This window comes from Leuciscus leuciscus (genome assembly GCF_965113295.1).
Source record: "Leuciscus leuciscus genome assembly, chromosome: 13".
In the NCBI taxonomy this organism is placed as follows: Eukaryota; Metazoa; Chordata; class Actinopteri; order Cypriniformes; family Leuciscidae; genus Leuciscus; species Leuciscus leuciscus.
This window is the reverse complement of record NC_138737.1, coordinates 19,015,148-19,159,326: the sequence shown is the minus strand read 5'-3', so window position 1 is coordinate 19,159,326 and position 144,179 is coordinate 19,015,148. Positions and strand designations below refer to the sequence as shown.

The window sequence follows — 144,179 nt, the reverse complement described above, 5'->3', positions numbered from 1 at the left end:
CACTCTTTCAGCGAGCCGGTCACTCAGAACCCCCTCATTTGATGTAGCACCACGCCGCGACCTTTGACATGTAGCTCGTCTTGGACTTCTTCTTCTGCGACGTAACAGTTGTGCCTTTCAGGTCAGGTGGACGCGGCCTCGGAGTTTAAGGCTGGAGGACTATAAAGGATCTCTTTGTGTGTCTTTCCCCTGCGGAGCATGAGCAGAGGGATAAGAAATGTGGTTAATGGCTCAGGAGTGGGCTAATCATCGGTTGCCATTACTGCTCCAATATCAGCAGGGATGACAGACTTATCAATGACAAAGGGCCCAGGTGAAGACCCAGACCGGCCCCCTCAGTTTTGATCTCTGGTCCGCAAAGCAGGAGCTTTCATTCGAGCTAAGCACCAGTCAGTATACTTCTCTCGCTCTTACTCTTTCTGTCTCCTTCTTTCTCTCCGGTTGTGCCAGGAATCACTCATCCGCTCTCCCCCCGTCCAGGCCCTCACGTTGTGTTCTCTCAAGCCTCAGCCATTATAGCCACAATTTGGCTTAATTTCTTAGGCAACTGCAATGTGATAATGCATCTCTGTGGAGAGGATATAAAATCTCATGATTGTTCTTTTCATTTAACCTTTTTTTGTTCCTTGCACATTGTGTACATGAAAACGGGCGCCTTGACGTTTACTTCTTTTTATATTATGACAATGAAATGATTGTGTTCTTTTAAAAACCATGACAGAGAATAATAATGTCCATTTTATCTGACCACTTGCTGCATTTCAACAGTATATAGTCATAGTGTTAAGAATATACAAAATAAAATATAATAAAACAATTTTTTAAAAGAAGATTAAATATAAATAAGAATTGTTGGTGCAGGTGAGAATTCAGCTTTGGCATCACAGGAATAAATTACAATTTAAAATATATTAAAATAGAAGGCAGTTGTTTTGAATTATATATATTAGGGCTGTGAAACGATTAATCGCAATTAATCGCATCCAAAATAAAAGTTTGCTTTTACATGATAAATATTTGTGTACTGTGTATAATTATTTTGTATATATAAACACACACACACACATGCATGTATACATTTAAGAAACATTTGTTATTTATATATAAAATATTTATATATAATGTAAATTATATATAAATATATATACAGTATATACATGCATTTCTTCAATATATACATGCATGTGTGTGTATTTATATACACAAAATAATTATACACAGTACACAAATATTTATCATGTAAACATATATATCTTTGTGAAGACAACTGAATACAAACTGTGACATAATCTAACCATTATGTTTTCTATCTTCGTCGCCTTGTGCAAATGTTATAAAACACAAAAGCAGAATAACTCCAATCACCCATTGGGTGCCAAATGAGATCGCTTTATTTCCTATATTCAATCACCTCATTGTTTCCGTGTGGGAACCCTTACATCAATATTCTCCAAGCATATATTGCATAATTATCATCTCTCATTACAGCTAGCTATATAGGGGTGCAGAAGTGGTGATTAGGTGTAATATTATCAGGAGAAGAGACCGTGAACTACAGATGGGAGTTTGAGCATGTCGATCATAACACACATGCAAAACTGCCTGGGAATATTGTTTGCTTCCAAGGGCTGAGTGTGATGTTAAATTAACGTTTTAGGATTACATCACAAACTTTTACATCATACTTCACAGTGATGATTGGATTTTTTTTTTGTCTTACAGAAACTCTCCAAATAATTTGTCTTTTTGTTCATATTAATAAAAGCATTGTGGCTTGCAAGTATCTGAGGATCTTGGTCTGTGGGATTGTAAGTGGCTTATGAACACACTGAAATGTGTCCAGGGAGGAAGTTTGAAATGAAGAAAATTGAGTTTTCAACAAAAACATAGTTCTTTTTTTTTTTTTTTTTGCAAGAAAACACTGAGAAAATGATTTGAGAAACAGATTTCTTTTTTAAATAACAAAAATACATTCAACAACCCTCAGCACACAGGATGTTAAGACGTTTTTTAAAATTAATTTCTTTCTAAACGTGAGATATAATGTGAATTACACCGACAAAATGCATGATATATGAACGTGCTTAATAGTCTGATGATCGCCATATAGTATGTTTCAATCCCCAGCTTTGCCAAATAGTAACCTTAGAGGAATAAGTTCTGCACACACACACACACACACACACACACACACACGCACACCTGGACAACCCGAGCCTTTCACCGGCAGTCGTGGTGAGGAGCAGGTACTGACAGACTCAAACACCTGCTATTGGAAAGTATGTTCTCCCTCAGTGATCCTGGGTTTTACAGGACTGGGAGGCTATTGTTCTGTCCCGGTGCTGACAGCCAAGGTATTTCTGGACTCCTAGAGCACATACACAAAAAAAACCTAAAAAAAAAACAATGGCCAATTCATGTAAGTTAGTAGCCTATAGGAAAAATAGCTTTACTATTTCAACTCCCTTTTCAGCTTTGAAAACAGTGTGGTTCTATCATTTTTATAGTATAATGTGAACCAACGTGTTATTTGAATTAGAAAATGTCCGAATTCCTTTATTATATCCTTATCTGAGGGTCAAGCTTGCCTTTTGAAGACATCTAAAGATCCGTTAACACCCCGCAGTGACATTCACCTGTGACACAGCGCTGGCTGGCCAAGAATGCAGTGCACCTGTAAACCTGAGTTACTCTGATCTCTATCTTCAGCATCAATCATCATTGGAATTTTTCATATGTATAAAACTTTTTTACGTGTATTAAACGAGCGAAGAATAGATTTAGATAAATCACATTAGCAATGACAAACATCCATCTATTGGTTGATTTACTGACTGATACAATCAATATGACAACACATACAATTGTACACTACTATTCAAAGGTCTTTTTTGCTCACCAAGACTACAAAAATACAGTAAAATGGAATATTATTTAAGATAATTGTTTTCTACTGTAATATATTTAATATATAATTTATTCCTGTGAATTTTCAGCATCATTACTCCAGTCTTCAGTGTCACATGATCCTTCAGAAATAATTCTGATATGCTGATTTGGTGATTTATTATCAATGTATCAAGCAGTTGTGCTACTTAATATTTCATTTTTAAATATTATTTACAAATATTTTGTCATTTTTTACTGCCACTTTGATCAATATAATACAGAATAACAACTGCTTTCAAAACCCCCAAACTTTCAAACTGTAGAAATGATTCAGTTAAATAATGTTGACTAGGCATTTAACTTCATTTGCTGTGTTTGATCCCTGATATGCAGACTTGGGAAAGTCTGGAAAATGATCACCCAGTGAGGCCCGTCTTAAGCAGGAGGGGAATTTGCAAAGTCACCTGGGCTACAAACCGCCGCAAGGCACCTCTGAGCTCCGGGGCCACCCCGCTCGGGTCCCCAGCTCTGATCCCCGACGCCGACCCCGCTCAAAATCATCCCCATTAGCTTACTGCTGAGGAATTCTCGGTCAAGTGAATGCCACGGTGGCTAACAAAGCCCTGTTTCAAGGAAGATTACAACTTCAACAGGAAACCCTTTGATGAGTGAGACTGTTTGAAAATGTTATTAATATCACCATCACCCCTTAGGGTCAACAAAAACCATTTCTAATCACCCCCCGTACCTGTGGCTATGTATTCTCTTGTGTTATTGTGTGTATGTGTGTGTGTGTGTGTGTGAGAGAGAGAGAGAGAGCATGAGAGAGAAAAATGGGAGAATTATCTTACTGTCAGAGAATAGAGGGGAGACTTGTTTAACATGGACCGCGCTCAACAGCACGTGCGATGACAAAGCGATTTTGCTCCTTACAACGGTCACCCACCTGCACTCAGATTAGGTCAGATATTCGGTTCTGAGGCCAAGCTGTCCCTCAAATTAGATGATGAAAAAAGCTCATTGTGGATAACATTCTTTCTCGGCTGAAGTGGAAAAAAGTGGAAAAATAAAGAAGAAAAAAATGTAATACCTCATTATGCTGCTGTGGGAGGATCAATGGTGCTGTTTTAGAGACTTTAATTCCTGAATCTTTTTGTTTACATTAATTACATTCTATTTCATACAAAATTACCACCAGTATTTTAGACTTTCGGGGGCCAAAATGATTTATGTCTGCCTGTGCAAAAACAACAATATTTGAGGAAATAGAAAAAGCCAAATAAGGCATGATCATGTGATTGAAATGGCATATGCAAATATTTTAACAGGTATATAATTTTAACTGTGCATTTTAACATGTCGCATATTTCAAGACAAGTAATTCAGTCCAATGTTCAATTTGTAAACTTGATATGATTGTAGAATGTGCTCAGAGGCATCCTGTATTTGTAGCTTAAATATTTACTTCCAGTAAATAAACATTATAAATGAACACGTCTGTGGAATTTCAAACAGACCACTTTGCATACATTGGTTCAGTTCAAAATATATCCTTCTAAATGTTAATTGTGAATTACTGTAAAAGAGTTTAGCAATTCACTCTTAAACTCTCATAAACAAAGTTTATTCGATGGTTCTTTCTTGAACTAACGTTAGGCCTACAATTCTCACATTATATGTTCTTCATATAGTGTATTGGTTGTGAGTTATTTAAAGCACCAGTACATAGAGAACCAGAGAAGAAGAATAAAAAGGTTTGTTGAGGAACTTACCAAGTTCCTATATTGCATTGCATCCAGCTTAAACGTTAAAATTGTTAGAGTGCTGCAATCAGCATACAAACATAGGCTATAATATATATATATATATATATATATATATATATATATATATATATATATATATATATATATATATATATATATACGTATATATACGTATATACTGTATATATATATATATATATATATATATATATATATATACGTATATATACGTATATATATATATACGTTGTTTCTGTCATTGTTCTATATCATATCATAGAGACTATTATATATGCTAATAATTTATGGCTGTAGAGTAGCCTTTGTGATCACGGTTGTTGTTTACCGAATAATGTGAACGAACGTCTTCTCTTTTAGGCTACTTGTTAATTTAGGCTATGGCGCCCTCTGCTGTTAGATATGTATTAAATCAGCTTGAACTGGCCAGCTGAAGGAGGCAGATGAGTTATTTTGACTTCGTTCTGAGTTTGATGATTACACTTTATTTCGTTTAATTAAGAGTTTAGAATTTTGAAAATGCAAATATTAGGTTAACCAGGTCAGTTATTCGTTGTGTTTCATCATACATTTATCATTTCATTAATATATTTAATTGTGTAAGATTTTAGCTACTCTCCACCAAAATGATATGCAACAAAAATGATAATACAACGATAACGACAATACAATAAACACATGTAACTGTAGTATACGTGGGGGAAAGATAAGCTAAAGACTGGTAAAACTAGTCTTACAAGTTAGTCTTCAATTGTTTTTCTTTAAGATGCTCATAACTTTTTAAGTCAGTTATATAAAAAACACAGATTGGTCTAATTTGAATATGTATATAATAAGACTGATTGCCCCCTGGTTAACTGCTAGTTGACTTATTAAGACAGTGTTATGAAACTGGCTCTGATTAACCTAATATTTGCGTTTTCAAAATGTTAACTCATGTTAAAATATTCTGAAATAATTAATGAAGCTATTTACTTTATAATCCCTAATGTGTATTGTTGTATTTTATTTGATTATTTATAATAATAATAATAATAATAAACAAATATGATAATAATAAATATTATTAATATTACTATTTTATAATTTATAAAAAAAATCTTATTTAATTTATAAAAGAAAGATAAATATGTATAACTATAATAAATACTACTACTACAACAACTAATAGCCCTAATAATAATAATAATAATAATTATTATTATTGTTTATAATATTATTATTATCTTATAATATTATAATAACTATTTTACTATACCTAATAATAATAATAATAATAATTTTGTATTATTATAAAATGTTAAATAATTATTTTACTAGCCCATATAATGATAATAATAATAATAATAATAAAATATGATTATTATTATTATTACAGCCTTTATGGTCATTTAACGATTTATACCGGCCTCCCAAACTGGATTAGTGGGTATTCACGGAAATGAAGACTGGATACCCTTCACTGAAATTATTGCAACAAAGCTAACATCCTTAAACATACACTCCCCGACCCTTGTACCGAAAAGTCAGAGGGAAGGGGGCGAGTCCTACCGCTGATCTCTATAGCATCCACAGGAGGATTTCCTTGACAGCACGTCAAGTAACTCGAGAGACAGAGCGCGTCCCCTGGAGACCGCACGCGTCCACTTCCGGTTAGGCAGAGAGCTGGAAAAATAGCAACGGCAGAGGAGCACAGCTGGGGAAGGAGCTAAAGCGAGTCGCTGTGCAGAGGAATGGGCGACGTTTGATCGGAGAAGGTGAGACGCGACTTTATTAACGGCGCATTATATTTGCTCAGACGTCACCGTTGGTTTATTTGGCGCAGTTCTATCGGACGCATCTAAATACATGCCGCTAACCGGCTAACTTGTTAGCATTCCGTGACAGCTTTGGTACGAGCTAGCCTGGCAGCAACTCGGCTGTCGCAAATGTAATGAGGGAGGCATGCAGCGCCGGGCAAATTAAACGGTCATGGGCCGTTTTAACTGTACACCGTTCGATAGCTGTTCAACGAAGCGTACGTGTTTGTTTTCCCTTCAGATGCAGTCAGTATTAACTGCCAACCTCCACATTCCGCATTCCCCTCAATCACAAGCAAGAGGGCCACTTTCACACCCTGTTTTTTTTCTTTTAGACAAGTACAACTTTTGATCACAGCCGTAGAAGTGACGCAAAAGTAACTTACGTTAATTAATTTCATTAAGGTATTAAAAATATCGAAAGTGTAAGACATTGGCTGTCACACTGCCTACCTAGACCGTTTTATAGATGCGTTTGAACGTGCCTGTTATGCTTACAAATTCTGTCTAAGTACGTTACTTTAGGCAGCTCACTTGGTTTAAAAAAATAAAACAGTCAGGGACTGATTCAATTCAATTGAGCCGTTACTGATTTATTTAACAAGGTGGTAATGATTTATTTGAAGTTAAAATGAAATTACATTTAATTGGCTTAGTAAACCATTATTAATGTATTAAATTCGTAACAGTAATATAGTTTACTGTCTCTAAGGGTTAAGTTTGGTTCTGAGTCAGTTTCGTTTTTGTTAAATGGTTAGTTCACTCAAAATGATAGGGAAAATGAACGTGGATGGTGTCCATAACTTAAATTCTGCCTGTCATTTTGGGTGAATTGACCCTTTAAATTCCACATGTCATAATGTATGCATTGCATCTATCTACAAACAGTACTGTGTCTATAAGATTACTTAAAAAAAAAAAAAAAAAAAAAAATATATATATATATATATATATATATATATATATATATATTATGTACAGGACAGTAAAGTGTGAGTGTTTCAGGTGAAGGTCAAAAACAGTTTCACTTTCATTGGTTGTTCATGAGGCATAAAAAATCCTTGTCGTGAATGTGTTCGAAATCTTTTTCTGAGGTGAGTTGTTCTGTTTGTACTGTCCATCATTTTGGACTTTTATCATAAGACTTGGAATAAAGCCATTCACCACACAATATAACGGGTTTAAAGGGCAGGACAAATAGGGTTGTTCAACTCAGCTGGTAGTTCATATGTACAGCAATGATATGTGAGTTAAGCTATTTGATTGGTTACTTTGCTGTTAACAAGAGTAAAATAACATGTATCTTTTATTTACCTTTCAACATTTATGTTTTTTTTTTTTTTTTTTGCGCTAGCTTTTGCAATACTGGTAATATTGTTGATTTCTGTGTGATAAATTGCTTTAGGTTTTTCTCATTTGCAAGTCATTTTGGATAAAAGCAGCTGCTAACTGTATTTGGAAAATGCAGGGTAATAGGTAAAATGGACAGTCTGACAAACAAATTGCAAGAATAATATAGTGCAACAGTTGGGTTCCGGAGGTAACAATCCCATTCATTTTCTCCATAGGGGAATTGATTTTTAAAAATTTTTAACAGTTCACACAGAATGAGTTATTGCTCTTAAAAACCTGAGATGCAGTTCAGTGGAACGGAACAGTTCTGAACATTCCATACCTTTTTGATAAAGGTATACGTTCAGTGATGTTGAAATTAGCCTCTGGCATGTGTTCAAGGTGATTGTGTACCTGAAGAATTAATTTTTTTGAGCAATAGTCTGAAATTGAAAGTACATTTTTTTGCATTTGCTCATCAGGAAGTTCATAAGAAAGTGTCTTCATTTTGGTTTTCCCCATGTCCTTGTCATCTTAAAAGCCATGTTACGGCATTCAGGAGTCATAAATGTCCCTCCTAACCACTCAGAATGTTTTCTCAACCAGGCTTGTCTGAACAGACGGAGCCAAACCAATTAAGCTGTGTGCATGAGTAGGCATTATTGTTTTGCACTCGATAAACCTTTCATTTTTGTGGCTGTGTCTGCTTCTCTTCAGTATTAGCTGTTAAGGGGTTTTGGTTTGTAAATTCTCCTGTTATGGCAGATTTATAGCACAGAAAAGGAGAAGGATTTTTCTTGTACATTACACAAGACATCACCTCCGCTGCTCAGGATCTAATGCTCAGGTTTCTGAATCTTATGACATTGGCTGTGAGTATAATACTTGAATGTTTTGGGAACATTGATGAACAGTTTGTCCCTGAAGCTTGTGGTTCAGTGGGCTTTGGCTGTGTATTCCTTGTCTCTTGGCCAGCTTCAATGGGGATTGACTTGGGAAAGAAGAAAGGATGCCTTTGACCTGCGCACCCAAAGCAAAACAGAATGACTTGGTGGTATTTTTATCCACTCTGATTATGCCTGTTGGATATGCAAAGCCTGGCTGATTTCCCTTGCCAGTTCCTTTATAGCGATTCTTAATTATCCTTTCGAATTTGTGCAGCAGATTCCCTTTGATGTAGCTTTTCTTTTCTTGCCATTAAAATGGCTGGAGTCGTGGATGGCGATGGGAGAAGGCACAGAATGGGCCTGGAGTATGTTCTTAATGCACATTGGCCTTTTTATGATCTTTCTCCTTGTCACTATCAGGAGCAATATGTTAGTGTTTTAACTGAAGATTCCTTTGGTGTAGCCTCATGCCTGGGACCAGGGATGATACCCAGAGCTTCTGACCCATTTTTTATTAGCTACCGCTGTGTTGTTGAGCTCTATATTATCTTGATATATGCTAGCAGCATAACATTACAGCAATTCTTTGACAGCGGTGGTTATAGAAATATGTGACTAGTTTTACAAAGTACAATCACTAGTCGCATATTTCTATAACCGCCAATGTCAAAACATTGCTGTAATGTTATGCTGCTAGCATATATCAAGATAATATAGAGCTCAACAACACAGCGGTAGCTAAGGCTCGAATGTTCCTCTTGCGCTTGAATGTTTAAATCGACAAAACTAACACTTTCGTGATGACGGACCCGATCAGGGCGGTGACAATTCCATTAACTCTCCTGAGAAACTTTCATCGGGCAGGCCTTATTGTCAAGCCCTGTTATTCAATCAAAGTGTTGTTGAGATAAGTCATATTGCTCAGCATTCTCGTGGTAGTTCTTGAAAACAGTTCCCCACAAAGTTTGCAAGCACTTCTGGCAGCTTTTCCGCCCTCTCACGGCCTATCGGTTTCCTCCTGCCAGACTGTGCATGTTAAGCATTTTTGGCAGTACTGGACTAGGTTTTATTTTGCAGAATAGGCTGAAAGCTGCTTATCTTGAAGCAGGCCTTCTGCAGCGTTCATTTGCCAATGCTGATATGGCAGTTTCCACTCTTAACGGCTTGCTCAGTGAACCGGTAAAATAAGTTTTCCCAGTTAGCCATGAGTTTTTATTTTTACTGTTGTTTAGGGATTCTGGGTAGTGTGTGTGTGTCAATTTTTCTTCTGTTTACTGATATTTGGGAATTAAATGGGGCTATAGTACAGATTTTACTGTAATGTGTTTAAAAAAAGGCTAATTTTAGATTAACCTAAGAAAGATGAATTTGGCTGAGATGGTGTTTACCTAATTTCAATGTCTGATTTGATCTGCTTAGTAATACAAAATGCGTGTAAAATTGCCGTTTTAGAATATTTAACCTGCTGATCCACTAGTTAAGAGATACAATAAGTAACCTATGGTTAGATATGAAGATGTGTCATGGAGTGAACCAAGATAACTCGATCCCTTCAACTGGACCAGCTCTTTGATGCCCAAAAAAATTAGCTTTGATATGCATATTGGCTGTTGCCAAATCTTTTACATGATGTTGCCGTCTTATCTTATTTTGATGACCTTTAACAATCAATCTTCTCAGCAATCCGCCATTTAAATATGCCCCTACTTGCAACCCAGAGTATACTATGAGGAAGTAGTTTCATAATTTGATTGTTGTCAATGCTCAAGAGCTTTGTTAAAATCTCCCCTCAAGGACACAAGCCTGAGTGTGAAACCTGCGATTGCATCTCCCTGGAGTGCTGCCAAGACCCCTTGGGTCCCCCTTGGGTCCACCAGATCAACTTGAGTATACATTCTTGATTTTCAAGTTCAGCTTGGTTTTCATAGAAGTGGGCAAGTGGCACAGCTCTTTTTTGATATGGCTTCCCTCTGTGAACGTGTGAATGTAAAGGAAATAGAATTTAACGCCTACAAGCCCATTAAACATGATTTTCCACATTTTTTTTCACATACATTTTCTTTCCGGATTTCATTCACAATCTGTTTTTATGAATGCATGTTTAAAAAACGTCAGCATTCAGCAAATACGCATTTATCATTTAAAATTAGTTTTTTTTGTTGAATATCTAATAAACAGTTAATTTCACAAACCTTGCAGACTTAGTCGAATCCAGCTGTCAGATATTCTGAAGTGTGCATTTGTAGCCTGCATGAATGTGTTACTCTGTGAGTGACGGTCGGTCCATGTGATTGAATGCGGACAGAAGAGTTCAGGTTCATTGAGACACACGATCAACAAACTTAGTTTAAACCCTTGATTTCAAAATATGCTGCGCTAGGCCTATATATTCATTTGCCCACTACGTCATATTTATGCCATTTTCACTGTGTGCTGCATGTAAAATTAGTGTTACCATGTCTTTATTTGAAAAAATATGATTCCCAGTATGCACAAACTTACCAGATTACTGAGTGCCCTGTTGGCTACTGTGTTTACTTCCTTTCCATCTAAAGTAAGTCTGTTTAATTTAGAGATTCATTTTATATATTAGACGAACTATATGTATATAGATATTTGACATTGTTTCTCTTACTTTCTGGTGTTTCTGTGAGTCCTCCTCCCCTATTTCTTTCTCTCTTGACCATGGCAGAATGACAACATATGGGTGGTGAGACGGGTTTCTTGGCAAGCCCTGCCAATCGGAGAAAGTGTTTACTCTCCCAAAATTGCTGACTGAGACTCACGTTGAATCACTAGACTAGAGAGTGAGAAGATGAGACTTAAGGTGGTTGGAGGCGTAGGAGGGCCTGGGGAGAATGTAAAGAGGAAGATAAGAACAACAACTTTTCATTTACTGAATTCTTGCAAATTCTGCTTTTTCCCATTTCTTTTTAAATGCAGCTTTTATAATGCGGTGTTCTGTTCAACATATTACTTGCAAGCTAAGTGGCTGCAGTTTTTACTTTTATGCTCTTATTGATGGATCACTCTTTCTCCCACATCGTTCTTGGCCATGTATCAACTTGATCTAATTAATTCTCTGCACACACCCATGAAGATCTTATTGGTTCCCAGGTATTTTCCCTCTGCTTTTTAGACGTTGCTCTTGATGACACCTTTGCTTAAGAGCACTATATGAACTACTCTAATACTTGATGGATTTAAGTGCGTTTGAAGACCAGTCATGACCATAGGCTGTCTTTGTCATTTAAATAGGTAGAGATGTCTGTTGAGTCTTTAAAGTGCTTGAGCTTCAATCTATGCAGCACACACGGGATTCATGTTTTGGATTGAAGTGTACACTAGATGCTTCACTAAAACTTGCTCTCTGGAGCCACAGTGCAACTGGCCATATATTCCCTTGTCTTTTTTCCCTGATTTATGAAGCTCTGTGAAATTAGTCAGATGTTGTGTCTTATTACGCATTTACTAGGGATTCACAATCTATTGGCCACCATATCGGTATTGGCCAAAGTATAAAAAAAAAAAATGTTATCGTTATCAACGAAATCGAGTAAATTAGGCCGAAATATTAAGGCTGATAGATAGGGCTGGGCGATAAAACGATAACGATAATTATCGCGATATAATCTTTCTCGCGATTATGTTTATGCGCCAAAAGCGGAACTAAACTCATTTGAACCGCGCGCCACACGGACCATTTATCCGCTCGACTCGGAGTCCAAACGGCAGCGCGAGCGCGAACTCACTAGAGCAGATGCGTTTACTCTGATCGGTTTCGGTCACGAAATCCAGTGAGAAGCGCTTGAATTCAGCGAGGAACATAAATATGTCTCAGTGATTTAAACCAGTTTAAAGGCAGATGAAACAGCGCTGACAAACAGAAGAAACACTGTGCGCAACGATACAGTCAGAAGGCTTTTCCGTCTACAAATTCCCATCATTTACCATGAATTTACTGTAACGTTAGCCTAGTAATATTAACTGCACCATGAAATGTGGGATATACATATTGAATTGTATTATATTATTAATGTAGACAATGTATTGAAGGACTAATGGAATATAATTACAGTATTTAATAATGTATTTAGGCTACTGTTTTTCATACAAATACCATAGAAACCATAAAGTTACATTTTGCCATGATAGTGAGGTGCTACAGGGTATTTCTGGTTTCATCTGTGGTTGTCATGATCTAAATGCATGTTACTGGATGACCAATGGTTAAGATTAATACAACTCAAACAGTCAGAACAATGTTTTACCAAAAAAAAATTAGCACATGCAGAAACTAAGAAATTGTCCAATAAATATATTTATTTTGTTAAGGAAAAATGACAAATGTTTGAATGTTCTACCTCAGATTTGTGAAATGTTCACCAGTTTGGCAAGTGTTTGTCATTATATGTTCTGACAATAAAGAGTAGTTTAAAACCACAATTAACGCTCTGGTTTCTACAACTTTCACTTAGGAGCAAAAATCTGCCTTTAAACTTGAAAGAAATAAAATGTTGACTTTTATCGTGATAATTATCGATATCGACTGATATAAAAAAAATTATTGTGAGATTTTTTTTTGGCCATATCGCCCAGCCCTACTGATAGATAATGTATTATGTCCTTCAGTTGAACTTCAGATGTGCACTGTTTGCCATGATGGTTTTGAATTGCGTAAAATATGATTGGAATTACTTTGAAAAGGAAATGCAGTTAAGTGCAACGCAAGTCTGTCTTGGCTACACTATAGGCTACACTATAGGCTACACTACTGTAAAAGAATGCTGTGAATTCTTGGTTTTGCCCTGTTACGGGATGAGCGCATCCACACCTTCATGACACGCACAGTCATGGGTGCTGGTGCATTTGCAACCTATTGTGCAATTGTAAGTTGTAATATCATGTTTATTTTGTGTTTATATATGATTTATCACATATAGGATGTGTTTGGTTAAAGGGATACTTCACCTCTGGAAAGATGAATGTGTATTTAAAATGGGTCATTTATGTAGAAGAAATGTGAAATTATTTTTGAATTTGGAGCTTTCTAGACTGAGAAAAGCCAGAAAATTTATTTTTGGCTTATGTGGATGAAAGACAACAACTCCCAGAATGCACTTGCTTTGCTGCCCTAGGAGGCCACTCCCAAGCCACGCCTACCGGTAAGAGAGTGCAGTTTAAAACAACAAGACTAGGCTACTAGTGAGTAGGATTTCGAGATCGCCCAAAATGTCCGGGATTTGGCTTTTGCGTTCGACAGTTGCCATTCATTATGTTTACTGTGGCAAGCAGGACGAGGCTGAGGGACGCGGGAGAACGGCGCGAGGCCGGTGGCGTGATTACTGAGACGCACCAGTCTCGTATCTCTCACGGAGGAGCGGGAATTTTCTTACCAATGTTAAAACGCACAAACGCACATCAACCGATCACTTGTTTAGCGTTCATGTAAACACTACATTCAGATTCACCAATCGGAATGAATTCAGTTAGATTGAAACAAAAGGTGTGCATGTAAACAATGAATGGCGACTGCAGAAAGCAAAAGCCGAATCCCGGACATTTTGGATGATCTCGACGGCCGGACATGTCCGGGAAAAAGAGGATGGTAACCCCTACTACTCAGCTTTCTCCTACTACTCAGCTTTCTCCACAGAACAAGAGCCTGTTAGCTTAGCTTCCAAAAAAAGATGGCTGACACTATGTGTACATTCTGTGAGTGAGATCCCACCCTCTATGGCCGGGTTGAAAACATGCGGGAAAGCCCCTGCTACTGGCTGTAGTCTTTAGCCTCTGGCCAAAAAATCCTCAGATGACGCAAAATGACGATTTTTGCGGCATCGGAGGATTTTTTTTCCAGACAAAAAATACATAAATCTCTTGTTTCAGGGGGATATGAGGGTGGAAAGCACGGTAATTCGAAAATACTACATGTTTTCTACTAATACAAAGCTTAATGCTAAATCCTGAAGTATCCCTTTAAGTTAATTGACGGCAATTAATGTTGCATTAACTATGACTTGGACTGTCATATACATAATAAGAACACTAGTAATTAAACATTGTTAGGCTAGTTCTTTGGGTTTAGGCTAGTTAGCGTGTTTCAGCATGTTACGGGAGGAGCGCATCCACCACAGGAGTTGCACATTCTGACTAGCACATAATTAGTTAATTTTGTGCAGATGTAAGTTGTAATATTATGTTTATGTTGCATACATATCCCGGTGTTCATTCAGCTCTTTAGCTTCAGCGCATGCTGCTCAAACAGCAATGCTGTTATTTGAAACAGTATTATTAGTTTAAGATGTTTATTTTTCAAAAACAAAAACAAATTAGGCTATGCATTTAATAACTAGCACTTGTTTTCCTCGTAATATTTTCATAAACAATATGGTTTAATAAAATCATTTTATTATTGTCTTTATGTAGACTAGGGGTGTAACAATATATTGTCACAATCTATCGCAATACAAAAATGCAACAATATGTATTGTGGATAGTGACAATATATATTGTGTATAGTTCACCCAAAACAAAAATTACTGTGTGAGGAAAAAAAAATCTAGTTTTAGTTTTAGTCAGTACTATATTAAACTACTATAGCCTATATAATGTTGAATATAATGTATAATAATGCAATGGGGGAATATTTGTGGGTCCTGATAATGCCAAATGTCTTACTTTACCAGTAAAAAGTGGCCTACATTATTTTAAATGTATCTAGCCAGTGACAGAGAGCAAGAATATTTGTCTAAAATAATTCTGTATTTTCAGCTTCAAAATCATGAATATTTTTATTCTGGTGTCCCTATTGTCCTGTGCATTGGGTTTCCAGCACCAAGTCCAACCCTGTTCATTTACACCCACAATGTAATATCAAATTTAGCATTTTAATCAATAGTACATTTTTGTTAACCTTTTATCATATGTCTTGGAGAAAGCTGATTATATCAGTAATCAAATTCAAATATAAAGCATTATCGGTATCGGCCAAAATCATATTGGTGCATCCCTAGCATTTACCCCATTGACATCCACAAACTAATGCCAAAATGTACACTAACATTCAATAGTTTGGGGTCACATATGATTTATTTATTTATTAAATTGATGTTTATTCAGCATGATGACCGTAAATAAATTTGTCAGAAGATTTCAATTTCAAATAAATTGTTAAAATTGCTAATCATCAAAGAATCCTGAAAAAGATGTATTACGGTTTCCACAAAAATATTAAACAGCACAACTATTTTAAACACTGATAATACGAAATGTTACTTGAGCACCAAGGCCCAGTTGCATAAACATAGCTATTATGTAAAGATAGTGCCTTAGTCATTAATTACTTACCCTCATGTCGTTCCGAACCCGTAAGACCTTCTTTTATCTTCGGGTGACTGTTTAATGACAGAAATTACATTTTTGGGTGAACTAACCCTTTAAAGGGATACTCCACTTTTTTTGGAAATAAGCTCATTTTACAACTCCCCCAGAGTTAAACAGTTGAGTTTTACCGTTTTCGAATCCATTCAGCCGATCTCCGGGTCTGGCGGTACCACTTTTAGCATAGCATAGGAACTATACTCTCATTCCTGCGTAATAATCAAGAAACTTTGCTGCCGTACCATGAGTCCAGCAGGCGTAATGATATGACGCAGCGCCTGAAAATAGGTCTAATAGGTTAGACAAACTTAGTCCCGGTCACGTTGGAAGTTACTGAGCTGGGGGCTATTTTCAGGCGCTGCGTCATATCATTACGCCTGCTGGACTCATGGTACGACAGCAAAGTTTCCTGATTATTACGCAGGAATGAGAGTATAGTTCCTAGCCATATCAGCCTAGAAAATCGCAACTTTTCATTTTCCGTCGGTCTTAGTACACGATGTAACTACAGAAGAGTCAAGTTTTAAATAGGAAAAATATTGAAACTCTTTGGTCATTTTTTTTGAGAGAGATGCTAATGGTCCTGTCCGATTCAATGATCTATGCTAAGCTATGCTAAAAGTGGTACCGCTAGACCCGGAGTTCGGCTGAATGGATTTGAAAACGGTAAAACTCAACTGTTTAACTCTGGGGGAGTTGTAAAATGAGCCTATTTCCAAAAAAAGTGGAGTATCCCTTTAAGTACTAGTATGACCAACTAGCAGTTAGTCAAAGGGGTAATCAGTCTTACTTTTTGGTATCAAATTAGACCAATCTACATTTTTACGAAAAGGTAAATGTTTCAAAATGTAAGAATAATGCACTAGTTAAACGTAGTCTATGAGTAAATGGAACTGTTTTTCTCATGTGGATGTTGCATGTGCATTGTACAACAGCATGGTTACTCTCATGTGTAAAAAGACTGGTGAATTGTGGTTAGACGCTAGACAGGTTGGTGCCAATGTATCAACGGCATCCTTTGTTTGTTTATTGGGTTAATGTGTAGATTTGTACTGTACTGTACTGTTCTGAAATGGAAGCGCTGATTATTACTAGAGCTTTATATAATTGGACCACACAAGGGTTGAGTAACTACCTCAAAACACAATACACATTGCAATACATAAGTCACAATTAAACACATCACAATATCATAATTGGATCGCAGGGGGGGGAGGGAATCGGGGGGGGGGGAATCTGGGGGGAAATATTTTGTCTGTTGATAAATGGCTGTACAGCAAAGCCCACGTCTTCATGCACAAAAGTCAATGCATATTTCCGCAGAATCAGGATGCCTGATATTCATAAAATTCTACTAATTCAGTCTTTTGCATTTTTTTTTTTGTAAGTATTTGGACAAATTTTACCTGCAGATTTCAACAACTGTGAAAAAGTATTCAAATTCCATCTGTGCTTAACATATAATATACCATTCATTTAGCTTAATCTTTTTAATATTTATAAATGTGTTTCCTCACACATTGTTTTCTTTCATTCAGGTTCTCTACAAACCAGGAGAGACGTCAGTGAGTCATGGAGGACTGTGGTAGCCTCATAGAGTTTGATGTACCTGAGTTCAGCAACACCGTCCTGAACCAGCTCAATGAGCTCCGTCTCCAGGGCAAGCTGTGCGACATCATTGTGCACATTCAGGGCCAGCCGTTCCGAGCCCACAAGGCTGTTTTGGCCGCCAGTTCACCATACTTCCGTGATCATTCAGCACTTGGCACAATGAGTGGCCTCTCCATCTCCGTAATCAAGAGCCCTGAGGTGTTTGAGCAGCTGTTGGCCTTCTGCTACACTGGCCGCATGGCATTGCGCCTACGTGATGTCATCAGTTTCCTCACGGCTGCCAGCTTCCTCCAAATGCAGGCTGTGATTGACAAATGCACACAAATTCTTGAGGGTATTCACTCCAAGATAAGCATCCCAGTGCCTGATGGGACAGATCCAGATGACGATTGCACCTCCTCAAGGTCTGGACCCAATGGTGTGAAAGATGGTGGTATCTTTTTAAACCCCACTCAGATTTCGCCACCCTATTTTCCTCGCCAGAATCATTGCGCGGAAGGGCGGAACTCAGGTAAGGGGATGGCGGAGGAGGGTCAGTCAGACCGAGGGAGCAGCGACGGCATATCTGAGCAGGAGGTGTCCATGGAGGTTGAGTCGGAACAGATAGAACTCATCGGCAAGGATGGGCACGTGACAGATGTCCATATAAAGCTGGAGAAAACCGACCGGCCCAGCTACTCCGATAGCTCGTCGGCAGGTGACGATGGCTACCACACAGAGCTAGTGGATGGTGAGCAGGTGTTGGCTGTCAGCGTGGGATCGTACGGGCCTGTGCTTTCCTCTGCCAGATACACTTACTCTGCACTACCTTCCCCCTGTTTTGTCAGCTTGAGTTCCTCTAGCCCATCTCGTTCCTTGCTCAGCAGCGTCCGGGGTGGTCGTGCCCGACCGAAACGTCCCGTGCCTCTTCCAGCCGATCTACTTACTCAGCTCAAGCCTGGTGCCGACGAAGGAGATCCACCTGCGACGGCAACTACCTTCGAAAACGACGTAAGGGAGCGTAGTTTCCGCGGACAGTGGTACCCCTACAACGAGCGGCTCATCTGCATCTACTGCGGCAAGTCCTTCAATCAAAAGGGCAGCCTGGACCGTCACATGCGTCTGCACATGGGCATCACGCCCTTCGTCTGCAAGTTCTGCGGCAAGAAGTACACCCGCAAAGATCAGCTGGAGTACCACATCCGCGGCCACACGGACAACAAACCCTTCCACTGCCAGATCTGCGGCAAATGTTTTCCCTTCCAAGGCACACTCAACCAGCACTTGCGCAAGAAGCACATGACCTCTGGCACAGAAGTTAATAATCACACTGACTTGCTGGGAGAGGCACCAGATGGCCAGAGAGGGGATCAAGAGGATACCTCAGAGGGCGAAGTAGCCTGCGGAGCAGCGTACCCCGATGATTTGTCGATAAAAACCGCCAGCGAAGAGAGTGGCAAGTGTAGTCCGGAAGAAACCCCTGCGTCCAAACCCCTGCGTGGATATTAAGTAAAACCTTTTCCATTAACTTGGTTGTTTGTCCTACTTATCTAATAAGGAAGCTTAAATGGTTACTCTTTTCATGATTAAGCCCAGCTGTTTCTAAAAAACAAGAAATATCCCGCCTTGCGCATTTTCTACTCGTCCATTTTTGTGGAAGTTCTACACAGGACTAAGACGGAGAGAAAGAGTTTTTAAGGAGTTTTTTTTGTTTTGTTTTTTCAAAGGGAAGGAGTCCTATAATCGGGGAATTAAATAACTGGGGAGGAGGTCTCTGTAATCAAGGCCTCCTAAGAGTTTTATCACATTTTTATATATCTATATATATTTCCATGTTTTTCAACATATTTACAGAGTAATATAGGCATGTTGCAATAATGAATAATGTGAAAGCTCAGATGAGATGCTTGTCATATCACGCTTTTACCTGACCTGTTTTTGCACATGTGGCCTGTAGTAGGTCACTCACTCACAAGGAATGGTTTACCTGCCAGTGCAAGACACATCTGTTCAATACCTCATTACACAACCTCAACATACTCATCATGGACAGTATTTGTAGCTTGTCATCAACTCCAGCCAGGTTTTACCTCATAGCAAAGAACCTGAACGGAGGGGAAGAAGCTTCTCTCAATAAAGTTCTGTTTGTTTTTTCAAAGGGTTGGAATGCGGAGGCAAAAAACCCCTGATCAAAACATCTCCACTTTATACTACTTCAGTGAAATATTCTTTAGTGATTGTATGAATTCTGGATGAATCTTGTTCAGTTTTCTCTAGCAGCCATGTTATGTATGTCTATGGGAAAATTGCTAGTACAAGGTGTACCTGTGGTGTATTTTCAGGATCTAGGATCTACTACATATGATGCTGTTTTCTTCCACCTTTTCATTATTACAATGCCATATTTTTCCTAGAATCACAGTCTGTCACGATGCACTCTTTCTGTAACATTATCCATTTGGTTATAATATCAATGGTACAGTTGCAAATTAGTGCTTGAGTAGCAGCACAGTCAACTATATTATTTAATTAAGGAATGTTTTTGCTTTCTTTCTTTCTTTCTTTCTTTCTTTCTTTCTTTCTTTCTTTCTTTCTTTCTTTCTTTCTTTCTTTCTTTCTTTCTTTCTTTCTTTCCAACAAAAAACAATGTTATTTGGCAATTTGATTTTTCCCAGACACGAGGAGGGTGTGCCTTTATTATAAATTAACATATTTGTAAATGTGTTTCTGAAAGGGGTTCATTCAAGATATGAAAATTGCCTAGGGCCATACCGTAATGGGAAGAAAAAAAAAAAAAACTTCTTGGTGAAATATTTATAGTATTAACGTCCACACTTGATCAGTGGTTAAAATTTCAAACAACTTTACTTGTTTCACTGGCTCGAAAGAGCTTTAGTTTTTAGTTTTTTCAGTACCGTTGTGTGGAACGGACAGAGCTGATAAGTATCTCTTAGGCTTCTCACACTTAATGTTATCTGTTGATTTACAGACCAAAACGTATGGTGTTTCAGTACAAGAAATTAATAATTGAAGATGATTCACTGCTTTTGTTATGTTAGTATGGAGGTGTATTGTTTATGCTGGGAGGTATTGTGTTGGGTTTCATACTACAATAGCGCAGTAATAAGATAAACCTGCAGTTTCAGTACCACTGTTGTGAGCACTTTTATGTGTTGAACATTGTGAAGAGAGAGCCCTGGACAATATCTCTTCCTATCCATTTTCACTTATGTAACTGGTGCAAAACGTCATACCTCACACTTTTTTTTTTCTTTTTTTTTTTAAACCTGTGATTGAATAAGGCTCCTTGTTGTATCACATGCCAATTTTAGATACATTTTGTTATCACCACACTGTCTTATTAATTCTAAAAGATAAGCAGCTGCATACGATGCAAAACAAGTAAAATAGCATTTCTTCGTGAGCAATACGCTAGACTCATATTTTACATTATCACTACAGTCGAGCATCTGCCTCCCTGTCTGCAATATATTTGATTTATAGTTGTGGATGCTCAGACAGATTAAAACATGCCTCGTTCTCTCAACATTCAAGTGCTTTCAAGTTTGCTTGACATACCATTTAGATATTTACCTAACCACACCCTCCATAAGTTCATTTTAACAACCACCAAGGATACTTCGCATAAGCAACGTACCCTTTTGTTTAGAGACTGCGGTATTATCCTACCAAGAAAACTCCTTGATTCTTTGAACTGTCACCAGTGTCACGCCTTGGGCAAAACGTCTTTCTGAAAGTATAAGTTAAACTACTCTGTGACTTACATTAATGGTGCTCTTCTGTGTGTGTTTTTTTTAGTTTAGTGTTGCAGTCACTTTCTTTAGTTTTTTTTTTTTTTTTTACTTTCTCAGTTTAAGTATTTTCAGCACTGCAATATTTTTTTCTCTCTTAAAATCAATGCATTTTATTTTACTCAATATTTTAGAATACTAAATTATTTATAATGTGCCATTAAAATCTCTTCATGTGCTTGTGAAACTGGCAGATGAGTGAGAATGAACCTTATACCTTATGTTTTTGTTTTTTCCGGCTCTGAGCTTTGAATCAATGGCAGTTTTGAACAATGAGCCAAATGTGATTACTCTATTACAGTTAACAAGAGCCAAAACGCTCAATGCCATACTACTGACAGAGCATGTTTGGTGTCATTCTGTGACATGTTTGTCATTTTAAAGCATTGTAAGCCTGACTGCTTTGTTCGCTGAATATGTTTAGATTTGCTCTGTTCCTTTATCATAATGTACCTGTTCATGACTTGGGCCACTAACCAAAGAGCAAACCAAAAAATGTAAAGGGTTTGTGTAGTATGTTGCTCAGCGGACGAGAGAGACCAAAACCAAGCCCTGGAACAAACGAATCTGTTTTAGGGGTGTCAGTAGATCTTTTTCGTCTCATTTCCCAGCATCATACTGTCATTTATTACACAGACTGGTGTTAAGCTGAAAAGTTTAGTTGAGCTAATGTTTTACAATGAGTGAAGCTGTAAGCTTTAGTTTTTGAAGAAACTTTGGGTGTTGTTTTGTGGTCTTTAAAGAGGTGATGGTACAAACAGAGATGTTTTGTTGAGGACGTTGATTGAACTGGTGCCTTGCTATGAAACATAGGCTACACTACAATTTGGGGTCAGTATGATTTTTTTTTTTTTTTATTCAGCAAGGATGCATTAAATTGTTCAAAAGTGACACACTGAATACATTTTATAATGTTACAAAAGCTTTTGGTGTCAAATTATAAATGCCATTTTCTTACACTTTATCAAAGTCCTGAAAAAAGTCACCATTTCCATAATTTAAGCAGCACAACTGTTTTCAACATTGATAATAATAAGAAATGTTTCTTGATAACCAAATCAACATATTGTAATGGTTTCTAAAGGATCCTGCGACACTGAACATTCAGCTTTGCATCACAGGAATATATGTCATTTTACAGTATACAAAAAAGAAACATTTAAGTTTTACTAACATTTAATAACAATATTCCTGTTTTTACTGTATTTTCGATCACATAAATGCAGCCGTGGTGAACAGAAGAGACTTCTTTCAGCATTTAAAAAAATCTTACCGACCTCAAACTTTTGAATAGTAGTGTACGTGAATCACTTACTCAGCAGGTCATTGTATTTTTTTTTTTTTGCCGCTCAAGATTATGGGGATGAGATGAGGGGTTCCTTCAAAGAAGGTGGAAATGTTTGTTATTTTTGGATGCATCAATGTTTCAGCCTGGTTTTTTGTATACATATTGAACTAGGCCTAATGGTTATACACAGAAGCAATATGCCTGCTAGATCATAATCAAAACATGCAGAAAGGGTTCTTTTTCCATGTCTTATTTTTGTTTCTATGGGGAAACATCCCATTTGGAGGGGACTGATATGCATTGAAGCAACAGAGATTTTCGCATCAGAGTCATTATGCAGTTTTGACTGAAAGTGAATATGCTGAAATAAAATGGGACAATCAAACAGCTTCACAATATGGAAGCTGCCTCTTAAAATAAGTTTTAAAAAATCATGTTTTTCGTTAGTTGGTTTTTGCTTGGCTATAATCTCATCAGAATAATGATGCTTTCAGGTTAGCAGATCGCTGTATTATGTATATTGTTTGGTCTAGAGAGGGGAAATATGCATGCCGGCCCATTTATTGTTCAAGTAGAATTGCATGGTGACCTCCGCGTTGTAAAACGAAACTACAGATGACCTTTTTTTTGGTCTTAAGACTTGAAAGTGATTTTCATTTATAGCTATATCTCTTTTGTGATATTTCACCTGGCATGCACTTAATGACCCTTTTTAAAATAATAATCAATAAATGTATTCCAAATGGGATTAATTGACCATGTAATACTCCCAACTTATGGGACGCATAAGGCCTCAAATATTTTATCGCTTGGGATGCGTTTCCCCTTTAATGGTGCTTTACGACTGGTCAGGTTTCTTTTCAGTTTTTATGTGTAAGCAAAAAGATGATGTTAAATCGGTGATATGGGGTTAACATACTCTTGTTAAGGATTTTTAATGAACTGTAGTCATACTCCGCCAACTGACCTAGATACTCATGGTCCATTTTCACTCGCTTTGTTCACATAAAACCAGTTCAGTTTTGTGCCATGCACAATCATCAAAAAAGAAGTGTTTACAGGGAAGGCTGTTGGACTACTTTTTGATTGTGCAGCTCGTCCTTTTTAACTGTTGAAAACTGTTGACTTAACTTCAGGTAGTTTATGAACACTGAGCTAAACCTAGAGATATTGAAGAAAAGGAAATCTTGAAGTCTTCCATCGGTTCTACACTTCCAACATGTATCCACTGTGTAATATGCAAAAGCAATAACCTTTGTAAAAGCTTCTTTTTTTTTTTTTTTGGTGTCTTTCTGCCTCAGATCGCAGGAGGATCGTGTCTCAAAATGAATGCGTTCAGGATGTCAGGGAGCTGAGGTCATTCATGATGAGATGATTTTTTATTTTATTTTATATACATTCTTTTATGTGAAAACTTGGACAGGTTGGGCAAATATGCTTCTACGGTGTGGTTTGTTTTTGCGGTTACACCAGTCCACGTTCTATTTGTACTTCATTTACCTGACACCTCAGTGTCAGTGGTGAAAAGTCACATCTTTTTATTTTATTTATTTTTTATCCATGGCAAATATGAAAGGGATCTTTGAGATATGTAACCTGCCGCTATGGTGTGTGCTAAAGATCTTCTTTCTTCATGCGTCGAAATTAAACAGCCAATCAGAGGGCTTCTGCAAAATTGTTAACTCAAACTCTTGTTCTCTCATGTATTCGGGACATTGCAAAAAGTAAATAAGTAGAACTCAGGGTTTACTAGTATTCAGAAAATGCCATTTTGGATGTGCAGTGATCTTTGTGTGCCCAAAACTAAGCTTGCACTTTTACTTCAGGTGGGGAAACAATTCCTCAGTCATTGGTTCCCAATACAGTCTGCCTCACAGGTGTAGTATGATGCACCTAAATGTTTCCGTTCTTGCTCTTCCTGAATGCATGGGACGGGCGAGGAGTTTCACAGCTGAGGAAAGCAGATCTTTAGCTCTCGTCGTATCAGTAGCACTCTGTCCAACCTTCTGTTATCCACTATATGTACAACCTCACAACCCAACTGTGAACCTCAGAACGCTACTGTTTTATACAACTATGAAGTACATGAAGCTAGCTGACGCCGATGCCGTAACAATTAACTCGCCATTTATGAATTTTATTTTATAGCATGAAATATAAAAGTATATTTATTCAAATTATATATTTTACTCATAATCATTCTGTGCTGCTTTTTATTTTCGTTCTTAAAGCTTGTATATTGCTTTTTTATGATACAAAGAAATGTCAATAGATTAAAAAAATGCATTTGTTTGTACAATAAAGATGCTGATTTGGCAAAATGTCTGGACATCCTTGCTTTGCTCATTCTAGGAAAATATTCATTGCAATTTGTGTGTTTGCGCATTTATGCTGATGTCCACTAGATGGAGCACATGCACAGAAAAAGTGCTGTTAATTAAAATAGCAATAATAATATGCTGAAGCTTTGCAATAATAATATGCTGAAGCTTTGCAATAATAATATGCTGAAGCTTTGCAATTACAGTATCCACTTAAGAAACCCCATGCATATTAATTTTGGAATAAAACATTCACTTTTCAATAATGCTATAACACCTTTTTGTTATTCTAATTTAGTTCAAAGTTTAAACTTTTTAAAATTAAAACTATTAAAATGATTACATTGTATGTGTATTGCAAATGAATACATTTTAAAAGACCTATGAAAAATCTATGTCAAAATTCAATGCAATTGAAATTTACAATTTATTGTTCCTGAGGGGACATTTGTCTTGACTCCATGGTGTGTTAAAAACTGATATACTGTAGATGAATGATCAGATGGACTACCAGCTGGTGGGGACAACATTGACCTGGTAAACCTTGATCAATCTGGTAAGAGCTGGCAAACCACATAGGACCAGTAACAAACCAGCTGCCATGTTCCAAAATCCAGACTGGCCACCATAAGCTGCTTTGATATTTTTTTAATGCATAGATCTAATTCAAAGTCCTAAATCGCGTTTTTATATACATACATAAAAAAATAAAAAATAGAAATATATGCCCCACATATATGTCACATGCTCATAGCCTTACTGTTCAAATGTGTATCATTATAACTCAAAAACTTAAAGGCTAAATTATAAGACTTTTAAAGTAAACTTTTAAAGATTATAAAGCTTATAGGCGCAGTAAATGATCGCATATCAAATATCTCACAATAAAAAGAATTTAAAAAAAAAGACCTCTATTTCTTTAAAAATCCAAACATATTTCCAACGCAGAGTGCACAAAACAAAGAGACATATATTGACCTAATTAATGATTGGTTATTTAATTATAGTATGACGCTACGCGATTGGTCAAACTTCTGTCCATCAAACGTACAGCACTTCCTGATGTCGATTGCCCAGCTGTTGGCGAATGACCCGCATCTCCACCATCAGGCTGCATCGTGTCTACACACAGGACTGCCCTCAGCGTTTGACATCATACCTGCTCAAAACACGCTGCTTTGCCAGGACAACGTCCATGTATGGAGTAGAATAACCGAAATAGGCTTAAATAGTCCAGTGGATGAGAGGGAATCCTTTCAAATTGGATTTTTGTGTCCTTAAGGTCGTGCTGCAGTACAGACACATACGCTTGCGTTGAGCCGCGCGTGCATCTTAACCGCGGACGAGGACAGTGGCGTATTTCCATTGACAGGTGAGTTGTATTATACGTGCCGTTGGCATCTGTATCTCTATCTGTATAGAAGATGAAGCCCAAAATGAAAACGGTATCAGCAGGGATGGCGTTGCGTCACGGGGGGTCGTCTGCCTGTCTCCAGCTGGGTACCACACTGTCAATATGATGCATGACGCCATTACATCTAAAACAACGTGCTTCTGCAGGATGCTCGGTATTTTGTTCAGATGTTATGATGCCATTTTGCTGTAAGGATACTCTTCTATTTGATGTCTTATGCAAACTGGAGGATGGAATAAGAGATTTTTATGTGGTGGCTCATCAATATTTAGAATTATGCTCTGTCAGTTAGACCAGCACTGTGATATGATCTAAACAACCAGTATAAATATGAATGAGAATGAGAATCACAACAATACAGTAACTGACATTATGACAGACAGCTTAACCAATAAAATACTCCCTGAAGCTGTTCTCTATGATTCTGATGATATGTAGGCTTTTTATTTTATTTATTTTATGGTATTTTCAGAAAGAACCAACCTACTGTGTTTGTTTACGTGGCTGATGTTTTGCCCTGGAGAGACTGGCTTTGGAAAGCACCTATATTTACAGTAGTTCTACTTTCACATTGGCATTGTGGAAAGTGCTGAGAGTCCAAGGTACACATTGTAAATATAGATCTAGGTTATGTAAGTTTTACAAATATTTAAGATTATAGTAATTTGTGATAAGCGATTAGCCTCAATATAGCAACTTATTATTAGAATCTAAAAAAAAAGCAACATACTATTTAAGTTATATGTTCAACTAAAATTGATTTGCTGCCTGGGAATTCATTATCTGGCGATGACGGAATGATTTCTGAAGTAATGGTATCGGAAGTAAATGCAAACACAGTGTGTTATCTAGTTGGCGTGTGTGGATTATTTTATTATATTAATATTTTTAATTTTTTTTTATTTTTCTGGGAAAATGTAAATGAATTAACAAAAGTTGAAAATTTCCCATATATGCACCTTTCTCGCACACACTGCTCTTCTGTCTTTTTGCAAAGGCTAATAAAATGTCACTAAACAAATTCTGCAGCAGTGGATCTTAAATCAAAGGCCTCCTATATAAGCTAAGAGATTTTCCCCAATATTTCGGCTGTAATTATAAAAAAGGAACTGGCGAGTGTTAATATAGTTCAATTAATTAACCATAGTTTTAGATGAATGTAATGTAACAACAATAATACTAGTCATCCTGTGGCCCCTTTGGAAGTTTGCTGAGGCCCTCTAGTGGACCCCGGCCCCATGTTGAGAACCACTACACTACCGAAATTGTTTGTCAGTAGCAGATTTAAGTAGAACGATCCAAATTTTAATTTTTTTTCTAAGTTATACAAATAGCTGTAAATAAAATTTGTAAAGTTATATTGTGGTTCAAATACACAGTTTGTCCAGAAAGGTTTGTTACATACCTTTTGGTGTAATAAGAATTAACAACTTCATTACATTATATAATTCCTAATGTATAAGTAGTTAATGTAGCCTACTCTCAAATAGTAAGAAATGTCATGAAACGGATTATGTATTATTAAATATTATACTTATCTGTTAAAGGTAAATCTTAATAACTTTAGATGAGTTATGAATGTCAAATTTACTTCTGCGGAGATTGCAGAATTAATTTATTCCATTTGGATTTAAATTCTTTGGCACCTCATGTTTATTTATTGCATTTAGTTCTCTCCACTTTACTTATTGTACTTATCTTACTTATTTAACAACATTGACAACGTTATCTTTTCATCAAATAGTGGTGTGACTGTGTAATTGTAAATTTATGTAATTTACCAGAAAGTTCATTTAGCTCTGCGATCTCAAATCAACATTTAGCCTGCCCTAGTAGATTTTTTTTTTCTTATCCTCCACAGTCATTTTCTTTAAATTGCTGTGTATTGCTCCCGTACTGGAGTTGATGGCAAACCTTCAAGATTGTGCTAGTGAAGCCAAATAATCTGCTATACTATATTTTGTTGTTTGTTACGCCTCCGTGAAATCTGCTGTCTACTGCAAGTGCTGATGAGAAAATCTGTTATTGTTTCAGGAGCAACCCATGTTTTCTGTTTGTTTCAGACCTTAGAGTTTTAGCTTGACTAGTAGAGCACAGCACTAGTATTGACAAGGTCATGGGTTCAATTCCCAGGGTGCACTGATATTGACTAAATTAATACCTTGAATGCACTGTAAGTCACTGCCTGTCACATTAAATAAATATATTGTTGAGATTCATACTCTTTCTAGGCTACTAGAGAAAGAGATGTACAATACTGCAGGCTATAGAGTCAGAGATAAGAAACATTGGCAATGTTGAACATGTCGGACATCCAATGTGGCAGATTGTTGCCTGCAGACTGCTCTGCCCTCATGTGTATAATATAAAAAATATGAACAGTGCACACATTACAGCTCTTTCTGTTGCCATAGAAACTATAGATGTCTCAGCTGCAGGTGCTTCAGCTGAATCTGTATCAGATGAAACGGGACAAAATCACACTGTGAGTCTTGTTTCCAATAACAGTTTTATTTATTTTAAATTTATTTTTTCTAAGATGGTTATTTGAGCTATTTTGACTAGTTTTATTTTTGTCTTTTAGTGACGTAATACAGAATAATGCGCTTGATATTATTATTATTATTATTATTATATTATTATTTTGTTTGTAACTTATGTGTTTATATTATATTATTATTTTGTTTGTAATTAATCGTCAGCACAAAATTCATGATTGTGACAGGCCTAGTTATATATTTGCCTAATACTAATTATTGCAATAATAGTGACTTCTATTTATCATACAATATCAATACTTCTAAATAATGTTGATCATTATGGTCATGATTAGATACCATTAGATATGATTAGATGTATTGTAAAGGGTTGCCATATAGGGATCTATCAGCCACCATATCGGTTTCGGCCGATATATGTTATAATATATATATATATATATATATATATATATATATATATATATATATATATATATATATATATATATATATATATATATATATATTGCCTTACAAACAAATAAAACTATGCCTAAATAATGCAAACAAGTCATTGGACAACATAATTGTGACCAATAATTGATAATGATAACAATAAAATTGTAAAAAGTTATCATATTTTAACACACAAACACACATACATATATACATATATATATATATATATATGTGTGTGTGTATATATATATATATGTGTGTGTGTGTATATATATATGTATGTGTGTTTGTGTGTTAAAATATGAAAACTTTTGACAATTTTATTGTTATCATTATCAATCCAATAAGACATTTTGTCTGATATCTTAAAGCCGATAAATAATGGATTATTTTATGTTATGCATGGCATATGCACTTTTATTCTTTATTCACAATTATGTTGTCCAATGACTTGTTTGCATTATTTAGGCATAGTTTTATTTATTTGTAAGGCAATATATATATATTAGGGATGTCAATTTTCACAAATTCCCATGATCGATCGTCGTTTAAATTAACGATCAATTAATCGATTAATCGTTAGCCTTAATACTGCGATATGCAGTGGCTATGACAGCATGACAGGGTCTGCAAATGCTGCTCAAAACGCTATGTTCCTCACCAAATCAATTAGAATGGTTTTAAATATAAATAGAGGGCTAGTAGGATTGTAAAATGTTTCGATGTGATTGATAATTAAATTAATTATTTAATAATCAAATATAACTACTAAATACAACGTGTCACCAACGCCGCCTCATATGCGCTTAGAATGTGTGACTGTTGTGGACGCGCTCTTCCTGGAACAACTGCACGCGCTGAATGAATCTGCTACCGTTAAACTGGAGCACTTTGCTAGCACGTTATTTATCTAAAAGAAACGCATCCTATATGAGATTAATCAGATATATTCAAAATAAACATATTACAAATTATATCTGCACAAAATGACGCAAATTCATGCACAAGTGAACTTGAACTAAGTTACGTGCCATTCATTCAGAACTATGTTGTGGACGCGGTCTTCCTGGAGCAACGCGACACGGCAACTAAACCCAAATAATTCACAATGTTTTATTACAATATTGTTCTCTTTATAATGTTATGTAATATTACAGTCCCAATAGTCATTATTAGTCGTGCACTACCGTTTGAGCTGTGCACGCTGAAGCTGACGCTTTACTACAGAGTTAATTCTTAACCAAATGCATCCAATATGAGATAAATCAGATATAGATAGGCCTACAGAAAATAAACAGTATTACAACTTACATTTGCACAAAACAAAAGGCTGCGAATGCACATGCAAACTTATAGTCATGATGAAGGTGTAAAATGGTCCCAAACATAACTCCGGCGCGCTCGCTTTACATGTTTCGCGGTTGAGCAGCGCGCACGCGCATGAAGACCTGCTTAATCGATGATCGATAAGTTGTATCGATTAAATGTATTATCGACAATTAATCGATCGTCGATTAATCGTTGACATCCCTAATATATATATACACTCACCTAAAGGATTATTAGGAACACCATACTAATACTGTGTTTGACCCCCTTTCGCCTTCAGAACTGCTTTAATTCTACATGGCATTGATTCAACAAGGTGCTGAAAGCATTCTTTAGAAATGTTGGCCCATATTGATAGGATAGCATCTTGCAGTTGATGGAGATTTGTGGGATGCAAATCCAGGGCACGAAGCTCCCGTTCCACCACATCCCAAAGATGCTCTATTGGGTTGAGATCTGGTGACTGTGGGGGCCATTTTAGTACAGTGAACTTATTGTCATGTTCAAGAAACCAATTTTAAATGATTCGAGCTTTGTGACTTGGTGCATTATCCTGCTGGAAGTAGCCATCAGAGGATGGGTACATGGCAGTCATAAAGGGATGGACATGGTCAGAAACAATGCTCAGGTAGGCCGTGGCATTTAAACGATGCCCAATTGGCACTAAGGGGCCTAAAGTGTGCCAAGAAAACATCCCCCACACCATTACACCACCACCACCAGCCTGCACAGTGGTAACAAGGCATGATGGATCCATGTTCTCATTCTGTTTACGCCAAATTCTGACTCTACCATCTGAATGTCTCAACAGAAATCGAGACTCATCAGACCAGGCAACATTTTTCCAGTCTTCAACTGTCCAATTTTGGTGAGCTCGTGCAAATTGTAACCTCTTTTTCCTATTTGTAGTGGAGATGAGTGGTACCCGGTGGGGTCTTCTGCTGTTGAGCCCATCCGCCTCAAGGTTGTGCGTGTTGTGGCTTCACAAATGTTTTGCTGCATACCTCGGTTGTAACGAGTGGTTATTTCAGTCAAAGTTGCTCTTCTATCAGCTTGAATCAGTCAGCCCATTCTCCTCTGACCTCTAGCATCAACAAGGCATTTTCGCCCACAGGACTGCCGCATACTGGATGTTTTTCCATTTTCACAGCATTCTTTGTAAACCCTAGAAATGTTTGTGCGTGAAAATCCCAGTAACTGAGCAGATTGTGAAATACTCAGACCGGCCCGTCTGGCACCAACAACCATGCCACGCTCAAAATTGCTTAAATCACCTTTCTTTCCCATTCTGACATTCAGTTTGGAGTTCAGGAGATTGTCTTGACCAGGACCACACCCCTAAATGCATTGAAGCAACTGCCATGTGATTGGTTGATTAGATAATTGCATTAATGAGAAATTGAACAGGTGTTCCTAATAATCCTTTAGGTGAGTGTATATATGAAGAGTTCAGATGCAAAAACCTCTAAATGCCATCTGAAATTTCCTCCTAGAATGATCATTTTTATGAAGCTCGTATATTTAAGTTCAGTAATTTCACTTAAATGGCAATGAAAATTACCTATTAATTGCCATTTAAGTGAAATTATTGAAATTAAATATACGAGCTTGATAAAAATGATCATTCTAGAAGAAAATTTCAGATGGCATTTAGAGGTTTTTGCATCTGAACTCTTCATATATATATATATATATATATATATATATATATATATATATATATATATATATATATATATATATATATATATATATATAAGGAAAGTTGGCCATAGTAGTGTGAAATTAATCAAAAAACTTACACTGGTTCAAACTAGGCTATTGTACTGTAATATGTTTGATTTATGTTGAAGTGCTTGGGACAGGGCTTTTAATTGTGAGACATTAGTTTTTGTAATCACTAATCAGGCTCTCAAAAACTATAATATTTTGGATTTAGATTTATCTGTATATGTATCGGTTATCGGCTTTCAAATATAAAGAATTATCCATATCGGCCAAATTGTTTATATCAGTGCATCCCTATTGCCATAGTTAGTGAAGTTAGAATAAATTGTATTGATTAGAAGGTAAAAACAAGACAGAGAATTATAATTTGAAGATGTCCACATGACCACTACAGGCTTCAAAAATAGTTTGTATTGACCTTTCCTTTGGTTTTAAGCCTAGTTCTTTGCACAGCCGGTCCATCTTTTCCAGCTCACTGCTTATGCTGAGCACATCAGCATTTATCATCAAAAATGCAGAAGGCGTTTCAGTGGGAATTCTGTAGTTTCTCTCCACCACCAGTGAGAAGCCACCAGGCAGATAATACTTCACTGTACTGGTCCTGGTCCAGCTGTCATACATCTGGATCTGGGCCATTTTCAAGAAGTTCTTCATGGTCATGCTTTGCCTTTTATTGTGGGTCAGAGGGAGGTGGAGACATTTTGAGAGACGTGACATGATGGCACATAGGTCACTCAGTTCTGTGTATGTTAGAGACGTGTCTGAGGATGTTCTCTGAACTTGGCTTTTGCACATTACTTTCTCGGGATGCTTATTGCTTGATGTTTCTATTAAAACAGCACCTGTTGCTGAATCTGATCTCTCTTCTGGTGATGAGTTGGGTATTTTTCTTTTCTTTTCTTCAAAATGTTCATCTTCAGACTTCTTTGTGTCACCTGATTGAAAGTGATTAAGCTCTCGTTCTTCTGCCAGGATCAGTCCCCACTGGCCATTATGCTGATTCAACCAGGTCTGTGTAGAAGCCAGTTGGAAGCTGTCAGTATCGTAGTAGTACTCTACATCTAAGGTTTCCCAAACACTGTGGACACCCATTTCCCTGAGGTGTTGCTCTGTCTGCACTCCCAGCTCATACTCAATCTTCACTGGAACCTGTATGGTGTCTTCAAACACTTTGAGGGTTCCATCCGCTGTCATTATGTTTAGAAACATCTGTTAAAATTGAGAATTTGGGTTTTAGCTTTACATTTTTGTTAGCGCACCAAAATCTTTTTTTAATATTTTTTTTACTTGCAATATGCCATATTTGCAGCAAAATACTTGCAATATGATGGTGAATGTGAAAAACAGAGATCAAATTAAATTACCCAGAGACATAATTCCAGATAAATAAACAGAACATATGAATTAAATGTCTAAGCTAAGCTAAAATAAGAGTCTAGAATTTAGGCTCTAGTGATTTTAGTGTAATGACATACTTGTTTCTGAAATGCAGTATTGAGTGGTGAAAAACAGGTGAGAAATATCAAGTTATATTAAAGGTTTTTTTTGTGTTTTTTGTTTTTGTTTTTTTGTTCCCCCTTCAAGACCCCTCTACTTCATGTCATGGTCCTGAATACCCTGTCATAGTTTATTTTGTTATAATGACTAACAGATTATCTTTTAAATACCTAATCTGAAGCAACATTTAGGCAAATATTAAAATGTATTGTAGTTTCCACAAAAATATTAAGCAGCAGAACTCAGACTCAACATTGATAATAATAAAAGTATAGTTTTGAGCACTAAATCAGCATATAAGAATGATTTCTGATGGATCATGTGACACTGAAAACTGGAGTAATGGTGCTGAAAATTCAGCTTTGCATCACAGGAATACATTTAATTTCAAAATATAATCAGAATCAGAAAGAGCTTTACTGCCAAGTATGTTTGCACACACAAGGAATTTGTTTTGGTGACAGAAGAAGCTTCCAGTACACAGTCACAACAACAGTACACAGATAGTAAAATAAAGATATGTGAATAAGATACACATACTGTGTGTGTGTGTGTGTGTGTGTGTGTGTGTGTGTGTGTGTGTGTGTGTGTGTGTGTGTGTGTGTGTGTGTGTGTGTGTGTGTGTGTGTGTGTGTGTGTGTGTGCAATATACAAATAGAATAGAAGCCCCTTTTTCACAGACTGGATGTATACTATTCTTGGCGGGTGGACAGGGGAGCACCAATAATCCTCCCTAGGGCTGAACGATTAATTGCATTTGCGATAATATCGCGATATGATGAAATGCGATTTTTTAAACCGCAAAGCTGCGATTATAGTCTGGTCACGTGACACGCGAGAGTAAACCAGTCTGATTTACAGATGAAGCATCAACTTGGCACGCGACATATACTATTTTTTACAGTCTATGGACACATATAGACCTGGCTACAGGAAATAACAGTTTATGTTTAATTTATGTTATATTGTGTTATAGATTCTCTCCAACGATTCTGTATTGTATATGTCTGAGCTTAGTTTTAAACACAGACGTGTACGACGCGCGTGCTTTATAAACAACCGTATTCTGCTTGCTTCTAATTCCTCTGTCTCTCTCACACACAAACACGACACCACTCGAACCTTACGAGAAATAATCTTTAATAAAGTTCGGAAAAGTTGAAGCGAGTTACAAGGACATTCAGGCTTCATTGCGCAAGATATGAGATACGCGCGGTCTGCGTGATGTTACTTCAGTAAGTTAGTGCGCGGTCTCGCCCGCCGGTATTTTACTAACAAATGTTCTACGAAGGCATCATATGTCTTGGAATGCAGTTGGCTTATATATTAAAAATATGAAAATCACCGACAGAAGCTGCTTTCAATTTCAAATACTCACGTGCGTTTTGCGAAGAGCATTTGAGCATGCGGCTGTGAGCGAGTCTACGTGGTTAAATGTACGTTTACATCTCAAAATGCTTTTATGACGCGAATTTACCGGTAATGTGACACAGTCAGTTATTAAACAAACAGGACAAACCACATCTTATAATTTCAAAAGAGATGAACACGTTCAGACAGCCTACTCTTAAATACTGAAAGCACTCTTTGTTTATTGCTTGTAATATTTTTTTCCCTCTTTGTTATTTGTTTTGAAGCTATATTTGTTAAAATTATTAACATGTAATTGCATTAATTTAGTTTTTTAATGTGTAATTATTATAAGTAGGCCTAATTATAATTATGTAATTAAATATTTTAAGTTTTATTAATAAGATCAATTAAAGAAAAAAAATGTATCGGCTCATGAGGTGCCTAAAGATTCCCTTCCCTATTTTACAATGATTTATTGCTTGTTTTTGTTGAAAAATAGAAAAGATAAAGAGCTTAAAAAATAATCGCATATTAAATCGCAATCGCAATATTGGTAAAAAAAATCGCAATTAGATTATTTTCCAAAATCGTCCAGCCCTAATCCTCCCAGCAGTCTGAACCGTCCTTTATAGTCTTCTGATGTCTAATTTTGTAGCTGAGACAAACCAGACAGTTATTGAAGTGCAGAAGACTGGCTGAGTAGAACTGAATCAGCAGCATCTGTGGCAAATTGAACTTACTCAGCTGGCGAAGGAAGTTAAACCTCTGCTGGGCCTTTTTCACAATGAAGTCAATGTGATTGTCTCATGCACTGCAGGTCCTGAGAGATCCCTTCATCGAAGAAATCAGGACAGAAGTGGTCGAAAGTGGATAAAACAGGCGGATTAAAGCACCAGGTGTAAGGAATGAGGGGGGAGAGTGTTGATGGTTGTGCAGAGAGACCCTCAGAGTGGGTCTGGGGTGTGAGATTCAGATTTTAAAATCTGCAGTAAAACTCATTCAGGCAGTTGTTGATTCCCTGCAGAGTTGGGGGATGGAGTCTTGTAGTTTGTCTTTCAGGCCTTTCCAAACTGAAGCAGGATTGTTGGCTTTTTAGAGTAGGTCCTCTTAGCCACTCTAATCTCTTTTGTCAGTGATTGTACAATATCTTGTCCCGATTCCTATAGGGATCTTCTTTGGCCTGGCGAAGCTGTCTGAGTTTTGCTGTGAACCATGGTTTGTCATTGTTGTATGTTAAATAAGTAGGCTACTGGTAGAAATGCACATATCCTCACAGAAACGGATGTATGATGTGAGACAATCTGTGAGCTCATTCAGATCAGTGGCAGCAGCTTCAAAAACACTCTAATCAGTTCTCTCGAAACATGCTTGTAGTTCCCACTCTGTTTCGTTTATCCATCTCCTTAAAGTCCTTACTACAGGCTTGGCAGATTAAAGTTTCTGCCTGTAGGCATGACCGCGGGAACTAGGGTCGACAGCTGTTTCACTAATTTTAAGAACACCTTCCACCTTAATACAATTACTCTAAAGATTATTTCGTTTTTATATGTTGTCGAATACGGTTTTCTGAATTTAAAAACTAGAAATCCATATATCAAAAGCCGATCTCGCATGGAGTGAGTGACGTGACTATGCTGGATTAGGACCAGCATCTCAGAACTCATTTGACGCTTATTTAATGCATGTTCACTCAGACAGTTCTGAGCTTTCTCACATAAAACGGTCCATTCATTTGTATGTTAATCATCTTGTTTGGGCTGTTTAATATTAGGATTTTGTTAAAATACTCTACCACAGCACCGCCCCATAATATCAAGCCCCGCCCCCAGCATGAGGTTTGCATATATTAACATAGAAAAGGGTTATAAATTGTAATAATAATTCATAATATTACTGTTTTTACTGTATTTCTGATGAAAAAAAAAAGAAGCCTTGGTGAGCAGAATCTTCTCTAAAAAAACATTGAGAAATCTTAACAATCCCACTCTTTTGAACAGTAGCTACAGTATGTCTAATTATGCCATTAGGCATGCAAATTCAAGCCATGTGGACAAATACAGCCAAATAAACAAATACAGGCATCCCTGTGGACGGCAAACATGAGTGTTAACAGTATTGACTGAATTCTTCACACTCGATTACGCTAGTTAAATGCTGCTGCTCTCAGGCAAGTGTATCCACGCCTCTGGCTGGTGTATTTTAACTTTGAAACACTATAGTAGATTTTATCCACATTTGCAATTGTATAACTTGACGCCTCACAAGTGTGTGTGTTTGAATTTGTCTGAAATGGAGGAAATCAACCTTGATGATTTCCCAAAGGTATTTGTATTTTAGTCATAAGTCTTTCTGTTGTCTCTCTTTCTCTTTCAGTATTTCTAAAGATCTGCCGCTTGGGATGGCCTTCACCAACACTACCATGCAGATATTAGCCATGTGAAAGATCTGGCAGAACAAAATGGGTATGAAATCTGTATAAATTGTATTATAATGTTTTTTGTTTTTTTTTACTTGTCACTTGTTTTGAAACTAAATGGTCTTGAAAACCCTACATGTTTAGTACAAAAACACTGACTTAACAATATAAGTAGATTTTAGTACAAATAAAAAATGTATGATATTATGACCCGTTAAAATAAATGAGTTGGCCTGTCAAAATTAATTTTGCGATTTATTTTTCTGGTTAGGGTTAGCAGAATCCATTCGGCTGTGCCACAGTATATGATCACGCTGCCATTCATTTAAGTGCCATTAAACCATTCAAGCACGACAAGATGCACAAAAATAACTCAAATTTATTGGCATGTTGTCTGTGAAGCAGCTCTCTGTAAACAAACACCTGAAACCCGCGCACAGAATGTCGTTTCGGAGAGCGTGCCAGGCCAGCACCACATTGAGTTCTCTTTCCTTTTGCGCTTGAATGGACGAAGACACACAATGATTTCAAAATGAATGTGAAGAGTTGTGAGAGAATAGGATGTGCGTCAGTTCCGTGGCAAAAAAGGTGGATAATAACCCTGGGGTGCCATACTTGGGGGGGATCAAAACTTTTTTTTTTTTTTTTTTACTGCAGGTATGTGCACTCGTGTCGCATGACTTGGACTTGACTTGGGAATGCAAAGACTTGAGCAATGACCTGGTCCCACCTCTGCAGTACTGTTCTGAAATCAATGCTAAATGCAAGTAATACAAATATAATATATAAAAAATAAAATGCAAATATGAAAATTTTAACACATCTCCCAGTGGTTTGAACAGGATATAATGTTAGCTTCTGCAGTTGATTTCACAAAACATACAGTTGATCAGTCTCTTTAATCTACATCATGTTAATTTTAGCATATTTAGCACATTTAAATCCTTTTTTTAAGGACAGATTTGTTTACTTTTGCACAGTAGTCAAATGTTTGGTGGCCATTTAATATGTAAATAATATGCTTTGCGTCGGTGTCCTGATCAGCCTGTCGGGGTTGTATTCGCTATAACAACCGTCTCGCTCTACATTTTCCCGCTTATTACATGGCTAGGCTACCTACCAAATAAATCAATAATTTGACCCAAAATATTGATTTAAAAAGGAGTTTATTGATTTAAAAATGATTGTATTGCTTCCGCTAAAGAAAATAGTCCGTTCAGTCTCTACGGTTAGAATCCTGCGTCCATAGCAACGCTCTGTTTTTCATGGCAACGGTGTGTTATACTTAGCAGCGGTCTGTTATCAAGAAATAACAGACCACATTCTACATTAGAATTCAACCAAGCCATGTAATATACAATGTTAAATTTGGTTCCTGAAGAACAACCAAAGCAAAAATCTGTATATATTTCTTGTGTGACCCGTGCACTTCAATTCTGGACTGCATTTGGCCAAACAGACTGAAACATTTCATTCAATAGTACAGAGGAGAGCAGCACTGCAGGGTCTTTTCATGATATGGCTATGATATGAATGTGGCTCATTTGAACAAGAAATGGCTGGCTGACTGAATGTAGGGCAGATCCAGGAGTCATGTTGAGGGGAGAGAGGCTGCGTTTTTGGTGACGTCCTCCCTCTTCTGGCTAAATTATGTATTGCTCCACAGAATGAGCAGGTCCCAAATAGAGTAATACTGTGTTAAATCATAATTATGACAGTAAAAAAAAAAAACAGTTTTCTTTTAAAATCACATTTTTTATTTAATAGGGTTAGTAAAACAAAATCAAAATCTTTCCAAGTAGACAAGTACACCAAGTTGGGCATAAAATAAGGTGAAATTTGTGTGTTGCAGGGATGGCTGAGAGGTCGTGTGTGGCGGTGAGCAGCTGAGGTCGGCTGTGATCTGGGTCTTCTCTTCTGACTGAGAGCATGTACAGGAGGAATGGACTTCCTGCCAGCGTCAGCATCACCTCTCGCCACACACAGGTACTAAAACACATACCATTTGTTTACGAAAGCGTTCAACCATGACAGCATCTGTCCTGAAATGTATGGTTATTTATGACAGTGCTAGCTTTCTTAATTTATCTAAACCTTTTGACCTGGCAACCTTTTTTTTTTACATAGCTGCGATTATATAGTTTTATCTCTTTTTTTTTTTTGTTTATTTCATTTTATTTAGTCTTATTGCCAGGATTAATATCAGAAAGACTGGCAAATAAGGCAATCAGTTAAATGAACTGTGCATAATGGATTATAAATGAGAGATTTACTGATCATTACAGCTTTGCGATGCATGTGATTGTTCAACGCTGGGTGGGTGCGTGGTTTAGACTGAACTGAGTGTTGTGTGCAGCGCTCAAGTTAGATCACTTGATATTGGCTTGCTAAAGGGAATCAGATCAGAGAAATAGCAGCTTGTTGGTCCATCAGTGCTGATCCGTTCAGATGCACACTGGCAGGACGCTGCTCCAGTGAGACAGTGTTATGTCATTGTCATGCTGTGTGAACTGGAACTCCTCTAGAGCAGCGATAGTTCAGTTGATGTGACGCACACAGCAAGCTGACACAGTTTCATAAGGTAAGAGGTTAAACAAATTTCTGTGAAGCCAGAGGTTTTCGGCGCTGGGACAGGGGGCATACTAAAAGATTTTTCAACACCATATTCAGATTGATCTAGCCCAAACGAATCAGCCAGTTAGGAGTTTAATTGCAGTTGTGGTGCATTATGCCTTCATTGTAAAACAGTAAGATTGTGAAATATTATTACAATTTAATGTTTTTTATTATCAATATTGAAAACAGTTGTGCAGCTTTTTTTGTGGAAACTGATTTATTTATTTATTTTTCAGGATTCTTTGATGAATAGAACGTTCAAAAGAACAGCATTTATTTGAAATAGAAGTTTAGTAACATAATGTCTTTACTGTTGTGGTGGCAAACAATTTTCTAATACTGAATAAGAGACAAACATGGATCAATTGACTTTAAAGATTATTTATTCCCTTGCAAGGAAAGGTCAGCAGTCATATAGTCATTACAAAGTGCCTGCAGAGTGTGACCACGAGTTGGGGCATCCTTCATTCTTTATAGTTGTTCCACCCCCAAGGCTGTCCCGATGCTAAATAATGATATCTCTCAGCCATAACTTATACATTGTTTAGATTTGTCTATCATATTATACCCTTGAATGGAGACCCTCTGTCTCGGTCATACACTTAGTCACACATTAACTTTTGTCAGGTCATATACAAGGAGATACTCATAAGGGTATGTATCGACTCTACATTAATCTAATTACCATCATATTTCTAAGATTCTATAAATATAATTAAATGCAAACATATAGAACATATAACATTTCTTCCACACTGTCAACTGTCAACAGTAATTTCTTTAAAAAAAAAAAAAATCTTACTGACTCCAAACTTTTGAATGGTAGTGTACAGCGTTTGTAATAACCAGAAACGAGGGCATTAATGAATCTGCTAGCAATTAAGGGTATACACAGAACAGATAAGACACCGAGAAGATAAGACTGAGATTTTACATCAGTACGGATATTACACTGGATGGAATGGGGAGACTTCAAAGGGGATCTGTCAGGATCATTTGCCGAGGAGAAATCGTTATTTTCATAGTGACGGTATCTTTCCTTCTCAGGCCTTTGTTATGTGGTCTATTTTTGTCTGGCTTTAATTATCATATGGGTTGGATTGGCTCATTGCCTGTTAATAAAGTGATGTGGTTGCATTCTGATCCACTTTTACCATCTGGGCTGAATAATCAAATGGAATAAAGTAATTCAAATGGACAATGGTAATTAAACTGATTAAAAGTCCACAGGAACAGTGCATCTGGCCATATGGATTTTATAGGTGTATGAAATATCATCCCTGATTTTATGTCCAGTTGTTCTCTCTCTTTCCTGCCTAACTGTCTTCCTCCTGTGTTTGCAGGACAGCAGTAGTTCTGAGTCCCTGGATGGACGGAGCTTGGACTCTGCCAAGAGCTTTGACGCGGTGGTGTTTGACATGCTCAAAGTGACACCTGAGGAGTTTGCTGTAAGTTTATACTGTAAATACTCCAGTTCACACCTGGTCTCATGAGAAAAAAACACGGCTATGCATACTTTTTTTTTTCTTACTATTAATTAAGTTTCTGTAGTTACAAATTGCTGCATTTTCTATGTGAAATGACCACTAGGGGTGCTAAAAGCCCTACCAATTTAACTCCCATTGACCGATAAAGAGAGGAAGTTTATCACTTAATATAAACCTAAACTTCAGTCTGTTCCTCACACAAAGCTTCTGTTCAGTGTCTTTTGAGGTCGAATGTTGTTTTAAAATTATACTTAAAATCCAGGTAGATGGTTTGAGTTTAGGGTTTTAGGAAAAAAATGCATTACTTTTGGTTGATTTTAACACTAGTTGATAGTTGACATTTATCTGAGATAAGTTTGAAAAAATAAAACTCATTTTTGTGCCACTCAGTGAGGGTTTGACATGGAAACTGCAGTTATTTGAAACTAGGGCAACACATTTCAGTTATTATTATTTATTTATTTATTTATTCATTTAAATACTTGTCAGACTTTATCAGCATTTATTATCAGACCTTTGCTCACTTATTCATGTCAATTCCGACTCTGACTTTATCAGCATTTATTATCAGACCTTTGCTCACTTATTCATGTCAATTCCGACTCTGACTTTAAGTGCACAATGGCCTAGTTATTAAATTTCAACTTTCCATCCCATAATTATAGTCGACTCAAGGCAAGTATTTAATTACCTATTCATTTTATATGGCTCTTTTTATATTTATAGAAACCCAGTATGCTCTAACAAAGGTGCATTAAGTAACCTTTTCCACTGCAAAAAAAGAAAACGCCCCTAAAAAAAAGTCAATAGCACTTTTGTACAATTATATTTATAACTGTACATTCACAAGAGTGAAAACTTCACGAAAACTTGCAAGTCAAAATGCTAAAAATTACTTGCTGCATCTTTTAAGTGCCCTGCAATGTAATTTTAAATGTTAATGTAATATTTCACCCAACAATTATTATTATTTACTTTTTCCCATTCATTGAAATGGTGACCACAGCTGACACTGGTATCCATCTGCTCTTACTGTATGGAAAAGAGCTGCCTGGACGTTCTGCTAAACATCTCATTTTGTGTTGTACACACGAAAAAAAGTCATACAGGCTTGGAACAATTTGAGATGATTAAATGATTAAATATGTTTTATTTTTGAGTGAGCTACCCTTTTGAAGCTTGAAATTGTTGTCAGTTTAACATTGTAGCTTTTATTTTGCAGAGTCAGATCACTTTGATGGATGCTCCTGTATTCAAAGCGATACAGCCTGAGGTGAGACAGATATCTATGGCAACTAAATACACATCCTCTGTGTTTATCAAGCCACATGAGCCTCACAGCTGTGAACTGATCTCATGTGCTCTCTGGTGCTACAGATTAGTGTGACGTGGCACTATTGCAGTGTCACACACACACACACACACACACACACACACACACACACACACACACACACACACACACACACACACACACACACACACACACACACAAAGACCACAGTACCCACAGAATCTAGCTCCACATTCTTCCATTACTTTAACCAGAGCCTATCCTCTGCAGTTACAGAGCCCTCAGTACTTTCCTTAGTTAACATTTTATTTGAAGATGAAAAGGTGCTCATAACAGTTATGATAGATTTGGACCAGGATCAGTGAGAAGTTTTTCCACAGGTAATAAAAACAGGTCTGCCACGGCACTTTTCAGTTTTCTGAAAGTTTTGTATAGAACGTTTTCAGTGTGATACATTTTCATTGACTTTTACATTTGGGCATTTAGCAGGTTAGATGTTATTCATAACATAAGTGTTTAGTATTCATATGTTATCTTGCCGTGGTCTATGGTTGTGTGGCAGGTTTGGGAATATATAAAGCAAACAGAGAGGCACTACCAATAACATATGAATCTGTGTAATGAATATGTATATTCATTCTTTCACAAAATTATGACAGAATGAAGATTATTACCCAAAAATGCCTACATATTTTCAGGCTATAAATGCCCTTAGATCAGTGGTTCTCAACCAGGGGGACCGGGAACCACTAGGAGCCTCAGGAAACTCAGGAAAGGGGGCTGTAGGATGTCTAAAAATTATTCTAATAATAATAATAATAATAATTAATATTATCTTAATCAAATTGGATTAAAATACTTAAAACCAACTAAATCTAATATTTATTTTTAAAATAAAAAAACATATAATTAAACTGGAAACCAATTGCATCACATGGTCAAAGACATTAATTGTGGAATGTCAGATGAAAAGACTACGTAACATGAACAATTGGATAGTCTGACTCACATTTTAGGGTTTATATGAGTATGGTGAGAAAACAGTTTTACCATTTTATCATGAAGAAATATTAGCCAGGCTTCTTTCAGGTCACTGCCGTGTAGACAGTCTACCCAGTGATGGCGTAATGCTTGAGCAGAGAATGATTTGGCAGTCTGTTTGCCAATTAGTCTTAACCAAGCTACTTTTCTTAACGTGAAGTCTGGAATCATTTGGTTTCCATTCATTGTGACCTTGGTGTGAATCTCTGGCCTTTTTCAGAGAAATTAGCCCATGGATCTTAACATTTAGTAAGAATGAGTTAGGGTTGTGTAAACTTTATCCAGAGAATGAATTAGCTTGAGTGATGTGAGTGTTAAAGTTGGATGGTGATTGACCTACATCTTTGCAGGCCTTAGTTAACATGACATCATCTCTGTGAGTCAGTGTGGATTTGAGTTCTCTTGTTGGAATCATTTCTCACTGACAGCCACAGATATTCCAGAATGGATCCATTTAAAAAGACCGTGGGTTTATTGTTATTTATTGTTTTTCCACGTAGCCACATTATTAGGTAGCGTTATGAGTTCTCAGCAACCATTGCTGTGTGGTTGGTTTGGTCTGTGGAGAATTTGGATTTCATGAATAGGAGACAAAAAAGGGCCAGAAACTTCAGTGCTTGCTTAATCAAAATCAGGTTTATTTTTTATATTTAATTATACTCCCAGTAAGTATAAGGGGGAATAAATTAATACTTTTATTCAGCAGGGATACGTTGATCAAAGGTGACAGTGTAGACATTTTACAGTGTTTCAAAAGATTTCTATCTCAAATAAATGCTGTTCTTTTGAAATTTCTGTTCATGAAAGAATCATAAAAAAAAATTAATTCAACATTTGTGATAATAAGAAATATATATTGAGCTCTAAATCAACATAGTAGAATTATTTCTGTTGGAACATGTGACAATGAAGACTTGTGTAATTCAGTGTTGCCATCTCAGGAAAAAATAGGCTACATAATAAATGCAGCCATGGTAAGACTACTATCAAATACATTAGAAAATCACCCTAACTTTTGAACGGTAGTGTATATTTTTGCAACTCAGTCTGTATACATATTTAAAATCTAAATTTGTTTGGATTTGTTTTCTAGCAATACACTTTAACTGTAAAAGACTGTTAAAATGTGAGAGTAAAAACCTGTTTATTGGTTAACAGTAACTGGGTTTCCATTATTAATTTTTTTTTGCCGTTTTATTTAAAAAGCAACTTGTAATGAACCTTGATTCATTATGTGGTTTTCTCTCTACCACCAGTACATGGTAGATGTCATGTAAAAATACAGTTTAAGTAGCAACATGGTCTTGCTAGCTCATCAGAAAAAGGCTGTAGGGTTTACTTTTATTTTTATTTTATTAAATTTTTTTTAACTGTAATATTTACAGGTTGTTCTGTGAATGTTTACTTTTTTATTGAATTTTTACTACATTTGCCTGGCAACCACAGCTGCCTTTTAATGAAGCTGTCACTCAGTAGTTGCTAGCTAATTTGAGACCTTGTGTCAGGTTTGTAGTTGAGTAACAGAGAAAAATAATTGGATAACACTTTATTTTAAAGTATCATTGTTACATGTAGTTACTATAGTAATAACTATAAATTATGCATAAATACATGCAACTAAACTAAACCAAACCCTAATCCTAACCCTATAGTAAGTACATGTAGTTACTTAATATTACTCAGTATATGTAAAATTACAGTGAAACTAAGACACATTCAAATCAAGTGTAGCCATTTTTTTATGTTCATTTTGGGTACAAGTTTTAAAGTTTGACAGATGTGGCAGCATAATACAATTCACTAAATTAATTGAGATTTATTTAATAACATGTATTTCCAGCAACACGCTGTTATTGCTCTTCTCCCTGTACCATCTAAAAACCATCTAAATGAAAGGATACTTAAAAAGGCCTAGCTGCTTTTTATGCAGTTTGAATGTGTGGATATTTGGCACCAAAACATTAGTCTAGATTGGGAACAGCAAATAAGTATTTTACCTCATCCTCCCTCTAGAGTCTCTTCAGTCACGGGTGAAAATGTAATTTTTTTCTACAGCTGACAGCGCTATCATGTTTATCTTCTTGTACACAAGGTGTTGCCAATGGTTTTATTGCTGAAAAATGTCATTTCTTGACTCAAAGTGGTTTTAATTGGTGTTGAGGGAAATTATTTGATTTGTGGAGTATGAACTTGATTTATGTCAAGATGAATCTTCCCCCTTCATTCCTTTAGACATGTTTGCATTGCGGCAGCTTTCTGCGCACATAGATTTCTCAGTTGATAGATTTTATAAAAAGTAACAAAATATCTATGATGGTATTCCTTCTCTGAAGAGGACTAGAGTGTGAAACACATTGAATTAATATCCCTACAGCAGAAGTTCCCACTGGAAAAGAGCTAATTTTAAAAATGCTGAGTTTGACCTCCTCAGCCACTAAGTCAGGACCCGTCCGTTACACTCAGTCTTTCCGACCCTGACATATTTAACAATGTAAGTGGTCTTGTTATTGTTGAGCCGTTTGCCTGTAAGTTCCATTGGCCTGTGGAAATACTAGTATAAGTACATTTTTGCGTTCGACCACATGCACATACTTTCATTCATCAATGTTTCAGCTGCATGCTTCAGGGATTATTGCGGATTCTAAAAGGAGATGTTCGTGAAGTTGACATGGACATCTGGATTAATAGATTTCAGATGTACGTCGGTTCTAGAACCTCTACATTTTTAGTGCTGTGTGAGCAGACAGCTTTTCTTTGGCTACAGACATTTTAAAGAAATGATAGTCAGAAAGTTTGTAGACTTTGCATCATAAGTGGAACTAGTGATATAAGAGAAAAATGAAGCATAATTCATTAATCTTTGTGCTGTATACAGTATATGGCACATGCCGCTCTAAAGTTTATTTTTAACAAGGGATCATTTCAGTTATATTTCAGTGGGATTGTTTGGTGATCCTGTCACAATGTAACGCTGACTCTGCAAAGAGGCTGTTATTGAAGGATGGAGCAATTAAAGTATATGTGATGAATGGTGTAGTTATAACATCTACGTGTAGGAGTTAATTGTAGGGGTGTTTCTTAAAGGGCCAGCAGCAAAAAGAAATATATCAAATAAAATTATTCTTAGGGTCAGAGAGAAGGTAGGAAAATGATCATGGAAAAACTGAAATATGACTGTTTTGGGTGCAAAATAATATTTTAAATGTACAACTAATATACACTACTAATCAAAATTTGAGGTCAGTACAATTTTCTAATGTTCTTGAATTCTATCATTTATTTGATCAAAATAATATTGAAATATTATTACAATTTAAAATAAATGTTTCTATTATTTGTATTATAAAATGTAATTTTAAGATGTAATTTATTTCTCTTTAGTGTCACATGATCCTTCAGAAATAATTTGAATATGCTTATGCTCTTTGATGGTCAATTTCTTTGATGTTTAAGACACATCTCTTATTATCAATGTAGAAAACATTTGTGCTGCTTAATCGGGAAACCGTGAACCCTTTTTTCCAGGATTCTTCATATGATAGTATTAATCTATTTAAAATAGAAATATTTTGCAACAGCGTACTGTCACGTTTTGGGTTTGTTCATGTCATGTTTCCATGTCTGTCATGTGATTCCCTGTTTGTCATGTGATCCTGCCATGTGTCTTGTCATTGGTTAATCATCTGTTCATTGTTCAATCGTCTGTTCATTGTTCACAGGTGTCCCTTGTCTTATCATTAGTCTGTGTATTTTAGCCCTCATGTTTGCCATGTGTCTTTGTCAAGTATTGTTTCCTGTAGACAACTGTTTGTCCATGTCCATGTTTTCTTTTCTTTTTTTTACTTAAATGCATCCTTGCTGCATAAAAGTATACTTTTTTTCTTTTTCTTTTTTCTTTAAGTATAAAACAAAATACTATCTTATTGAACCCAAAAATTTGAATGGTAGTATATAACCAAACAAGACTTCTTATGTCCCACTCCCTGTCTGTTCAATCCAACAAAATGTGCGGCTTTAAGTGATGACTTAGCAAACAGACCCAAAATTATTTTGGTAAGGTAATGTACCCAGACTGAGCTGCTTATTCACATGGAAACTCCACTCCACTCAGTCCATGTCGAAACTGAAATGCCTTCGAATGTTTCCATCTGCTCTTAGTCTGCACGATACTATAAAAGTGTTAGTATTCATAGCTCTGTGAACCTAAGGAGGCGTAGAAGCATATAAAGTCCCCATGCAAATCTTTTTATGTCAAAGAGATGAAGGCAGTGGGTGTGTTTTGTTTTGTGCATTCTTTTCTCTTCTATTCTACAAAACGTTATATTCCTATAATTCACTTAGAAAGAATTTCTAAATAAGCCTGTAACAAAGGCCTATAACAAATAAAGTATGGTCAAATGTGTAGTAAATTTCACTAATGCTAAAAGGGTAAAAATTGTGGTGCTTTAACTAGTGTGTGTATAGTATTTTACTTTTTATGCCTTTCTTAGTCGGACAGTCTTATGCTCAACGAATTATGCATTAAATTGATCAAAAGAGAAAGTAAAAACTTTTACATTGTTATAAAAAAATCTATTTGAAATAAATACTGTTCTTTTGAACTTTCTATTTATCAAAATAAATAAATAAATGCATAATCATGGTTTCCACAATGATATAAAACAGCACAGCTGTTTTAAACTGTGATGATAATGTCCTGTTAATAACTGTTTCTTGAGCACCAGATCAGCATATTAGTATGATTTCTGAAAGATCACGTGACACTGAAGACTGAAGTAATGATGCTGAAATTTCAGCTTTGCATCACACTAATACATTACATTAATGTATTTCAAAATGTATAATAAAATAGAAAACATTGGGTTTAAATTGTAATAATATTTCACAATATTACTGTTTTAACTTGAATCAAATAAATGCAGCATAAGAGACTTCTTTCAAAAAAAAAAAAGAAGCTTTTCTGGCCCCAAACTTTTGAATGGTAATGTAGATAAAATGACATTGCAGTTTTATGTCACTCGCACATCTTAGACTTAAATATTACAACACTGTTGAAAGGTTTAATTGACTATTTGTTTGTTTAGGAGCTGGCGAGCTGTGGATGGAACAAGAAAGAGAAGCACAGCCTTTCACCCAACGTTGTGGCCTTCACACGGAGATTTAACCAGGTAAGCAAATCTGCACTTGTCATCGTAGCCAACAGGTGCACTGTAAGATTATTTATTACACGCTTAACTTCACTGCAATATTAATTCCCTGTTTGCTAAACTTGGTGCTTGCTAGACTAACATCCTGCTGTATGTGTAATTCTGGCACAAGGAAATGCAATTTTAAGGTATTTTGTTTGTGATTTAGATAATACTGAACATTTCACTGGTAGTTTCCTGATATAATGGTCATTTCAACAAGATCTCAGGGTTGTTTCCTTATATAGCAGTTTGAAAGACATATTTATAGCAGTTAAAAGAGGTATAGAGTGTAAAATTGCTGATCAGAGGTGGATTTACTGTTGAGCGCACTCGTATTCATGTATCGCCCTATCCAGGGTTTAAGACCTGGGTCCATTAGCACCACCAGAAATAAAACATATAATGGAGGTCAAAGTGTCGTCGTTATATTTAAAGAGGGATGAGAATAATCTATTGTGACACTGCATTCTAGTTGCAGACATTGCTGATTTGGCATGGGTTGTGTTCAGAAACCTCACTGTATCGCTGATAAAGAATATTTCATGTAGACACATAAGACTTTTAATGTAATAGTGTCCACTTGTACACGCTTAATGGAGTTCACAGCTTTGGCTGTTTTAAATAACATGATAACTCTTTACTGGATATTACAGTTTTGTAGTGCAAACAGGTGCTTCAGATAGACAAATGCTGGTCCATATAGTTAATTCATCCAGGAGCTGCTGCATTAACTCCTTTAAATAACAGAATATACAAGAAATAGAACTGGAAACATCTCCTTTTCTCCTTTTTTTCCAGACTAATGGCATCCACACTTCTCTTTCTATTTCAAAGCTTTTAGGTATCTGCTACAGTGGCACGCTCATGGACATTAAAGGCATTACTTTATTGTTTAACAACAGTGGATCTTAAATGTTCAGACAGAACACCATCTTTTGAAAAAATCAAAACAACATCCAAGAACCACCTAGTCTACAACAATTTCCCTAAATATGTTTCAATATTGATCAAATTGACAGGTCTTTGAGCACAAACTTGGAGTAGATCTGAACTGGTTCAAACGGTTGTAATTCATGAATGCTTTGGAATACAGACCTAAGGTTGTTCTCTTTTAAAAGAAGACATTGTAAAAGTGAAAGCACTTCAAAAAATGAAAGTGTAAAAAACAAGTTTGTTTACTGTAAAGCAAATGTACTGAGCTAATTTTTTGTTTTTGTTTTATACAAAAAGCTAAAAAGTTTCAAGTACCGTTTGCATGGTAACGCGATGTCCAAAACCGTTTTGATTAGATGAATTTTGAGTGTTTACGCTTTCAAATTATACCTAATGTATGATCATTACTAAAATATGTAATCGGAAAAGAAAGGCATTAAAAAGCACGACAAGTGTCCTGCTGCCTGGACATTGACAGTTAAACGGCTATGGACCATCTGTGAACATAATGCCATAATTTATAAGAAGTATTGATATTCCAACTCCTACTACAGTATATATAATATATATATATATATATATATATATATATATACACACACCAACTATTACGGCCATACGCAGGGTTTTAGAATTACCAAAGTTCCACAGTACCAGTACCATAAATTTGATCTATTTGCAAATGTTAATAGACTATATGACTGTCCTTACCAATCTATAAATGCATGTCAAAGTCACATGTTTTACCATGTTTTTGTGTAGGTCTAAGGATGAAAATTGAAGGCAGTCAGGAAAGTGTAACTAAGTTTATTAAATTAATTCACAATATGCACACATGCGTTCTTAAATATGTCTGATATGGCTCTGGTTGAGTTGTTTGCGTTTGAATATTAACATTTATACACAGTTGTCAAATATTATATGCTACATCTTGCATCTCACTTTTTGACTGTTAAAACTAAAGGGTCGTGAATTCATGTTAGGCAAAGCATCAACAGTAAAGCCCGTCTTCTTTGATTTTATTATACACCTGGAAAAATACAGAGGTCTGGACCTCGGGGCGCTCTATGGTGGGTACGACTATGCCAACTATACAGTATACACCAAAGTAATAACATTTGGTAAGAAGTTCAATAACAGTATGTAGTATGCACATATAATAATATAATTTAATTATGTTTATATTTTGACGGGCATCGTTAGGTTGTTAGTTAATGTGGCATTGGCTTGTGTCCCTGTGTCCTCTTTCTACACACACACACACACACACACACACACACACACACACACACACACACACACACACACACACACACACACACACACACACACACACACACACACACACACACACATATTATAATGACCTGACCAGTTCATCTATTCCCACACCCTTTACTGTAAATGCACAACACTTTCTTTATCCCCAGTTCTGAAAATAAGGCTATAAATATCGGCTTATGAAGGTCAGTATACAATAGGAATGAATATGAGATTTATTTACATGGCATTTCATTTTGAAAGAGCTTAAATGTCTTGGAAGTGGCCGTTTGAGGTCTGCAATTACATTTGCCATTTCGGTCTTTTTAATGTCATCATTAACAACAAATGTCTTATATTTCCAGGAAAGAGAAAAGATTCAGTTTTGCTGCCTAGTCTTATTCTAAAAAGGGTTTCTGGCAAGCTTGTGAATAAGGAAATACTGTCTCCTTTTTCCTCATAAATTTAGATAGATTTCCTTTATTTTTTATGATTTATTTATTGTTAATCTGTCTGTGTCCATTTTGAGTTATGTTTGCTGAGAACTTTTGGTATTTGTCAGCAGAGCAATTACATAACATATAGCTATAAATGATGTAAACCTTCAGGCTCTGCCTTCACTAAAGTAGTTTTAAATAAATGTTCTGATTCCTAACTCTATTGTGCAGAGACCACTATTGTGGGAATTCCTACTAGTGCATTATGGATCTCAGTTCTTGTCTTGAGTGCGGTCAATCGATATATATTTTTTAAAACTAGATTAATCACACATTTTTCTGTGATTTAATCGCGATTAAAAACACTTAAGTTTTATATGTTTTAAGATATTTTATAATGTAATAATTTCACACTTTATCTCCAAATTAATGTAGAAACAACATAAAGACAGTGGGCCCTATTTTAACGATCTGAAACGCAAGTATGAAACACGAAACGCAAGTAACTTTGTGGGCGGATCTCGAAATGACTCTTGCGCCCGCTGCAAATCTAAAATGGGTTGGTCTGAAGTAGCTACATTACTCATAGGTGTGGTTTGGGCGTAACGTGAAATAAACCAATCAGAGCATCATCTCACATTCCCTTTAAAAGCAGGCGCGTTTGTTCCATGGCGGATTGATAACGGCCGATAACGGCGGATTTGCCAGGAGCGGTTCACAGCCGAGGATACCAACGTTCTGGTCAGGGCAGTAAAAGACAGAGAAGTGACATTGTATGGGGATGGGAGAAACCCACACAAATTAGCTTGGGTTAAACAGGCGTATAATAATTTGGGTAAATGTGTAAGCTAGATTTCTGCCTATTTTTTCAAATCTTCATGGACACCACAATGATTTCCCTCATGTGGAATATTTTTCCTTGTAATTATGTATGGTTTGCAAAAATGGGAACTGCTGCGTCTGTGTGTAGATGAGAGAAGCAAAGTGTAAGCGCGTTGTGCACACGCTACATTATGGCCAAGCATGCGCCCTTAAAATAGCATCTGAACGCACCACTGACTTTAGACTAGGTTTTTCCTGGTCTGTGGTGGAATTGTTTTCTGGAACTGCAAAATAGCACCAGGGTACGTTTGCGTTGGAACACGCATCCTCTTTTCGCTGAACCACCCCCGGGAGCGCAAGTTCATTCCCTAATTTACCGACGTGCGTCTGCCAAGGGAAAAGTCTGCTGTGCGTCGGTGTACAAAGTCAATTGCGCTGGGTGCAAGATAGGGCCCAGTATATTTAAAATACTTGTTTAATGGCACCATTTTCATGAGGCCAGTGTCACTGTCAAAAACGTGCGTTTTCTGTGGCTCCAAAGCGCACGTTGAACGCGCATATTTCTAGCAAATCACATGATGAGGACGTGTTTTTCCGACGCGCGTTTTTCGTGACCCCGAAGCGTACGTTAAGAACGCGCGTTTTTATGGCAAATCGCACGTCAAGGACATGCATTTTGCTGTCAAATCGCATGCCTTTGACGGGTCAGTGTGCAATCAGATGCCCGACCAGGGTTCATATTCAATTCATATTCATATATAAATAATTTGGCTTGCCATAGCATCGTGTGTGTGTGTGTGTGTGTGTCAGGACATTCACAGGCACCACGTCCTCTTCTTGTCGCGCTTGAATGGTTTAAAAAAGCATTTGCATGAATAAGAGCGTGATCATAAAATGTAACGCTAGCCAAAGGATGACTGAAAAATCGGATGCTGCGTTGATTGCGTTAAATAATTGAATGCGTTAGACTGGACACAAATGTATCGCATGCGTTAACGTTGACAGCACTAATTTACATATGACCTTTTCTTCTCTTAGGTCAGTTTCTGGGCAGTGAGGGAGATATTGACGGCTCAAACACTGAAAATTCGAGCAGAAATATTGGGCCACTTCATCAAAATTGCCAAGGTGAGACATTCTTTGGTTTTCACTGTTCCCTCAGACAGTGCAGCTTGGTTACTTTATTTATCATTAGTTCTCTTTGATTTGTGCTTGTTGCCATGGCAGCAGAAATATAACCCTATAACTTTGATCAAGTTCAGTAAAACATTTATTAATATTTGTATTCACATCTGAATTGCATTTGATATCCTGGTAATTGTCCTTGGCACTGGTGTTACTATAACTTGTGTTATTAGAAATTCATTATACATAAATGTTTTCGTGTCTTTTAACAATAGCCAATTTTAATGATGTAATGCAAGTCTTGATGGATTAAAGCCTTCTGTTTTAGACCAATGAGAACGAGTAGAGGGATTGTACAGGAGTGGTAATTCATGTTTATGGCATGAATTGAGAATGGGAGCAATAAAAAGGTCTTAATCTGACTGTGATTCATCTCAGACACTGTTTAAACAGCTTTCAGTATGTCAGTTTTTCCTTTGCCTCCAACTGTTAGAAAGACGGAGCCATTCGATTTCTTAATGATCTTCAAATGACGATAACAAACAACACAGGGAGAATATAAAAAGTATCAAATAGTGTCAAAAGTGCCTGTAGTGTCAAATATGTCATCACTGTTACAAATAAACCAAATACTGTAATTTCTCATCACAGCTATTTTCTCATCTGAAAGTGATTAACTACACAGTTCAGTATAACTGCTATTCTTAATATCTTCTCTCAAATCATTTCACGCAAATTTGACTTTCCATCTGTCTTGTAATTGCTTTTAAAATGTAATTTATTACAGATAGCAGAGTTGCCTTGAAAACAAATGTTGTGAATGAACTGTAAAATTACATTTAAAAATGACTTTTTAAAATGAAAAGTTGTGGTTTTATATTTCCAGTCCACTCCTATTGTTCATAGTAAATTACTTTCTACTGAATCTTTAAATCGACAGTAGCATGGAATTTATTGCTTTTGAGTTTATCACTTAAAATTTTGTTTGGACTGTTTTTATTCTGCATGTCCTTATTAGATAGGATATTTTGCTTTAATAAAGGCATAAAAAACGTCAATTTTAAACATTTCAAAAGAAATATTTCTATTGAAATGATACTTGAGAAATTCCCCAAACCATCATGCAGTTATTTAGAAGCTTATCTTGTCGTTCGTGCCAACAGTCACACAAACAGAGAGCCACAGACTGCTGTGAATTCAATCAGCCTACATGCTCTCCTGAAACTCAATGTACCATGATACAGGAAACCCGCTGAATGACTCCTTATGGTTGAACACTCACCCTGCTCTACCTGCCAAAGCTGAAAGAGCTGCATACCCTGCTACCGGCGGACGTGCCCTAGTTAGCCTGAGTGGGCTACGCTAACGGTTACGCTAATGGATACAGCAGATCAGCCAATGACTTAAAAAAAAAACAAAGTAGTGCTGCTTTCCTTTATTCCATAAAGGTGGTTGAAACAGTGCTTTACAGAGGTCAGCCTAGAAGAAAAAAGAAGAAGAATGAGACTAGCGTGACAGGACCAGACCGGAAAACATTGAGTGAAGACCGAATATAAATGAATATAAAACAAATCAGTGTACATTGACTGGTGCTTCTCGCATGCCGGTCAAAAGGGCCTTTTTTTTTCAATGAAATGAATGTACGGTCTATTTTGATAATTTTTTTTATTTCATATTTAGTGTTTTAGGGGATTTTATGGTATTAAATGATATTTGTACAGTAGTTATAATCCATTTATTACCTGTTAACCTTTTTGAGTGTAGACTTGAAAATGAAATTTACAACTAAAGCGGTCATAAATATAATGTTTTGGAGCACAGAGCAACAATCTGTATTGTAAAAAGCGCTATATAAATAAATGTGACTTGACTTGACTTGACTTAAGTTTGGTCTGTTTTTAAAGATGACACTTGGCAGATTATTGATGAAGAAGAAAACATATTTTAAAAAAATAACTTTTTTTTTTTATTGTTATAAAAAATGCACAAAAATGTCAAAGCTTGTTTCCACAATGGAATAAAAAAATATAAAAGGTAATTGCGACTTTTTATCTCATAATACTTACTTTTTTTTTTTCTCAGAGTTCTGATATAAAGTCAGAATTGTGAGAAGTGGATGAATTCCAAAATTGTAAAAAAAAAAAAATACAATAAAAAATCAGTATTGGGAGTTTATATCTCCCAATACTGAGAAAATAAATCAGAATTGTGAGGGAAAAAGAAAGTCAGAATTGTCAGTCAGTCAGTCGTCAGTCAGTCAGTCACTATCAGGTTTTGTACCATTAGGATGAAGTAAAAGATATATATATTTTTTAAAAAAACACCAGACCTTAAAATTGTTCAGTCAAAAATGGGCAAAGAGCATCAGAGGTTATGAAATTCAGAAGGCTTTTAATTTATTGGGTCCTGACTTCTATGAAGACTACAGTTATCTTACGTAAGTCATGTAAGTGGGTTATGTTTATTAAGACGGTGTCTTCTATGTTTTTACAGAAACTGCTTGAGTTGAATAACCTGCACTCTCTGGTTTCGGTGGTCTCAGCCCTTCAGAGCGCACCCATCTTCAGACTGAGCAAGTCCTGGGCGGTAAGCAAGACCTATGCAAGGTTTGGGTGGTTTATTTTATTTTAATTTAATTTAATTTATTTTTTTATTTTTTATATATATTTACTGTACATTTATATATTCAACAGTTTAAATAATATGTATTTAAATAGAAATTCATAAAGTATAAGCCATAAAATAAAAGTTTTTTAAGTATGATAAATATAGCTTGCATACAAATTTTTTGTTTAGTAGTGATATACTGATTATGAACATAAATTCTGAACTTTTTAAAATTTGTGATATAGTATTAGAGTATCATAGCCTCTGCAGCACATACTAGAGGAATTTTCCATACTATTTTGTTTAGGCGGGGGATCTCATTTAATATTCTGTTGACTTACAGGGGATTTATTGTGTATAACCACCAAATGCTTGCCTTTCTGCTGCTTTATAATTTAGCTGACAATGCAGTGTTTGTGTCTATTTCTCCTGGGAGCCCTAGTGCTCTTGGATTTCCCTTGATTTTATTTGCAGAGATGCAGATGAGAAGACCGTCTGAATGCATGAGGACAGTGAAATAATCGGACCCCCTTTTGAACATTTAAGTGGCTTGGAAAATTTTGAAAGGACTGTTTCTGAGACCTAGTTTAATGTTTAAATATATTTATAAGTATTCGCATTACCCCAGTTTTAGGTCCAAAACCTTTTGACCTATTTTCTTGAGGGGAAAAATAGAAGGACTAAACTCTATATGCTGTACTTACAACACTTACAACCAGCCCTCATTGAGTAGGCTACAGCTTAATTAGCTGGGTACATTAGGATACTTGTAGAAAACAAAATGCATTTAATCAACATTTACAGTATAAATAATTATTATTGAAAGAATTTTTGTTCCTGCTCAATCAATATTTTAGCTGTAGGAGCTCAGCATATCTTTAAAAAAAACATTAAAAGCTTCTTAATTTTTATGGCAGATATGCCACTTCTTTCAGATACTATTACTTCTTTTGTTGAGAGATGTCAGTGGTAGAGAGAGTTCAGACTCACTTGGGGACCTTAATGATGAGATGCACGCAGCTTCCAGAGTTAACATTCCACATTTGGCCACAGCACTTCTGCAAATTGAGAAAAGATGGAAAAAGAGGGAGCATGTTGTTTAGAAGTAACTGCGGCAGGGCCGTTTGTCAGATACCACAAGCTCAACTTCCTTGCCATGTATTTAGCTTTGCCACAGGGGAATTTTGACAATAACATAGTGAAATATATATAATACATAGTATTCTGTCTAATAAAGTAATTTATTTAATATTATATTTGATAACAAGGTTTGTTCAATTTATCAGTGTATTTCATTGATCAGGCCGAAAAGTTATAAGAACGGTAAGGAATGGTTCCAGTTATATTTCCACTTGAGCCACAGCACGATTACAAACCACTCTCGGCCCGGAATTCTCAGCACGGTCGGCTAACCGTGCTAAACCGTGCTAAACCGTGCTGGTAGAATGCGTTGTGACATCGCTTCTCAAGATTGGTCACTTTTCTGTTGCCTGGCTACCAGTTTCTCTGTAGCTGCCGAAGCGTGCTGTTTTAGCAACACAAACACAAATTAATAATGAAATTAAAAGAAATATCTGATCATCCTCCATAATGCCGGTCACTATTTACACCTCACATCGTCTGTAAACTCTTGCGTTACCAATGCACCGACTGACACATTTGTATTATATTCCAAAAAGCTCTTTTATCAGCACCACAGTGGAAAATGAAACCATATCTGTAACGGCTGTTCCGGATCGGCTCGGAATGGAAATGGTTAAGCAAAGAGAGCGGTTTGGCCTGATGCTGGAAAAGCTACTATTGGTTCTGTTTATATCATAACACTCAATTTTTATACACACAGATGATCAGTCACAAGTGAAGTGAATATTATTGATCATTTCCTTATATGGCCACATATTAAGGTCTGGGTAGATTAGATGGTAAGCAGACAATCAGTTCTCTTAAACAACGTGTTGGATGCAGGAGAAATGGGCAGTTGTAAAGATCTGAGCGACTTTGGCAAGGGCCAGATTGAAACGGCAAGACTTGTGGGTTGTTACTGGTCAGCAGTGATGAGAAATTACCAACAGTGGGTCTGAGAGGGATAAACCACAAACCGGCGACAGGGTGTTTGGCGCCCAAGGTTCATCAATGCAGAAGGGACACGAAGGAATCCCGTCTGGTCTGAGCCAAAAGAAAGTTTACCGAGGGACAAGTCACACAAAATTTTAATGATGGTTAGGAGATTAATGTATCACAAAAGACAAGTGCATCACACTCTGCTGCATATGGGGTTGCGTAGCCACAGACCAATCAGAGTGCCTATGGGCACGCAAGCGCCAGTACTGGACCTGAAGCAGTGGACAAAGGTCGCCTGGTCTGGTGAGTCGGCCGTGTACGTGTGCATGGACGGTCATGTACGTGTGCACCCTTTACCTGGGGGAGTGATGGCTCTAGGATGCACTGTGGGATGACGACCAGCTTGTGAAGGGAGGGTGATGCTCTGGGCACTGTCCTGCTGGGAAACCTTGGGTCTGGCCATTCATGTGTGCGTAAATTTGACACGTTGACATCTATTTTTGTATGGTACATTTCAATTAAAACTGTATTTCTTGTTAAAATTGAGACAATGATATTAAAATCCAATTTTTTATCTGGTGGGAATAAAAAAAGAAATGCGTATTGCCCTGGTGTAACCACTAGGTTCCTATATAGCTCTAAATAAAAAGGCTTATAAATTCTCTAGTTGTTTTGTAGACATAAACACTTATTTTTTATTAAGTTGTGGATTTGGATATATATTTAGACATTATGAAAGACTACTTTTTAGGTTTACATTTTTTTAATGTTGATTTGAAGTGTCAGTTTTCACATTAATTTTACTACAGTCAAACCTGAACAAGGATAAAGACATTTTGTTACACATAACATCAAAATTCTATAAAAATTTAACAAAAATAAACAGGAATGCTTTATCAGAGTTTAACCTGATTTCAACATCTTATTTGAGTTCTCTGGCCCAGTTTTGCCATATTGTTACAACATACCATTTAATTTGTGTGTCTGTGTGAGAAAGAGAGAGAGAGAGAGAGAGAGAGAGAGAGAGAGAGAGAGTCTGTGTGTGTGTGTGAGAGAGAGAGAGTGTGTGTGTGTGTGTGAGTATGTGTGAATGAGTGTGTATTTGAGTGTGTGTGTCTGTTTTAGAGTATAACCGCTCCCTTGCTGTCCTTTTTTTTTTTTTTCTGCATTGTGGCTGAATTATTGATTTTTTTTTATTTCACGCATTTGCAAAAACTTTCTTTGTGTTACAGTCACACCAGTTCATACAATCACACAATTGTTATGAGTACTATCAGGTCCAGATGGATCAATGCCAGGTCACAGACCTTAATCAGTGTTCTTTGCATCACATAATGCTTCAAGTCTTACTAAAGACAGGCATGTCACATTGCCAGACACTCTGTGCCTGCACACCATCTACAGGGATAAATTCTGATTCATTGCAGCCCTGTTTTAAGAGGTTTATTTTCCATGCGTCCCAGAACCCTGAAGCTTGTATTTGAGAAAATCTGCACATTTGAACTATGGTTCGGTTTTAATTATAGATTGAAGCATTTCATCTGTTGTCCTGTTCATATGAAAAGGCACTTGCATGTATTTGCTGACGGTTCTGCCTGACTATAATGACTGTTTTCGGTCTTGCTGTGCAAATGGTTTATGTTTCACTGCCCATGGCACAGACCGGAGTGAGTAATTCTTTATGTCATTTGTTCCAGCCAATTTCTGAACCGCTTGACTTCAAGGCCATGTTTCCACTTATTTGAAGATTAACTGCTGATTTCCCAGTAGGCATGCAATGAATTAGGACGAATACGGTGCTTGCTGGTATACATTTTGGAGCACGTTATATACGAAGATACAGATTTGAAATGACTTTATCATTATTTTCAGCACTTTTAGGTTTATAAGTCTGTTCTGCTTTATGCAATGAATGCTGCCTGTCAGTCAAGAAGTAAACATTAAACGTAAATAGTAATGCATATAGTGGGGTTCATAAGTCTTAGATCACTTGAAAAATCTTGAATTGGTTTACCTAGAGCAGATATAATCAAAGTTTTAGAATTTTGAAAAAAAAATAAACAAAGGAAAGCTCAGGTTATGACATTAATTGTAAAAAATAAATGAATAATTCGGCACTATTTGTTGGTCACTAATTAAATAGTTTTGTGACATTAATCATGTGATTCTTTGTAAAGACATTCAAATGCTTTTTAGATCATCTCAAATCATTTTGGATAACATGATCAGGTTTGAGGCATACTTGTGGTGTTTGGGGAATTTTGTGGATTTCTATTTTATTTTACTTTTAACATAAATGGTTATTCAATGCATTATTTATTTATTTATTTACCCCCAAAAATTCAAATTATTTTGTCATTTACTCCCCTTCAAATCTTTTGAACACATTAATTTATTTATTCTGCTTATTGTTATTCCTATAATATGATTCATGATAAATTATGCAAAATAAATGCATAATTTTCAGTAGAAGTCTCAGACTTTGAGAGCCCACTGTATACAGTGTGGGAGTATTAAGATGAGACAAACGTCAAGAGGAAAGATACCGGAGAAGGGAAGTAAAATAATAATTTGGGAGCATGTTCACTGAAAGAAGGAAAGATGTAAAGCTTTTGGTGAAGAGATGAGATGGAGAAGGGCGAGCTTATATACAGTGAAGACAGATGGCCTCTTGATTCCAGAGTATGTCTCCCAGCATTCTCTCAGTGTTGCAACACTCGCCAACTGCCAAATACAAGTCAAAACTTGGCTTTGGCTAATCAATAAAACCAGTTGGCCATTAATTTTATATGGAATTGGAACATAGCACATACTACCGTTTAATTTCTTTTCCCATCCTTTTTTTCTTGCACAATTCTTTCTCCTACTTCCATTTACTTTAAATTGATCCCCTGTTCCGCTCTTTTTCCAGTTCTAAAATAAATAAAAATACAATATTTTTTAACTTTGCACCGATAGCTAAGAACCACATCCGCAGTTGTTCCGAATGTGTCCCTGAGCTCAGTGCTGCTCCGTCTTTACAGCTTTTGATGTATGGAGGCTTTAACTGCTAAAGCGCAGTAATGGCCTTCATGAACTACTGTAATCAAAGTCAGTCATGTGTTACTGCAAAATAAAATGAAGATGTTAGTGGTTGAAGGAATCCTCTCACTTTCATCGCCCTCGGAGGGATTGTTTAGCGCTGTATGTGTCTATGGAAATGAGTAATGTCCGTGTGGCAGGCGCTCAAGTACTTGTGTGCTGCTGTGGTCGTGGTGGCGGGTGATGGAGGCTTGATGAAGATCAGAAAAAGCTTTTGTTTTGGCATTTGATTGCTCTAGCTCAGATAGAAAATGACTAGAGTAGCTACTGAGATGGTACACGCATACACACACACACATGGAAATCACATTGACTGAAATATGCTGGTTCTCTTATAATTTATTTATCCATCCCTGTTCATCATTTGTAATAGCTTTGTAATTAGTTTTTCCTTAAAATATCATAAGCAGTCTCACTTAACTTGCAGTACTTCTTCAAATCTTTGTCATAATATTATTATTTCCACACCAGGGTCCCTGATTGATGGTATTGTGATCTAACTTCCCTGCCATGGATTATCTCAGCACCGTTTAAAATCAAATCAAATCCATACTGCTTCCTTTGGCAAATAAAAGAAGGGGGGAAAAAATCACATTTCTGTTTCTCTGTTGCAAGTTCAAAGGAGAAGAATCCAAGTTGTGGTTCATTAAATTCTTCAGGTAAATTTTAGGCCAACATCTAAATGCTTTCCGCTCCCTAACTGTATTGCTTGAGTATGAAGCTGTTGTAAATTAAATGTATCCAAAAGTCATGCTGATTGGAGCAACTCGGCTCGACTAGTATAATCTGTCACAGTCACTCAGTGTTTATGAATTTTGTCAGCATGATATATCAATATACCGATCAACTATCTATATCAACTATCAATACCCTTTCATACATGTAAGGTAGAATTTTTTTTTTCTGTTTCATAATTTAGAGTAGTTCACCCAAAACTGAAAACTATGTCATCATTTACTCACCTTCATGTATTTTTTGTTTTGTTTTGTTTCGTTTCAGAATAGTTCACACAAAAATGAAAATTCTGTCATCATTTACTCACCGCCATGTCTTTCGTAATCCACATGACTTTACTTCTTTGGGAATTTAAGGTATTCCTTGCTGGATTTTTTTCAATGAAAGTGAAATTGTTTGTTTGTTTGTTTTGTCTTTTTTGGAGCTTGTCAGTCTCTGGTCACCATCACTTTCATTGTATGGAAGAGAGATATTTAGATAATGCACTTCACTCAAAATTTTATATTACAATTAAAATGTTTACTATTTCCTACCAACCTTTTTAGTCTAAAGAAACTAAAAAACATTTTAAAAGAGTAACACAATCTAACATTATGCTAGAAGACGTGGATTGTATTATACTATTATACGCACTGTTTTTAACAAGATGTGAAGATTAAAAAGTGCATGACTGATGAAATGATTTTCACCTCTGGAGACTGGTAGAAGTTCATCCGCCAACAGTGTGCTTTCAGCAACTGTTGCTTACATTGTTTGAACAAAATCTCCTCTCTGACTAAACCTACGAAAGTGTGAACAGACTGGATAGTAGTATGTGTATTTGTCTAATACCAGAGGAACATGTTGAAGTACTTTGTGCAGCACTTGATGTGATAAAGCCATGGGTGATGGAATTTTTTAGTTAATGAGCTTTTCGTTAATCCTAACAGGGGTTTTGCACATGGTCATCCCTACTGATGTTTTTCAATAGCACATGTGGTGCAAGGAAGCGTTGGGTGAATTTATGCCACTCATAAAGACCTTCTAGACACTGAGCCTGTTTCATGTGATCATGTGCTTTCCATAAATGAGAAATATGCCCAGTGCCGATAGCATATGTTTGTAGTTTGAGCTCTGGGAACTTTTTTCATTAGTCTCCCAATAGGTTTTCTTGTTTTTCATATTTATCATATTTGCAGACAGCTTTATTTAGATCAGAAGACTGAATGGGGTTCCCCTCTGACAAAATTCACAAAACTGCGCCTCCCCAAGTCCCCCTACTAAAGTTAGTGGCCAACTGGAGTAACTCTGTTTATTTTTCAAAGGCAGTTTATTTAAGTGAATGAGGCAGAGCTGAGATAATTTTTTTTTTTAATATAATAATTATTATTGTTATTATTAGTTTAACACTCATTCAAAATAATAAAATAATCAATATTAATATAATTATTGGCAAATGTTTTTCATCTCAGATACCTCTATTAATTCATTCAAATATTATAAGAAGATGATACATTTGCCAAGTAAAAATAATAATTAATACATAAAAATATATTCAATTTATTCAAATGCATAACTGGAAATGTTTTCTTAGTGATGACTTTGAATAAATTTAAATACATTTTAGATTGATATTAATTTAAATATGTATCATCTTTTTTAAATCTTTATTTAAATTAATTAACAGACATTAACAAACACTAACATTAAAAAAAAGATCAGTATTTTTGTTTATACTTGAATTCATTCCCTTTTTTGTTCCTATCCTTCACTCAGACTTTAAATACCTCTGATTTATATTTCACACTTAGAATTAGCCATTAGGTGTTGCTAATTTGCTGATTGAATGAACTATTTGTTTCTTGTTTGCTTTCTGTTCTTAACAGTTGATCAGTCGAAAGGACAAGGCCACCTTTGAGAAGCTTGACTTTCTGACGTCAAAGGAAGAGAATTACAACCGTATGAGAGAGTACACCAGGTCCCTCAAAATGGCTCCCTGCATCCCCTACCTAGGTGAGTGTTAATAAAAGGCATGACAGTATTCAGTCAGAAATGTCTTCAGGGGCTTTGTGGATTGTTTTTAAAAATTTGCTTATTAATAAGGCCATAACTAAAACATAGATGCTTCCTTTTGAACAGAAACATAATTTGGGTCAGAGAGAGGAATGGGTCATTCCTCACTGGACTTAACCAGCTTTGCAATATTGACTCAATGCTAGCAAACACATTTTACTTCAGTATGATGGCTTATTGCTTGTTTCTTGACATGTAGATGATTGGTGATGGCAGGGTTCATTTTAAGTTGGCTGTGAACTTTTTTTTGGGCCTCGTCTCATCTGCACATTCTCCAGTGTCCAGCAGAGGGCATATCAATATACCTCTCCAGTTCAGGAATGATTGAGAAATGTGCCATGTCCTGTTTTAGGTATCAACACGGGAAAGAAAATTACATTCGTCAAACCATTTAAGAGGGTTTAGGATTTCTGCTAAAGCTCAAATATTCTGTCACTGAACTTAAAAGCTCCTTGACTTCCAGACCATTTTTGTAAGATGGAAATTACAATGAAATCATATTGAAATCCAGATTGGTACATTGGTAGCCACTTTTTCTCTCTCATGGAAAGACATCTGTCAAAGACTCTAAGGATGTTGCAGAAGCACAGTGAGGAATTATTTACACACACATCAGTCTTCTCTAAAGGCACTGACAGCACTTGAAATGTATACCTCCCTCAGGATTGTCCAACATGGTCCAGATCTTTCATTGCAGTGAGGTCTGGATGACTAATCCAGCTGTTAGCCGAGAGCCCGACCTGATCAGAAAGGGATCTTGTGGCTTTATGTTTAGGAGACGTTTTGGATGTTTGGCGGTCTTGTTTTACGAGATGTACTTTTTAAGATGAGGTTGTTTGATTTTGAACTGCACGACATAGACCGTACGTCATTGCCACATGCTTGAGGCCCGAGCCCATGGTCACAGTTTTCCAGGTGCTTTTGTGTCATTGTGGTATGCGAATAACTAAAAGACCGTTCCGAAATAACTTCAGTCAGCTGTAACTCAAATTATCTCTTGGTCTGTAACTTGTGGGCTGGTTCATTTCTAGAGGTCTGAAATGCACAAACAGCAAGTCACTGTAATTTTTAAGAAGGTAAACATGTGGATAGAGCTGACGCATGCCGTCTCAGCCGCACACATCTTTCTCATTAACCGAATTTCCTTTACATAATCCACACTGAGTGTCTGCTTCCACTCGCATCAGAGTTTCGGTAAACTACTGTACGTCCCACTCATCACATGGCTCTCTCAGACGTCACAGAAAAAGAAACCACTGTACCTGGTGCCGGTACCTTGTGGTTTAGTTGCAGGGAACTCCGGGAACATATTCCCATTCCTGAGCAGCAGGCAGTTGAAACCGCAGGGACGGAAAGACTGTCTGACGTGGCTGAGGTTGTGCAGGCTGTCACTTTAAATCTGTCAGTTTCCACTGCGCTTCTCCAGTGGCCCGTTCCATTTCCCATTGGGACAAAGGAAAAAGGAAATTAAAGGGTTTGGGATATTGTCAAACTCTCTTTTCATGCCTTTTGATGTATTTAATAGAACTTGTATTATTGGTTTTAATAAAAAAAAAAGAGTTCATACCTTAGAGTATTCTTAGAGCCATAGGTTATTTATTTCTTTATATAGATTGATTGCTACCTCAGGTATATCCTGCTTTATACTTTACACTACATTAAGTTAAACAAAATAATGATACTGTTTAGAGAGTCTAGCCATAACTTCCCTAACAATGGAAATGTGGCGTTTAACAAGCATTAGCCTTAATGAAGCTTGAGGACTCTGAAAATTCTGATCCAATTTGCTTTCCAAATATTTGTACAGCTTTTTATTACTGTTTCACTACCGCTCTTTGGTGACTTTTTGTTGGGCGAAACCCAGTCGAAACCTGTACGAATCAATGCGCTTGTGAATTTTTTCCCTATGCGTATTTTGCAACGGGTTCAAGTAGGTCACACAAATTTACTGTACCATGTTGACTATTAGATTTGAAAATGACTTGAAAGTAAGAGCTGTGCTTCATACATCACTACAAAATTGATACTGGATAATGGACCTTTTTTCTGTAAAAGCAAAATGTATGTCGATTCATTCAAATAAATGTAATTGTATCACACTACTCTGATTTAGAATGGACAGAATTCTAGATCTAATGACCTGGAGATAAAATATGTATATTTTTTAAATCAAAGTTTTTTTTTTCAAAAAAATTTTTTCATGTAGATCAAAATATTCTTATTTCTGGTTTTAAACCCTAAAATACTATCACCTCTTTTACTTCCATTGTAAGTGCATTACCATAGACAAGGCAAGTTATTAAATTATTAACAACTATATTATTTTCTGTGTTATTCAACAGCAAGCCACAGATACATAATCTCAGTGGAGCTTGTTATATATATATATATATATATATATATATATATATATATATATATATATATATATATATATATATATATACATATACATATACATATACAACATTTATGATAACACTTTAGTTTAGGGTTCAATTCTCAATATTAACTAGTTGCTTATTGGCATGCAAATTACTAGAATGTTGGCTGTTTATTAGTACTTATAAAGTAATGCCTTATTCTGCATGACCATTTTCTACATCCCATAATCCTTCCCAATACCTAAACTTAACAACTACCGTACTAAATATTAATACGCAGTAATTAGGAGTTTATTATATGGTCAAAGAGCTATTTTGTTGTTTGTGTAGCATTTTTGAAGTAATTGTTTGTGACTTTTCCCTTTACTTCGGCACATAAACTTTCTCAGTAGAACTGCAACTGTAGCAGATTGATTTTTAATCCATTCACGGACAAAGCACATGGCTGTACATATTTTATTGCAACAGTATGACAATACTAGGGGAAATGTTACAGTTACAGTATATTACAAATTACACATTATTTTCAATAATATTACGTGTATATGTACATAAATGTGTTGGGTCTTCATTTGACACCAGCTGCTAATTTACACAGTAAATACAGTTTAGATTGAGAAATCGATGACTGTTTTAAGATGTTTAATTGTGCATTATTTTACACTGCAACCTTTATATGAATTTAAAAAATGATATCCCTGAAATAAATTATGAGTCATTCATCTCATCAGGAAACATATATTCTCTTAGCTTTGAATAAACTAGGGATGCGTAAGCTGTTTATCACTGGATTGGATGTCCTGTGTCTTATTTGTAACAACGAATGAGTACTAATCAGTTATTTTACATATTTAACAAAAGCAATCTAAACAACTAACAACAGATTCACAATTGCACTAGATATTTAAAGATGAACAGGTTTCATTTGAGTTGATTGAACTAGAGTGGAAACGCACATCATTTTCATTATATTTTCTAGATGACTTCCTGGTGACTGATTGAAAACAAGCCAAGTCATCAGACACTTCATTTTCTGTGATAATGGATGTAAATAGCACTTAATAGAGCTTCCTTTTGTAGTCTTTGATAAATTGGTGTTCCTTCTCAGTTACGTCAACCAAGACCCTGTTTGTCCTTTTGCTATCATATCTATGCATGTAGGAAGCAAAACAATTTAAAAACCACAGTCTAAACGAATTGCACTTTATAGGGTGGATGGCGACCATGTGGGAGCAATTGTCAGTTCATTCCCTGTTTTTATGTACTTCTCAGTGGAAGGTGTTCGGGTTTGGTCGTATCATCATCACGACCTTCTTGAGGGAATAGGCGCCTCCTCTGAATTCAGCCCAGTACACGCCGTCCTGATAGCGGCTGCGGTAGTGCCCTCCCCTGTACCACACGCCGTTCAGATTTGAGTGGGCACAGGCATTATACCACCAGCCTCCTTTTTGGTAGTGTGCACAGTTGCCTGAGATAAAACGTTTTATATATTAATTTATATATATATATATATATATATTATTATATGCTTATAGAAACATTTTGACAATCTGTAATTGATTGACTGATACCTGTATATACATCATGATCCCTGTCCAGAGTGGTGAACTGCTTCCCGTTGTGCCAAGTTAGGGAGTCACCGGCATTGCCATGATAACGGCCCACCTTGAGCCTGTAGAAGTCGGTCTCAGGCTCAAGGCGGAAACTTGCGTACTCTGCAAACGTCTTGCGTCCAGACCAGTCCTCCAAGGTGACCAGCAGCTTGTAGTTCCCCTGGTTGGTTATCCAGTATATGTTCTCCAGACCCAGCCAGTACTCTCCATCAATGTTTCCAAAGCCTTGCTGTAATAAAACAGAGGAGCGCCTGCCATTGAGTATTAGATGGACCATGTATAGTGTACATTACTTAGTCTGTATTATTTTATCATGTCCTTAAGGCTGAAAAATTGCCACTTGCTGTAGGGTTTGTTCTTCTCTCTCTTGTTTTTTTCTTGTTTTACTGGTAGGGCTTTCATTTGCCAGCATATCCTTTGCATCATTAGACATCTTTCTGAGCCCATGATGCACTTGTAATTCCATCTTTACTTGTGTTTAATACTGTATCTACAGGGCTTTGAAGATCTGTTTGTTTTTTTGATGAGGATTCAGATGACTGGCTTTTGCTTTACTTGTTTTTTTCTCTGCACTTTGTATTAAAAAGTCTTTATAATTGCGAGGAAAAAAAAGTCTGTGGGATATTTTGTGGGATATTAAAATGTTTTATTCAATGGCGGAAATAAGCTTCCATACAGATGGAACACTAAAAAAATAAAATAAATTTAAAACTCTTCTTTAATTTTATTATTCTATTAAAGAGAATGTTTATAAAAACGGCTTTGAAAACTGAATAAGTAAAGAACAATTCGTTCAAATGTAATCTTTCAAAACACCACCAATTTAATAACACTGTTAATTGTACTCTAGCATTCAAAAGCTTGGGGTCAGAATTTATTTATTTTATTTTTTATTTTGAGGGAGAGAAATTAATACTTTTTAATTCGCAAGGATGCATAAAATGATCATACTGTATGTATACTGTTAAAAAGATTTGGATTTCAAATAAATGCTGTTCTTTTCATGGTTTCACGGTTTTCACAAAACTAATGAACCCTAATAAATTGTTTTGAGCACAACATTGATAATAATACTAATATGTTTCTTGAGCACCAAATCAGCATATTATGGCGCTTTTCCATTACCAGTACCAGCTCGACTCGACTCGACTCAGCTCTGCTCGGCTCGGCTCGGCTCGGCTCGCTTTTCGCTCCGTTTTCCATTGCAGATAGTACCTCCACAATAGTACCTGGTCGTCATAGCGACGCCGCAGGAAACTGCCGTGACTTAATCTTTTACGCGAGACGCGCGAGACACACCCGCTACCCAAACACACAGGACAATGGAGGAAATCGAGTGTATGCTGTTTTTGGATGTTTTTGTTTTTGCTGTTTTTATTCAGGATACTCCGTCTGGCGCGTGCAATGATGACGCAGTGAATAGTGACGATTCTCTCTGACCAATCAGCAGTCTGCTGTGTTTTCACGTCACATTTTAGTATCGCCTCAGCTCGCTCAGAACCGCGCCGGAGGTGGTACGAAAAAAAGTACCTGGAAGCAGGTACAGGTACAACTTTTACACAGTGGAAAACCAAACAGAGCCGAGTCGAGTCGAGCCGAGCCGAGCCGAGGCGAGCTGGTACTGTGTAGTGGAAAAGCGCCATTAGAATGATCATTTTAATGTATAAACACTAATATTATGTATAAAATGTACTAATATACTTTAACATTGTTTTTTTTATCAAATAAATGCAGCCTTGGTGAGCATAAAGGCCAATTTCATACTGTTTCATACAGTTTTCATATTTATCAGCTATTTATCACTTATCGGTCATAACATTTAGTTAATTACTGGCCAGAATTTATCTTCCTTGCTCACCTTATATGTCTCCCAGTTTCTGAAGAAGTTGACGGAGCCATCCATTCTTCTCTGGATGACCGTCCAGCCACCAGGGTCATGTCTTTGATCACACCACACCTGCATCAGCTTGTTGGTGTTCTCCGGCTTCACTAGGTGCATGCCACTGTTAGTGTGGCCGTCCTCCAGAGCCTCCAGACAATCCTTCCAGGGACCTAAGAGGAGGGGAAAATCATTCAGTATTTACTCCACTCAGTCACTCCCATTTCAACAAGATATATCCCCTCATTCTCAATTCTCAGATAAGTTTGATCTTTTTATAGGAAGTCTCCTGTCTGTTGCTGTCAAATCTCATACTGGGAATATGATACTGTGACAGACTGAGATATTCTTTTACTTGAAGGGGAATTCAGATGCAAAGCTGAAACAATTGCATAATCCAAGAAAGCCAGTCTCAGGATCCCCCTGAACACCGTTCTCAGTTGTATCTACTCCCGCTAGGTCTCTTGTTCATCCGTGGCACAGCTGGAAAAGCTCTTAACGTAAGAAGAGGATTGACCTTGGCTGCCATTCTGGCCTGGGAAGTTGCCTCTGCTATTCCAGCCAAACATAATGCTGGCACGAACGCTAAAGAAAGGCCCATTTGTTAAATAATGCAGTAGCAAGTAGATTAGAGAGCACTTCCAAAGTTCCCTGGGCATAGAGAAGTGTTTTTTAAAGGGATGTGTCAAGAATGGCTCCAATTTCCAAAGTTTTCCAATGAAAAGCAGAGTAAGATACCATCCGTAAATTATTTGTCTTCAAAATCAAATTTTCTCTGATCTTTAGTTTTAAATGGTAAAAACTAGACGGGTTGACTACCCTGCTAATGGGTAATATATATATATATCTTGAACCAGACTACGCTGGTTTGCTGGTCTCCCAGCCTGGTCAAGTTGGTCTGCTGACTGGTTTTAGAGGGGGTTTGGGAACTACACCATTTTGTCCGGGCTGAGACCAGCTTAATTGCTTTATACCAATTTAGGGGAAATTTCCATGCTGGTCTTGGCTGGTTTATGCTGGTTTCATTGTGGTCTGTCTAATGGAGCAGCACAAATATGCTATTCACTAGCAAAATCTAGCTGGTGAAACCTATTGTGGTTGTTAATTATGGTCTTTTCTGTAGGGAAAGTAGTCAAACCTAAACACAACCTGAGACTTGAACTTAAAGTTTTGCTCTCAAAGCACATGATCTCATATGTTCCATTTATTATTTGTGTATTTTAACTGCTCTCCTTACTGTTAGGTCTGATCTTACATCTCCGTCTTAAAGCGCTGCTGAGGCCTTGTGGTTTACTTACAGTAGTCTGGAACATTTTAGTGTTTACTCTCATCTTGTAGCTTATAAAAAGCAGGCCTCATGCCCAACGGCTGGCCCTCATTCACAGCCACTCCAACCCCTTCATCACAAAAAATTAGCTGGATGTGTCTTGTACCGAAACATAGGATGTTGCTCCTTTCGGTTTTTCTTGCATTTCACTTGTAGTATTTAAAATGGTTCATTTTAGTACTTATAATTTACACACTTACAATTTAGATATTTCTGGTTGTATTTATGATAACAGACCTCAGACCGCTGGATTTATAGCCTCTAGTGCACATTCCACTGGGACAGATTTTGTCTGTTTTTCTGAAATCTCTCTGGCTGGCTGATTTTCACAGCATGCCAGAGTAAGAGCCATCACACTACCTGACAAATTTAAGATAACAACGCAGACGGGGCTCATTAGCCCCTTACCGTGAACAAAACTGAATCCATTCCAGCATTCCCAATCCCAGGAGGAGCATGTATTAAACCACTTGCTTCTTTATTAGATCAGTAGATTTTTTGGAATCTCAAGAGACATGCCTCACATAGACAAATTTAATAGACATTATTATATGCAACGCATTGTTCCAACATAAAAAGTTATATTGTAAAATGAAAAAGAAATATGAATGATTCTTTATTTTTTGTAGGTCACTGAATTGACCATGTGATCCCTTTAAACCGATGGTCCAGTGGGAATCTACTTTATGTATACCTGTACAATATTTATTACATTATTATTATTATCATTAGTAACATTAACAGACTGTGGTTTGGTTTATTCATCCCAAACTAATTCTGGATTAGAGTTTTAGTTTTAAAACTTTGTTTCTGTTTGGGGCTGAATATTTTTATTTATTTTTTTTACCTTTATAAAAGCACCTCACTCCACATACTTTGCCTCATTATCTTGGAGCCACCAATTTCTTGCTCTCCCTTGGAGAAGTTTGCTTGTCAGCAAATTACAAAACTTTCCCTTCTGTTTAATTGGTCGTAGAACATTTTACACCATGGAAACTTGCCACTTAATGCAAAATTAGTGCCAAGAACAAGTATTTGAAGAAAAGAAAGAAATCACGACAAGAACATAACAGCTAAAAGCAGGTTCAGAAGTACATAGTTTGAAGCATTTGTTTCTAATTAGAACAATGATTTTAGCGAGTAGGTGAGTCACTTCTTAACTGTTTCTGTTTTACAGCGACAATATTTTGGTGTACTTGTTCAGGGGGCTTTATAGAAGTTTAGTCCAAGGCAGCTGTTATATCTGGCAGACAAAGGGACACAGTTTAGATTAGTTGTGTATGAGGGAGAGATGGAAAAAGACAGTGCTGTGAAAGAACAGACTCACACTTTGTAAGCAAAAACTGTCTAATGGCAGAGAAGGCAGACAGGGAAAGAAAATCTGCTTTTCACTACAAAGACTCTAGCTAACGTTCACAGAGATGAATGAGGTGCTGAACTGGGGATGAACACAAATCCATCAAGTCAAGTGAACTTTAGAGGAGATATGGTAGGAAGAAGGGAGGACGAGGAAACGGAGAGGCCTTACAGATTTTCAGTGGTGTGGGTCTTGTTAAAACAACTTGGCAAATCCATCATCAGGCCATTTCTTTCCAGCAGGAAGACCCAGACCTGATAGAGCGCTGAGCTTTGTGTGGGATGTCTGGGTCACCCATGTCTGGTAACACTGGAATAAATGACTTCACTCCAACAGAGTGCTGCTTCCCTCCTTGCCCTGCTCTTTCTCCTATCCTCTTATTTCCTTTCTCATCACTGCAACTTGACGACAGCATTTAGACTGTCAACCAATTCTATTTTTGTCAGATTGAGTCTTGTTGCGTGTTTGTAAACAGCAAAAATTGCTTATCAGATTGGATTTTTAACTACCAATTTGGACTACTTTCACATGTGTTTCTAAATCTTAAGGTGTGGTCACATTAGTGAAATTGAATCATGCCAAAAAGGTAAATTTTCTATTGTCATAAGTGTAGCCATGAACCACAGATCACACAGACTTCACATTTATACCAAGCAGCTTTCTTTTTCTGCTTTCCAACTTGAACCTGTTGTGAAATCTGTGTGGGGAAATATTTCACAAAGTCCCTTGAAAAAATCTTAGAATCCTATTGAAATTACTAGATTTTGCTCTTTAAAATTCCCTGAATGATGTTAAATGTGACCACACCATTACACCAAAATCACAGTCAGATCTGCGTCATGTGCGTCAGATCTTAAAGTGACAGCAGCCTAATAAACCTGCTGCTGTCTGTCATTAATGTTAATCAAAGAACAAAAGACAAATGGAAAATCACTCACTGCTCTTAAATGAATAACTTTTGTAGCTTTAATAAAAATGTATCTATATTTAATTTATAAATCATGCAGTGAAGTATTACCCTGGTAAACCAGAGTTCTCGCGAGAGCACAAGTTGAATTTGCTCAGCGAGTTACTCTGGTGTCGAGTAACAATGCTCATTAAATATGCCCCTCGATCTGAGCTGCACCAATCACATCGGTGTATCTGATATAGGCGGGCCAGAGTCGAGCTAAACAGATGACGACAGCGCTGTGACGTCGAAGTCATCAGTAAACATTGCAAGATGGCTATGGATGAACACCAGTTGTTTGAAACGGCTTTGGCCGCTACAATGAACGAGTTAGACTTGGCTTTTTCCCAAAAGAGGAACAGAAGACGCCCCTCGAATCGTTCCTTTGCAAGAAGGGTGTTTTTGCTGTTTTGCCGACCTGAAGAGTCTAGTCTACCAGTTAGCTCGCTGGTAGCTAAGCGTATGGGGTTTATTGTTGTGATTGGTCGTAGTGTTATCCAATTGCGTGCTGTGAGATTTTCAAATGCATGCTTGGTGCCGCCCCTCGAGCTGGCCGAGTTTCATTGACCGACACCAGACCATTAATCTTTTAGATTTAGGTCTGGATTTCCAGGCTAGTGAAGTATATGAAGTGTTTGATAAAGTGATTCTATATCTCTAACTACAAGTGAATATAACGATATTTCTGGATATTTCCTACCTGTTAGATAAAATATTTAAAATATACTGTCTTTATGTTGTTTCTACATTAATTTGGAGATTAATTTTGAAATTACTACAATATAAAAATGAAAAACTTTGTTAGGAGTGATTAATCGCAATTACAGAAAAATTTGTGATTTACTTAGTTCTTTTTTCTGAATCTCTTTTTTTTTAAATACTCTTTCATATACAGTATCTATGTATGTCTAAGCAAAGTAAAAGCTGCAAGATGTCTCAAGCAATTGTCAAACAGTTTTTTGAAAGAAATTAACATAAATCAGAGGGTGAAATTGCCATACGCCTCATACTGTGCACACATATATAGTGTAAATGCAGACTCATCCTTATGCCATTTCCCAACTCAGCCACTTTAGACTTTTTCTGACCGTCTTTCGTTCACTTTTTTTACTTCTGTCCAGAATCTTTCTTTCTATTTCCTTCCAGAGCTCTTTTTCGTACTGTAGCCTCATTGTGAAAGCTTGACTCTCATTGAGGAGAGTTTGTGTAACCTTTTGCTATTAATGCAGGCAGACCTAGCCAGGAAATTGCTCATGTCACCAGATGGAGTGGAAATACAGCCACTGAAAGCTTTCATTTTAGCTGTCTTGACTAGTTTTACATTTTACTGTAAATATACACAATATATATGCTGGTGTTGGGGTTAATGATATAAACAAAACATATCATGATATTATTATGTTCATTGCAATCAGTGAAACAAAAGTTTCACAGTGAAACAAAAGAAAACAAAACATAAGGGTGGTGGTGGCGCAATGGATAAGACACATGCCTTTGGTGTGAGAGACCCGGGTTCGAATCCACTGTGAGACACCAATGTGTCCCTGAGCAAGACACTTAACCCCTAGTTGCTCCAGAGGCGTGCGACCTCTGACATATATAGCAATTGTAAGTCGCTTTGTATAAAAGCGTCAGCTAAATGAATAAATGTAAATGTAAAAATGTAAAAGTATACATTAACTCAAGTATTTTTTTATTTTTGGGGGGAAAAATAAACTTTTTATATGTTCTACATTATTTCACTCAAACAAAAATTGGGCTTTTCTCTTTTAGAGTATTAAAAGCATGTATAAAAAAAATGTGCAATCAGTCTGAAATTAGATATATTGCATTCAATTGATCTTGACTTTTTTTTTTCTTTTTTTTTTTCTACAACAATGTGTGTGACTCAACACAAAATGTTTTTTTGATATTCATCATCTGACCAGATTTACTAACTGGATGTTGGCATTTCAAAGCTGAGACAACAACAGATGGTTTATTGTCACATCTCTGTGTGGGAGTCGCTATGTAGAGAGAATTTGAGATGAATGAACTTTGATAGGCAGTGCTGAATAATGATAGAAGACTGTGAGAAATTGCCTCTGAAAACCAAACAAGGATAGGAGTCATCAAATGGAAACATCGTGCTTTTCATTTTTTGTTGTCAATAACCATTAAAGTTCATTCTGACATTTATACAGCAATATTGCTATTAAAGCTATTTGCTATTTAAAATTCTTAGATGATTTTTTTATTACTAAAAGTCTTTAAAAATGGTCTAAACCATGATAGCAATAGATGAACCTGAAACAACTTCAATGACACATCGTTAAAAGTTTGGGGTCAGTAATAAGAATTTATTTTTCCTTTTTTAGCATTTTTAGAAGACTCTAATGCAGTCTAATGCAAGGTTGCATTTATTTGGTGAAAAATACCATATAAATATAAATATTGTGAAATATCATTATAATTTAAAATAACTCTTTTCTATTTGAATATATTTTAAAATATTTTATTTCTTTGATGGCAAAGTTGAATTTTCTGCATCATTACTCCAGTCTTCAGTCTCACAGGATCCTTCAGAAATCATTCTAATATGCTGATTTGATGCTCAAGTAACACAAATATTTATTATCAATGTTGAAAACATTTTTCCAGTCTTTGATTATTAGACAGTTCAAAAGGACATCATTTATTTGAAATGGAAATATGTTGAAGTACTATTGTCTTTACTGTCACTTTTTTTGATCAATTTAATGCATCTTTCCTGAATACTTACTGCTGGCCACAAACTTTTTCAATGGTAAAGTTGAATGGTAGATGTGTTCTGTTGGAAAGTTTTGTAAAACCTATAATCTTATTTTCTCAAAATGCAAGTATTTTGTTTCATTTCAGTTTTTCCCTTCAAATAGTACATGCACCACTGAAGGAATGAAGCTGCGACTCACCTGAGGGTTTGTTTGTGGTGTACGGGCTGTGAGTTCCTCCTGGCATGGTGGGAGGAGGGGCGGGTGGCACTTTGAGGTTCTGATCGCTCTGGATCTCGTTGGTGATCTGGTTGTTGCGGTTAAACGTAGGCTTGGTGAGGGGTGGTGAGGGTCTGGGTTGAGGTTGTGGTTGGGGCTGAGGCTGAGGCTGGGCTGGTACCCTAGGGACCACAACCGGTGGTCCCCTCTGACACTGTGCCTCGAGAAGGGCAATGAGCGCCGACTGGTTATTGGCCAGTGAGGCGAGGTGCTGATACTTATGCTCCAGATCTTTATAGCGGTTTGTAAGTTGCAGCATCTCGGAAGTCTGGTTGAGAATCTTGTTCTCCAGTTGCGACAACTCCAGCGCATTGTCCCTCTTACGGATGATCTCATGCAGCAGCTGCATGTATAACTGCGTCACTCTGGAATTCATGTTACGGGACTCCTTGCGCAGAAGCTTCACCTCGTTGACGATGCCGCCGTCGACTTCTACAAGCTGCTGCAGAGTCTCGATTTGTCTCTTCTGCTTGTGCAGCTCAGAGTTGAGAAGTTCCAGCTCCTGCTTATTGACACGGTTCTCCAGCATGGCCTCAGGCGCCTTGGAGTTCACACAGATGGCTCCTGTAACCTTCTGCTGGGGTACGATGAAGGTATAGGAGCACTTGTCCTGCGGAGGAGGCTCGGGGGCCCGCCGTGTGCGAGAGGTCGAAAGGAATTCAACCTCTGGACCTTCATCACTGCTGTCAAACTCCTGAGTGCTGCAATCCGTTTCAGGAAACTGTCTACTCGCCAGGAGCAACACCAGCCATACTAGCACAGGAACATCCATGGCCACACACCTGTGAAATACATCAGTGGAGAAGGAAGAATGATGTTCATTTTTTGATTGATTAAAAATAATATTTTTTAGAACCGTAAGTTGTTTGCCATGATCTGTTGTCAGTAGGTCTCTGAAAATCAGATAATTTGACCTTTTTATGACAAGATTAGTTCAGGTTATAATATCACGTGGTGCAACATAATATTTATGAATTAATAAGTCATGATATTTGGAATAACAAAATATATTTGACCTTTTCTTTTACTATTACCATTGTTTAGCAAATTTCCATGAGTGAAATCCAGTCATTTCAAAAGGAATCCACACGATCAGGAATTTCACGTACGGATGAAAGATTTTTCAATGCATGTTTTGCAACAGTTTTAATTTGGTGTTGTGGATTCGCCACTTTGACCAACATAAAGCTGCTTGGTTAAACTTTAGTGTGAGTTGTGCTTCATACATCACTACACTATTGACTTCTTATGTTTCATTGACCCTCGGGTCAAGCTTTCACATCACAACAATTAAAGTTGCCTTTGTGCATATAATTCCTTAAGTCATTGCCGGAACCATTGGAACAGTAATCCTTTAAATCTTTACTTTAATACCACAATCCTAAGGGTATTAGGATATATTTTTTCCATCCTAGAGGCGTATGGGAGGTATGAAGCTAATATCCTCCTCTATCTGTCTGGACAGGCCTAGCTTAACCGAGCTAACACAACCCCAACTGATCTAGAAAGAAGATCTGACACCTCACTCAACCTCATTCATGCTAGTGAGCTCACTACTACAGAGTCAGTGGGATGCTCCTGTTTCTAACCAAGTCATGGAAGCTCTTAAACTTTGGGGACAGATCAGGTTTCCCTGGGAGAAATGGTCTGGCAAGCCACCATGTTTCTCCAGCACTGATGGAGAAGCAGACAGGAGTGTGGCTGACCCTCACAGCAGAGGAATAATGAGGGTCTGCTGCCCCATATTCTGTAAGTTCTTGGCTTCGCTGGAGCTACTGGACTTGAATCTCACTCAAACACTCTCTTTGCATCCTCTCTCTCATATGTAGTGCTGGCAAGCTTGATTGATTCTAGTGAATCAGTTTGTCCTAAACGTTTCTCTCTCATGTTGCATTGGAATGTCTGATGATTCATCGTTGCGAATCAGTTTATTCAAGTTCATGTAAATGAAGGGATCCCAAAAAATTATAGTTATATTAATTAGTTATTTTTTTAAAAACTTTTTTTATTTGTTCAAGTTTGTATCTTAAACAAGTAAAACCCCTATTTTATGTCCTAAAAAAATACTGAATCCAACATCAGCATTAATTCGCTTTTAGTGCATTGGCTTGTTAGCAGTGTTTATTTTGGGTGGTAGTGGCGCAATGGATAAAACACATGCCTTTGGTGTGAGAGACCCGGGTTCGAATCCACTGTGAGACACCAATGTGTCCCTGAGCAAGACACTTAACCCCTAGTTGCTCCAGAGGCGTGCGACCTCTGACATATATAGCAATTGTAAGTCGCTTTGTATAAAAGCGTCAGCTAAATGAATAAATGTAAATGTAAAATTTTAGTATTATTTATTTAGAGTATTTATTTTATAATATTATTATTATTATTATAGTATTTATTCATGTTTTGAATTAGCTTTTATTTTTGTGTTTTTAGTTTTAATTTTAATTTTAGTTTCAGTGATTTTATGTGCTTTTGCCTTTTTGTTTTTGTTTTATATATTTCTTTTTAGCTTTATTTCAGGTTTAATTTTAAACTTGTTTTAATTCAGTTAGCTGCCAAGGCAATATTTCTGATTTATTTTAATGAATGAAAACAACTCCTAATAGTTTTAGTTACAATTACATTGTTGTCATAATGAGAGCAGTTTTGACCACACAAGCAAAATCAAATATCCTGTTGAACAATGGAGCTGCCTCAATTGCAGGGTGACACAGAGAGTTTAATGCTGCCGAATGGATTGTTTGGTCAGCATGTGTGTCCTGGCAGGAGTCTGCTCTGATCTGGTAAGCTGCCATATGAAGTTCTCGATGACGGCACTTGGTTATCTGAACATTGCCATAGGCTTAAACATCACTGAGGGAGAATGGAAAATCTGATGTAGCTCTAGTTCATACAAGCAATGGGATTTTACTCTGATTAAGAATGTATTACACATAATGCATTGTGCAAGGCGTGCATAAACCTTGCCTAACAAAGCTTACAAGAAAATTGATATTGCATTAGGGCCGGTTCATGCAGAGCAGGTTTTTGAGTTCCACTGCTCTGCTTTTTATTTGTTTTCTGTGTAAACATACTCTACATGGACATATTTGACCGTTGCGCTATGTCTCGCTACTTTTCAGCGTCTTACAAATGAGCACCATAGAACAACGAAGTGTTACGTTTTCAAGATTTTCAGCTTTTTTAAAACACATCAGAAGACCCTGGGCTATTTTTTTCCGTTCTGTTGCGTCTCACGTTTAAATGTAACTTATTGTGTTTAAATATAAATATCCATCAATATGATGGACCTATTTGACCTTAGTGCTGCATTTTTTAAAACAGCATGTCAAGTTAAAAGAAAAAAAGAAACTTGACTTGAGAACTTGTTCTTTCACACTTGCGATATTAAATGCAAGAACATTTTGGTGTGAATGGCACTTTAAAACGTAAAACGTGCAGTGCTTGGTATGTTTGTATGAGTGATAACATATGTTGGTATGATAGATGCGAAGACAGAGCAAATTTGACACCTGCTTCCAATGGATGACTGTCATTTGAATTCAGTCTCCAAGAAGGTAAGACACGATTTATTAGTCTGATTCACAATGAAAATACAAGTTACATAAAGACCACTATTAGAAGCCCTGTAATAACACAACACATGGCCTTTTATATTCATGAAATGAAGCCACTTTGTGTTGTTTACCTCAAGTTTCAAAGAGAGCAAGCATATTATTGGGAAAGCAGCCCTGGGGTGTGGAAGGAGAGATGCCCGTAAAGGCTTTGGAAAACACGTCTCCTAAGAAAATATAACTAGAGCGCTTCATCTTTGGGAACTTTAATTGAACGCTGCTGGTGGATTGAGTTGTGGATTGCCGCTGTTCAACACCTTTCTGACCCACTGCGAGCGGGTTCTCTGATCTCCACACAGATTCACTACTCATGCGTTGACAAATGCAGGCAAGTTATAAGTTATTCAGCTTCTTACATTATATTGAATAATGTTTAAAACTGAATATTAGAATGATATTTCTTTATACAACAGTTTTATTGATAAAATTGAGTACCTTACTTTTGAGACAATTCATTTTCATCATTGTATCTCTGAGCAACACACAATAATGGTATTTTGTTCCTGAACGTATCAGTGTTTTTGAACGAATCAGTTGAGTTGAAAGATTCAATGACTTTTTCATAAAAACTATCACTTGTTTCATGAGTTAATTCGTTTTTTTAATATATAAATCAATTAAGTGAATGATTTAATGACTCGCTCATAAAGACAGTCTCTTGTTTCGTTCATGAATGAATCAGTGGGTATGAATGAATGATTTGAATAAATGATTCAATGACACACACAAATAATTTTTTCATTCATGAATGAACTTTATTTTAATTTTTTATTAATCGGTTAAGTGAATGATTCGATGACTCACTCAAAGGCAGTTATTTTGTTCCTGAATGAAACTGTTTTTGAATTAATCGACTGAGTGAATGATTCATTGACTTTTATAAAGACTGTCACTTGTTTTGTTCACGAATGAATAAATTTGTTTTAATGAATCAGTTGAATGATTCAGTGACTCACTCATAAAGACAGTCAATTGTCACCACCTACTGACTTAACAGTGTAACCTGCAGAAAGACTCACTTAAACTGAGAAAGAGTCACTAATAAAAGTTTCTAATGCACACTAACTACACCGGACGTGGCATTTGTCAACAGCTTGTGGCTGTCTACAGTGGACGAGAAAAAGCGACTGTTGCAAATCTATTTGTTCTTTGTGTCAGAAGTAGAGCGAGCCCTTGACTGGAACAGAGCATCAGTTTACTGACAGGAATTTGATGTGTTGCCGCATCTAGTGTTGACCGCATCATTGAATATAAAGGTTCTATTTGCTTGTCGCATTGCGTCGAGCCCCTCGCGCCTGGTCTGGACTAGACACGGTGTAACAGTCTGTCTCAAACACAGACAAGTAGTTTGGAGAGAACTGTTGTATAATAGAGCAGTTTTAAAAGCTATAATTATCAGTGACCTGGATCAGAAAAATGAATTAGCATCTTATACTTTATAGATCTCTTTTTCTCCAAAAGCTTGTCCAACATATCTTTTCAGCCTGTTATCATCATGGCACGAAAACAAACAAAGCTGACAGCAGAGTTTTTTGGGGGAATTATCTGGAGAAAAGGGAATTGCAGTGCTCATTAGTTTTGTTTTATAACATATTCTGGGAGGACAGCCAGAGGGGAGTCGATTCCGTGTTAACATTAGGGAGATTTTAGAAATATTAGCACTAATGGATGGATTTTTTCTGAATGAAACATTTTACCGCTAGTATTAACATTTCTGCTTGTCGAGCTGTCTCCGTGTTGTGGAGGATAGAGGATTGATGCAACACAATTCAGGTTGTTTATTTTATTGTGGCTGTTTATACATAGTTACCAAAATAACAGACCTTTGCTGATGAAGTCAGCAAATTCACAGGAAACCTGCAATCTGTCTGTCCACAACATGACTTCACCACTGGGACAGCGCAGAAAAATTCATCTAATAGTCAGCTCGCATTGCAATTCTTGTTGTCTCTCTGTATTTATCCCTCTCTTTCTCCCAGCTTTGACAGGACCCTTCATGTTCTTACTGTTTAAACTGCACACAAACATGAGAGATGATCTCAGAGCTGTTTACGTAGTATCGGTCTTATTTGTCCTGCCAAATTATTTTTGTATTTCCGGCCACTGATATTAAGTTATATAATCCTGACAGAAAAAAATAAAAGATGCAAGACATACAGTACTGTAAACTTCCTGCTGTTTTCTATCTCATGGAAAACATGTCATTCTTATGTCCCCATTCTGCTGTCTGGACACGTTTGATTAAGACTCTTGTCTCGTGCTCCTCACAAACTGCTTTTGTCTCTCTAATCTTACTGACAGATTGATTGTCGGAAATTTTAAAAGCTGTTGACTGACAAGAAGGATCCATAGAGGATTGGAAAATCCATCTTAAGTCGGTAACTGTGTTTTGAAACATGGTAGCTGTCTAAACTCATCATTAGCTAGTCCAAGCAGGTTATTAATTTTCCAAAAACAATCCTTTACCTCCTAAACTGACTGATTGCTGTGACCAGCTGGTAGCTGGTCTGTTGCTGATTCCAGATGGTTTGCAAGCTATAACCAGCTAGAAACCAGTTACCATGTTCCAAAACACAGTAACCATCTAAAGTTGGATTTTCTAGCAAAAACAGCTGCTCCAATCAAATCGGATATGGTTTCTTTTGATTTTAATGTTCTGGCATAATCAATTCTGATTGGTCAATCGTTGGATTCAGTATCAGATATTTCCTAATATCTCTTATTTCACACAAACGGCGGAAGTCGTGTTTGTGTCTCAGGTATTAACTGTAGTGAAAATGGCCTCAGAGGACTTAAGTATTAATATTATAATAATAATGTTGAGGTGTTCATCTTGTTGCTAGGCCGATTGTTTTGTATTTTGTAGTGGACCTTTTTTTTCTTAGCAGAATCTTTTAGTCTATTACTACTTCTTTAAAAGAGGTCAGTAAGGTCAGTTTGTTTTTATTAAACAAATTAATACTTTTATTCAGCAAGGATGCATTCAATTGATCAAGAGTGACAGTAAAGACATTTTAAAATATATTTACCATGTTTAACTTTCTATTAATCAAAAAGTCTGAAAGAAATGTATCAGGGTTTTAACAAAATATATTATGCGGCACAACTGATTTCAACATTGATTATAATCAGAAATGTTTATTGAGCGTCAAATCAGCATATTAGAATGATTTCTAAAGGATCATGTGACACTGAAGACTGAAGTAATGGCTATTGAAAATTCAGTTTTGACATCACAAAAAGAAATGACTTTAATAAATGAATATTTATATTTAAGTAGAAAGAAATATTTGTTATATATTAAATCACTGTTTTTGCTGTATTTTTCCATTAAAATGAATGCAGCCTTGGTAAGCATAAGAGACTTCTTAAAAAAAAAATGTTGTCGCCCCCAAACTTTTGAACTGTGGTGAATCTCTCTCAAGTGAAAAAGAAAAGAAAAAAGTTTCCTAAAAGGAAAGAAATAATGATGGTTTCCACTAGAGAGTGTATTTCATGAGAGGCTAAGGAACCCCCTTGTGCCGCTGTAACAGACCAATAATGATAGGTTGGACTTGCGACTTGTTGGATATACTGACAGAGTGTCGGACAGCGGGGCATTACAACAGGCAACGTCTCGTGTGAGTTAATGCTGCGGGCGGTATGTGGTTTCACTGTGGTGTGTGAGCATGTGCCTATGTTTCTGTGCTCGTGTGTGTGTGTCTAGGAAGGGGGATACCTGTGGTTTCTCTGAGTGGAACATAATGTTTAATAGTGTGTGATAAAGAAATTCAATGGAGACCCCGAGTCTAAGAGCTAGGACTCCCCAACCAGCATAAAGAGACAGTGGAATTGCTTTCCTCTGTGGTGCAATGTCTGTGTGAGCAGCAGGGCAAGAGAAAGCACATCTGCCTCCAGAGAGCTGTCATTACTCCCTTGGTGGGAATAAAATCCTCCAGAGTCTGTCCTTCTGACACGCACCTTGAGAAGTGTCCCGACAGGCCAAAGTGAAGTTTACCTCGTCCAGTGTTCCATTACAGATGTGGCATGACTTACAAGCTACAGCATGTCTGAACTGCTATTGAACTATTACACATATGCCTTATAAAAGATAAAGAAACACCTTTTAAAAGAGAAAGAACAATAACTGATAGAAACAAGTTCTGCCTTGTTTTGCACCAATAACAACATAACATTTAATTCTTGAATTTGAATTGAAACTAAGGTGCATGATGCAGATTTGTTCTTCATAATTTAATTTTAAATTTAATTCAATTCAATTTTAAAATGCATTTTACATTTCCTTATTCAGAATAACCAATTAAACATGTTATCAGATCATTCCAGATCATTACACAATATTAATAATCATTGTTTGAAACCACTTAATTTCCCATTATGCTCTAGTTTACTAATGTATTCACTAAAATTTTGTTTTGTTTTGTTATGAAAAATTCATTTTGAAAGTGTTGAACTTTATATATAATGAGTTAAGGAAAAATGTATTATATATCAAGAAATAAAAAGGAATACTTAGTCAAACTTATACTTATAATAATTTGTTAAATTATTAATATATTACTTAATTCTTAAAATGATTGACCAACTATGATAATTAATCAACTAATTAACTGTTAAACTAATTTTTTTCTGAAATTGCCCAGTTATGGCCAAGTCAAACTCATGAATTGAAACGGACTGATCATAACCAATAACATTAGTGCAGTGTGCAGTCATTTACATTAACTGGTATTACTATTGTTTGGTCTGACTTCCTGTGGCACAATAGCAGTGTTTGAATCATTGATTAGGGAGTAAGGGGACACAACTGCTCTATGTCTTCTTTCAGTCTTTCCCTATCGCTCCATCATCCCCTTGTTATCTCGCCTGCCCTTCTCATTTCAACCTTAGCGTGGCATTCCTTGAATTCCGCCCCTCATTAGAGTGAGCCAAGCTGCCATACAATCTCTCTCACACACACACACACACACACACACACACACACAGAGAGAGAGAGAGGCTGGTGAAGGCTGAAGTCCTCACCTCACACTTGTGCCTGTGTGCCTCTCACAAATTAGCTCTGACTGTGAAGTTATATCTATGTAGGTTAGCAGAGCACTCAGACTAATGAGACTAAACACAGGCCCTTTGCACATTTAACAATGGACCTTTTTTTGTGTGTCATTAGTGTACATTTTTTACAGTGTCATGTTCTATTTAAAGGGATAGTTCACCCAACATCATTGTGTAGTAGAACACAAAATGAGATGTTGATTCTGAAGTTTAGCAGAATGTTGAAGTTGCCCTTTCCCACACAATATTAATTGATGACTGAAATTGTCAAGCTACCATAAAAGTACCATACAAATTGCAAGTTTTCTGAAGCCTTACCAATTTGAGTTGTAATTAACAAATTAACATTCTATTTCAGTAATAATTTATTTGAAATAGAAAACATATGTAACATTATAAATGTCTAATTACAAGCAATTTACAACTTTAAAACAAGCATTTAAACAATTTAGGGATATGCAAATATTTACGAATCCTTTTAGGTTCATAGAATATTAAATTAGTGGAATTTAATTTATTTTATTGTATTAAATCAGTGAGATTATATTACAAATAATACAAATATAGTACAAATAAAATATAAATACACATTTTTCAAATGTAAAGACTTTTACAGATGCTGTCAATGCATCCATATTATACTCTTCAGCGTATTTTCAATAGTTATTACATGTATTAATAGTACTAAAATTATGTATGAATACCTGCAAATATTAATATTTATGAGATATTAATGAGATCAGGTTGCTAAACCAGGAGTTTCCAAGCTTTACAGTCCCAGGGTCCCTGCACTCAGACATTAATATTAATATTTATGAGATATTAATGAGATCAGGTTGCTAAACCAGGAGTTTCCAAGCTTTACAGTCCCAGGGTCCCCACACCCAGACGGACCCCCAGTATGAAAAATCTAGATAGATTTTGGTAAGACTTTTAATCATTTTGATTTAAAACATTTTCATTAATATAATTTAAAACATAAGCAAAATCTACTTGTTCCTTTCTGCGGACCTCCTGGAATAGCTTCAGGGACCCCTAGTCAAAAACCCTGGGTCTAGACCATTGTATAAACAATCCTGAGTGCTTTGTATACAGTTGCAATTATGAGCTTTGTGTATTTTGTTGCCATGGCATGCCCGTCCATAAAGAGAGTACTTGAGATACTCTGATTTTGAAAACTTGTAAGCTCTATCTTATTCAAACAGAACCATGGCTGAACAAAGCCTGATTGAGAAGTCTGCCTCCGTTCTGATCCCTAGATGGAAAAAAGCTTCCTGGGGAATAAAACAAAGAGACACATCCACAGTCAACTCTCCTGCATCCTGTCCCTTCCAAACATTTCGGGATGTGTAACTTACTCTACCTCCCTCCATCCCTACCTTGCATCCCTCTTCCTTTCCTTTCTCTAATTCCAAAACTTATTATTAAAATTTATAAAACTGAAAGATAAATTGTGTACAACACTCCCCCATCGCATTTCTTGTCATGCTGTTTTAAACCACTTTAGTAATTCCTTTTCCGTCTTTCACACCTCAATGTATTCGTAGACTTGTCTAGACTGTCTTTCAACACGTGGGAAACGACTCTTTTTGATCTGAATGCTCACAGACGTCATTATTGACGCAGCCGCTTTGTTGTCTTAAATTGTGTCCGGGGTCCCTTGCTAGTAACAGCCATTGTGTGTTTATGACAAATGAACCGCTAAAACACACCATCCCTGAATTTCTCACTTCTATTGTCCTCAACGACCCCATATAACTTTCTTTCAGCCCGTCAAAGATTAACCCTCCACTAAAAACATCAGAAAGAGATGTCGCCCAGGGCGACAGACCTTATCCATACATCCCATGACAGGATCGGAGTGGGAGGGCGAAGCTTAAAAACGATTATCAAAGCACATAAAACTCAGTGTGTTACAAAAAGTGACGCAAGCTTTCAGCCAAACATAAACAGGTGTTTAAAAGTTCATTCCAAGATTAGCACAAGCATTGTAGTGAGCCGGATGCAATTACACATGTTTAGACAGCAAGCGGAGCCTCTGGGCTCACCTTAACCTTACCAGTTGATTCCAGTCTATTGCACAGCACCTTCTTGAAATCCGTCAGTGTCCAGGAGAAACCGTGCAAAGTGCCTCTGTGGAAATAGTCATCACAACTTGTGGAGATTGCTCTATGGGGTTTTCCTCTCTCTTCTCCCACTCACTCTCTCTCTCTCTTTCTCTCTCACTCTGTCTGTCGTAATCCCCCACTGTCTCTCTTTGTTAGTATGTCCTTGGTGTCAGTGGAAAGGTCTTCAGTTTTAAAGTCTTCAATTAAACACCTCTGTTTGTGTGGCGGCGCAAATCCTGCGAATCCTTGCTCAAGAACTCTGACAAGTACCTCTTCAAGAACTCTTCTCAGAGAGAAGTGGTAAAAAACATATTAAACAAAGTGAAAAATTCTGACTTTTAAGATAGCAAGTCTTTGAATTTTACTCTAAAAAGGATCACGGTTTAAAAATTCTCAAGTATTTTAAGGAGCTTGAGAGAAGTGGGCTTTGAAGACTTCAGAAGATCAGCAGATATCTCTGTTAAGTGCTGTAGATGTTGGTTCCTCTGTTCATTTGTGGTATTGAAAGGCAAGGAAAGTCCACCAGCATGTTCTTCTCAGCCCTCAGGAGGAGTTTGTGTGTTCCCTGTCAGTCTTACTGGACTAAGTCCATCACCTCTGTTGCACTAACTTATTCTACTCCTCTCTCTCTCTCTCTCTCTGTCCCTCTCTTCATTTCCAACAGGCAGTGGATTTGGGGTTGGTCCACCCCCTCTCCACTTCTCTCCTCCCCTTGGCACAAAGGGATCTAAAAGCATGAGCTTCTAATCCCCCACCCAAATTCACAACCCCTGCTATTCACTTCTCCCTGTCTGTCTATTTCCGGACGGTCGACTACCAGCTGCAACTGTTGTCTGGAGTTCAGTGATGTCATATTGATCAGGTCCTAATTGGGCATGGGTATATCTAGGTTATGATCTAGGCTAGAATGATGGGTAGCAAAATCAAAATGATAGGAGACTTTTAAATGAGATTATGGACTTCTTTCTTGGTTTTACGTTGGAGTTGGTTTATAAAAAGTAATAATAACAGTGATTGACCTGTGTATCTCTTAGTTTAGTGATGCAGTGATTCATACTGACAGCGTCTTATTTCCTTTATTTCCGTCTTGTTTATTAAAGCCTTAAAAATTAAAGAATTAAGAAAATTAAAAATTAAGAAATGTGTGTGTACTGTATATATTTATAAGTATTTCTCAACACTTTATATGGACTATAATGAAACCTCTTGCATACTGTGGTGGTCCTGTTAAAATTCTTAATTTCCCCAAACAGGAAGTCAGTTTGGGGGTATTTACAAGCTGCCTGATGTGGGATGTTTCTCTATGGAACGTTCACACTCCATAAGACTCACAAGGTGTTCTCTGAGCAGATGTTGAACAGAGACTGTGCTTCATGTTAGGTCAAAGCTCACCTGGTTTTTACTTCATCAGTAGGAACAGCTGAGACCTTTGAGGAGTTGTAAGACACATTGGCTGTTTCTCAATTCCAAGAACGCAAAGAACAGACTTGCGTTCTCTTTGAGACTGGTCTTGCCAGGCGACCTTGAAAGAACGAACTCGGAAGGACGCGAGAACACAGAACGCATCTTTATGAGAATTGAGATGTGCTGCGATATTGCTGCTTAACTGACCATCTCGGCAAATACAGCACAACATCACAAACATATGTCACAACCTTTTAAACATTTCTTTCATATTATTATAGACATATTTTTCATAGTTTATATCTTTTTTATTTTACCATGTGTATTTATGAGTAGCCTATGTTACCTATGTTTTGTCAATGTAAAGATTCTTTTTAATATGCCAATAAAAATACTGCCGCTTTCTTAAGGTCTTTATCATTTTATTAAAATGAAGCAAAAGAGACCGCCAAATGTAAACTTTCACGAGCTGTCACGTATGTCGAGCTTGCAGCAGGAATCTCTTAAGTGAGAACGAGAAGTTTAAAGCTTACAGCCTTCCGTACGTCGACTGACCGCAACGTCTTCTGGGATTTTTAGCGGTTCGATTCTCTCAAGTCTGCATTTGATGCATCCTCGATATCAAGGACACATCCGGGCACTTCATGCGTCCTCTGTACTTGTGTTCTTGAGTATTGGAATTGAACTTCGACGGTTGATGATGACGTAGTATGAGAACACAAGGACACAAGATCACTGAAGAACGCATATTGAGAAACAGCCATTGACTAACTGCGTGTCCCATTTTCTTCTGTCTCTGATCAATCAAGATCCATAAACTTTAGACTGTGAACAGACTTTTCTGCTCTTATCTGTAAGGGTAGTAATGAAACTTGAGAAAGATCTTTGAATTCTGAACCAACAGAGAAATGTTCTAAAACAATCCACATATTACTTCATTAAATTATTTTTAGAATTATTTAAGCAAGTACTGAAAGCATAGTTCAGTTGCTAAACTGCTTTTTTAACCCGTTTTAATACTTCATTTTAACCATATATTAAAGAAAAGAAAATGCAGACAAAAGGGTAAAGTCATCCATAAATTATTCCTTGTATTTTATATATGTACGCTCTAAAACCATTTTGTTGTTGCTAGGTACAGGGTCATGCTTCACTTGGCAGGAATCTTCCTCTGGACCAAAGTTGAGAGTATTAAATGTAATAACTGATATCCCAAATGTCTTGGAAATAAACTCCTACTTTTTCCTGATGTGATTTGCCATGAAGAAGCGGTAAAGATTCTGCACATTTCAGTTGTTGGGGAAATTCAGGGTTGTACATTTCAGAATGAGGTAATGAGAACAGTTACTATGGCAACATTTATTTATGTCAGAGACACATGTAGTGGTGTCAGACCAAAAGACTTTATAAGGTAACCTCTTGAAAGTGATCTTTGATCAGAAGTGTTATTAGATGTGGACATCAGTTTTCCACATGTTAGCGGTGGGAAAAACTGCATCCATGTGTTGATGATTTTGGGTACGTTTTGTCTCATTCACAATGTGAGGCAGCGCTGTGGTTTGTACATAGAGCTCTCTAATCTATCATAGACTCACATTCTTTGAAAAGGACTATGTGCTTGGATTTCATTCAAAACCAGTGTGTAACTGTGGACTGCTTCTCTTTCCAATGCTAATCAAAAACAGGTGCATCAATTTTAGCAAAAGTTGTTTTCTATATGACATGCTTCTCAATAAAAAAATTTGGCCGTGAGAGTCCAATCAAGGGAAGATTATCACTAGATAAATATCCCATAACAATCTCTGCTGAACTTGTTAGCGAAAACACAGGTTGTTAGCGATTTCCCATCAGGTGAGGAAAGGAAAATACAAAGTGATCTCAAATGAATAGTTCCCAGACTGTGTCTCTCACTTCATAAAGAAAACATCAGATTAGCATCTGTTGCCGAACAGTGGTTCCAATGGAGAAATAATTATGTGACAGACACAGGTGAAAGCTATAAATGGGGTTGTAATCAGTCTCTAAATCAAATCCACCCACTGCGAATAATCCCATTATATACATGGTATCATTTCCCTTCCAGATGTGTTTAATTCATGTTGTTAGATTTTATCTTTGTGAACATTAGCTCATAGCTTTCCACGTTAACTAATTAATTGTTCTTTACACTCAGAGGAAATGTTTATTGCACAGAGTTTGTTCTTTCTTAACTTAAGCTGCAACTGTTTTATTAAGTATCAGTTTTATAATTTGGTCTGATAATCTGATCTTGATAAGAAATGTCTGAGTTTGAGACATTGTTACTTATTTTCTAGATGAGACCCCTATGAGACTACTTGTCTTTTTTTTTTTCTGTGAAGCAGAAGACTTAGGTCTTCAGTTTATTTTAGTTAGTTTCCAAGGCAACATTACTCATTTTCATTTAGTTTAACTTGATGTTCTAAAATAACTCTAACTCTAGTCTGAATAAAAGCTCTTTCTTGGGACCGGGGGCCTCTTCAAATTTAGTTTCATTGGGCCTCATTTAGAAACGAGCACAGATCCGAGCGCAGAAATCAACTTAGGACAGTGTTCACGTGTGATTCATGAAATATTCGTATGCTGACATTCTAATATGAAATCGACTGAGCTTCAGTTGTCGGTTAGGAAAATAGTCTAACAAAATCCTCTCATTACAGTTAGATTACAGTTAAAAACTTGCGTACACAAGCTGAGACATGACGTGAGATTTGATCGTAGCTCAGGTCTATATTGAGAAATGCCAAGTTTTGCGTGGAAACGGCCGTACGCCCAGTTTTCTGTCATACGTTCATTTCATAAATGAGGCCCATTGTGTTTTTCATCCTTTTGACTAATCAAAATAATTACAGTACATAAACATAACTTTCAAATGAAAAGAAAATCTCTTTGAGATATTGTTTACAAGAAGCACTGCAGGATATAACTGAATTAAAAACATGCTTGTTGCTTGTTAGGAAATCTTAGGTTGATTCCTTGCAAACTTAGGTGTAATTAAAAACGATAATTAATGCATAAAGTAAAATGTTCATGACTTGTATATTAAAATAGTTTGGGTTGCTAGATATGTTCACATATTTTTACACCACTGAAGTGGATGAGGTGCTCTAACTGCAAATCAGAACAAAGTGGAAAGCTCCAAACTAATTCCCGAGAAAAGCGAGAGACAAACCAAAATCGCTCAGTGCTGAAGTCATCAATTTAGAGAGGACCATGACCGTCACTATAAATCAGAAATGTGCAACATGAAAGATCTTGCTCTTCTTGCAAGCATAAACATTTCATAAATGCAAATAAACATGGGTTGCAAGCTGTCTGGCAAGTGGCAACATTAATTTGCAACTACATGTCAAATATAGTAACTGTCATTTGAGGATTAGCAGACTGTTAGGGTTTGTAGAATAAGTTGACATGTACTTGCAAAGTTATTATATTCAGTATAATGTCTGTTGGGGACCATCAAAGTAAAGTGTTCATCAGTAGACAACGGTCTACTGTTATAGTCTATACTTTAATGACTGGTAGTTGACATGCAGGTGCAAAGTTACTTATAGTAGAATGTCTAAAGTGGACTCGAAATAAAGTGTTACCTTTGTTCTTTCTTCTTAAATGTATTTGGTAACAAGGCGCTGCTGGCCTTTGAGCCACTTAATCACACAAAGAGAACAGTTAGGGATATCTGTCTTTCTGTTGTGACTTGAGAGCACAGAGAGTGTTAACTTCAGATAATCAGAGGGTTGAAAAGCAGTTTCAAAGGAAACAGGAATGATAATAGTTTATCTTGAGGATTGCAGCCTCCAATCTGTTATACCTAATGCAACGTACCCTGTTCAGCGTGAACAAACAAAAGCAGCCTGATGTCATCCATCTCGTAATGCCAGGTTTTGTATTTCTTCAGCAGTCAAAAGCCTGTGTGAGATGATCTGTGTTATCCAGCATGATATGAATGTTCCAAAGAGCATCTTTTGCTCACATGGTCACTGATTTGCTTATGCTTGGTTAGAGACCTAAAAAGTTCAGAATTTCTTTTTTTCTTTTTTCTTTTGCAACAATTAAAAAAAAAATTTTTTTTTTAATAATAATAGTAATACATTTATCAAAAGCCTAAACCTTTTATTTAAAAAAAATCCCCTGATTTGGACATATAATGTCTTAAAGGCACTTTTATTTTATTGTTAGTATTCAATTCTAGCTTATTTTAAATCATGTGTTTTATATAGTATATATATAGAGAGAGAGAGATCAAATTACAAAATTCTGATAGATTACATAAATATACTGCTCAAAGGTTTGGGATATATCGTAGTATTAAATAATTTATATATATATATATATATATATATATATATATATATATATATATATATATATATATATATATATATATATATATATATATATAAATTTTGAAAGAAATTATAATTTTATTCAACAAGAATGAATTAAATTGCTCAAAAGTGACAGTAAAGACTTTTTATAATGTTACAAAATATTTATATTTCAAATAAATGCTGTTCTTTTGAACTTTATAGGTATCAAAGAATCTTTGTATCACAGTTTCCAAAAAAGCCGCACAACTATTTTAATGCATCTTTTCCATCACAGGAAGAAATTACTTTTTAAAATATACGTTCTTTTAAATTGTAATACTATTTCCGAATATTTTGATCAAATAAATGCAGCCTCGATGATCATAAGAGACGTAAAAAAAAAAATTACTAACCCCAAACTTTTGAATGGTATATATTCATATGTGCAGAATGTGTTCAGTTATTATATGTAAACTTTAGACATAGCCTATTATCCGTAAAAGGTTGTAAGAGTTCAAAAGTTTATGGAAAAACAAGTGAGATGTGAAATGTACAACAACATTTCGATCCTGAATTGACCTCAGATTAAAGACGGATCTTTGATCTGCTGTGATCATGCATGAATGCCCATTCGCTCAAGTTTTCCAGGCATGGAAAAAGTGAGGATCTGAGGTCATGGACAGTTCCTCAGAGCAACAGTTCCTGCTGTTATTGTTCAAGAAATATTGAGTTTTTTTGGGGGGGTGGATGCAAATGATTGTCAGGCAGTGATAATTAATTCACTGTTTTTATGGCACAGATCTTTTCATGGATTGTGCGTGTCTGTGAAGATAGAAAGGGCTTGCAGAGTGAAAGTCTAATTATAGCGGAGGTGGACCGGACCAGGAAAATGATCTGTGACATCATCCCAGCTGCAAGAATCAAGAATCATGGGGGATGTGTTTGTAGGCGTAACTTTCATGTATTTAGGCTGTAAGAAGTGCATTCATTCCATTGAAGTCTTGTTAAGTGGATGTTGACAAGAACTGTGTGCATTGTTCAAGGGGAACTTTTTCCATGAAATCACTGACTTTTAATTTGCGCCATTCTGCACACATTATAGGAATGAAAGAGGTGAGGAACATGCAAAACCAGGTCAGCCTCTTAAGCAGGGCCACCGCACAGATTCTGCTGGGTAAACATTAGTCAGAACAAGGCTGAAGTGTTCTCCTGTCTCCATTGATGATGGATGTGCCTGCGTTGACCTCAGATGACCTCTTCACCCCAAGGCCTCAGATTACTCATCCTTTCCACTCTGAAATAACTGACATTGCCACCATGAAAAGAGGTTTGTTGTCAGCAACAGCAAGAAATTGACCATGAAATTTACTTTAACTTGTGGAAAAGATGATTATATTGGTTCTTAATGTTGATTAGCACAACACAGAGACATTCTATAACCAATAAACAATATCAATATATATTTTTTTATTATATCATCATAATATATGCGCAGTTGGGCTGTCAAAGTTAATGTTTAAAATTATTTTAAATTTTTTTTAAACTCATTTATTCAATTTGACATTTACATTAATTTTAAAATGTCATTACTACAAAGTCAGAGCTTCAGCATGACATTGTGTCATGTACTCAAAAACACTCTGTACAGGTTATTAATTTATAAATTAATCCCTAACAATTATTTTATTTAATCAAAATAAAGTAATTTACTTTTCTTTTTTTTATTATGAAATTTGATTATTGAATCTCAACCAATTAAATAATAATAATTGTATATAAAAAAATATTATATTAATACAATTTTATTTTATTCAATGTTTTGTTTTATTTAGCTTTTTGCAGTATTGGAAATCTTAATCTGTTTAATTTTTTATGAGACGAGTAAACCGAGCTGTTGCATAATTTTGTAAAATTGCTGAATAATTACACAAAGGGCTATTATTTCGTTTTCTTTTCTTAAAACAAATACATTAATGAAAAATAAATTAGATTAATCGCAGTTAAATATTGATTGATGTGATTGAAAGCCCTAATTATAATAGCAGGGGAATAGCAGAAATTTGCCAGTCAGGACATACTTCGTTTTCTCATCCGCCATAAGCTTCCAATTAAATGCAACCGACCGTGCAGCTGAAAATTTGATTTTAAACTGTTTATTTTGGATGGAACTTTTGACTGGTATTTCTGTACATGCAGCTAAATGTCTCCATAGCTGCTTCTTTTATTAGTCCTGGCTTGATTCTGAGCTGACTCAGAGCTGTCTGCCTCACCTGCAAGTAATATTTGAACACGGACCCTCCTTGACACCAACACGTTCACGCTTGTAACAGTAGCCCTACCTCAAGTTATTTTCCATAGTCTCATAGGGGGCCGGAGCACATGTGCTTTGGTTGAAAAATGAGATCAGGCTATTGATTCCACACCTGGTCGTCTGACATTGAGTGTATAGAAAAGTGGGCTGGTTTTTGTGGGTGCTATAGTTTGCCATGATGATGTGTGTGTTTGTGTAGGAGAAACAGCTGCGGTCATTGAGAGACACTTTCATTTAGGGACTAGGATATTTTCCTGTTTTAGGTTTTCTAAGGAATTCCTAAAGATTTTGTGTTGATTCTTCATGTTAATTGGAGACAAATTGCTTATCTTAAATTCTTACCTCTTACAGAAGTGCGTAAAGTGTTGAACTTAAATGGTTTTGCATGTTCCAGTCCCCCCATACAATGCCTCTCTTTCACCATCATTAATTATTATGAATGCCAAAGTATGCTGGAGTTTTTCTTATTTCCTAAGTTTTATTTTCCTGCTGTGCCTAACATGTTTTTTTCCCCTCGAGCCACATGTGGCTGGTGCGATTTACAGTTATTTTAGCCGGCTACCCCACAGACTAAGCTCCACAAAAATTGCTCAGGCACTTGGTGATAAAAAAAATAAAAAAAATGAGTGATATGAATTTTAATCTATCTTACATCCACTTTCCACATTTTGATAGTCCTATACAGCCATAAAAATGTCTACCTCATAATGTCTTTGTGATTGCCTTGGGGAGTCAGAAAGTTGGCAGAGTGAATATTATTGTGAAATTGTCATCACGTCCTGCCCAGGCTTCTTTAAGTCTCATAAAATTTGCAATTGAGAGGAATACCAGACTCGCGATTTCATTCAGAACTCGAAGTCACTGAAGAAGATGAGAAGTTTCCACATTTCGAATCAGTCAGATACTTGACATCAGTTTAAGGGCTGTCAGATAGATTTACAATAGGAATCTGTTATTGTGCTGTAATTAATTGCATTACATGCTGATTATCTTAGTTTTTACTTGCAGTTTCTCAACGCTGATTTTGTAGGGATGCATCTTCATCTTTCAGCTGTCAATTTCATTCTAAAAATGTCACGCTTGGCACATCCGCCTTAAAACTTTAATGTTCATGTTTTTTTGTGTATACTTCATATAAAAATCATGACTTACAGCTTCCATATGGATTTTTTTTTTTTTTTACAAGATAGTCCTCTATACATCACAAGGAAGGAATCTATGGAGGAAGAGTATAGTGAAGCTTTTAACAGATGCCTTACATTAAGTCCCCAGTGGCATGCTGAGCTAAAATATAAGAGGGTAAAACCATTCCTGAGATAATGCAGGATAAACAGAGAGGGTTTCAAAGGCGAAGGTAAAATGTTTCCAGTAATTATCCGACTAAGGATAAGTCCTCAGGCATTCTCTCCAAGACATCATTTTACAGCAAACTAGCTGAATGTATGGAAATATTCCATCTGCTGTAGATTGTCACTCAATGCTGTCACTTTTGCTTGGGGTTAAAAACCATCTAGTTCAACTGTTGAGGGAGATCGAAGGTGCAAGATAAACCGTTTTCATTTCAGATTGTTATCTGGAAACACTGCCAAAGCACTTTAGATAGTTTCCTTTTCCTATAAAAATAACTTTCAACTGCCAATAACAACCAAATCAGATTTATTTCATGGGAGGAGTGGAAGCATCAACTATGAAAGAATAGCTGAAGATATTTTCCTTTTGACAATCAAATACTTTCCTTTTGACCTTTTGTGGAAAATTGTGAAATTGAAACCACACACTTTGAATGTGCTTGATCCATTAACAAAATTAGCTGAAAACCGGAGAATTGCCTGTTTAGGAGCACCTTTGATGTATGGTAATTTCTGATAATTATGTTTAATAATGAATTGCAAGTAGCTATAATTCACAAAAAAAAATTAAAATGTTGTCGTCATTTACTCGCGCTTATGTTATTCTAAAACTGTATGACTTTCTTTTTTCTGTGAAACACAAAATAAATAAAAATAAAAAGGTCCAAAATAGAGTAGTCAAAAAGTATCGACTTCGGTACCAAGTCGGTACTGACATTTTAAAATTGTGACGCTTTGAGCGCTGTTGAGTGGAATCGTAAACACATCTAATTGACCATTGTGTTCAATTAGAGGTACCGAAGTCTGCACTTTTTGACAACTCTAGTTTTAAACCCCATTGACATTCAATCTATGGACAAAAACATTCAAAGCAATTTCCTAAATATCTGTGAAGAAAATAAGTAATACAGGTTTGGAAAATATATTTATGCTGAATGGTCCTTAAATTTGAAGTGTCTATAAAAATTGTGAGTGACAATTTTGATGTCCGGAGTAAAGCATGACTTGCGTTGATGTCAAGCTGGTGGAGTGTTTTTCCTGAAGTCACAGCTGAGAACAAGGTGTGCTCTGTTAATGCCTGTTTGGGTTCAGGTCTGCTAGTTTTAATGCTCGTTGCTGCTGGGAACGGATCTGTAGTGATGTGGACAGCACTGCAGGCAACGTTATGCTTAACGTCATGCTTAACGTCATGCTTAAGATATTGCCTTGTTTGCTTGTGTTAAATGTGGTGGGAGTGGGGAGGTGATCCCTAGTCTGTGACCCTCTATAGGCTAGTGTGTGGACGTCAACTATCAGCACCTGCAGATATTTAGAAGAGTTGGGTTTTGTTTTATTCAACAGTGAAATGCTTTTGATATGTGCTGATTGTTTTAGACCTTGAATATTTAGGGAAAATTCTGTCAACAGTTACTCACCCTCATTTTGTATCACACCCATAAGACTTTCATTCATTTTCTAAACACAAATTAAGATATTTTTAATGAAATCTGAGATATTTCTGTCCCTCCTTTGAAAGTCTATTCATGGTTCAAAGCGTTCATAAAAGGATCGTAAAATAAATCCATATGAATCACGCAGTTTAATTAGGGCCATATGATTTCCGCGATGCGGGAAACGTGGACGGAATCCAATCATAAAAACGGAATTTACTGTATAACGCAGAATTTCACGGAATTTGTAACATTTTTGATGATTACATAAAAAGCAGGTCAGTACACTTAAATCAAATTGCGATATAGACTAGTGTCTGTGAATATTAAACTGCAAAAAAGACTATTTAAATATGAATCCTGCATGTTCTGAGTGCCTCTGTGTAAATGAATGGTTTAATTTCCCAAACACACACGCTGAAGCATGTGTGACGCTTGCGGTGTTTTCAGCCTCTGCCGCCTCACTGTATGAACTTCATCTCCTTAGCCACTCTGAGAGTCACTTCTTGAGCATTTTACCGTTTCATTTGAGAAAATCTATCTTCATATCATAAACACACAGAAACTCAAAGGTCTTTACGGCAACCCGTCAAAATAAAAGTAAGGTTCACTTGAAATTGTGACAGAAATATATTACTGTTGTTATTGTTTTTAAATATATGTTTTTTTTATATATATATGATCAAAAGATAAATTAATTTAATGTGTTATGCCTTTTAAAGTTAAAAAACTTTTCTTTGAAATTAAATTTTATTTTTAAATTAATAAATTGTTGTTTTATTCAATTAATTAGACATGCTTTTTGATTATTACAATTGTATTTAACCATAAAAATGGAGTCCAAAACAATGAACACGGAAATTAAAACGGAAAGAATTAATTTGGGAAAAATGTAAACAGATTTCATAGGGCCCTATTCAGTCCAAGTCTTCTGAATAGACATGATCGCTTTGGTTGAACTTGCTTGACGGGTGACAACAAACCTCATTGGCTCTTGTAGAAGCTCAAATTTGCTGGAATGACATGCGAGAAAGAACTTAATTGGTTCTTGTGCATCAAGAAAGCATGCTTGAGCTTCCATGACCAAATTTGAATACTATATGTATGTCCGCTGATCATTTTTTCAGATGAACTAAAGTCTTATGAATTTGGAACAACACGAGGATAAGTAAAAAAAAATCATTTCTGTGTGAACAATCCCTTTAAAATTAATGTCCTATTGAAATGGTAGCAAGTTTAGTCGGGACATTTTTGATTTAACGGGGTCTTTCAAAATCGAATTTTGTTCAAATTAGATTATCTAAAGATGAAATATTGCCCGTTGGGTACTTGCCAGTCATCAGCAAAGCACTTTGCTGTTAAACAGAGTTTCATCCCGTCATGCTAACTCTCAGATCCTGTGAAATGTGAGCAACATGTGCGTTGTGCGATGAGAAACAGCATTGTACATGTCATTCTACTGCTGAGTGGATGACTTATTTATTTCTGAGAATAGGAAAGCCTTTCTAGATGTGTTTTTTTTTTCTTCTTATATTTGAGCACAGCAAATCACTATCGCAATAGGGGGGCATGTGCCTTGTCCCAAAACAGACAGACCATACGTTTAACCACAATATGGGACCACATTTAGTCAATTACATCAATGCTTTTTATGGAATCATTTTTAATCAAAGAACCATTTAATAACATAAGTCTGGTGACCATACTAGATGGCATATGAGTAAGCGAGATGCAGTACAACATTTTCAATTTGTCCTCCCTTGTCCATTTTTTCTTCATTGATGCAGCTTGAATATGTCAGCCTAAGCTTTGCCTGTTGTTCTGATTTCAAGCCAGGCCAAAGATCAGTGTGAGATAATTTCCTGTCTGCAGGAGAAGTCCATGGGAAAGCGATAGAGAATTACAAACCTCTGGAACAAGCACAAATCCAGATTCGAAAAGCACGTCCCAAACAAAGCCACTAAAATGAATACAGTAATTAGAAATTGGGATTTTTCTTAGCTGTCATTTGAAATGGCATGAAGGTGAGTAGATGACTGGGTGAACTGTCCCTTTAATAAAAACAAATAGAAATAAAATTTTATTTTCTCTCTGCATCATATATTTTATATGACATATAAAAATGATTTTTTTTTGTTCTTTTTTTTTTTTATGTGAGGTTTGTATCAACCCAGCTATTAATGTTTTTCCTTTTGATGTAATGAACTTTGTGATAATGACGTCATCGTCCTTCATCATCAAGTCTCAACATGAAGAGTTCAGATGCAAAAGCCTCTAAGTGCCACCTGAAATTTTCTTCTAGAATGATAATTTTTATCAAGCTCATATATTTAAGTTCAGTAATTTCACTGTAGGTAATTTTCATTGGCATTTAAGTGAAATTACTGAACTTAAACATACGAGCTTGATAAAAATTATCATTCTAGAAGAAAATTTCAGATGGCACTTAGAGGCTTTTGCATTTGAACTCTTCACATGTTTTGTTATGTTTGTAGGGGACATGTTTAAAATCTAAATCATTACTATCTTTAAAGTCAACATGAAATGAAGATTCAACTGTTTCCTAACTTTAAGAAATAAGTTATTGTATGTAGTATAATAACTCTAATTTACTGACTTTTTCAGTAATCCATTTCACTCTGATGTGTCACAATACAGAAGATTTTTAGCTACTTCCGTTACTTCCACCTTTTAATGTTAAACTGTAAAACTATTACCTTTCTATAGGTTATTTCTCTAGATTATTAAAATCCTCTGTACAGATGAAAACATTATCAAAATGATTCCTGTTCACACACATCCATAATTGGCAATGTCCCTTTGCATAGAAACACTATGCGCCCGCACATAAACTACACATATAATACGCATGTGCATGCCGTTACCATTTTCACAGATTTACACGAAGATGATAACGGTATCGCTTTCAAAACTTGTTTTCAAAAACTTCAAAGTTTGCATTCTCAGGCCACCTGTTGTCATCGCTGTTGTCATGTAAATGAACGGCCAGAACGCTTTTTTTTTCTTTTTTTCTTTTCTTTTTCAGTTGAAAGTGATGTTGTGTAAGGTAATAACTAATCATTTTTACAACTGAAATGAATCTATTAAAATCATGCTTAAGCTAGACAATGACTTCCTTCTAGAGCTGATGTACAGCCAAAACAATCTGTGTTGCATTAATTTCCTATTATCACTGTAAAGCTGCTTTGAAAAAATGTGTAAAAAGCAATATATAAATGAAGGTGACTTGGCTTGACTTGGCTTGAATTAACTTGACTTAAGGCAAAATTATGCCCCCAAATATTTTCAAATAACAATAACAAATTGCTAACACTTAATCACATTGTTTATCTGATAGAATGTTTGAAATCACCTTTTTTTTTTCTTTTTTTTTACTGGAAAAAAGGCACCTGTTTCATAAAATGACCAACATTCAGACAACTTTCTGACTTACTTGAAAGTAGTTTATGAACTTTTCATCTTTGTTTTGACATGAAGACCTCTGCCTTTGGAGGTGTTAGGCCTCAAATGATTTGCTATTGAGTTGTAGCATGTGTTCAGATAATTATGCACCATTAACTCTTCTGTACTGATGTTTCGGTGACATTGCTCAAGACCTTTGTGTCAGTGAGAGCGGCAGGGGTGAGACCTCCTCTCTGAGGAGGAGTGGTGGGTGAGGTGATAGGAGCGAGATGCTCAGTATGTGATCACTACACTTGAAAGAGAGTCCTTGTTTGTGTTGGACCAGCGTAGCCCCACACACAGAAAGGGACTGTTCTCCATCTTCAGGGCTCTTGGCTGAAGACTCAGCCTTGGGGCAAGATACTCCATTCACCTTCTGTTCTCTCTCTGTTTTGATCAGCTCTTCTGTTTCTACACCCCCTTTTTAGATGATTCCCATCCTTATACAGAACTGGAAAATTGGGGCACTAATAGGTGGATGAGACGCTTTTGTTCAAGGTACTTCATTTTCAAGAGCAGCTTGAGTCTCCTGCTTTGAGTCTTTGTTTTCTTTGAATTAATTTGTTTGGCTTTTTATTTTTTATCCAAATGAGCTTAGAAGAAAATAAGCCCCCTGATCTGGCATTATAGAGGCACAAATAGCCAAAACACAGTCGCTTTCTGTGTTTCGATGCTGAGAGTAGATGTAAAAGAGGGCTAAAATATTTATGGATATTATTGAGACTTCGACTCAATTCAGAATTCCTCTCTGTAATTGTTTCATATAGCATATAAATCATTTTGAATACCCACTACAAAAACTGCACTTAAAATGACAAATGTGAAGGGCTCCTGTTTTTTAAATGAGAAAACCAGAGAGGTGTTTTCAACCATAGAGGCGGATGGAAAACGAAGCAATTCATGACCCTGTGACCTCTAACTCTTAATTTTATTTCCATGTTAAACTTTTTTATGCTTTTGGGTGGTTTTCCAAAAGTTCCTTATTTTTCTAAAAGTGTAGTCTCTAGGTGTAAACTGCTCCCTTTGTCACCAGCCTTGTACATTTTACGAGTGTAATGAATCAGTTCTTGTCATTAATTCTTCCATCGGGGGGAAAAAATGTGGAATTCTCTTACAGAAGAGAGAAAACCAGAGGTATTTCCACTAGGGCCTAAACAAATCAATCGGTTCAACGTTTCTGTTCTGCGTTCCTTCTGTAACATTATCTTTCCGAAAATGGTTTGATTAGAAAAAATACCGATTAATTGCATTATTTTTTCTTTCTTTCTTTCTTTAGTTTTGATTATTCTTTATACCAGAGCTTGAATTGAACTTTACTAAGAGCTTGTGACTAAACCTCGTAACTTCAGTGGATCCTCAAACTGTCGGCAAAACCTCATAAAGAAGCTCCACCCACCTCAATCGTGAATGAAGTCCTACACGCATTATGGAGACTGTCTCTGCTTATTTGCAGTGCAAGGTTAAATAAAAAAATGTGTTATTTAAAACCACAATACTAACTTTGACAACAAGGTGTTTTTGCTGAATAGTAATGGTTCTACACTAACCTGCAATTTTCACTGGTTTCAAAACACAGCTGGATATAACCTGTTATTGTAACTTATCCTCGCGTAAACTTCTGCGATCCAACAGCTAATGCCGGCACATTGCCTTGCGATTTACATACGATAACTTGACAACTGAGCGCGGACATTTCAAAATTAAAACTGATTAATGGTCATTTCAAATAAGCATTTCTGTTCAGAACATTTCAACTTGATTTTGTTTTCGTTTCTTGAACCGGTTCAGAGCCCTGATTTCCACTAACTTGCAGAATATGAGGTGTCACATTCACTCAGATTTCAGAAATACAGTTTTTAAATGAATAAACCCATCATGGTCTGTGTAATATCCAGATATTTGTTTGACATAAATGTAAAAATATAAAAACTCAATAGCTCAGAGTTATGACAGCTTCAACCGCCTCAAAGTGTAATTTTCATTGGAAAAACATTTTGAGTCACATTCTTGCAATGTATGATTTCATTCAGTAGTTCTTTTAGTTTAATGGCAATAGCATATTCCGAATATACCAAAATATGTTATCGTCATACATTTTTGTGTCCTCAGCAATAACTTTGAAGGATGAAAATGTAGGCCAGTAGCACTTTTAAATGTAAGACTGCTTTTGTCTGTCTGTATATTGATTTATGTTCACTTCTTTTAGGGTTGTAAATCATTCTTTCTCTTCCTTTGTCCAAAAATGTAAGCTTGACATTTTATAACTGCCTATAATCTTGCACTGTAGGCCTCAGAGTTACTTTCTTATGGACGATATATATACAGTACTGTGCAAAAGTCTTAGGCATGTTAATACGCAATATGTTAATATATGTTTTTTTAGGTGAGTTATTTATATCTTTTGCTGTAGTGTGTCAGTAGAAAATATTAGTTTACATTTCCAAACATTCTTTTTGCCATTAATTGTAATAATCCAGTGAGATTTGTGTATGCACAAGGAGTCTGACAACAGCCAGGATGATCTGATCTCACCATCATCGAGTCCGTCTGTGATTACATGAAGAAACAGAAAAAACTGAGACAGACTAAATCCAGAAGAACTGCGGGAACGTCTCCAAGATGCTTGAAGAAACCTTAACATGCCTAAGACTTTTGCACAGTACTTTTTTAAGAATATGTTTACATGGACAAAAACAGACTTGTTTATTAATTATTTTAGTTCTTATCCATTCAGTGCACACTTGTTTAGCATTTATGTTTGCTTTTCAGCGCATATATTTTCATGTGATTTTCTGCCTTTATGAAACCAGATTTCTCTCTTAGTTTTAACATAAGATTAGATTTATGACAATCCGATGCATTGTATAAATGAAAACCCTGGTTTTGTGATTTATTTTTAATTTTTTTGCATGCTGATTTTGGAAGCAAGGTAACTTCCACGTCCCTTAAGACAACTCTCCATTTTCTCTTTCCACCCCTTCCAACTATTGATACTAGATAAACAATAGCTCAGTATTACAACCCTGAGCACTACGGAAAAATCCAGGAGTTGGAAACCTCAGAGAGTCGGTGGTGTGGTGAGATGAGGCTCCAAGCAAAGCACATACTGTACCCAGTGTCTCAGTGTGAGGGACTCACCATTTGTTATTATTTCCCATGTTCAGCAAGTATGGTAATACCTTGCAGATTAAAAGAAGGGCCTCAATCAACCGCAGCTAGCTTTTGCTGCCAGTTTCGGGGGGTCACTAAATAATGGGGCTTTTCCATTTTCCACTGTACTTGATGTTTTTTAAATTACTTGATTTAAACACAATATGCTGTTGTCAAAGTGAGCAAACATTGTGACAATTTTGTGGGACTTGTTGAAAAAACTGTCTGGTCTGAACTAACTGTCTTAAAGGGATAGTTCACCTGAAAGTGGAAATTTCGTTATCGTTTACTCACCCTCATATGATTCCAAACCTGAATGACTCTCTTTTATTCTGTGTAACACAAAAGAAGACTAAAAGTCTAAAAAATGTTTCAAGTGGTTTTGTCCACACAAAAGTCAATGGGGTCCAAAAAATGGGGTCCTTCTAACATTATATATTTTATACTTAACTGCTGGGCCATAACCATAAGGTTACATTTGTCAACTGCCAATCTTGAACATTTGGCTACTTCATTGCTTAATTTAATATATTAATAGCATAATATTCATCAGAGAAGCTATACTCTTTATCAGGACATCTCATAGCTCAAAGGATCTCATTCATCTTTTCATGTTTGATATATATCAGACATGTTTTGTCTGGTGCATGAGAGCAAAAAAGCTCATTTAAAACAAAAGGATGAAAGTTGACCTCAGCCTTGTGATCCTGATTAGTACAGCAAAAGCTCTTGAAATTAATCAGAAAGGGGGTTGGAGGTTTTATCTTCAGCGGCTTTGACACTCACCGCTGCGCTACACTCGAGGTCTGTAATGAGCCACCTCAGAGACAAGGATCTGAGAGCGCCTGGAAGAGTGGAGGAATGGAAAGTACACCCCAGCCCTCCACTGTGGTCCCCGCAGAAACTCATGAGCTCATTGTTTGGCTAGACATCTGCATCTTCTTTGAACAGTAGCCTGACCACATCCTTAGGGCTCCACCGTTCCTTTGCTCCCTCTAGATCCGTGCTGCTATCACTTTACCTCACTTCTTTTATTGAGGGAATGAAGTATCACTGCCTTGACAGTAGTTGAGTAGTATTGCACAGTTATTGATTTTCTGATTGTTTACTAACAGGTTTGCTAACCACTCTGCCCACCATTGCCATTGGTCAGACTTACCGATGGCCACACCCCAAACTTGCATCATTGGTTGTGCCACTGTTGCTGTGTCAAGATGATTGGGATTCTTAAACAAACAGAGCAATGTTTAGTGTAGTAATGGACATAGACCATTAAGAGCTGTGTGTGTAAACCTCACTCCCCTGGCCTACAGAGGCACGCCAGCGACTGATGCTAACGGCTAACTCTCTTTAGCTTCCTTGTTAGCTTGTCTGCCTCCCTCACCGGAGACCCCGGTTTGAATCCCACATAGGCCTGGGAACATTTGTGTGCTGTTGACCCGGATGGGAGTGAAGTTTGGGAGGGTGAGTGTAATGGATGTAGGCCAGTAAGAGCTGTGCATGTAAACCTCATTCCCCTGGCCTCAAGAGGTACGCTAGTGACTGACGTTAACAGCTGCAGTCTTTAGAGTCCTTTCTAGTGTGCCTGCCTCCCACACCAGAGACCCCGGTTCGAATCATGCTTGGAGTGGGTCGAGTAGGACAGGTTACATTTGGTGCCATTGACCCACTCCCTTGGCCTCAAGATGCGCGCTAGCGATTGACGCTAGTGGCTGCGGTCTTTAGCGTCCTTGTTAGCGCACCTGCCTCCCACAACGGAGAGCCCGGTTCGAATCATGCTCGGAGTGGGCAGAGTAGGACAGGTTGGAATAGCACCACAACGTTTACACTTTCCTGGGAAATCTAATGAATGGCTGTCTCAATGTCATCTCTGTATATTAAGATGTATATTTTCAGCATCATTACGCCAGTCTTCAGTGTCACATGATCCTTCAGAAATCATTTGAATATGCTAATTTGGTGCTCAAGAAACAACTCTTAATATGTGGCTTATTATACTCTTTATACTGATAATGCTGTCATACTTAATATTTTTGTGGAAACTGGGATACATTTTCAGGATTTTTTGATGAATAGAAAGTTTAAAAGAACAGCATTTATTTTAAATATAATTTTTAATGTCCTGCAAATGTGACATTAGATCACTGTGGACTTAATGGAGATATATTGAAACCTAGTTGCAGATACTGAAACATTTCTTAATTTTAGCTGAATTGGCATTCTTGTGTAAATTCATAATGTTGTTTTAGCATTGTTGGTACAATCTGTTGGTTCTTTATATGAACTCATGATGATGATATTTTTGTTTAGCTCTAAATCCAACCAAACATCCAGAATAAAGTTGTCTTAATTCAACATTTTATGCAGGACCATGTGTTTAAAATGGCAGATTAAATGTGTTTTAGCTGTATTTCATTCCAGTGAACAAAACTGACAGTATTTAATCTGTGATATTCATTGTAAGTGATCTCAGAGGAATTGTGCGACAACAGACTCATGTCAAGTATTACTGTCTTCACCACATCAAAGAGCCTAACAGCGACACTTGCATAAGGCTGTCACTTATCATTTCAGTAAAGTGTTTTTGCCGTGTGTGTGTGACAGAGAGTTTGTTGTGTGTTCTAAGTTGCTCAGTGCATATTTGTTCGTACACTAGTGTTTTTCCAGTGTCTCCGGCTATTTCATGGACACTCCTTGAGTCAAGGCACAATAGGATCTTTTATCTCAATATGCAATATATAAAGCTTTCCAGCCTGCGTGGCAATTTCCATGAACTCTGTATTGAAATCTCTAGACATGCCAGCATAATGAGTTAGTATGTTGGTGAGAGGCATTGTAAGCTTAGTGTGCTCTTGGTAGCATTATTCTGCCTTGGCAGATTGTGTTTCAGGTAGTAATAGACAGTATAATTGTCTGAGGTTGTCATCACTGTCTGTATTCATTTTACAGTTGTATGAGCAGATTGTTAAGAAGATACAAAAGTATTTTCCTGGCTCTAAAGCCACCTGCGAGAGCCAAGCTCATTCTTTCTCTCTGCGCATTCACCTTGAGGAACAGTACCGTGTGTTTATTTAAAATATTCTTTTGGCTGCTCCCAGTTTTACACTCTGTTCTGGATCCGTAATAGCACCATACTTGGCTGTGCAGCTCATGAAAAGTGTTTTGGGATTCATTGGCCGTGAATCCCGATGCGAAAAAATCCAGATGCTCTAAATAAAACATAAAAGTTAACCGCACATCATCAAATGCATTAATCAATCTTGGATGTTTTGCTCGTCCCTTAATAATCTGTCTGATGTTGTTGAGTTCCGGATGGCAGGTGTTAACACTTCCATTCTCAGTCGTCCCAGTTGTTCGTGCACTCTGGAAAGCCCCTGATGGGAAAACCATATCCCTTGAGATAGCCACAGCATAGCACCCTGCAGCCTCACTATCACATGTGAAGTCACACCTCTGGAATGTTTCTCTGCCACTGGCCAGGCCGCAGTCTCAACACCCTTCAAGCTGTTTGCTGTTTTTTTTCCATAGCCGGCTATAATTGCAGACAGCCCATATAATTAAAGGCCTCGAACTGTGTCAAACACAAAATACATTTTTCCACAAATATGCACATTTAATGTTCCCTCCATCACTGTGCAAACATCAGAATCTAGGAATATTACTATGATTATCAATAAACATTTTCAAAAAAGGTGTCTGTATTTATGAAATTTATTAATATCAGGTGCATAGACTTTATACTGACACCTACTGGTGTGGATGCAGCATCATACGCAAACAAAAGTTTAATGCTATTGTATAAATACTGCAAATACTACTGTCAGCCATAACTAATTTACTTTGTTTTTGCAAACTAAATTATTTGATAAGTGGGGGTTTACTGAGATAAAACCAGTAGTATTCAACTGGTCATGTGATCTCAACATGGCAGCCTCCATGAGGCGGCCCCTTCCTTGTAATATTTTAATTAAAACATACTGTGTGAAAGCTACAGAAAAGCTAGCCTCTGAATAGTTTCTGACTGTCATAAGCCGTCAACATAATACCATAATGCATCTGGCACTACTACTTTGGTGCACTTTGTTTATCTGAACATAATACTGACTTGTTATAATCAAAATTTTGTCCATTCACAGCCCTTGGGTATTTTGCAAGTAACAACCAAAATAGTTCTCACATTGCATCATTGAGTTAAAACAAGTCAAGTTTTCCACACAGGCTGGTTCTTCTCAGGGTTTTGAGGTTAGAGATGGGGCTTGTCTATACTGACTTGAATAATACTTGGCTGCATTTGTGGTATTTTACCTGCCTTCTAACCTTTGCGTACTAAACATATGTTCTTTTTCTAACGTCAACACTTATGCAAAAGATATAATTAAAGTTATACAATTAAGTTCTTTGAGCAGAATGGATAATCACCAGAATTTTTTAAGGCATCATGATATTAAGAAATTTCTTTGGCATAAGAATTTTTTTCTTGTTATGTTGATGGCACAAGCATTTTAGCCCAATCTGACAAGACTTTCTTTTTTCTTTTTTTTTGCAATGTAACCTTGCTAGTCATTATCAACAAATCGACCGTCAGCTGGTTTATAGGTGCACAACTTATGCACCAAGTACTAATGTCATCATTATGAGCACATTAAAGCAGTTTTGGTCAATCAAATCCAGCTGCTTTAAAATGCGGTGACATTCATATATGTAGAACATTGTGCGGTGTATTTTGTTATGTAAAATTGCCTTTTATGTCATAGCTGTATGTATGTAATGTGATTTTAGTACTATTTGTAAATTGAATTAGCTTTTATTTTTTGTATTTTTACCTTTTTGTATTTTTACCTAGTTTTTTTACGTATATTTTATTTAAATTTTTGTTGTATTACTTTTAGTACTTCAACTTATAAGCTACAAGGCAACGTTTGTAATATTTTTTTTGTTTTTTTTGTTTAAGTTACTCATCTAATATAGGATTCTTTCAATTAATGGAAACAATATTTTAATAGTTTTAGTTAACAACAACAAAGCTGGTTTAAAGTGCTTTTTTTATAGCACTGCATTCGTTTCTATATTGATTTTAAATTCATTTATTTATTTTTATCATGTTATTTGTTAGTCAAAGATCTTGACTGGGCTTCCAGCCTGATCAGTGTCCTAAATGCTTTTGATATTTATAGACCAAAATCTGTGGCTCTCCCATTTGAGTATCCACTGTGGTTAACTCGCATGTGATCATATTTACTTATTATTAGTAATACGTCACAGGTGAACCCTATCAATCATTGATCATCTGAGACATGTCAGAATTTATTTTAATCACCAAGATTTCTGTTGTGATATTTTCAGTGAAACATTTCCTCAGCCATTGTGATTTATATCACCTCTCTCTCTGTGAAAGTCTCACTGTGTCCTTAAATTCTTGGCTCGAGAAATGCATGCGAGTGTTATATTTCAAAGAGCATAAACCCTGAAGTCTGTAAATGTCTTGGACTGTAATGGTCCTTGGTTTTAGGAGACTCACACACTCCCTGTTCTATTCATGGACATCCGAATTGGACGGCTGCTCCGTGACTGAATTCCATGGGTGTTCAATTATGCACGTCCTGATTTTGCCGAGTTAGACGCCTTCCTGGGTCAACATATATATTGTCAACATTCCTGTCTGAAAATGTAATCCTATTCCCTACCCCTAAACCTAACTCTATCCATAAGTTGTCCCTAAAATCAGAGGGAAATGATAGTCCCTCAAACTTGTCCCTCAAATCTGATTGGTTGATTGGAATGTTATTCCAGGATCGACAAAGATGTTGATCCAGGAGCATGTTGTACTTGATGAAATCAGGTTCTGCGTTCAATTATCACTTTCAGGTCCTCCTTAAATATCCCTAGATTGTCCCTAGATTGTTATGGAATTAAGAGACATTGGTTACTCCTGACAGATCACTGATTTTTTGTCTCTGTCTCTAATGGCACATTCCCCTATTTTTGACAACCTGAATGAGGTTGACAGTGCCAACATTAGTGATTGACAGCAAAGAAGTATCTGTCTCTTTCCATACATACATCAATGACATCACTGAAAACAGATAATTTGTCCTTGCTGACTTGAATCTTTTTTTTTTTTTTTTTTTTTTAAGTTTAAAAATTACTTCTACCTCAAAAATGTTTAACATTTGTTTACAATATTTGCTTTATTTTGAGCAAAATTTTTAAGCATGTTTGACTGTATGTCACGTATTTCACATTTAAATAATTTCTTACTATTATCTTTAATAGATGATTAGAGAATTATTTCTCTACACTCGCTGTGTATGTAACATCATAGTAGTTGACCAACAGATGGCAGCTGATCTCATTCACTTTCATTACCAGGGTAGTTTTGCTGTTGTAATTGAATCCAGTTAGAGGTCACTGGAGGTCAGTGAGCTACAGTACTCACAGGAAGTTTGTCAGGGTCAATCTCAGCTGTACCTCCCTGACCAACATGCAAACTCAACACATGCTTTAGGCTATTTCTGTGACTGTAATGCCAGTCGTAGTGTTTGCTATACCTCCAGATCATTTATGCAGCAGATTTTTTGTCAATCGGGTGAACCAATGATTCAATTGCCCATTCATAAAGAGAGACATTTACTTAATTCCCGAATAAATCAGCGCTTCAACAAATCGAATGAATCAACGACTTAATCATTTAGACAATTACTGCCACCTACTGGCAGTTTTGGTTTCTTATTTAGTGTATCATTTCATTAAAAACAAATCCATATAAAAAAACTAAAACATTAAAGGTATAGTTCACCCGGAAATAAAAAATCTGTCATCATTTACTCATCCTCATGGCCGTTGAAGCCTAAAGGTTTATGCAAAATTCTATGTTGAATCAAATAAATAAATACAAAATTCTAAAGCTTTTTGTTATGTCTATTTGATGCTTTTCTGATTTAACACAATAATGACTTTAAATTATCTTTTGGGGGTGATTTCTAAGACAAATTTCTGATTAATTAGATTAATTAATCACCACGTCGTGTAATTTCGTTTAAAGTTATGGACATTACCATTAAAAAGTTTGGGGTCTGTACTATTGATGTTTATGAAAGAAGTCTCTTGTGCTCACCAATGTTGCATTTCTTTTAATAAATACAGTAAAAACAGTAATAAGCCGCATTTCCGCCACAGGAACTTTCCCTAGGAACTAGGAACTTTGGGGTGGTACTCTGTGTTTCCACCGCAGGAACCAGGGTCTAAATGAAGTTCCGGGTAAATATTTCCCCATCCGAAAGTCCCTGCTGGCGAGGTAGTACTTTTTCAAAGTTCAGAAACTTTCAGGGGTGGGACTTGGGTGCTGAACATGCTGATTGGTTGAGTTCATGTCGCATTTTGATTGGTTGACTCTATGCAGCATTTTATTTCAATCACAATTTTATTTTAAATCTATTTGCGGTGCGTGCAGTAACAGTTGTTTGCTATTCGAGTTTTAAAAATATGACAGATGGACCGACGACGAGGTTCAGGCTTTATTAGGCTTATATTCAGAGAATGAAATCCATCGGAAAGTGGAAAGTCGTGCGCAGGCCTATGTCCCCGGACTATTTGCCTAATCTTCCCGGTACTTTAGACCGCGATGGAAACGCAGACAGTAACAGGTCTGGGGGGAAAAAGTTCCTGGGACAAATTGTTCTGGGTAATTTCAGTGGAAACTCTGCTATAATGTCAAATATATTGTTAAAATTTAAAATAACTGTTTTCTATTTTAATATATATAAATATAAATTCATCTTTTTATTCATCAAAGAATCCTTAAAAAATTTATCAGTTTTCACACAAAATTCACAAAATGAATGTTGAAATAATATATATATATATATATATATATATATATATATATATATATATATATATATATATATATATATTATTATTATTATTATTTCAACATTCATGTGAAATTTTTGTGAAAACTGATACATTTTTAAGGATTCTTTGATGAATAAAAAGTTCAAAAGAACAGCATTTGTTTTAAATAAAGATCTTTTGTAACATTATAAATGTATATTTTGATCAATTTAATGTATCCTTGCTGAAAAGAAATCTTAATTTCTTTTTAAAAAATCTTACTGATCCCAAACTTTTGAATGGTAATGTAGTATTCCAGTAGTATTCCATATAAGGCTAACCCTGCATTTATTTCAACTGAAATCATAGTTTCATGCTAATGACAAACCCATAAAAGTCTATTTCAACCAGACAGAATCAGACAGAAGTGGTAATACACATCAGATCTGGGCAGTAATGAGAGCTGTCAACCACAAAGAAGATCGGTTTATTCCAGCTCAGGTCCAGGTGTCAAAACTATCCACTTCTGGTCATTTGAGCAGAACATTGACCATATTTTACAAGTGTATGATTACAGAGAACAAGTGTGGCATCTGGTTTAACAATAAAGTGGGAGAGAAGTTGTGTAGCTACTGAAAGTTTTTAGCTGCACAGATTCACTTTACTGATCTAACTTATCCTGCTTGCTTCACTCACTGATGAGAACATCCACTCTCACCTTCCTGTAATTTAATACTAGTTAAGCCACGGATAGTCTTTAGGCTTGGCGTGAGAAAGCAGACTCATCCCACTGGCTGTGTAAATTACATCTTCACTCTTCAGTTTTTGACTAACTGCACTCATTAACAGACTCGTAACCTCTACCTGCTTATTAGCAAGCTGCTTCATGAATCCTGTAGAGGAAACTAGCAAGCAAGCAAGCAAGAACATTCAGGCAATAGCTCCAGGCCACTCTTTTCAGACCAGACACTGCATGCCATTTAGTTTTGTCCCTGTCACCTGACAATTACCAGTGTTCATGAGAATCCTGGAGAGAGTTCTCTCTGAACTATATGTGTAAATGTAGTAAAAGAGTGGAAATTGGAAAGCCTTGAAGTTTCACAACACTGAGTTCAGCGCCCAGATGTGTGGATAGTATGCGATTGTTTTTCTTTTTAAATGTTTAACATTAGAAGTTTGTTGTAAACCCATCTTTAAGGGATACTTCACCAAAAAAAAAAAAAAACAATTACAGTACGTCTTATAACCCATTCCATGAGGTGCAAAAGGTGAAGTTTTGAACAATAACCGATATTCCATTCAGAAGTTTGGGGTCGGTAAGATTCTCTTGTGAAGTCTCTTGTGCTCACCAAGGCTAAGTTTATTTGATCAAAAATACAGTAAAACAGCTCTGTTAAATTATTACAGTTTAAAATAACCGTTTCATATTTAAAATTGTAATTCTATTGTTAAAATGTAGTTAATTCCTGTGATGGCAAAGCTGAATTTTTAGCAGCCATGACTCTGGTTTTCAGTGTCACATGATCCTTCAAAAATCATCCAAATATGCTGATTTGGTGTATTTCTCATAATTATCAATATTGAAAACATTTTTGCTGCTTAATATTTTTGGAAACCATAATAAATGTTTCAGGATTCTTTGATGAATGGAACGTTCAAAAGTACAGCATGTATTTGAAATAGAGGTATTGTAATAGATAGACATCTTTTTTAACATTATGATAGATAATTTATAACTTAAATAAATGTAAAGTATTATTTTCATTTAAAAAATCATACTGACCCCTGACTTTTGAATGGTAGTGTAAATAAGAACTGTCAAGCTTCAAACTGTTAGCATAAAAGTGTCATAAAAGTCCTACAAATCATGCACTATATATATATATATATATATATATATATATATATACTGTATATATACTGTATATATATATAATTTTTCAGATATTTTGAACTGATCTTCAACTCACTGATGCAACAAAGAGCTTACTGAAGAGGAATAGTTTATTACATTTGTATCATATGCATTTAAAAATAGCATTCAAGAAATTGTATGGACTACATTTATGATATTTATTTGGTGCTTTCAAATATTTTTTTTTAAGTTTAAAAGCTTTGGTCCCCATTCATTGCATCTGCATGGAAAAAAAACTGACCAAGACAGTTTTCTGAATTTCACCTTTTGTGTTACAATTGAAAGGGAAAACATGAATTATGAATGAAACGATCTCCCTCTCAACCCATATATATAAACACTTTTTCTTCTCTGTTTACATTAGGAATTTACCTGTTTGATATGACCTACATTGACTCCGCCTACCCTGCTTCTGACAGCATCATCGAGACTGAGCAAAGAACCAATCAGATGAACAATCTACTGCGCATCATCTCCGACTTACAGGTGTCCTGTAACTATGGTACGTTGCTTATAAAAAACTTTAATTTTCATATTACATTATTATTTTTGCAAGTACGATTTACTTTTTGCATTTCATCTTCCTTTACAGTATTTTTTTCATATTAATGTTAAGATGTTGTTGAAGAAAGTTCAATCATGACAACTCAGAATAGTTTTAGCATGTTATTGAATATGGCGATGTTAATGCTGTTGATTATTTCTGCTGCAGAGCAAGTATGCACTTGCTAGCAGATACACAGACACACTGCTGTTAGCATGTAAGATATGCTGCTGCATAAATAGTCATACATAAATCCTGTAGCAGATAGGCAGGTGGAGCTGGGGGAGGTGGAGGGTTTCAGAGGAACTCTGAAGGACTGCAGGACTAGCTTACAACAAACAATGAACCAGACTTTTTAAATGTTGAGCAAGCAATCTCATTGGCTGTAGGATCAGCAGAGGCAGATTTCATGTAAAGGACTTATCAGCCGGCACCCTCTAGAGTTGCGTGATTGAACTAGAAATAAACATGAACATGATTGAAGGAAATAAGAAAGAAATTGTAATATAAATAAAAAAGGAAAGCAAAAAAATTATAAACCTGCACACGGTCTATGTGCTGATGGCAGATCATTTACATTTCATCTCCACATTTATTCACACCACAGATCATTTGGTCATGTTACCACACGTGCAGAAGTATTTGATGTCTGTGCGCTACATCGAGGAGCTTCAGAAGTTTGTGGAGGATGACAATTACACGTAAGTTACCTAAACACATTGTAATGCTCAGTAGCCTTTATTCAGCTGAACTGATTGTTTTGGGTGATTTTTGCTTTGCGTTCTGCCCTGCAATTTATTGCATTCCTTAAATGTTTATGCCAGCTTTCACTTTAAACTACCCACATCTGTAAGACGCCCGTAAATCAAGACCCTCCCTTGTTTTAACACTTCATTTTACCCAGCTGCCTATAGTATTTATTAAAACATGTGCTGTCTGTGGACTTTAAGCCTTCTTGGTTTGGCTGTATGGCCCAAAGGCCGACCAAGCACCTAATTTTCCCAGCCACAGCTGCAACAGCTTGGCATGACTTCATGCTACAATATAATCCCTATTTCCTTTACCTCAGGCTGCATAATCATGTCAAATGTATTTTCCTAGCACAGTCTTATATAATATGGTTTTCTGAAAAAAATATGCCATACACATTTGGTGATGTATGACAAAATAAATGTTATGAAAAAATTATTGTAAAAGTATAATTTTAGAAATGCTTCAATGTTACATGCTACACATGTTATGCATTATACATACATGTGGCTTTCTGCCTCTACAAAGACAAGCATAGCATTGATGTTTTCATCATCATTAAATGAGTTTTCCCTGTTTCCTCCGGTAGTTCTCTTCAGACCTACTGTGTGGTCCTGTCTGTCTGTCTTGCACAAATGGCAGGTGGTTTTATTGCGGTCCAATTTCTTGCTGTCTAGACACTTATAAATGCAACATTGGGAATTGCAAAACTCTGGATGCCCATATTTCCACTGTTTCCATGTGGATGTGTTAGTTACTTTCCAGTTAGGTGTTGACTGTTGACTGTTTCAAGTGGGGTGTCAAAGTACGCACATATAAATATATATATATATATGTATGTATCCGTTGGAAAACCTCAGCGATCCAGGGTAACAGTCTTAAAACCATTAGCCTACACTTACAGCATGTCCTGCCATCTGGCTCTGCTATTACAGCGAGCTCTGTGGAGCAGGCTATAAAGAGGTCATTTGCAGAAATGTGTTCCATTTATGCCTAAAAAGTTGTTTTTGTTTTGCTTTTTTGCTTTCTAAAACACTCATGAACTTTGAAACAATTTTTTTTTATCTCAAACCCAATGTACTCGGAGCAACAGAATTTTGTTGTTGTGTGTGTGTGTGTGTGTGTGTGTGTGTGTGTGTGTGTGTGTGTGTGTGTGTGTGTGTGTGTGTGTGTGTGTGTGTGTGTGTGTGAGAGAGAGTGTGAGTGTGTTCACACTTTAGATTAGGTTTCAATTCTCACTATTAACTACAACTTTTGTCTATATATGTATATATATATGTATATATATATATATATATATATATATATATATATAATATATGCCAACAGGATTAAACCTAAATTAAACTGATAGTTTGGCACTTACTGTTGGTTTGTAATTATTGACACATTTATGTTTCCCATAAATGAGCTATATATGTACATTTCATGACCTCTAAAATGTGAAAGGCCAAAATCACCATTTTAAAGGGGGAAACAGAGATCACGTTTATTTTTATGTTAGACAATAGTCTAATATAATATTTAACATATCTAATAGTAATTAACCTGTTTTTTTTTTTGTTTTTTTTTAAAGGGACAGAAAGAACTGTACCATAATTGTGACAATGTTATATATTTTATTCTAATATGATTTATGTAGGCAGATAAAAGACCGGACATCTGTATAATACTTAGAGATATATATTCTGTATATATAAAGATCTTCTTGAGTTGTTTCCTTCGAGGAAAGAAGGATTATTTTGCCTTGGTGTAATTTACCTCACTGAATCATTTCTAGAGCCCCATTCTGACTGACGACAGTAATGAGTTAAAGCTGTTGGTCTGGTAAAGCTTTCTAACACAATTCCATATGAGAAAATGAAGAAAGACACCTTTTTGGCACAGTGACATAATTCACAAGTTTTTTCCATGCTTCGTTAAAAAAATTATTTGCCTGGCTTACTTCAGTATCAGATGAAACTTCTCAAGTGAAACTAAGCCATGCAGACCCAAGTGTTTACATAGAGTCTGTACCATATTAATGAGAAAGACATGAAGTCATGAAGATGTAATACCAAGGGGACACTATTTCAGGTGAACATAAAGAAGCTTTAAATTATTTGTCTTAAAATCTTTATCTGGTTCTTGAACTTGAGCTGTTTTAAAATAGTGTGTCTGGTTAAAAGATCATTAAAAGAATGTATTGCACAAAAGACAACTCTGTTTTTACCCAAAAAGGTCCTATTTATGAAAGTATATTCATTGCACCATAATTAAGTGCCTAAATTTAGACATTCAGACAGTCACTGGGCTCCATGTGAAATTGTCTCTGGCACTTTGAGTCCTTTGACAACACCAAAGGATGCAGGGCCGCCAGAGGAGAATGGGTTTGGTGGAATAGATGGGGACTGCAGGGTAATAGTTGTGTTTGTGGGGAATGACATCATCGTCTGGCAGTCTGTTGGGTTGGAAAACCTCAGCGATCCAGGGTAACAGTCTTAAAACCATTAGCCTAAACTTACAGCATGTCCTGCCATCTGGCACTGCTGTTACAGCGAATTCTATGGAGCTGGCTATAAAGAGGTCATTTGCAGAAATGTGTTCCATTTATGCCTAAAAAGTTGTATTTTATTTTTTATTTTTTCTAAAACATTCATGAACTTTGAAACAATTTTTTTACCCGGACCAACAGATTTTTTTTTGTTGTGTCCTGTGTGTGTATGTATATATAAATTAATAAACAGACAATATTCTAGTAATATGCTTGCTAATAACCAACTAGTTAATAGGGAGTATTGGAACCTAAACTACATTCCCCTGTTATATTCAAAATATTTTGAGGAAGGTAATGGGATATGAAGCTCAGTGCAAAAAGGATAATAACACAAATACTAATCTTAACTAGAGGAACTAACTTGCACCACACTACATTATTTACAGCTATTATTTGTGTGCTTTGCTTCAAAAACAATAGTCTTTCTGTAAAAATTATCTATATTATCTTTTCCCGTATCAGAGCATAATTGTTGAGCTTGAAAAGGACATAATGGATAATGAAGACTTTCCAAATGTTTCTGTAGTTTAAACCATGTGGCCAAAAAATTATATTTAATTGACTATAACCCTGTCACAACCCTTTTATACAGGCTATCGTTGAAGATTGAACCTGGGAACAGCTCACCTCGTCTGGTATCCTCCAAAGAAGACCTTGGAGGTACATTTTTTTTTATGCCTTCATCCTTTCAGTTTACTCTTCTCAAAAACTCCTCCTGGAAGTGGTTAACTCTAGTCTTTTTTTCCTGAGTTATGATCACCAGTGGAAAAATGGAGGATCGTCAGTAATTTAGCTGAAGTATTTCAGCTGTACCTGACAGGAGAGGTGCTGGTATTCTGCAGTATGTCTGGAAATCATTGTTGGTTGGAGGGATTCTGAAGATGTGTGTGTTGGAGGAGGGACAATAAAAGAGTAAGACCCATGTAACCTAGCATTCATGAACCTAGATCAGCCCCCCAGACGCGTGTTTAAAAAGAGCAATTTTTCTTCAATTCTTCCATTAGCTTATTCTTTTCTGTCTGGCAGATAACAACCACCTGCCGTCTGTAGAGTGGCTCTGAAGGAGCCGTCTTTCTGGATCATGGTGGTCTTTGATAAATTTCAGATAGAACTTTGTAGGTTAAAGTTAAATCTTGACTTAAAATGCATAATGCTTAAGGCTTTTTCTCTTTTCAGTCCTGCTACCATGAAGTTTAAAACCCAATGTGGAATCAAAGACTACATAAACACCCTGAATATAAAAACACAAATTGTGTATAAAAACATATTGAATGAGTAAAATTGATCTGTGCCTGGGAAAGAAACATTTTTATTTATTTTAAAACATATTCGTTTTTATTACTGTAACTTGGTTGGTTTCCCCGTTCACCTTAACAGGAATGATGTTATGATGTTTAACATCCATTGTGCAAGTATAGTTTTCACTTTCATACCCTTAATCACACAAATTTCACTCATGGAGGAACACAGCAGTACAGAGTAGAAATATGTTTAAAAAAAAACTTTTTGGTCCTTGCACGTCAAGACAAGGAACCGAAGTTAGTGAAGAGTTTGAATGAGATCATGGTGTATGGTAGTTCCTCTCAAGAGAGGCTGAGCAATTAGGATGTTTCCTATTTTTGACTATCAGATATTTGAGTGGGAAATCAAATTACATTGAGCATTTTATGGTTGTAACAGCTGTGGCAGAACTGGCCAAACTCGTGGAGAAATCTAGGTTGAGATTGGATATGGAAAGAATATGTTTTGTATCAAGCATTGTCAAAATCAAGATTTTTTTTTTTTATTCAGGGATGTCAGGTTTAATTCATTTGGATTTTTCTACATTAACTTTTTTTTTGTTACAGTATATGGCTTGAAATTTTTTCTAAAAGCATGCATGCATTTTAAGAGGAGACGTTTCCAAGTTGCATTTTATACTCAAATTCATTATTTGTGATGATTTATTTAAATTATTTTTATTTAGTTTTATATTATATGTTAATTATTAATTATTAGGGGTGAATTCCAATCGGAAGTGAGTATCCCTATGCCCTACAGAGCCCTTGAAGTGGGGACTTTGGAGGGAGCAGGGAACTTGTATGTCATAATGAAGCGTTTGGAACGTACTTGTTGAAAGGAGCAATGAAAGACATTTCCTCATTAGCTTCACATTTGAAGTCGTTACTACGACAAAGCTAGTCAGCGACAACAGGAATATCTGATTATTGCTGTTAATATGATACAAATAAATGCAAATACATTTATAATGAAGTTTTTAAAATATGCTTTGTTTGTGCATGTGTGTTCCCGATCAGGGCTGCGTTTCCCAAAAGCATCGTTAGCCAACTATGGTCGCAAATTCCATTGAACTCTATTGGTAATGACAGAACTTGCGACCATAGTTGGCTTTGGGAAACGCACCCCTGCTCTTAACTTTATAAGTTAATCATTAAAAATTAAGCTTAAACACATTTCTTATCTATTCAACTTTTTTAAAATTAATATGGAATGCATGGTGAAAATGTGCATAATACACTCACCTAAAGGATTATTAGGAACACCTGTTCAATTTCTCATTAATGCAGTTATCTAATCAACCAATCACATGGCAGTTGGGGTGCATTTAGGGGTGTGGTCCTGGTCAAGACAATCTCCTGAACTCCAAACTGAATGTCAGAATGGGAAAGAAAGGTGATTTAAGCAATTTTGAGCGTGGCATGGTTGTTGGTGCCAGACGGGCCGGTCTGAGTATTTCACAATCTGCTCAGTTACTGGGATTTTCACGCACAACCATTTCTAGGGTTTACAAAGAATGGTGTGAAAAGGGAAAAACATCCAGTATGCGGCAGTCCTGTGGGCGAAAATGCCTTGTTGATGCTAGAGGTCAGAGGAGAATGGGCAGACTGATTCAAGCTGATAGAAGAGCAACTTTGACTGAAATAACCACTCGTTACAACCGAGGTATGCAGCAAAGCATTTGTGAAGCCACAACACGCACAACCTTGAGGCGGATGGGCTACAACAGCAGAAGACCCCACCGGGTACCACTCATCTCCACTACAAATAGGAAAAAGAGGCTACAATTTGCACGAGCTCACCAAAATTGGACAGTTGAAGACTGTAAAAATTTTGCCTGGTCTGATGAGTCTCGATTTCTGTTGAGACATTCAGATGGTAGAGTCAGAATTTGGCGTAAACAGAAAAAGAACATGGATCCATCATGCCTTGTTACCACTGTGCAGGCTGGTGGTGGTGGTGTAATGGTGTGGGGGATGTTTTCTTGGCACACTTTAGGCCCCTTAGTGCCAATTGGGCATCGTTTAAATGCCACGGCCTACCTGAGCATTGTTTCTGACCATGTCCATCCCTTTATGACCACCATGTACCCATCCTCTGATGGCTACTTCCAGCAGGATAATGCACCATGTCACAAAGCTTGAATCATTTCAAATTGGTTTCTTGAACATGACAATGAGTTCACTTTGTTCACTTTCACATTTGAACATTGCATTCTTGCTGTTAAATGTGTTAATATTATTTGCTAAATTTCAGAGAATTCTTGCTGGTATTTCTGTCAGGACCACTATCATCAAAGACGACTGACAATTAGCATACAGTTAGGATTTGCGGTGTGGTTCTGTTCTGGTCAAGAACTCCCTGCGCATTCATGCAGCCTAGCATGGATAAGAGCAGGGAGAGCAGCAATAACCCCCTTAGGGTAAACAGAACAGAACCAACATGAATGTATTGCAGATATCATTAATGTTAATATTTTAATGTACAACATAATTCGAGAATTTAGTCTGATTCAAGGGGGAATCAGATGGCCAAATCCTGACTGACGAGAGGAGGAGCTGGGGATGGAGGAGGGTAATTCGCTCCTGAGAAACGCGATAGCTGCTGATAATACTGAAGGAGCTTATATATGTACTGTATACAGTGATAGGCGTCATATTCCTATAGGTAGACGTGGATCACCTGAGACTCTCAGGTGATCCACGTCTACCTATAGGAATATGACGCTTATCACTGTATACATATATAATATAAGCTTCTTCAGTATTATCAGCAGCTATCGCGTTTGTCAGGAGCGAATTACCCTTCTCCATCCCCAGCTCCTCCTCAGCTCAGACTCTCAGGCTGTGAGTCAGCTGATGCGAGCTCGACTAATGTGACCTGCCAGAACTGACGCTACGCTTGATTATTGTCCATTGCCACTCTTGAGAAGTCTCTGTTGGCCACTATGTTTTCCTGGCCTATACATCTAGTGTTTTAAAGGCCTCTAATGATGCACTCTCTACTAGCATCACTTAGCTTGTCTCTTCTGATTGTTAGTTGGGAAGAAATCCTGTTTTCATTTAGGTAAAGGGTCTTCTTACCCATTATGAGACCTATTAATGTACTATAAAAGACAGTAGGGAATGTCATGATTAACATACTACTCCTAATACTCAAAAGCCATTTATAAAATTGCCACACATCCCCCTCTGGTTTGACTTTACTGTGGAAAAAGGCCTGTAAACATGACTGCAGGGAACATTTTCACTGGCTGTCCACTTATTTTTGCTATTTCAGAGTGACATTCTTGTTTACCAGGCCAGTAAAGCTGTGGCTGGTTCGAGAAACTGAGCCGTCCTCTTTGACATGATGCCTAACTTGCAGCAGTGGAACTATGGGACTGTTTTCAAATGTTTTAATCCTGTTAGCTCTCTGAGAGCCAGAGCTTTTCTAATTATCCACTCGCTTTAATTGGTGCCTAGTAAGCATTTTGTGGTTGTTTGTTTTGAACAGAACAGGAACAGGCTTTACAAATGCAGCTACAATCTAGCGATCTATGTTTCAATGTAGTTTCAGTGTTTTAACAAGGAAGGAGATCTTTAAGACCTTGATATGGAGTGTGTGTGTGTGTACGTGCGTGTGTGCGGGAGTGCGTGCATGTGAGGATGCGTGTGTGTGTGTGTGTGTGTGTGTGTGTGTTCAGGTGTGCCCTACATTATGGGAACAAAATGATCCCACAAAGACGGTAGTGCCAGAAATCTTTGATCTTGTGGGGAAATGTTTTGGTCCTCATGAGGAAAACAGCTTATAAATCACACTAAATTATGAAAATGCAGTACGTTTTCTGTGATGGTTAGGTTTATGGTTAGGGGATAGAATTTACAGTTTGTACAGTATAAAAATCATTATGTCTATGGAAAGTCCCCATAAAACATGAAAACGTGTGTGTGCATGTGTGTGTACAGGACCCTCAGAAGTGTATAACCTCAGTCGGTATAACCGACGACCGACCTGTCCTGATACATCAGTGGTTGCCCACCTCCCAACACCACCCCCTGCCCGACACAGAAAGAGCCACAGTCTGGGGAATAAGTAAGTATCACAGTACATTGTGTGAAAAGTTTACCAATCACAGCACAAGGAATTAAAATAAATAAAAAAGAAAATAACTTTGCTCCAAAATGGAGATAAAGAGCAGTTGCCTTTAACCTTTTTAAAATTTAGCATCGTTTTAAAAAGAGTACTTATTACAGGAATGATGAAATAAGAAATAATGTATTATATTTTAAATTTATAATAAATGCAATTTGCTCAACTGTAGTGTGCTTTTTTATCCACTTATGCACATCTTTAAATGTAATTTCACAGTTCTATTTTCTTTGGAAATATGGTTTAAGTTTACTAATGAAGGTACTGATGAGCATTTTTGGTAATATAAATTAAGTTGCATTTTAGTGCTTTTCAAATATGTTAACTTTAAATGTAATATTGAATAACACACTACAATTAAACCTATAATCAAGTACCTTGCATGTGTTTTAGTATGTTAGTCAACACATCAAAATAAGTGTATTTTTTTAAAGAATGACAAAGAGTAAAACAGATTTAAAATAATTTTAAAGTAAAACTTTTATTTTGACATTTTTACAAAGTGCACTTTTTTTACAAGTACTTAAGTGTGTAAAGAAACATGGTCATAAAAGTGTACTCTCTTCGAGTACACTTAAGTGGCCATTTATTTCATTAGTATTATATTATCTGCAAGTACACATTCAATACAACTGCACAGCTTTTTCACAAGGGAACACATTTCTTAATCTGACTGCCTCTCTCTGTTTCACTTCACCCGTCTCGTCACAGTATGATGTGCCAGTTTGGTGTAGTGGAGAGTAAAAGTACGACATTCCCTGCAAAAGAAAAGGCTCGACACCTACTGGATGACAGCTTCTTAGAGTCTCACAGTCCTGTCAGAAACCACACACATGATTCAGTATTTACCAACGGCATCTCACTGGGTACTGCAGTTTATTCCTATTGTACACATCTCAGTCTTTGTTCCACTAACACAGGATTAGTGCAAGGATTTATGTGTCCTAATTTAGGAGTGTTCCACCATTACCACCATCAAATATTACTGCTGTGTTGGAATTGTGTTTGTCTTTTTCACCACTAGATGGGAGTGGTGTTCAAGATTTTGTGCAGTGGGTTTTTGCCTTTTGAAAACTTAACATTCACTTATTCTTAAATAGACCTGTCATCTCCATTGTTGATTTTTATTTTATTTTTCTGTTACCACCTTTCATGAATTTATAAAAAAAAAAAAAAAAAAAAGATAATGAGTTAGTTTTTTCTTGACATACATCTTTTCTCTGTCCCTCTGCAGGCAGTAGAGAGAGCTCTTTTAGTGATGAATTATCAAGTACTGTTGAGAGGTAAGGCTAATTACACATCATTATTATTCATTAGAATAGAATATAATATAGATTGCAATTAGTGTTTTCTGTTTTGTTGTGTGTGTGTGTGTGTGTGTGTGTGTGTGTGTGTGTGTGTGTGTGTGTGTGTGTGTGTGTGTGTGTGTGTGTGTGTGTGTGTGTGTGTGTGTGTGTGTGTGTGTGTGTGTGTGTCTGTATGTATGTATGTCTGTGTTCTTATATATATGGTTTTGAGGACGCAAATGTGTATAATGATATTATTTACAACATAATTACAACATAATCATGGTTCACGAGGGCACATACTATATGTTTTTTTGTTTTGTTTTTTTATCCAAAAAATGCCAAAAGTTTTCTATGATGGATGGTTTAGGGGTAAGAGATACAATATACAGTTTGTACAGTATAAATACCATTAAGAGTCCCCATAAACCACATATTCAAGTGTGTGTGTGTATATTTTGTCCTTTTTCCCTCTTAAAGTTCTACACGTTTGCTGTTTTACGTAGCAATGTTCAGAATGTCAGCTGTCAACGTGTTTATTTATCTGTGACTATTTGCTTAATACAAATGAAAAACACATCCCTCCTCCTGATCACTTTCAGAGGCCGTATGTACGCAACACTTGGTCCAAACTGGCGAGTCCCAATCTGTAACTCTCCTAGAAGCAGAAGTTATATTTATAGGTAGGAAACCTTGTAGCTGTTAATTGTGTGTCCATAAGCACACAACTCAAATTCATACTACTGTCTTTTTAAGTATTCAAATAAAACAGGTTTTTCGTGTACAGCTGCCTTTTTTGCAAATGATTTACATAACCTCATTACATCATGCCTGGGCAAACTGTGAGGTAAATATGATCCTCTTACTTCCTCATCAGCACCCCAGGGTCCGTATCCAGCTATGAATGCAGTTCTTTGAGCAGCATAACCATTGAAGGACCCCTGCGGAGAAAGACACTGATGAAGGAGGGTAAAAAACCAACTGTAAGTGTGCAGTCAAATTTATCTGTACAATTTTTACAGATAAAACATGACCAGGTATTTTTATCCCATATCCCAATGGACTACTTGCACAACTACTTCCGCGTTCTAGTTAGTACTGTACATATCGTGAGTTTCCGGGAAGAGCGTTCAGCGCACCTACATACAATGAGAATGCAGATTAGCACTATGTTTTATGGCTGCCAATTGATTAAAACAATGAATAAGGATCTCTGTATTAATGATCTTGAGCCTGCTGAAATGTTCCTATAAATATATTTTCTTTCCAACTGTGCATTCTGAATAATAAATGGGCTAAATATATTTATTCACTAAGCTGCAGCAGTCCTATATGCCCGTCTTCTCATTAACAGTTTTTTTCTCTTTCTGATATTTCATACCTGTTGTGTTTACATTTTTAAATGAAATTAACTATTAAAAGGATTGCTTGTGTGTGCTGGTGTTATTCCAGTCTTTTAAAATAGTTGAATGAATTAATGCTTTTGAATGCTTAATCTTGTTTGTGTGCATAAGGCGTTGCCCAAATGTCTTTTATAATTGCACACAGAATGTTTTGCCAAATCTGAATGAGCCTGGTTACACCTGATCTTGACATGAAAAGACTGAAACAGGAACTGAAATTTGAAACTGGTCATTTCGGGCACTTTCAACATAATGTTCAACATCTACATTTACAATAAATGTTTGGGTAGACTATAGAGACAGAGCGCAACGCGTCATAATTATATTTGATTATATTTACCACGCCCACCAAGGGGGAAAACAAACCAACTGTCTCCATTGACTTTGCATTGCGAGAGGCTTCCTCCTTGTCATTTCTTGCTTCTAACAAAAGACAGAATAATGCCTAAAAGCTGCTATGTGACAAGGTGTACAGCAAACAAGCTAAGAAACCCAGAAATAAGTTTTCATAAGCTGTCGACCCCAAAAAACGAGCGTTTGAGGACATAAAAGTGGATACAGGCTGGAACGAATGGGTAAATTGTGGGATCCTGACACTCAGTATGCACTAAAAATACACTACGTGTGCAGTAAAAGTTAAACATTTGGTCACTGGTGAGTCAAATATCCGAATGTCAGTTTTATATTTTATATTTCTGTAAGATAAACTATCCTGTGTTGCCGATTACGGTCTCCTCCAGCGGGTGTACGTTAGTTCTCATAGTAATGAGACACGTGACGCTCTGTCTCAACTGCCTGTATCCACTTTTATGTCCTAAACACTCTTTTAAAAACTTATTTCTGGGTTTTTTTAGCTTGTTTGCTGTACACCTTGTCACACAGCAGCTTTTAGGCATTTTTCTGTCTTTTGTTAGAAGCAAGAAATGACAAGGAGGCAGCCTCTCGCAATGCAAAGTCAATGGGGACGGTTGGTTTGTTTCCCCCCCCGGTGTGGGCGTGGCCTAAATGCGCTCTGTCTCTATCCTGTCATTTGCCAGATTTAATGTCCAAGAAAACATGACACTTATTGGGTTACATTTTAAGGATGCAGTGATCATACCTGTCCAGAAAGTTCAATAAACGGTCAATAAAATAGTCATGTCTGTTAGAGCTAATAGAGAAGAGAACTTAATCTGTCTCTTAAGTGGATTTGCACTCTTGTTTTCTTTACCCCAGCTTTCATCCTGGAAGCGCTACTGGATTGTCTTATCCGGCTCCATTCTCATCTATTTTGGTTCTAAAGCTCTAAGAGCGAATGAGCGAAGACATGTAAGTGATTAATTATTCCTTCAATCCAGTGAGAAAACATTCAATTCAGTTCAATTCGATTCAGTTCAGTTCAATTCACATTTATTTGTATAGCGCTTTTTAAAATACATATTGTTTCAAAGCAGCTTAACAGAAAATGCATGCATCTACATTACAATTTAGAGTAATATGTTATTAAGAGCTTTGTTTACAGTTGTGGTCTGAATTATTAGCACCCCTGGTAAATATGATCAAAGATGCTGTAAAAATATATCTGCATTGGTTATCCTTTTGATCTTTCATTCAAAAAAATCGCAAAAATCTAGCCTTTCATTGAAGTAAAAAAATTGAAAGTGGGGGGTAAATCACATTATGAAATAAATGCTTTTCTCCAAAACACGTTGGCCATAGTTATTGGCACCCTTTTAAAATACTTTTTGCAACCTTTTGCCAAGATAACAGCTCTGATGAGTTTGGAGAACATCTGACAAGAGAACAAAGACCATTTCCCCATACAGAATCTCTCCAGATTCCCAGATCCATGTTGTGCTTCTACTCCTCAGTTCAGCCCACTCATCTTCTATAGGGTTCAGGTCTGGGGACTGGGATGGTCATGGCAGAAGCTTCATTTTGTGCTCAGTGACACATTTTTGTGTTGATTTTATGTTTGTTTTGGACCGTTGTCCTGATGGAAGATCCAACCACGGCCCATTATAACATTTCTAGCAGAAGTGGTCAGTTTTGTTTTTTTATCTGTTGGTATTTGCTAGAATCCATGATGCCATGTATCTGAACAAGATGTCCAGGACCTCCAGCAAAAAAAATTGGCCCACAACATGAAAGATTCAGCAATATATTTAACCAGAGGCATGGGATACTTTTTATCCCTGTTTGCACCAAACCCATCTGGTGTGTTTGCTGCCAAAAAGCTCTTTCTTTTGTTTCATCTGACAATAGAAGCTGGTCCCATTTGAAGTTCCAGTCGTGTCTGACAACTGAATATGCTGGATTTTTTTTTTTTGGAAGAGCGAGGGGGATTTTTCTTGAAACCCTCCCAAACAAAATGTGGTGATGTAGAGATTGTTTATTTATTTTTTTAGGCTTTTTGACCCCCAAGACTCAACTTATCTCTACAATTCTCCATCTGTGATCCTTTTAGAGTCTTTGGCCACTCATACTTTCCTCCTCACTGTGCATTAAGACAATATAGACACACGTCCTCTTCCTGGCAGATTCGTAACATCTTTAGTTGATTGGAACTTCTTAATTATTGCCCTGTTGGTGGAAATGGAGATTTTCAATGCTTTAGCTATTTTCTTACAGACACTTTCTATTTTGTGAAGCTCAACAATCTTTTGCTGCACATCAGAACTATATTCTTTGGGTTTACTCAGTGTGATGAATGATTTAGGGAATTTGGCCTTTGTGTTTCCTCATATTTATACTTCTGTGGAGTCATAGCTAGGTCATAGCTAGAAAATTGTATGTTCCTAGTCACCCTGGTGTGTTAAAAAAATGTAAGTATTAATGGGAATATACTTTAGAGATATTTTACTCATAAAAAAATCTTGGGGTGCCAATAATTATGGCCAATGTGTTTTGGAGAAAAACATTTATTTCATAATGTGATTTCCCCCCCACTTTCAATTCTTTCACTTCAGTGAAAGGCTAGATTTTTGTGCATTTTTTATTTATTTTTTTTGAATGAAAGTTCAAAAGGATAAACAATGCAGATAAATGTTTACAGCCATCTTTGATTATATTTACCAGGGGTGCCAATTATTCTGACCACAACTGTATGAGGTGACATCTAAGCCATTATTTAGACTTTACATTGTCAAATAATTAATATGTAGCCTATTATCATGCTAATTAAAAAAAGAATAATTATTTTAACTGAACTGATTTAATTAATTTGGGAAGGGGTTTGTCTGTTTGACACGACCAATGGTAGACGGGGAAGTTTGAAAACAGTCATTATTTAATTTACACACTTCAGCTTTAAGAACGTAATTTAAATAAGTTATGTTCAACCTAACTGCATTTGGAAAACAATTCAGGGAATTATCAGTGTTACTTCTTCAAATTTAAACTTAAGTTTACGCTTAAATGAACTTCTTTGCATAACCTCTTTGTGGCTTTTTATCTCAAGTATAAATCCAGGCCATGTAAAAAGATCACGCTGACAGGTTGGATTGTGGTGCTGCCAGAAAACCCTGAACATCCAAATATTTTCCAGCTCACTGATCCTGAAAGAGGTACTTTTACTCGTCCAGTCACTAAAGAACATTTAATACGTGTCACTTAAAATATAATTCTTCAAAAATATAACGTTTTTTTATTAGTTAACATTAGTTAACTTCTTTAGTTAACAAGAATTAAGAATGTACAATAGTTGTACAGCATTTATTAATCTTAGTTATACATTTTTGAAATTTACTGTTGTATTTGTTAACCTTAGTTAATGCACTGTGAACTAATATGAACAAACAATGCACGACTGTATTTTTATTTACTAACATTAACAAATATTAATAAATACAGTAATAAATGTATTGCTCATTGTTAGTTCATGTTGGTTAATACATTACCTAATGTTAACAAATGAGATCTTATTGTAAAATGTTACCGCAAGTTTTATTTATTTATTATTATTATTATTTTTTATTGCTTCATACTACATACAAATGTTAGTAAAAATGTGGTTGTGCTTTTGCACTCTATACTTTTCCATGAAGTTCCATCGATGTTTAGATCTGATGATTGCAGTGGGGGAAAGAGTACTGAAAAAATATACTCAAGTAAAAGTATCATTACATTCCAAAAAATGAAGTTTGAGTAGAGTAAAAAGTACTTGTCCAAAAAAAAACGACTTGTGTAAGAGTAAAAAAGTAACTTATTTTAAATTACTCATGAGTAGTGAGTACTGAGCTGCGGATTCTACCCCCTTATAGTAAACACTGTACAGTTTAGAAAACATTGTACATACTGTAATTTACATTATCTTTTGTTGTTTGTCAGAAAGATTGAAGCTATCTATCATCCATCTTTTTAAAATGCATCAAAACAACATGTAAAGACTAGTACAGAGATGAGACGATGAAAGAGTTATTCTCAGTACACTATTACCATTTTAAAAAATAGTATTGTTTAAAAAAATAAAAAAAAGATTGAAAATTAGGTTTAAGGCCACTGAGCCTGCGCATGCTGTTGTTGCACATAAAATATAAATGTTTGGAACAGTGCAAAGAATTCAAAAACCTTTAGAAACTCATACGAGAGTTCAGCATCACACACCATGAGATGGGTTAAATAGAGAGATTAAAAACACCCAATTTCTCTCCAAAACTGTACCAGTTTTAGTGTTTTGATAAAGAAAAAAGAATCACTGATATTATCCGTTTACCTCAAAAGGCTAAGATAGTGAGCTAATAACACTGCAATTGCATGACATTAAATATGTTAATGTAAATGCACATTGTTCTAGAAGGGGGCAGGACAGAAGCATCCTTGTTCAGCACTGAGGTGAACTGGATGCCCCTGAACTTGGGACACCAGGCGAACTAAATCGCAAAGCCGAGTCTGATGGGCCGAATGAGCCAGCAAGACTGTCTGGGAAGCGCTAGCCAGGCCTCCAGAGGTCATACAAGCGGGGTCAGAGGGACCACAGCGGTCCTCGAACCGCATACTGTTGCCAGCTGGCGATAGAAAAGAGATATGAAAGTGCAAGGCGTGGCGTTGCACACTGCCGACCGCACCCTCTTGGGACTCAGAGATAGAGGACTCTGCTCTTTTTTTTGAGAATTTAGGAGAACAGAAATTAAACTCAACAAAAGATTCTTCACCAGGAGTGGTGTGGTAACCATCTTCTGAAGAGCTGTTCCCTCCATCATTAGGTCTCCCGTCTCAGGAGCACTGCTTGGCCTGACGCTTGGAGGATCTGGCAGGGGCTGTGCCGCTATCCTGCGGCTGTCTCCATGAGGCTGCTGATGTGGCCGTGCGGGAGCGGAGGTGGAAGCCGCTAGGGCGCCCTCGGTAACAAGCAGGAGGGGAGCTGCAGCCAGTGGCTGGGGGAGACAGCAGCTGGCCGCCGGGGCAGGACGTGCTTAATGGCCTCCGTCTACATCTGTCCAGCCGAGAACTGCTGGGCGAAGGTCTCGACCGCGTCGCCAAAGAGGCCAGCCTGGGAGATCGGGGAGCAGAGAAATTGATATTTGTCGTTCTCCCTCATATCTGCCAGGTTCAGCCATAGATGGCGTTCCTGGACCACAAGTGTGAACAGTCTGCACAAGGAACCGCGCAGTGACTTCCGTTGCACGTAGGGCGAGGTCCGTCACTGTGCGCAGTACCTGACCCAGAGTCAGAACTATCCTCGTACAGCTCTTTGAGTGCCTTGACCCTGCCATGGCTTGCAGGGTGGAGGCGACATGTCCAGCGGCTCTGAAAGCCTTGGCCGGAAGCACAGGCGAGAATTTATAGGCTTTGGATGGGAGACGCGAATAACCCGTCAGGCTGCAGCGCTTTGTGGACACAATTGCATCACAACCGCGCTTTCCACCGGGGGGATCTCCACGTACCCCTTGGCCACTCCACTTTATGATATGTCAGTGCATGTTGCTTTCAGTTAAAACAGCTCAAACATGCATTTTAGTCTGGGGAGGAAACTTGCACAGCAATCACACATAGAATATACACAAAAGTGATGAATTATCTTCCACGAAAGAAATGAGTCGTTGCTACAATGTACGTTGTATTCAAGAAATGACTTTTTGGCTCTATAAATGGCAGATTTGCAATGCCACACATCTTCATTTGAATAAACTCATGCAAGTTCATTTGTTTTATTCTGTGGTATCAGGTAATGTTTACAAGTTCCAGACTGGATCACGTTTCTCTGCGATTATCTGGCACAGACATCTAGCCGAGGCTTGCAGGAGTACAAGACCGCAGGTAAGCGTGTTCTCGTAATAAAAATAAAAAAAGTTGTGTAATTAACAAGCAATTCAAAGAATATCACATTGTTTTCCACAGATACCAGCAAACCTCATGTCCTTTGAATAGCTGCTTTTTGGAAAGTGGGAAACACTTTGTGGGAAAGTGGAGAAAGACATTAGAGTAGAAGAGTTTGTGCAAAGGTGATGTTCATGTTAAGACTGAAAGGCCTAACATATTTGGAAATGTGGCAGCTGTATCTGGTGAAAAAGTCCAAAATTCATTCAAACATTGTAGACACGGCTGTATCGAGAGGATGGTCTTGTCTTGAGTTTAGCTGTACCGCTTTACATTAAGGTTTTGTAACACTTTATTTTACAGTGTCCTTGTAAACGTTACATGTAATTACTATAGTAATAACTTTAAATTATGCATAATTATATGCAACTAACCCTAAACCAAACCCAAATTCTATCCCTAACCCTATAGTAAGTACATATAGTTAATTAATATTACTCAGTAATTAAATGTATATTTTCACTGAAACAATGACACCTTAAAATAAAGTGTAACCTAAGGTTCAATTTGTTAACATCAGTTAGTGCATTAGGTTTCATGAACTAACAATAAACAACAATAGATATTCATCTAGGTTATTGTTTGTTTATAAATATACTATTCATTGTTAATTCATGTTTGTTCATAATAATTATTATTTATTTTTTATACAGTAATATATAACTGCTGTTAACAAATTGAAACCTTATTGTTAGTTTTACCTGTCAAACCTAAGGTACATGTGAAATGTTGTAAATGACATGTATAAAATAACTTTGTCTAATAGTTATATAATGTCTTCATGTGATTAAGTGCCAAAATTATGACCTTTGTATCGTTAAATCTCCTAGAATTATGTTCCATTTATGTTAGATGATAGAGCAAAAGTGAAATCCCTGGACAATGAGCAAAGGCATATAACTTGTCTACTACATACATCAAATATTAATGACAGAAGAGGAAATAAAAAAATAGATGCACTGTAGAGACATCCTGTGGGTAAAATAAAGATTTGTTTAAAGTGCCCCTATTATGCTATTTTAAAGGTTTCTTATTTTGTTTTGGACGTCTCCTGGATTAAGGTTAAACACTTTAACTTTCTCATAGTATACACCTTATTTCTTAAAGAGTCTGAAAATGATTTATTCGAAGATTTCTTCTCACTAACTCCTCCTTTCAACGAGCCTACATTGCTCTGATTGGTCAGACATCCCAGTCTCTTCTGATTGGTGTACCAGCACAGATAGATAGTGATTAGATAGAAATTAAATGCCTATTATCATATCTGAATTTCAGCTCCGGAGGCTTCCTCAGCGTTATGCTTTATGCAAAATTGTTTCATTGTTACATAGGTTTGTAGCAGGAAGTGAGACTGGAATTGCTGAAGACTCGTTTCAGCAGTTCAGAATCGTTTCTTTCTTTTAGGAGACAATAACTTTATTTGTCATGCACTTTGATCTTTAAAACTTTGCAGACCTTTTACATTAACAAACAGCTATATTACACACTACATGAAAGGTAATATTTGAAAAATAATAGGGGCACTTTAATATTTACGAGTACATTATTTGATAAAAATGATGCTTGTAACAATGAATTGACCTTTGTTACATAAAGGGAATTGTCACACAATGTAATTTAAGTGGCAAATGTGGATCAATAAATGTAATGTCACATGGGTATCAGTAAATAAGTGCCAGTGTTAACTTGGTGTAGTTCAACTCAAGGTTCTGTAGCAGATTTACCTATGGAGAAAAAAATGTGTGATGTCTTGACATCATAAAGTGGGCGGGACCCAGAAACTATATAGGTACTGTATGGATGCTGTTTAGGTTTTATAGACATAATGTTGTAAAATAAAGTCCCGGGAGACTGAAGGGAAGCAACTGTTCTGGTCAGAGCAGATGATGGGTTGAATGGTGGATAATGTATTCTTTGGGGAAACAACAATGATGTTTTGAGTGGTTGTTCAGTATTCACATTATCTAAAACTTCAGTGTATTATTATTTTTGGTTATTTCTTTCTTTCTTTAAATGGGATACATCAAAAGGTGTGTATAAATTGTAAAGTTCTTTGCAAAGTCTAGTATTTTGCACAGTCACAAATTTTTATAAGGCACAGGAATGAGACTTATTCCTCCTTAAATGTGATATTAAGGCACTGAATATGAAGTGTAGAATGCTTTGTATATTGCAAATTGCAAAAGAAGATTATAATTTGTTTGATATCCTGTAAGATTTCTGAAACATGCATGGATGGTTTGGACTAACTCACAGGTTTTTGTGTCACTTCAGTATCAGTATACATGTTTTGAGGCATGACATCAACATGACATGACAACTAAAAAACAGTGAATCACTTATCTTGAAAAAGTTGAATCAGGCTTTAAATATTTTAATAGTACCTTTGGCTAACCACAAGAGCCAAAACAACTACAACATATGATTAAGACAATAGATGGAATGCTGCTTTCACAGGTTTTACATCACGCAAGCAACCATTTCAGCTCTGACTGACTGAACTATGTTCTCAACAAGTTTTACAACAAATTACTGTGGTTGCTACCTCCTCTTTGTTTTTTTGTTTTTGTTTTTGGATTTATGGTTACCTTACCATCTGAAAGTTCACATATATTTCTGTATCTATGTCCTCTGCTCATGGAGGAGTTTGGATGTTTGACTGTTCTGCTCAGTTCTCACAATATGATGTCACTGAATCTTTGTATGGTCTATAATATGAACCTATAGACCTTTTACTAACTCGATACTTTTTGTGTTTGGTGTTTTGTCTTTATGGAAATATATGCTTAATGAAACAAAAAAATTTTGAATGGTTTGACTTATTTCACACTTGCATGCCAAAATCCTGTAATATCTTTATCATTGTGATATGGTCTACAGAATCCTAGTAAGTGGGGGAGCTTTTATTTCACATTTAAGTGTTACTTATTGCATTTAAGCTGTGATGTTATGGGGACTGTGTTTCCTGAATATTTAGAGCTACAAACAACTCATGACTTGTCTGTGACTTTGACATGTATATTTTGTTTTACTTTCTGTATGTTTTATATTTGTTTGTCATATATTTTTTAATTTACCCTGTGGTGCTCATTAATTCTCATTTCAGGGCAGAGAATAATGTGGTCATTGGTGGAAATTGTTCAAAAAATGTGTCTTTTTTTTTTGTCTTTAATTTTGTTGTTTATTATGGCGTGCAAAAACCCTGCCATGTAGAAATCAGTATCAAATTACATTTACCTTTTTCACTTCAGTGTGAGATCATCAAGCCCATCAAGGTTCAAGAGTCTCAAGCAGGATTCTTCATTTTACCCTTATATTTAACCTTTGTATTTAAATCCATTCAAGAGAATTCTGCTGATTTCCCCCAATATTAACTCAGTCTAGAAAAATGCCATTTATCTGCCCAAGAAGAAAATATTGTTCTTCCCCAGTTTTCAGACTCAGACCACTGCTCACAGTCAGACCCCCGGCTTCCAGCAGATCCCTACACTCTTAAAAATAAAGGCATCTGTGGTTCCAGAAAGAAAATTTACATCTATGAAAACTTTCAATTGCACAGAAGGTTCTTTAAGTTGAAAAAAAAATAAATTTCTTTAGATCATTAAAATGTTGTTTACACTAAGAAAGAATGGTTATTTTACGAACTGTTTACTGAAAGATTCTTTGGGGAACATAAACCAGGTTTCCAGCAAACTCATGCTCACTGTCACCTTAGGTTTTGGGCTGGCCTCTGCCTTTAAGGGTGTTAAGACCATCATCTTTCATTGATGAAAATCCCCAAACAGAAGTTCAGAATAGACTTTCCCACAGATTATCAGCATTGGCTGAGCCTGTTGGGTAGCTCAGGTTAAACGTGCTTTCTATCGTATTACAGATCCATCCTTTTCAGGGAACTCAACTTGCTTTACTTTTTACAAAAGCTTGATTGCATCAACAGAGCAAAAACCAAACAAAACACCATATCACTTGCGGCGATCAAGCCCATAACCTGTCAAACACAATCTATTGTCTGATGAATTCATTCTTGTTAAGCTTGTTCATTCTCTATGTGTTGCGGTTCATGAATGCACTGGCTTGTTCTCGCTCTGTGTGTATGTGTGGTGCGTGTGAGTGTGGCCGTGTGGCCGAGAACTCATGCTAACTGTCACCTCAGGTTTTGGGCTGACCTCTGCCTTTAAGACCATCATCTTTCATTGATGATCAGACCGAAGTGTTCCAGAAGATGAGTTTGGGTGAAGGAACTTCTGCATCCGATTACAACCTGCTCCCAAACTCTGCTACTGAGTCCTTCTTCACACTGGTACAGTTACACAACAATCCTGAGCATGACTAGTGTTAAGTAGTTCATTCTAATCCAATTCATTAATTACTAGTTGTGTCCATTTGAAGGGAACGGATGCAGACAATAATGTTAAAATAGAAGCACCTTGCAAGAGACCCAGCCGCTTCTCTGCCCCAGTGCATCTTTTCTGTTAATGTTCATTATATTGTGCATATTCATGTCACATCCAATTTAAAGATTCAAATGTATTAAATAACAGTAGTCTCTTTTTTTTATGGTAGGGAGGGAAGATCATTAGGTCATTCAACAGCCAATATAATGAATCGATGCCAACTGTTATATTATTTTTATTTATTTTTTTGGTTGTTGTTGTTTTTCTTATATTGGACTGTAGAAAAAATTGATAGAAAGCAAAGTGACGGAGAGGGAGGGTGAGAACAGTAAAGGACTAACCAGGACTTGAACTCGGATCGGAGTGTTGCCCAGGAGTAAGTCGGATCTAACATGTACAATGGAAAATGAAGAGAATGCTTGATTGCATCAACCGAGCAAAAACCAAACCAAACAAAACAACATATCTACTTGAGGTGATCAAGCCCATAGCATGTCAAACACAATCTATTGTTGAATCTGTTGAATTCATTCTTGTTAAGCTTGTTCAGTCACTATGGAATTAACAACCTTGAACACACTTGGGGTTGTTTGATCAGTATTTTCAACTCATCTGGTCATTCATAGTTTTGTTTAAAAAAACATGGTTTGATAATGGGAAAAAAGTCCCAAACTCCAAGTAAAATCACAAAGCCCAATCCAAGTTTCTTTGAACAACTAAAATTAAACAATATTTTATTCAATTTTACATTAAACATAATAGTTTATGACACTCCTCTTTTTTTCTGGGAATTAGGCAGAAAATGTGTTCAAGGCATTTTTGCACTACTAGTAATGTAAATGTACCTTGATTGCAATGTAAGTCACTTTGGATAAACATCTGCTAAATGCATAAAATTTATGTAATTCGGGGCCAAGGACTGAAAGTGCGTAGGCACCTATTGAAATCGTTGGCGTTCTTATTATTCCTCTTCTTCCGTTTCTTCTTCTTCCGCTCTTGAAGTATATGGCAGCCCATAGAACCGCTTGCGGGAAAGTTATGAAATTCGGCACACTGAAAGAGGACAGTCTGAACTGTCACCATAGCAAGTTTGGAGTCTCTAACTCAATCCCTCTTGCACCACCAACTGTCCAAAATTTCACTCATGTTTATGCTAATAACTTTTGAACCGTAAGGGCTAGAAACAAAATGTATATTTTCCTCTGATTCCTTAGCTCAAGATGATTTGATTGACGTCATTTTGAATTCTCCGAAAAACCTACTTTTTTTAACTAAAATTAAACCAATTTAATTTTCAGACCATGTCGGCAAAAAGTAATGGAATTCATGTCGATTCGTCAAACTGTTCTCGAATACCGCACAAACTAATTTCACGAGTTCACACGTACATGAAACCAGATGTAGTATTTTAAGCGTATTTGGCATGCTGTCCGGGGGAGGGCTCCGAGCTGGGAATTTGGCCCGAACCCAGAGTACTCCCCCTTTTACTGGGATAGAAACCAGCCGAGAGTGAGGTGATGGGGTGTGGAGGGATGCTGTGAAACTTGTCATGAGACAGAGGTGAGGAAAGGCTTCATTTATACCGGCCTCCTCTTGTGCTGATTGGTTGATTACCTGAACGTGTTCCTCCCGAATTTTGTTACATAAAACTTCATTTTACATATAGCGCTTGCAAAAACAGACGCAAGGCTGTATCTTCGCAGCGCTTTATCGTATTCAGACCAAACTTGGTACATGCCATCACAACCATGACCTGAGGAGACATGCTGCGTTTCGGCGCAGCACCACCTACTGGTCCGAAGATACGAAAAAAGGCTATTTTGGCTTAAAACTCCTGAACGTTTTTTAAAAAAATCATAAAAGTGGTCTTGTTAGATTCAGGGCATCATGCCGAGTCGACTGATATCCAATTTTTCCGTATCGACCATTTTAGGTGTCGGCCATTTTGAATTTTGTTACATGAATTTGAATTTTTTACAAAACTGGGTATGGGTCATCAGTACGATGCCCTCAATGAGCCTGAGAAGTTTCAAACTAGCACCACCTAGTGTTAAAATGTAATTTTCAAAGGCTTATAACTCTGGGTGTGGTTAACGGGAGTCATCTCTACTTAGGTTCCTGAATCCTTGCTGAGTCCAACGATACCAAACATGCTAGGTTTCGAGTAGCGGTGTGATTTGGCGCTTAAAAAACATTTGCAAATATCTTCAAAACCGCAAGAATTCTAAAACATAGGTCGCTGGCTATAGTAATGCTCAGATGTAAAAATATTGATAGTAAGTGGCAAAAAAATCCAATCAAAGTCAGACGTGGGTCATTTTTATGTGTTCATGCATATAAATGTCTATAACTCCTAAACGAAATGAGATATTTTCCCCAAATTCCACAAGCTTATGTATGGGGGCACTCTGAGAACACACAAAAAAGGTGGTGGAACTGCACCACTTGGTGGTGCTATAAAAGAACAAAACAAGGAAATTCCCAGTAATAACAATATAATATCATGATATTAAATTCTACACTTTACGAATGCATTCGTGTACCATTACGAAACTCTGTATGTGTCTTTGGCACCATGCCCTGAAAGTACTCTAAATGTTTCGGGGTAGCGCCACCTTTTGGTCAAAAGTTATAAGGAAATTTCCCAAAATGCTAATACATTTGTTAATAAATTAGCCTATTGCAATGAAACTGGTCTTAATAGATCTCCTGGGTAACACCAAGAACATAGTGTTACATAAAGTATACGCGGATGCAAGATGCAAGAAAAATAATTGGAAAATAGCAACTCAAAGTCCAACACCACTGACAGCAGGATAGTGGTGACAGCAGGGACTTCGATGGGCAACCCGGAATGATGAGTGATGATCAGAGTGTAGAATCCACGAAGGAACTAGAAACAGGAATCCAGCCCGGCACGTAGTACTCAAAAGCAGACGAGAGAACACACAAGGAAAACAGGTAATGACACGGGGAAACTCCAACAACGATCTGACAAACACAAGATGAAAGACAAGGCATTAAATAGGCTGGCTGATGGAATGCAGCTGGCGCTGATGAGGGAATCAGGTAATCAGCGGAAACGCCCACACGAAACACCCAAGGTGTGTTCCACATCGGCTGCGGCTGCCGGCTGGATGTAACCGATCGGCGAGAGTAGCCGCGTGCAGGCGGGGAGGAGCTGCAAACGGAGACGTGAAGTCGGACACTTTCTGGTTCCCGTAGTGACCGCTCACATGGTGTTTGCATACTTTACCACAGCTGAAGTGAAATAAATGCAATATTTGCCAAATAATACACAGATGTTTCAGAGACATTTTCATTCAATACTTTATGTACAGCTTCATACAGCGTCTGTTTGAACAAGAATAAAGTTCAACATAAGCTATCAATGAAGTGGAGTCTATGTTTTTTAATCAGTTTTAATTTAAACATGACACAATATAACATCACAACTACATGAAAAGAGTGTTTACTGTTATAAAAAACTGCATGATTTGTGAGCTTTAGAGGAACTAAGGTGTTCGAATAAACACGAAACACAGGTAATCGTTGTCATGCGGTGGCTCTGGCCAATCGTGGAACAGCTGTGTCGTCATCAGAGCTCGTGCAGCCCAGTGGAGCCGCTCTTGAGAATCTGCGCTGGCTGAGTTCTCATGCTACTCTCGAATCGCTCTCGCGGTACTATGATGGCATACGTCACAGTCACGTGGCATCGGCGCTGTATCAAGTCAGACAAAATTTCTAACCGACATGCACTGCTTCAAGTCAGCCGCCAATTGGTCTGCGCAGAGCTGCATGAAGTCGAACAAGCCTTCAGTACGAACACCACACACACACAAGACGAGAGAGATAGACAGTGGATCTAACAACCATGACACATAGATACCAAGTTTGCCATATTTGGTCAAACTTCCTGTCCGCCATCTTGATTTTCATTCAATACATACTTTTTTTAACTCCACCTAGACCATTTGTCCGCTGAAAAAAAGTTATGGATTTCGTGTCGATAGATGTTAACTTTTTCGTATACCGCAGCCAGCGACAAAGTTGAGGCATGATGCCAAAATGACTGATGCTTTATCTCTGCAGCTCCTTGGAATATTGGCACCAAACTTTGTATGTGTTGTTGTCACCACACTCTGACCACACCACATCAATTTCGTAATTACGCCACCTATTGGTTGAAAGTGATAAACCATTCAATCATATTTTAAGTGACTGTATGATCAGTCACCCATTTTGCCTAAAATCATCTTAAAATGTCTTTAATTGCTCATTGTTTGCAGTTGGTCTGACATTCCCAGACATGTTGGCATGGTTTGTTGTCTTCTTTGCGCTTGGCTTCGATAATGGCTGCTTGTGGAATCATGAGCATCTAAAATATATTTTGATTAATATCTCAGTCAACAGAGAAGCTTGAATTTTGATCAGGAATGTTGTTTTAGATCAAGGTAAGTGAGATCTATTGAACGAGTCAACTGAATCATAACATTTTTGCCAAGTATAAAAGACATAGGCTATATTTTATCTTAATAGCTATTAAATAAAGGTGACTTGACTTGAATTAAACCGTTTGAAAGTACTTGAATTTCAGACACATGTATTCAAAGCTTGGACAGTCTTTGAAAACAAATACAGGTCCTTGAAAGTGCTTGAATTAAACTTAAACTAAATTTTGTTTAGTACACTCTCAGAAAAAAAGGTACAAAAGCTGTCACTGTGGCGGTACCTTTTCAAAAGGTACACTTTTGCACCACAGTGACAGCTTTTGTACCTTTTTTTCTGAGAGTGTAGCATGGAGCTATTACAAAAATTGGCCTTTATGTGCTGCAAAAGCAAGAATGAAAAAGCGCTACTGATGAAGGAAAGTGGGTTAAAAAGGTCAATAATACAGATTGTAAACAATGTTACGTATTGTTACATTTACTTCAGGAATGCCATTTAATAACCACAGCATGTTAATTTAAAAAAAAAGTATGTTTTTTTTTTTTACCACAGCATATTTGTTAGCTGGAAAACAAGGAGTATTTTGCTAAATGTATATGCACTATATTACATAATAATAAAACCAGCTAACAGGGCTTCCTATATGTTTAAAGGTAATAAGCAATGTCCTCTGGGTAAATCACAAAAATGCAGATTTACATTTGTCAAAGCTAATAGAACATGGATGAGAATATTGCTTCTGAATAAATTATATTAAAATATATAACACAAAAATCCTTTTTTTCTGGACAAGCAACTCTTTTACTCAGTAAAGTGATTGACCGATTTACTTGTTTCAAGTACATGACAATATATAATGTCGAGACCTGATAATCTATTGTTGCTTAGACCCAGATGAAGGTATAATTCTCTTTTATCTACAGTCAGTCAGTAAACAAGTTTCTGCAAAGAACGTCAAAAGGATAAGAGCCAGATCCTTTCTGCAGCAGTATAAGATTAATTCAACAAAGTTACATATATCAGGGCTCTAGATTCATTCCTCCCACTGGTCTCAACTGTCTCGGTTGGTCTCACCGACTTACAATTTGGTCGCACCCTTTTTTTATATTAACCTAGGGGTGGGCGATATTTTTTTTTCAGGAAATTCACGATTATATCACGATTCTTTTTCATGTTTATTTTACTATTTTGCAAGTGACTGAGCATTACAGCCAAACTAATGTCCCTATTTAAAAAACAAAGCCTTACAAGATAACAAAATATAAAATAAAAAAAGAATGGCAGAAATTTAGGCCAAGTGGTGAAGATAAAAATATTTGTCATTATTTTCTTTGTTACTAAGAAAAACAACAAAGATAGAACAAATAGAACAAAGATATACACATTACATATACACAACATAATATACAAATAAAATAAACATTGCTTTATTTTTTTCAGTAACAGTAGGTGTATTTAATAGTTGCATTCAATAAATAAATAAAATGAACAAATATAAAAATAAAACACTACAAAGACTTCACTGTATAAATTATACATTGATTCTTATTAAAGCTACTATTAAAGTTCTCACAGGACTCTTATTTTCACACCACCCATTCACTGCAGAGGATCCATTGGTGAGTAAATGACGTAATGCTGAATTTCTCCAAATCTGTTACAATGATGAAACAAACTCATCTACATCTTGGATGGCCTGATGTTGAGTACATTTTCACAATTCTAGGAATCAAGCAAGGTGGCAACAACATCGACAAGGACAAGGAATGACATTGGATTCAATCAACACATTTTGGCCTAATTAAAAGAGATTAAGAGTGTTCTTGTGGAAACTCTAACACTTTTAAAAAAGGGTAACCCTGTGAAAAAACTTTTTTTTTTTCAATTTGTAAGTGATTACGTCAAAAGCTATAAAAAGTTATTTTGTTCAAGGATGCACTCCATTAATGACTGCACCAGTCCACACTTCACTAGGAGCTCCCCCTGGACCTACTTTGGATTTGCCATCCCCAGAGTCTTTCCCTGTGGTACCAGCCCCTTCCTCTCTACTGCCTCTTCATATAAAGGAGACAAAGAGTAGGCTATTGTTTTTAAGTAACATTCAAAATGCCTTCTTTAGGGCAGCATGATTTGGTCAAAA

General features: G+C 36.6%; 4 protein-coding genes across 5 annotated transcripts; 2 read left to right on the top strand and 2 right to left on the bottom strand.

Annotated features, from left to right (window-relative positions):
- Positions 1–6,270: 6,270 nt before the first annotated feature.
- Positions 6,271–21,086, top strand: zbtb34 (zinc finger and BTB domain containing 34). The gene is made up of 2 exons (XM_082187994.1): positions 6,271–6,430; positions 17,613–21,086. The coding sequence occupies exon 2, from the start codon at positions 17,647–17,649 to the stop codon at positions 19,171–19,173; it is 1,527 nt and encodes a 508-aa protein (XP_082044120.1). The 5' UTR covers positions 6,271–6,430; positions 17,613–17,646; the 3' UTR covers positions 19,174–21,086.
- A 5,077-nt stretch (positions 21,087–26,163) lies between these two features.
- ralgps1 (Ral GEF with PH domain and SH3 binding motif 1) lies at positions 26,164–134,655 on the top strand. The gene is made up of 21 exons (XM_082187988.1): positions 26,164–26,457; positions 37,719–37,807; positions 39,614–39,747; positions 41,721–41,825; positions 43,087–43,137; positions 49,284–49,367; positions 53,879–53,968; positions 56,459–56,551; positions 64,315–64,441; positions 115,336–115,473; positions 116,123–116,216; positions 119,394–119,461; positions 124,027–124,153; positions 124,922–125,076; positions 125,445–125,493; positions 126,099–126,179; positions 126,374–126,479; positions 128,115–128,207; positions 130,339–130,444; positions 133,045–133,136; positions 133,218–134,655. The coding sequence occupies exons 3-21, from the start codon at positions 39,691–39,693 to the stop codon at positions 133,245–133,247; spliced, it is 1,746 nt and encodes a 581-aa protein (XP_082044114.1). The 5' UTR covers positions 26,164–26,457; positions 37,719–37,807; positions 39,614–39,690; the 3' UTR covers positions 133,248–134,655.
- Positions 32,827–33,999, bottom strand: LOC309512445 (uncharacterized protein). The gene is made up of 2 exons (XM_082188051.1): positions 33,971–33,999; positions 32,827–33,704 (listed from the first exon to the last, which is right to left on the bottom strand). Exon 2 carries the CDS (start codon positions 33,702–33,704, stop codon positions 32,856–32,858), a length of 849 nt encoding a protein of 282 aa, XP_082044177.1. The 5' UTR covers positions 33,971–33,999; the 3' UTR covers positions 32,827–32,855.
- angptl2b (angiopoietin-like 2b) lies at positions 67,328–88,427 on the bottom strand. Of its 2 annotated transcripts, none has more exons than XM_082187997.1 (5): positions 87,730–88,427; positions 76,941–77,800; positions 70,357–70,550; positions 68,457–68,727; positions 67,328–68,353 (listed from the first exon to the last, which is right to left on the bottom strand). In XM_082187997.1, the coding sequence occupies exons 2-5, from the start codon at positions 77,788–77,790 to the stop codon at positions 68,154–68,156; spliced, it is 1,515 nt and encodes a 504-aa protein (XP_082044123.1). In that variant the 5' UTR covers positions 77,791–77,800; positions 87,730–88,427; the 3' UTR covers positions 67,328–68,153. The 2 variants fall into 2 exon arrangements, with proteins under 2 accessions (XP_082044123.1, XP_082044122.1); XM_082187996.1 differs by having other exon boundaries at positions 87,741–88,426.
- Positions 134,656–144,179: the final 9,524 nt, after the last annotated feature.

Excerpts from the sequence above, each read along its gene's own strand:
- ralgps1 (XM_082187988.1), top strand. The coding sequence starts at position 39,691 with ATGTACAGGAGGAATGGACTTCCTGCCAGCGTCAGCATCACCTCTCGC. Across the intron at positions 43,138-49,283 it reads TCAAAGCGATACAGCCTGAG|GAGCTGGCGAGCTGTGGATG; the intron begins GTGAGACAGATA and ends TTGTTTGTTTAG. Across the intron at positions 126,180-126,373 it reads AGCAGAAGTTATATTTATAG|CACCCCAGGGTCCGTATCCA; the intron begins GTAGGAAACCTT and ends CTTCCTCATCAG.
- LOC309512445 (XM_082188051.1), bottom strand. The coding sequence starts at position 33,704 with ATGTTTCTAAACATAATGACAGCGGATGGAACCCTCAAAGTGTTTGAA.
- angptl2b (XM_082187997.1), bottom strand. The coding sequence starts at position 77,790 with ATGGATGTTCCTGTGCTAGTATGGCTGGTGTTGCTCCTGGCGAGTAGA. Across the intron at positions 70,551-76,940 it reads CACCACAAACAAACCCTCAG|GTCCCTGGAAGGATTGTCTG; the intron begins GTGAGTCGCAGC and ends CCCTCCTCTTAG. Across the intron at positions 68,354-68,456 it reads GGATCATGATGTATATACAG|GCAACTGTGCACACTACCAA; the intron begins GTATCAGTCAAT and ends GTTTTATCTCAG.
- zbtb34 (XM_082187994.1), top strand. The coding sequence starts at position 17,647 with ATGGAGGACTGTGGTAGCCTCATAGAGTTTGATGTACCTGAGTTCAGC.